General features: G+C 44.0%; 3 protein-coding genes across 7 annotated transcripts; 2 read left to right on the top strand and 1 right to left on the bottom strand.

Annotated features, from left to right (window-relative positions):
- Positions 1 to 47138: 47138 nt before the first annotated feature.
- Positions 47139 to 53035, bottom strand: SOWAHC (sosondowah ankyrin repeat domain family member C). Its single transcript, XM_069970990.1, has one exon. It carries the CDS (start codon positions 52839 to 52841, stop codon positions 51321 to 51323), a length of 1521 nt encoding a protein of 506 aa, XP_069827091.1. The 5' UTR covers positions 52842 to 53035; the 3' UTR covers positions 47139 to 51320.
- A 2573-nt stretch (positions 53036 to 55608) lies between these two features.
- Positions 55609 to 121203, top strand: SEPTIN10 (septin 10). Of its 5 annotated transcripts, none has more exons than XM_069970985.1 (12): positions 55609 to 55647; positions 58585 to 58744; positions 90484 to 90552; positions 91093 to 91207; positions 94120 to 94315; positions 96094 to 96280; positions 97060 to 97221; positions 97878 to 97974; positions 100992 to 101160; positions 114446 to 114578; positions 115695 to 115879; positions 120394 to 121203. In XM_069970985.1, exons 1-12 carry the CDS (start codon positions 55616 to 55618, stop codon positions 120401 to 120403), a joined length of 1515 nt encoding a protein of 504 aa, XP_069827086.1. In that variant the 5' UTR covers positions 55609 to 55615; the 3' UTR covers positions 120404 to 121203. The 5 variants fall into 5 exon arrangements, with proteins under 5 accessions (XP_069827086.1, XP_069827089.1, XP_069827088.1 ...); XM_069970988.1 differs by lacking the exon at positions 55609 to 55647 and adding an exon at positions 59029 to 59119 and having other exon boundaries at positions 58664 to 58744; XM_069970987.1 differs by lacking the exons at positions 55609 to 55647; positions 58585 to 58744 and adding an exon at positions 66128 to 66146.
- A 6950-nt stretch (positions 121204 to 128153) lies between these two features.
- DPH3 (diphthamide biosynthesis 3) lies at positions 128154 to 132576 on the top strand. Its single transcript, XM_069972429.1, has 3 exons — positions 128154 to 128364; positions 129906 to 129980; positions 132153 to 132576. Exons 1-3 carry the CDS (start codon positions 128257 to 128259, stop codon positions 132219 to 132221), a joined length of 252 nt encoding a protein of 83 aa, XP_069828530.1. The 5' UTR covers positions 128154 to 128256; the 3' UTR covers positions 132222 to 132576.
- The last annotated feature ends 11603 nt before the right edge of the window (positions 132577 to 144179 follow it).

Genomic DNA, 144179 nt, shown 5'->3' with positions numbered 1-144179 from the left:
AGACGTGAATGAGTCTCAACAAGTTTTTTCACTCTTTAACCCCTTAACGACATCGGGCGTAAACTTACGCCCTGGCGCCCTGGTACTTGGCGCATCAGGGCGTAAATTTACGCCCGATGTTTCCCCGATCGCTGCGTGTTCGCACACAGCGATCGGGGAAGATGGCCTGCTATACGATCGCCGCTATAGGCTGATCAATTCAGATCAGCTAATAGCGGCGATCGTAACCTTTCCGGGTCATCGGTGACCCGATGGCCCGGAAAAAAATGGCGGTCGGTGCTGTCCGAGGACGGCACCGACCGCCATTACTGTAAAAAGTAATGGTGGTCACCGTGCCACCGGCCCGATCGCCGTGAACGGCCGGCCGTTCACTGCGATCGGGCCGGTGGCACGGCGATCAGAGTCCCACAAAATAAAAAATACCTGCCCTGGACCCCTCAGCTAGGTAGCTGAGGGGTCCAGAGCAGGTATTTGTACATTACTCACCTGTCCCGGGGTCCTGATTGGCGTATTCCGGGTTCGCGGCGTCCTCCGTCATTCCATTCGGTCTTCGGGTCTTTCCGGCGGTCCCCGTCGTCTTCTTTCGGCTATTTTCGGCTCCAGCCTCGTCATTTTCCGGAATTTGCGCTCTGCTGCCCTCTAGCGGCTGATATGTGTAATACACTTATCAGCAGCTACAGGGATGTTTAGAATGTAGAAAAAGTTTTGGTTTTTTTTCCCAATTTTTTTTTCTTTCTATTTTCCACACCCTATCGCCGCTGAGTGTTGATCAGCATCGCACGAAAGTGCGCTGCTAATCAGCAACTCCTCCTTTTTGGCGTAGGGTGTTTTTTTTCTATATTCTACTGCCACGGTCTGCTGATAAGTGCCGCACATAAGTGCGGCATTTATCAGCAACTCCTTTGTTGGCGTAGGTTTTTTTTATACTTACTGTAAAAAAAAAACACGTAAAAAACACTACATTACACCACACTACATTGAATAAAGTTTGACACTACACCACTACATACCCCATATACCAATCCCCATATAAAGATGGCCCCCAGGGTGTTTTCGGCGTCAGACGTATACGCTATTATTGCCTCCGACACCGAAACAGCCAGTGAGGATGAATGGGGGGGATCCTTCTTTCCTCCATTCATCCTCATCCTCCTCATCATCCAGTAACGTGTCTGGGGGTAGCGTAGCGTACGCTGCCCCCCAGACACGTCTTTTCCGCCAGTACCGTCCCAATAAGAGATGACGGTATGGTGTGAAATTCTACAAACTCTGTGAGCGTACCTCAGGGTACACTTACAGATTTAGGGTACGTGCACACTGCGGAATGGCGAAGGATAACCCTTCGTGCATTCCGCAGCTGGCACCCGCCGGCGGACTGATGCGGACGCATGTCTCTGCCCGTGTCATAGACTCCATTCTATGCACGGGCGGATTCTATCGTCCATCCAAAGAATGAATACGTTGGACGGAGAGCGGAATCCGCCCGTGCATAGAATGGAGTCTATGACACGGATGGAAACGTGCGCCTGCATCAGTCAGCCGGCGGGTGCCAACTGCAGAATGCACGAAGGATAATCTGTTGCGATTCCGCAGTGCACGTACCCTTAGAGTGTATGTAGGAAGGGACACCCGAATGCAGCCCCCAGATGCCCCCTCCTCCCCCCATCCTTGGAACAAGTGGGAAGATCGTCCGGGAACTGATCTTCCCACTGCTGGATAAAGGTCACCACCTGTACGGGGATAACTTTTATACCAGCACCCCCTCTTCCGGTCCGTCACTGCCCGAGCTACTGTAGCTTGCGGCACAATCCGAAAATATCAGAAGCAGTAATAAAGCCCTAATAATTAGTAGCCATATAGCGGACCCAGCACTTCTGGATATGAGGGACCCCGTATCGCACCAGGACAACATTTTCCAGGTGACGTCACCCACACTGGAAAACAGGAGACCCCAGAAGAAGTGCAGAGTGTGGCGTAACAGGGGGATCAGGAAGGACACCATTTTCCAGTGTGACACCTGTCCTGATCGCCCCGGCCTCTGCATACTGGATCGCTCCAAGGCGCACCACACGTCATCGGAGTTCTACATTTTCTAAATTCTGTCCCTTATTCCTATTTCAGGGGTCACGTTGATCCAGGGAATATTCTGATCGCCATTATGGAGTCGGGAAGGAATTTTTCCCCTGTGATAAAGCTACTGTTGTCTGCCTCACGAGGGTTTTTTGCCTTCCTCTGGATCAACACAGATAGAATTTGATGGACACCTGTCATTTCCAACCTTATAAACCAATAGTTGGCCTAATACCCCCAAATAAATTAGAATTGTCCCTTTTCCCCAGCTAAGTAGGTATGGCCGCCATTCCCATTAGAGGATGCCATGATGCAATTACAAAGCCTCTGTGCGGCCAGGACAGTAGAAACCCCCCACAAGTGACCCCATTCTGGAAACTACACCCCATAAGGAATCTAACAAGTGGGGCAGCGGATATATGGCCCCCTGGTGACGGCCACATTTGGGACGTGAAAATGAAAAAAATGGTATTTTTTATTTTCTCTGCACATTCTACGTAAGTGACTGTCACCAGTGGGGTCCATATCCTCACTGCACCCCTTGTTAGATTCCTTATGGGGTGTAGTTTCCAGAATGGGGTCACTTGTCGGGGGTTTCTACTGACCTGGCAGCAAAGGAGCTTTGTAATTGCGACATGGCCTCCATCCTCCATTCCAGCCTCTAAATGGCGCTCTGTCCCTTTGGTGCAGGGTGGATAAAAATCAATGATTTTTTTAAAAAAATCAAAAAAATCGGATTTTTTTGATTTAAATCGGATTTTTTTGATTTAAATCGGATTTTTTTCAATAAACTGCTTTTTGAGGAAAATATTTTACCATCCAAAGGTTCTTCCATCATGAGATAAAGCTGAGTTGTTTAACTCAGTAGAATAAAGGCTGTATATGTTCTCAAATGTTACAACATGAACAGAGTTGAGAAAAAGACCTTAATCCTATTGTTCTACAAACCTATGAATACAGAATCATCCCCTTCAGTACCAAGTCCAAGAAGTTAGACAATATGTTTCTGATTGTTTGGACTATTTTTTTTTTTGTTTAGCCAAATTAGTTAACATGGATGTTTGTTTAAGCAAATAACGTATGCTGTAATGTTGTTATTGTTTCAGTTGAATAAATCCATTTAAATTGTTATTAAGTTCAGGATTATTTTTCTCCTTCCTAAGTACAACAGAACAGTGGTGTCCAAATATGAATGATTAACCCATTAAACTGGGGAGAAAAAAGTAATATAAAAAGTGATTCTAAAAATCTTCATCTACTTGCATGTTAAAGTAGCAAGAACTAGTTTAGGTAGAAACTTTGATTTAAATCACTGATTTAAATCAAGCCTTCCTGACTAGTGATTTAAATCGTGATTTAAATCGTGATTTAAATCAGTTTGATTTAAAACAAATCCACCCTGCTTTGGTGGCTTGCCCTGTGCCCATATGGCACATTATGCCCACATGTGGGGTATTTTCGTACTCAGGGGAAACTACCCTACACGTTTTGTGTTCATTTTCTTTTTTAACCCCTTGTGGAAATGGAAAAAATCAAGGCTAGACCAACATTTAGTGTAATTTTTGTAAAATTTTTACTCTAAATCATTAATCTTGTCATGATTTTTTCATTTTCACAAGGGGCTAAAAGATAAAAAAAAACAATAAATGTGTAGAGCAATTTCCCCTGAGTACGGAAATACCCCACATGTGGACATAAAGCGCCATGCGGGTGCAGGGTAAGCCTCCAAAGGGAAGGAGCGCCATTTGGTTTTTGAAGGCTGGATTTGGATGGAATAGATTTCGAGGGGCCATGTTGCATTCAAAAGGCCTCTGTGTTGCCAAGACAGTTGAAACCCCCCCACAAGTGACCCCATTATGGAAACTACACCCCTCAAGGAATGTAACAAGGGGTGTAGTGAGCATATGGACCCCACTGGTGACGGGCACAAATGTGGAACAATGTGGCGTGAAAATGAAATATTACATTTTTTACACTATAATGTTGGTTTAGCCTTGAATTTATCATTTTCACAAGGGGTTAAAAGAGAAAAAAAACACACAATATGTGTAGAGCAATTTCCCCCGAGTCCGTAAATACCCCACATGTGGACATAAAGCGCCATGTGGGCGCAGGGCAAGCCTCCGAAGGGAAGGAGCGCCATTTGGATTTTGGAGGTTGGATTTGGCTAGAATGGATGATGAACGCCATGTCGCATTTACAGAGCCCTCATGCTGCCAAAACACTGGAAACCCCCCACAAGTGACCTCATTCTGGAAACTGCACCCCTCAAGGAATCTAACAAGGGGTGCAGTGAGGATATGGACCCCTTGATGACGGGCACATTTGTGCCATGAAAGTGAAAAAATGAAATTTTTTACTTTTACGTCACATTTTCCACATTTGTGCCCGTCACCAGTGGGGTCCATATGCTCACTGTGCCCCTTGTTAGATTCCTTGAGGGGTGTAGTTTCCAGAATGGGGTCACTCGTGGGGGGTTTCCAGTGTCTTGGCAGCACGAGGGCTCTGTAAATGCGACATGGCCCTTGAAATCCTTTCCAGTGAAATTCAGCTTCCAAAAGCCAATTGGCGCTCCTTCCCTTTGGAGGCTCGTCCTGCGCCCCCTTGGCACTTTATCGCCACATGTGGGGTATTTCCGTACTCGGGAGAAACTGCGCTACACATTTTGTGTCTTTTTTTTCCTCTTATCCCTTTAAGAAAATTAAAAATTGAAGGCTAGAACAACGTTTTAGTGTAAAAAATAAATTTTTCTTTTTTCACGCCATATTGTTCGGAAAATCTGTGAAGCACCTGTGGGGTCCAAATGCTCACCGCACCCCTTGTTACATTCCTTGAGGGGTGTAGTTTTCTAAATGGTGTCCCTTTAGGGGTCTTTTTCAGGTTTTGGCACCCCAGAGCCTCTGCCAACCTGAAGTGGTACAGTCAAAAATGACCAAATATAACGGAGGCATTGAAATTCACTAGGCGCTCCATTATATCTGAGGCTTGTGGTTGCGTCAAATAGCGCAATAGGGCCACATATGGGGTATTTCTATAAACTGCAGAAACGGGGCAATAATTATTGGGGTGCATTTCTCTGGTAATAGGTTTATAATTATGAAAAATATTGGATTACAATAAAATCTCTGCACAGAAAATTAAGATTTTCAAATTTCTTACCCACTTGGCTTTTATTTCTGTGACTCCCCTAAAGGGTTAAAACACTTTCTGGATATGCTTTTGCAGAGTGTGGGGGGTGCAGTTTCTGAAATGGGGTGCTTTGTGGGGCTTTCTAACATACAGGCCCCTCAAATACACTTTAAACCTGAACAGGTCCCTAAAAATATCTGATTTTGAAATTTTACTGAAAATTTGGAAATTTGCTGCTAATGTTTTAAGCTTCCTATTGTCTAAAAAAAAATGAAAGATCGTTTAATAAATGCCGCCAACATAAAGTAGACATGTTGCTAATGCTATTTAATATATAATTTATGTGGTATAACCACTTTCTGTATACGCAAAAAAGTTTCAAAGTTGGAAAAATGCAGTTTTTCAAATTTTTTCACATTATTTGTTTTTTTTTCATAAAGATTCGTTATGAGTATCGACTCCAATTTACCAGAAATGTAAAGTACAATATGTCACGAGAAAACAATCTCAGAATCAGCCGGATAGGTAAAAGCATCCCGAAGTTATTAATGAATAAAGTGACACTGGTCATATTCATGAAAATTTGTCTCTGTCATTAAGGCCATTTCAGGCTCTATCCTTAAGGGGTTAAACAAAAATCTTTCATTCAGTCTGTTTGTGTAATTATTTCACTATCCAGTAGGTGGCAATGTTGCTATATCCAGAAGCTCCATGGTTCATTGTACTGATTCAAAACATCTTCTACTGACTGAGGCCTTATTCACACATTCAGTGGTTTTTCGGGTCTGTCTATAGTTCCACTATTTTTACTCCATGATCTGACCTGAGATGAGTCTGACGCTCATAGAGAATGAATGGAGCTCGGACTCACCATTCATTCTCTATGGGGATCGGACTCATCTCAGGAGCGCGCGTCGGGCTTCAGGCGCTGAAATCTCAGTCACCGGACCGGATGAAGAAGCGGGGGGAAGGGCTTTGTAATTTTTTATTTTTTTTAATAATCTTTAAAACTTTTAAAGTCCCCCTAGGGGACTATTAAAGTGATTCTATACCCACAATCTACCCACCCCAAATCGCTTGTACCTTTTGGATAGCTGCTTTTAATCCAAGATCTGTCCTGGAGTCCGTTTGGCAGGTGATGCAGTTCAATGTCGGACTGGGGTACCTTGGGCCCACCAAGGAATTTAATCCTAGGAGCCCGCCCTGCATATACCAGATATAACCAGCTCCAAAACGTTCACGTTACTATAGCGACTGTGCACAGGCTGTGTATGTGACCAGTGATGCTAGCTCACTGCTAGTAACTTGTCAGTCACTCTATGCAAACAGCATAACGTGCCACTTCATTTTCTTGTAAGTAGAAGCGTCATGAAACGAACAAATCTCAGGGAGGTGGGGGGTGCGGGAACATAATAACGAAAGTATACTTACCTGTCCCCGTGCCCTCATAGTGCTTCCTTAACGATATCCAACAGACGCCGACCTCTTGCAGCTCCTTCAGCTGCAACGTCACATTCTCGGCTGATGGCTCACCCACCCAGCCAATCAGTGACTGGGACGGGACACCGCTGCAGTCAGTGACAATTCATCAGCCACTCTGTGACATTGCAGCTGGAGGAGCCAGGGCTGGGATGTACACCGAACCCAGGGAAAATGACTTCTGGCAGCTTTGAGAGAGACCCGGGAGCAGCGTCACGGGGGCACAGGGACTGGTGAGTATAGCTTCTTTATCTTCTTCACACACACCTGCATGCCTGTCATTTCTTAGTCTCACAAGACTTCTTTAAGGAATCTAACAGCTGTAAATCATGTTCTAAACTGCTGACACTGTTAGATGCTGTTAGGTGAAGAAGACACCTGGCACCTTAAATATATTTGTCTGTGCTTCCATAGCATGGAAAATGCTTTTATTCTCTGGCACCGATTCTGGGGTCTCTGCCGCCTGAGGCAAACCTCAGGCGGCCGCCCCCTGAATAATGGCCCACGCTCTCTGCTGTCTCCACATCCCGTCAGGTCCCGCGACGTCACCCTGTAGCTGTCATGGACCTCCAGGCTGTGGTGAGTGAGTGGGGCTATCGGGTCGCGCAGGGCCGCCGGGGGGGTGTTGCGTTTTGATGCGCCACCCGCACCGCATCAAACCGCAACAACCCCCCGGCGGCCCCACGCCACCCGATCGCCCCAGCGCGTCCCCCACCGACCGTGGGCACTCACCACAGTCTGGAGGTCGATGACAGCTTCAGGGTGACGTCGCGGGACCTGACGGGATGTGGAGAGCGCGGGCGACGGGACAGGTGAGCGGCCGCTGTCATTTTTGTTAAGTGATACTTAACAAAAATGACAGCATGGGGGACATAATGCCGCCCCCTGTCGGACCGCAAAATCTGCCGCCTGAGGCGGAAGGCTCATTCCGCCTCATGGCAGAAGCGGGCCTGCTGTCAGATAATCTTTCTGTGTAAATGGACCCTAATGAAAAGGTGTAAATATACACCTGGTGTAAACTGCCCACAGCAACCAATCACAGCTCCTCTTATATTTTACCAGAGCTGAAAGCTGAGCTGTGATTGGTTGCTGTGGGCAGCTTACACCAGGTGTATATTTACACCCTTTTATAAATCTCCCCCAATGTGTACATACATTTTTTTTTATTTTCTTACATAATTCATTCAGAGCTCATAGGCAAACCACAATACGGCATAAAATACAAGTTATAGCAAATAATGCATCTGTCTATACATATATGCAAATTATCCATAAGATGTATCCCTTCTCAGCGCCACCCACTGTCTTCAGATTTTCTGTTTATCGACTATAACTATATACCGTACTCAACTATTCCCCAAGTGCCAGAGACACCTGCTCCGTACACCGCACCCATATAACTCCCAGAAGGTGTGGATCAATTATCCAGTCAATACCTCAAGTAGGTTCTTATAGATTTTTTTTTCTTTTATTTAAATCTTTATAAATATTTATAGAGTATCTCATATTATATTCCCTACATACTCATTCAGCTTACCTTCATACTAGGGTATCGATTCAAGAGCATGACATGACCCTTCCAGGTCAGTATATCCTCCATTTGACGCCCCCATTTCACAAACACTCCAACAGCATGATCCACATACATTGTGCAGGTCAGTGCTATCTTCCTGTGTCCTCTGGCAGTAAGGACCTCCACATTAGTCAACATACATATTAGTGTACATACATATTACATACAAATATGCACAATATATACACACATCATACACAGATATAAAGAAATGCACATTACCTATATGCATACATAGTACACACACACATGCTCGATACATACATCAGATCCTTAGGTATTTGATCAAATCCCTGATTTTATCATTTCCCTGCAACATCTATATGATGTATAGTTATGGTGGTGTCCATGTTGCTATGATATGCTATGATTAGTGAGACCTGTCACTTGAGAAAACCTTTTGACAAACTAGGGATATGCACATACATACAGGAGTTCTACTATTCACTGCTCCATCCTTCTTGTACATATTGTGCAGGTGATAGATCTGTGTAGCAGGCAGATGTCCAGCTTTATGATTTTGCAATATGTAATGGACCCCCAACTCCCAAGCATAATAAGTTAAACCAAAAAGTGCAAAATGAAGACAACACATTGTAATGAGGTGTGAAAGGGTCCCAATTTTATTTAAAATTACATGACACTGAAAATGGCAGACCCCTAACTCACGAAGAGTCACTCTCCAGCACTCAGGCGAGGAAAACCCCACTGTGGGGGAAACCTCGAGGAAGCCATGGCTGGAGAGCTGCCCCTCCCCTGGGCTTAGAGGGTAATACCATACTATAAATATAATAAACTGGACGTGAGATAAATCTGGCTGCAACATCTGTCACCTTATTGGCTAGGTGGATGTATCTCTTCTCCCTCACAGATCCAGGTCCACTTCTCAAGAAGGTGGAAACTTGATGAAGGGTTAGTCTAAAGCAGACCACCCCTTTTTCCCTGCTAGAACCTCCAAATCACATCAAGGCTAGGGGACAGTAAAGTAGTCAAGCTCAAGGTCCTCTGGCATATCCAAGATGGCACTGATCAGGGCGCGGTGCATTGCTTTATGGAACCTTCTAGATGACATAAGCGCTTGTCATCACTGTGCATGGTTGCCATGGTTACTGCAGGTAAACACATCTGAAGCATTAACCCATTAATGACTGGCGATGCGCTTTTTATTGCAGAGGTCACTAAACACACTTGTGACCAAGCAAACAGCTTATGGTTTGGCCAAACTAAAAACACTAAATAATATGGTTTGATGTCGCCCATAGCAACCAATCACAGCTCAGCTTTTTCTGATTACTCTGGTAAAATAAAAGCTGAACTGTGATTGGTTGCCATGCACAACTTGGACAGTCTAACTTGCCCATAGCAACCAATCAAAGCTCAGCTTTAATTTTATAAGAGCTTGTTAAGATATAAAAGGTGAGCTGTGATTGGTTGCTATGGGCGAATCAGACTGTGTTATGTCTCTGGCAGGCTGATAAAGCTACTCCATTGCTGTAAAGCTTATGATGATGATGACTGAAAATACATGACATCAAGTTTCCCCATAATGCTTTGCAGTCAGCCCTCCCAACTTTTTGGAGGGACACTTGTGGTTCACAGACATTTCTATACACTACAATTCCCAGCATTTCCGGTCACTTGGTTTAGAACCCATTGATACACGGTTATATATGGCGGATTTGTTAACATGAAGACACATGATACCATGAATATATTTGTCTGTGCTTCTATATCATAGAGAATGTTTCTATTCTCTGGTAAAAAGAGTCAAAGAGGTTTTTTCAAGTTCCTGAATAGCTACAAGCTAGAAAGTCTCCTCGCTCCTCCCTCCCTGCTTAATTCACACCTGGAAGCAGACCCCCCAGCAGGTTTAGGTGTGGGAAGGGGGAGTTACAAGTGAGTGCACATAATGTGTACATACATATATACAAATATGCACAATGCATACACAGATATAAACAAATGCACATTACCTATATTCATACATAGTACACCCACCATACACAGATATAAACAAATGCACATTACCTATATTCATACATAGTACACCCACCATACACAGATATAAACAAATGCACATTACCTATATTCATACATAGTACACACACGCAACTAAACAATACACGACTAAACATATGCACATTACATATACGCATAGATAATACGCACACAAAGTAAAGGAAAGCACCAGGTACAGCTTACATGCTGTCACATTTTGAGCCCCAGGGCCACTTTGTACAGGCTGAAGGCCCTCTCCCTCCTCTCCTCCTGTATCCTGACTGCCAGCAGCAGCACATAGAGCAGATAGAGGCAGCCGGAGGCGGGGATTACGTGTGTTCCCGGAGCTGCTTGACAGGGAGGCCCACCTCCTTTTTGGGGGCCTACCAAAGGATAGGGCCCTCCGGGGGATTTCCCTGCTCCCCTGTGGGCCAGTCCGAGCTTAATGCAGTTATTGTCCTAAAAAAAACCTTTTAAATATGCATTCATTTTATTCTATTCATCAGCTGTGTGAGCACGGTACACGGTGGATCGTTAAAGTGACTCTGTACCCACAATCTGACCCCCCCCAAACCACTTGTACCTTTGGATAGCTGCTTTTAATCCAAGATCTGTCCTGGGGTCCATTCGGCAGGTGATGTAGTTATTGTTTTAAAAACAACTTTTAAACTTGCAGCACTGTGTCTAACGGCCGGGGCTTACATTAGTATATGTGTTAGGCTGGCACAACCTCTCCTTCCCCCCTCCCCACCCTCCTCATGATTAGGAATGCTCCAGGCAGATTGCTTCCTATTCCCCAGCTTTGTGCATAATGAACATGGGCTGGATCGTTAAGACACCTGTGCAAAGCTGAAACAGCAGTAAATGTTCCTGGATCATTCCTAATGCTGAGGAGGGTGGGGAGGAGGGAAGGAGAGGTGTGCCAGCCTAATGCATATACTAATCTAAGCCCCGGCCATTAGACACAGGGCTGCAAGTTTAAAAGCCGTTTTTAAAACAATAACTGCATCACCTGCCGAACGGACCCCAGGACAGATCTTGAATTAAAAGCAGCTATCCGAAGGTACAACTGGTTTGGGGGGTCAGATTGTGGGTACAGAGTCGCTTTAAGGCACATGTGCAGTGTTTACTGCAGAGGAATAGGCAAAATCCTGCCAGTGTCATTCCTAATGATGAAGAGGGTGGGGAGGAGGGACCAAGGGGCGATTCAAGGTTAGGGCACAGATACTCTAGGCCACAGCAGTTTGACACAGGTCTGCAAGTTTAAAAGTAGTTTTTTAGGACAATAACTGCATCACCTGCCGAACGGACCCCAGGGTAGATTTTGGATTAAAAGCAGCTAACCAAAGGTACAAGCAGTTTGGGGGGGGACAGATTGTGGGTACAGAGTCACTTTAAAGCGACTCTGGACCCACAATCTGCCCTTCCCAAACCGCTTGTACCTTCTTATAGCTGCTTTTAATCCAAGATCTGTCCTGGGGTCCGTTCAGCAGGTGATGCAGTTATTGTCCTAAAAAACTATTTTTAAACTTGCAGCCCCGTGTGAAATTGGCGTGGCCTAGAGTGTCTGTGCACTAGGCTGGCACAACCTCTCTGTCCCTCCTCCCTGCCCTTTTCATCATTAGGAATGCTCCAGGCAGGTTTTCTACTATTCATCACCTGTGTGAGCACAGCACATGGGCTGGATCGTTAAGGCACCTGTGCAGTGTTCAGACAAGTGAGGAATAGAAGAAATTCTGCCAGGGGCATTCCTTATGGGGAAGAGGGTGGGGAGGATTAGGGCATACACACTCTAGGCTACGTCAATTTGACAGGGCTGCAAGTTTAAAAGTTTTTTAGGACAATAACTGCATCACCTGCCGAACGGACCCCAGGACAGACCTTGGATTAAAAGCAGCTATCTGAAGGTACAAACGGTTTGGGGGGGTCAGATTGTGGGTACAGAGTCGCTTTAAAAGCAATCATTGCATAGCATTGATCAGTGTTAATTGTGATCTTCTCATAGAGTCTGGCTGAAGCTGCACGGAGATAATTATGACATCTCCAGCAGTCAGGCTGGATGATCAGATCAGACAGTGACAGGAGCTCAGCTCCTAACACTTTAAACACTGTGATCTGTGGTGTTAAGGAGGATAACAGTGAAATTGCTGCTTCCCATGACTAACAGTGAGGAACTTTTATGATGCAAGCTCAGCTCTAAGCTCACTTGATACAGCCCCTGGACTTAATTTGTGCTGATATAATTCCCTGCAGCACAGTATAAAGCTACTGTACAGCTTGTGGAGCATACCAACCACGGCTGCAGCAGTAGCTTTATAAAGATGAAAAAAAAAATCTTATTATGTCACGCGAGGCAGGGAGAGGGGTGGCAACTAGTCATCTGCTAACCTCTACCTGTAAATTATCCACGCACTGCATGTTGACAGGCAGAGAGCTGTGACTAGTTGCCGCCCCCCTCCTAGCCTAGCGCAGCATAATAAAACTACTTTTTCAAGTTTCATAAAGCTACTGCTGCAGCCGTGGCTGGGATGCCCTGGGAGCTGCACAGTAGATCTATACCGTGCTACATGGAACCATATTGGGACAATTGTGCAGATTGGGTCCCCTTGATGGCGTACTGATATGTCATGGGTCATGAACAGAGAAGTCCCACCAAATTTAAAAAAGGGAGGAAGCCGGGGGGTGGGGGGGGGAGGGACAGCCTGAGTACCGCCTGGAAAACGGATACAGCCTATTACCTAGGCTGTATCCCTGTTTTCCAGGTGGTACTCGGGCTGTCTCCCCCTTCCCCACGGAAAGGGAAGGCAGCGTAAGTCAAATGCCGATGGTTCGGGTTCGTACAAACCTGAACATCGGCCCTGTTCGATCATCTTTACCCAGCTCTTCCAGCTGCAAAGTCATAGCCCAGCTAAGCGACTGCCCGCTCAGCTATTCTCTGTCTGGGGCGGTGTTGCTCTGGTGGGCCGTAATGTTGCAGCTGGAAGAGCTGCAGGACATCGGCTGCTGTCAATAGGACCAGGGAGCAGTGCTGCGAGGCACAAGGATAGGTACGTTTATTTTGTTTATTATTTTCCTGCACCCCCTGGCTTCCTAATTTTTTTTTAAGGACAACTCCAGTGATTTTCTATGCACATCGAACTCATCTCTTCTGTAATTCTCTGCAGTAGGACCGGCATTAGGAACAGGACCGTTGGGATGGGGTAAGTATGGGGGGGATCTATCAGGGGTTGGGTGGGTTCGCCCCTGGTGCAGGGTTGACAGGGTCCCTTTAAGAATATGAAAGCAGCACCTAAGACAAGGACTACACTTTAATGTTTTGCCGGAGTACCCCTTAACTACTGTTTCTGTCCACAATACTGCAGGCAGATTGATGTGTACCCCTTTTGGACTGCAAGCTTCAAATACAAAAAAACAATTGTGACTGCAAAAAGTCACGACCTAGCCCTAACCTAAGGGGTTTCCATTGGTTCATTCACATATACTTTTGTTGTTGTTTACACAGCCCCCTAGTTTTGAGCATTCCTCCAGTAGATGTTGGTGTCAAGAACACGTTGACACAAGATGCAACATTTTTCATATGTGCCAAGTTTCTCCACTATGTGTTCCTGGAGGTTTGAAAGAAATACATTCTCGCTTAGCATTGATTTTTACCATGTGGTATGGTTCAAGTAATGTGAACTGCAGCTGCTGCACATTTATGTCTTAATGTTTCTTTATGGTGTATTAGATGTGACTGGCCAAGGGTCTGCAGCTTTGTTTTGTACACTTGAATGACACAAAGTTAGTGTCCTGCGCTGCCACTACTAAGTGTAAAGCGATGCAGGTACGACTTCTGCTAAACCCTAAAGAGCTTGTGCTACTCACACAAGCACTACAGCACCTCCAAACAGCTGACTAATGGGTGCTTGGAGTTAGACCATTGCCGATATAATAACTCATAGATTGTGTATCTTGTTAGAAGCCAGCAGCAAAAATATGTATGTGTTATGTGCGGAATATGCTGTAGTTTATACACTATACAATGAAAGGGGAAAATCTTTGGCTTTTGCAAATAATAATATTGATCATTCTACAGATTTGAAAATCCTCCACACGCTTGTTTTTCCACAACACGTGGATAAGGTTTTTAAATTCGCATCCATGTACATGTGCTGTAAATTGCTGTGACTCTGCATAAGGGCCAGTTCACGCGGAGTAAAACTGGCGGAATTCTCAGCCGCGGAATCCCGCTAGCCTCTCTGTCATACTGGCAGTCTATGGGAGGCTTGCGCGTCTCCTCCCTCTGCATGTCAATTCTTTCGCGCAGAGAGAGGAGGTGCGCAAGCCTTCCATAGACTGCCTGTATGACTCAGAGGCTGGCGGTATTCCGCCAGTTTTACTCCATGTGAACTGGCCCTTAGGAAGTCTGCAGTGGATCACTTCGACTTATCTGGAGATAGTTCAGAAACTGAAGGGGGTAGACCTCAAACATCCTACTAAAAGATGATGAGATAGTAAGGCTGAAAGCCAACATGTCCATGTAGCCCTTGGCTTATGTGATTTGAAGGGTAGATCTAACACATGGCCAGAGTGCAGTTGAAGTAACTTAGAGACGTAGGGAGAGATTTATCAAACATGGTGTAAAGTGAAACTGGCTCAGTTGCCCCTAGCAACCAATCAGATTCCACCTTTCATTCCTCACAGACTCTTTGGAAAATAAAAGGTGGAATCTGATTGGTTGCTAGGGGCAACTGAGCCAGTTTCACTTTACACCATGTTTGATAAATCTCCCCCCAAGGGACTGTGCATGTTTGATGGGTTAGAATGGCGCTTAGTAAGGTTTTATAAAGATTGCAACTGGAGAACAGATGATATAAGAAGGAACCCTGTTACAACATACTTCAAACACATTATTTGTCAGCGCAAAAAATTAATTCTGTTTTCTCAGAAGATTCTATATCCATCTTGTGTAGGATTGATGGAAATGTCAATTCCTTTTTTATCATATACTTATTGCTACCAGTTTCTGTAAGCTATTTCATACAAGCCTTTCAAGTTTCTGAAGGAATGCTGACCTTGACTGCAATGAATTTGACCTTTTTGTGTCTGATTAAAAGGGCTGATTCCAGCTGGGGCAACAGTCATCCCTCTCTGTTTTGAATACTGTCTCCATTGAGCTCTGCAGAAGACACACCTTAGTGTTGTCAGAATGGGAAACCTTTTACTTCCACATTGCCCCAGCTGCCTTACAGTAGATATAGAATTGCGATATGATCATGTAATATGTTCTATGTCCAGTTCACATATTATAGTTATATCCAAGCTGCCAAAATATATACAGCTTTACTTGCCGTGTGATGGTTCTGTACACAAGCTTAGGTCCCTATGTTTATAACACCTATTGTGCACCGAGCGCTGAAGATAAGGTAAGATGAAGGTAAGTTTCTTACATTAGTGCACTGATTCAGCCCACTTCTGGGCTTCATCACCATGAGTTTGTGATCTCCGACACAGAAGCCTTGTAATATTGCAAACTGCTACTATGCAACAAAATCCACATTTTATTTATATAACATACTATGTATAATAATATAACTTAACATACACATACAAACACTGTTTATTTGCAAAAAAATTAAAAATAAAGTGGCCAATTCTTCCTAGGAACATTATTAAGTAATGAGACTGAAAAACAATTCCACTTATATTGGTATGTGATAAATAGTTGGTGTTGGACCATACATATAAGTAGGTTCCCGTCTAAGCGCTATTCATAACTTTAATTGGGCAATTGTGACGATAATTCTTGAGATAGTCACAAGCCAGTTCAATATTGCTCAATTATAGCAATTAGAAAAGATTATTAGGAATGAAAATCCTCTTTGCGCATACATATGTGAAAAGCTGCTCGGCATTGTGTGTGACTGGTTTCTACAAGGGAGAGGTCACACAAACAGGTTATTATTCAGTCTTTAACCTTTTGGTCACAAGATCTATTTTTACCCCTGCATATAAACCCTGTAAGTTGATTATAAGCATTTTCTTTAGAATTGCTTTTTCTTTTGAACAAAATCAAAGCGGCCCTGAGTTTGCCATTAATCGTATTATAAAATGCATAGCTATGCATAAAACTTCATAATGTGAAGTCGTATCTGTAAACCTATCCCAATCTTTTGGTACCTTTGTTCAGTTCATAATAACACACCCCAATTGCTGTGCCCAAAAATGATATTTGATATTGATTATAGAAAAAATGACTTTTTTCCAGTGGCAGCTGGGTCAAAGAAGCGGGGCCTTGGGCTGTTAGGACCTAAACTGGCAATGCCTCTCTGTGCTTCTCCCCCGCCCCCTCCAGATCAGCAATGGCCCCTGGGCTGCATTATGTCGCCTCTCTCAATCTTGCATATACGCCATTGCTTATTAAATTGCGCACTGACGCAGCCGAGTTTGATGCTGTATGCTCCCATATTAGTACCCTTCACTGAAGCTGCTTGCATCCACATGAGGTGCAGTGCTTGGAGGGATGGGGAGCCAATGGCTCTTCACATCACCACATTTAGCTGTAAGTACCCATTAGGAGTGCCTACAATTAAAGGGCAAAATGCAGCTGACGCCAGCCCTGGCAACCAGCCCAGGATTTGACACACAGTTGGCGGCAGGTTCTAGGCTGAGATTTTTTTTTCCACCTCCTGTGTCGCCCCCTTCTGACAGAAAGTGGTACCACCGGAGGCAGCCACTTCAACTGGCCTCATGGCAGAAGCGCCCCTGCCCAACCTTCATGGAAAGCATTTTTACGTACAACCTTTCGCACTTACAACCTTACAACCTTTCGTAACTCGGTAAGAAAGGGTTTGGTGAAACTTAGAAGAGTACCATGACAGCTAAGTTCTCATATCGCCCTGTGTGCACATTGTATTCAGGATTGTGTGTGGTTAACATAATTGGAAATTAGTTTATAAAGAATGCATTGATACTTATTATTGTATACTGGTGATTGGAAAGTCTGCATAGCGCTATAGTAATATATACTTTACATTTTCTTGACACTAAATATCACGTACCAGTCCTCTTGTTATTAGCACAAGTGTGATGACTATAAGCTTTACTACATTTACTCTTGTTCATGTTAACACTATAGATGAGCAAACTTACAGTAAGTCCCGGTTTGCCGTAGGTTGTATCCATGTTTTACAGGCAGCCACAGTCATCAGTCTTAAATTAGGCCCGTCCCCTTTTCCCTGGATGAATTCACTAAGAGTGAATTTGACCAGCAGGGCGCATGAACCTGTGCCTGGCGTACCAAATCTACACCTGCTTCCAGGAGGTGTACATTTGGATCCTGAGTTATGTCTCCTCTCCTCCTCTTAAAAGATCTTTTGCATTATAAATGAAACTTCCCTCCTCTTCTTTTGGGTCATATTTTCCATTACGACTTATTATTTCTTTTTACGTCTAGTGGCTTATAAAATTCTTCATATCACCTATGTCCTAAAAAAATGACAGGACTCCTCCCTTACAGGAATGTGATATGTGAAGTTCGTGTCTACATGAAAGGGAGTGGTTCTGTTGTATATTACTCCATGTAGAAACCATGATGCTGGCGCATGCCCTAGTTTGGAGAAAATGATAGTGTGTCCTCTAATGAGATTATTAGGCCTTTGTATAACAACATTCCAGAGTCTTTCGTACTTGTTCTTATCATTGAGTTTTAAAGGTGGTCATACACCTTCAATAACTGACGGCTTAATTAGTGGCATAGGGTGAGTTGGCAGCACCCGGGGCAGGACAAAAGTATTGTGACCCCCCCACCCATCCACCCCCATGCCTCTAGCATTGTAGTTAACCCCCATGATTACCCCAGCAGTAAAGTTAACCCCCCATGATGCCCCTAGCAGTGTAGTTAACTCCCCCATGATGCCCCAGCAGTGAAGTTAACCCCCCCATGATGCCCCTAGCAATGTAGTTAACCCTCCCATGATGCCCCTTTCTATCACCTGTCCTCCTCACACACAGGAAGGCTTGGCACTGGGAGGGGAGGGGAGAGTGTTCTGGCTGCAGCTGATCTCTCCCAGAACAAAGGAATCGGATAGTAATTTTTCATCACGCCCAACCCCTATCACTCATGATAACACTGGTGAACTGTGCCCCTAAATGAATAGTACATAAGCGCTTGCATGGCCATTGCTTTATTTTTTGTGTATGGGGCTTTCAAACATTGCCCATTGCCGTTACCCATCCTGTAAATAGGAGAATACCTTTTTAACAGATGATTGTGACAAATTATAACAGGTCTTAAGAAACACATAAATTGCATTGGTAGGTTAGGGCCGTATTACACGGGACAATAATTATATTATATTATATTAATTATAAAATTCGAAAAAATTGTTAGATCGTTCAGATTTAAATGATAACAGTTTAGTGTAATGGTAGGCAACGAGAAATCGTTGATGGTTTGATCATCTCAGCCTATTTTCATTGTTGATCATTCACAACTCGTTCAAACATCGTTCGTGTAATAACATGTTGTTTGGTCGATCCCTGGACTTTCTGTCAGGAAAGGACGAGTGCAAGAACTACCATAAGTAACGATCATCGTCCGGTGTAATAGGTTTACGATTTAAGATTGTTCGTCATATCGTCTGAGATCGTTTATCGTTAATCGATGAAAAATCGTCCACCGCAATACCACCCTTACTCCCTATCACCTGTCGATAACCAGCCATGAATTTCAAAATACCACAATGTTTGTAAGCCTAATCCCCATTAGACCTGAACTCACTTTTAGAATTGTAGGAAATGGCCCTTTTGATAAAAATTTACACATCCTATACTCATTTTTTGGTTAAGTTCATAGAATGCAAGTACTGAAAGACTAGCTCACACCACCATAGAGGAGAGTACATGGAAGTCATAGGTGGCACAAACACACTGCAGTAAAATAGTAAAGATCCAGTGCTGAAAATTAATATGGGAACTCATTATAATAATAGTAATAGTAAGCAACAAACACCAAGTATAAAAAGACAATGTAGAACCAATCACAATGTAGAATACAAACAAGTGATACAACAAAGGTTAGATAAAAACCTTAAAGTGACTGTTCCACCAGGCCCAGGCTGAAGCACTGGAGGCGGGCCGACCCACCCTTAGTGGGAGGAAACCCCAGCCCCTCTGTGATAGGGTTCCATTGATTCTAATGGAGTCATGACATGGAGAGGCTAGGGTTTCCTCCCAGTAAGGGTGGGTCGGCCCGCCTCTAGTGCTTCAGCCTGGGCCTGGTGGTACAGTCACTTTAATTTGGAACAAAGATTAAAATTAAAGTGACATAGCTACCAAAAAATTAGAGCATAACGCAACCACAAGCAATCTGGAAATATAGGACATAATACACTGATACATAAAAATAAAGGGTGTATTATATAAATTAACAATATCTGGAAAAACCACAGGACAGACAAGGGCTACAACCACACAATGTATTTTTATGGCCATTTGGCGGACCGTTTTTTAGATGGCCTTCATTTTGTGCACAAATAACAGCCATTATTTCACAATAAGAGCCATTATTTGGTTGTGAAATTATGGCCTTTCAATAAAATGGCTGTTGAATGGCCATAAAAAGACGTTGTATAGTCGTGGTCTATCAATGTAAGAGATGCAGGACCTCATTTACTTAGATTGACTGGTTTTCAACAACCCTACACATTAATGTTTTAGTTTCCCAAACCAACAGATTTATTAATGTGTCTCATGTCCTTAGTAAATATGGCAGGTTTTTTATATGATAAAACTAAAATCCGATCTTCCCAGCACACTAGAAGTGGCTGATTTTTAGAATGGAAAACCTGTCAGAAAAATGACTGTTGGTTTGACAAATATGTTGGTTATGGTGGGTTTCAAGAGGCACGACGACCTTTCGGGGGGTTTTAGACAAAAACTACATTCGGGTTTCTGGGATTTTGCATTGCACACCATTACTAAATAAGGCGAAGCAGTAAACTGGCAGGAAGAGCTGACATTTTTCTGATGGAACAACATTAGTAAATCAGTCCCTCAATGTCTGAATTTGTTCAATAAATATTAATAATTTAACATGACGGCACAGGTTGGCCATCTTACATTTTAATCATTTGACAATTTCTACATGCAAAAATACCAACTATGTTTACTTTATTTTTCACTTGAGATATTTTATTTGAAAAATATTGTACTTTACCTATGGTAGGGTGTAACTGGAGCACAAAGCCCTGGTTACCATGGCAACCAAACAACACACCATAATTGTGTCACAGCCACCTAAATGCTGTGTTGTTATTGACCACAGCATCTAGGTGGTTAAATGGTTATCTCTGATCACAGCCACCGCATGCACCTTCTGCTGAGTCCATTCCTTATATCCATAATGCTGGCAAGATATAAATGGATGTCATGGGTCGTTAAGAGGTTTAAAGGGGTTAACTGGGCAAAGTTATTTTTTTATATGGCACTCAGGGAGGGGGAAAGTAAAAGGCACATACATATATGTCCCTTACTCACATATCTCCAGTCTCTGTTGCAAAGACACCAGGAAACTGCCACTACTAGTACTGACAGCTGTAGACAGGTGAGGATAGAAGTATGCAGGCAGTGCTGCTTTCTATTTGGAGAAATTATCCGCTGTAGTAAGTGACCACATATGACCCACCTCCCTGTTCAGGCTGTGAGTTTTATAGCTGCTGCAGCCTGCTGCAACCCAGGCGTGGCAGGCTAGTGGCTTAAGGCTGTATTACATAGACTGATTTGCCGAATAAGCAAGCGCCGATCTGCTAGTTCGGCACTCTCTTACAGAGCCTATTACATGGCTCGACTTTCTCGCAGGAAGGGCTGCATGGACATCGTTAGTGATGTCTGTGCAGCACTTGCCTTAAAGGAGAAGTCCAGCGAAAATCTTTATCATAATATTGTTTTGCCCCCCAAAAGTTATACAAATCACCAATATACACTTATTACGGGAAATGCACATAAAAGGGGGTATTTAGGAAGGGCACATCACGGGCGTACGCCAGGGAGAAGGTGCAGATTCGCCCCTTATCCCTGGCGTACGCCTCCCGTACGCTTTGCTTGCCCGATGGGTGGGCTGGTGGAGCTTGCAGGGGCGTGATGAGGCGGGAAGTAGGCGTGGCCTCCTCCCGCACCTCCTTTATCATGATTTACGCCTCCTCGTAGGCGCAAATCATGACGCAAATCTACACCTGCACCTCTTAGTGAATCCTGCCGCAAAAAGGGGGTGGGGCTCAATTCCCCCCCAAAGTGCTTTTTCCCTGCACTTCCTACTGCATCAAGGCCTCACTTCCTGGATAACATGGTGATGCCACGACCCGACTCCCAGAGCTGTGCGGGCTGTGGCTGCTGGAGAGGATAATGGCGGGGAGACACTGAGGGACACAGGGCACTGGAGGGACACTGAGCATCCCTCTGCCATCATCCTCTCCAGCAGCCACAGCCCTCACAGCTCTGGGAGTCAGAGCGTGACATCACCATGTTATCCAGGAAGTGAAGCCTTGATGCAGTAGTAAGTGCAGGGAAAAAGCACTTTATAAGCATTTCCCATAATAAGTGTATATTGGTGATTTGTATAACTTTTTGGGGAAATACAAAACTTTAATAAAAATATTCGCCGGACTTCTCCTTTAAGTGGAAAATAATAAACTTTATAATACTTGTCCGTGCTTGGTGTTCTAGCTTCTGCTTGCAGCTGCCGCTGGAACTTCCGAGCCGATGTGTGCAGTCTGCAGCCAGTGATTGGCTAAGCGGCCTGTCACTGCAAAGAGTGGCTCAGAGGTTTCATCGGTGGCTGCGGTTAGAAGCTAAAAGAACACCAGGGAGTGTTGACAGGTATTATAAAGTTTATTATTTTTCTTTACATATTCATGCATTGCTATTACACATAACAATGCGCGGTTGGCGGATGCTGGTTTTTCAACATGTTGAAAGACAACAATCAGCTGATGATCATTTTTTCGGCTGATCAGCTGAATTGGCTTGATTTGGTAGATTATTGCTCTGTACTTTTACTGTACACAGTTTTTTCCATATACATTTTAAGACAGTGGGCAGTCTAGATGACCACAGGCTCCCCAGGTGCCAAAAGGCCCCAGGCAGCTGCCGGAATAGTGATCCACAACAGTATTTTCAAGTGAAAATTTCTAAATGCTGGTGCAAATTATTAACCATATATGCCAATGTGAGGTGGCTTTAGGTTACTCAAACCATGCAAGGCATTTAGGTCCACATTTTTGAGACTATGGATTCTAAAAGCTTAAACAAGGACTTATTCAAAGGCTTTGTTGGAAATTTTGAAAACAACATGGTCACAAGGGATTTTATCTAAGATCTAACTGAATTGTTTGACATTGAAACAGGTTAAGTATTGTTATTGTATGATATATTATGTAATAAGTGTTTCCTGTTAGTCTGGGCAACAAAACCAGAAGGGATTTTTACACGTTCTGGTTTACAATTTCACGGAAAATATTTAATATACTGTATATGTATGTAAATATATGTATTTTATAGATTTACATCCCTCCACATTCTGGGCTCAGATGTCCAGTGGATGGTCTTACTCACTGACTGACAGCCTTGCTAAGCAAATTTTTTCTTATAAAATACAGACTGCTTGTTTAATGTGGCATGGTTTTTTTGTACCTAAAGGGGTATTCCAGCTTAAAACTAACCTGTCCCCTATCAACAGGATAGGGGACAAATAAGAGGTCATGGGGCTCAGACCCCTACCCCCTGGCATTATCTTCTTCCTGGGGGCCCCTATGGAGATTGGCGGGGGAGGGGGTATGGATGTTGGACCTCCGCAAACTCACACTTGTCCTCTATCCTGTGCATAGAGGACAAGTTAATTTAAAGCTGGAACACCCCTTTAGGGTGCCTTCACACCTACCGGATCCGCAGCGGATCTCACTTCTGCGGATTCGCAGCGAGATCAGCTGCGGATCCAGTACCATTGATGCCTATGTTAGCACATACTCGCAGTGGGATTGACATCCCGCTGTGAGTATATGCTTTAACCCCCTGGCCCCCACAGCCCACCGCTCACATCAGCCCTGCCACCTGCATCCTCTTTCCCCCGCCCCCATCATCCCCGCCCCCCATCAGCACTGCCGCCCGCACCCTCCATCCCGGCCCCCATCATCCCCGCCGCCCGCATCCTCCCCGCCGCCCGCATTCTCCATCCCTACCGCCCGCATCCTGCAGCCCGCCGCCGAGAGCATACATTACCTGCTCTGCGGCGCGGCTTCAGTGAGGCTCCCGGCTCCAATCCCGCTCAGCCAATCAGCGCACGGCAACATTGATCGGCTGAGCGGGACCGGGAGCCTCACTGCAGCCACGCCGAGGAGCAGGTAATGTATGCTCTCGGTGGCGGGCTGCAGGATGCGGGCGGTGGTGCTGTTGGGGGGCCAGGATGGAGGATGCGGGCGGCAGGGATGATGGGGGTGGGTATAGAGGATGCTGGTGGCGGGGCTGATGCGAGCGGCAGAGCTGTGGGCGCCAGGGGGTTAAACCTTATAGTCACAGCGGATGTCAATCCCGCTGCGAGTTTGTGCTATCATAGGGGTGAATGTTACTGGATCCGCAGCTGATCTCGCTTGTCACACATTAGTTATACATGTAACAAACAGATGTGTGAACTGCTTAACATGACACTGGATATGTTGTTTTTCAGTATCTTAGATGGTAACATGGGTGGAATAGCAGAAGTTAAAGATATGACAAATGTAAGCAAATAAACATGGCAGTTAGTTAGGCTTTATTGAACCATATGACTAACAACCTCCCCCACTGCACGTGCAAGTGTACACTGGAGCGTATGGCCCCCGGCTGGTTGCTAGGGACGCATTGGCTAGCGTGCTACTGCTTCACAGCCCCCGGCCAATTAGCACAGGTGTTTCTGACTTTCCTTTTGTCTGACGATTTTGTACTTCACTGACCATCTGTTACCGATTAGGCTTTCCGACCCTGAGTTATTGTGTATGTCTGTCTTATCTGCGTTTTGCGTAACACCTGTGCAGTCCAGGGACTGTCGCCCAGTTACCTGCTGCCATTTAGGGCAGTTGCAGCAAGCAGGCAGGGACAACGGGGTGGGTGTCAAAGCTAGGGCATCATCTGTCTCGTGTCCTCCAGTCCCTAAGTCCTGACAATGTCACTCTCATGAAATGTTCTGCTTGCTCATGACACATGCTGCCCAAACACATGGGCTCTCAATGCCCGACCCAACCCCCCCAAATAAAGACAATTAATTTGTTAATTGGCAAAACGTAACCACAGTATTTATTCACGGTAAATTAACATATAACAATCCAGTAAAACACTAAATCAGTCTCTTCTCCAATTGCCCCCCAAACGCGAGCTGGGTGACCACCCAACAGACAAAGACCGCAACAGTCCATTCAGTGCCATTGCACCAGGGAGGGAGGATACTCTTTAAAATGACTTGATCATGTAGTAATAAATCTGTTCTTCTCTTCACAGCTCCCGCCGCCCTGGGGCAGCAATTTGCTCTTCAGCTTTATAACAGATTTAAAAAGCCCGCCAGAACCACCACAGCGCCCTCTTTAGCTAATCTGCCTAGCAACAGCACCTGTGAAAAAACTTCCAGAAAGGTTAGTACCATCCCACCCCCACCACACATGGGTATAGGAGAAACCACTTGGGGACTGAGGTGGGGAGTGGAGGCTTCTTAAAAGACATACACCACAAACACAAAACACTGACAGGAAGAGAAAACAAGGGGGGCTTGTGACCGCCCATGGTGCCCCTTCATATGCATTACAGGGGCCCTTCTCAGTACCTGCACTACAACAGTGCACTAGACATGTCACTTACAGACCATCACACACATGCTGCACAAACACTATACCAACTGATTGCACACTACATACCCATGTTTCTCCAAACGTTAGTCAGGGTATTATTTTCTTCTTTAAAAAGGCTTATTGTCAGGGTAGGTGTTATATTTCCATGAACAACAATCACACATTATGCTGGATTCCTTTCTTGTAATCCATTGAGTAGCTTTTTCTTTAATGGGTACATTCACACGTCCATGATCTGCAGCAGATTTGAAGGCGCTGATTTGAAGCTGCAGATTTGCTTTGAATCTGCGCCATCACATCTGCTGCAGATTCTGTACGTGTGAACGCACCCTAATGTGGAGCTTATATTGAAGTTGTACTTAGAAAAAAAAGAAACTATGCAATCAAGCTAGGGCTTATTTTCGGGGTAGGGCTTATTTTTAGAGAAACAGTCAAACGCTTCTGAATTCAAATTGTTCAGTAATCAAACAAAAATTTAATCAGAAGTAACATTCGGAATTCAAACTTTTCTCGATATCCAAACGTTTTTAAAAGCATGGACCATGAGTTGTATGTGGTGAGTTTAGCACTGGTGAGGCTTCACATACAGTACAGTGCTGTATAAGACTGCTGGAGTGCATATACAGTACAGTGGTAGTACAGTCAGTGCTCCACCATCTCCCATACTTTACAGGGTTGGGGCACTATATAGTAAAGGATGAGTGAGGGGCTGGTGACTACTATACTATAATTGCTGGTTTTGTTGAACATTTCTTGTTTAAAATGTTCTGTACAGTATATAGTGCTGTTCTGTCCTGTACTGCGGTGATTAAGCTGGACACTTTTGTATGTAATAAATGATACTGTAGGTAATTATTGGTGGGTGCTGGAACCAGTTAAACACATTTACATTATTTCCTAAGGGAAGACACTGCCCGGTTTTCAAACTTGCCTCCTGAACCACTGTATACTGTAAACACACTATAAGGTTTGGAAAAAATTTTTCCTGTGTAACTGATTGTACCCTACAGTATTCACCCATGTTTACTTGTTGGCGTTGTAAGGCTATGTTCACACTATGTAAAAAGAACAGCTGCAACAACTGTGAAATACAGCCGTTCTTTTTCATAGTGTGAACATGGCCTAATACTGCTCCATAGAACTAAGGTTTTGGAACTGTTATAAAAGGAGTTTATTGTAATTTTATTAATTGTTTTATACCAAATATTTTGTAGCAAGACAGCCATGTGAAAATACACCATGTACTATAATTTATATAACCTTAAGGTAAAAGGCAAAGCATTCTCTAATGGCAAAGGAAGCAAACTCTTTGTTTCTTATTGGCATTTATGACACAGTATTATGATAATAAGAAAAATCCCAGCAGTGCTAAATAAATGGCTGCATTTACAGCTCTGAACAGAAGGCAGTTGTTGGCCACATAGTGACCGCATTGTTAGCATAAATAAACAGATTAGGAAAATTGTATTGCGCTATAGAGTCATCATATGCTGATTTCCAAGAAAATCTGAAATCGTTGCCGTAAGCATTAAAAGAAAACAATAGAAAGAATTGAGCATATTTTATTATGTGTATATATATATTATTATACTTACAGATTGTAATATGTTGTTCTATGACATAACATTAAGGCTATGTTCACAAACACAAAAATGATACCAAAATACGGCCATAATTTTGAGTGAAAATAAAACAAATATGGAAACAGGGAACAGGTGTGTGCACTACTGTCCATTTTCACATTAACATCAATGAGGAACGTTATTAGGCTATGTTCACACAGTGTAATAAATTTGGAAACCTACAGCTGTAAGTGGTCATTAAAGACAATGGTCGTAGGTTTCTGAATTTATTTTGTTCTATTGATTTCAATAGAACAACAGCCATTGTTGTGCACACAGTACATTAACTACAGCAGTTGTTCACTGCGGCCATATACAGTAAAATAACCAACGTGTCTATCTTCTATGGCAGTTATTCACAAACACTTATTCATACACCAACTGGCCGTCCTGCAAATGTAATGTAATGTAATGAAAGTGAATGGTTATTTGATTTTCATTCACACCTATACAGCCAGCAGACTTCTATAGGTGTAAAATAATGTGCCTACAGCTGAAAATGGATTATCGTTCGGAGAAACACATAATACAACAGACGTTGTTTGACACTCAAAACAACGGCCATTTTATTGCAACGTGTGTGTGTCGTGGCAACTTTTGCAAACCTGCCCTGTATAAATAATGATAAATCAGGCGCCTCCTATCACCTTGCCACGACCCCCTGCCTGCCCATCCATGTTGCCCATGTTGCCCTGCCTGCCTGGTAAAAAAGGCACAGATTTTTCCACATACTGGATGTTTTGCAAAAAGATCTGCGGCTTTTTCATGGCGTACAATAGGGCACAGGATAATAAATCTCCCCTTGTGTGTCCAGACTGGGGCCTCAAGCTTAAAGAGGTAGTGCATCGGTAAGCAATTATTCACTAAATAACACATTACAAAGTTATACAACTTTGTAATGTATGTTATGTTAGTGAATGGCCCCCTTCCCTGTGTTCCCCCCCCCCCCACGCACGCTAGACCCGGAAGTGTAGTGCTCTATACTCACCTGATCCGTGTGGATCTTGTGATGATGATGTCATCTTCGGGCGGCCGGCCCAACCGCTCCGACTGTCCCTAGTGCCGGCCGCCCTCTGCCGCGTCATCAGCTGCTCAGCCCTGGATCACTTCCTGGAACTGTGTTAAATTGAAGTAGGCCCTGGATATACTGTGACCAGAGATTGTGGTCACAGTACTGACCCATGTGTTCTGCCATGTTAAGTTGTTGCAGGTTGTTCTAAAAGAGACAGTAGTCCATAAAGCTATGTGCCCTCATTGACAACTTGAAACCATATTTCTGTTTCCTTAATAGAGAGACTGTTATAGTAATCGCTGAGTTCTGTGCCTTTGCGAGAATAAGAAACCATAAGGGTACGTTCACACTTACCGGATCCGCAGCTTTTATCACTGCTGCGGATCCGCTGCGGATCTGCAGCAGATCCGCAGCAGATTTCATTTAAATAACTGAAAACAGCATATATAAACATCATATATAAACAGCAAATCTGCACCATCAAATCTGCTGCAGATCTGCTGGGGATCCTGTAGGTGTGAACGTACCCTTAGGCATTGTGCCTCCTGTTACATCCAGTTATTTCTGTGTGCCAGGCTCTTCACAGCAATATCCTTGAGTAGTTGTAACTGGGTCAAAGACCACATACAGCACTCATCTCCTTACCAGTACATAGAAAGAAACATTACCCATAGTAATGTACGGTGTAGTCAAATACTCAAGTGAGGTGGTGAGTGGTTGAGGTGTGCTTTTGCACTTCGAACAGCGTGCAGTTTTACAGCAGGTTCACTTTAACCCTGACAATCTGCAATAAAAGTGCAACCCCTACATATAAACACATCTTAAAACTAGCTAAAAAATTTATGGCAAAAGAAGAATGCCATATAGTACACACCACAAAAGTTAATATGAGCTATAACCTCGGAGAAATAAATATGGATTAGCAAGTATAAGACAAAGAGACTCACGGAGACTCATTTAGCACATATGTCCTGCAGATAAGACCTCATTTTGTAACACAGGAGAGGCCAGCCAGGGCTTGCTCATGACATTGGTGGAGTTTCTGGCAAATATAGCATAGCGTTCATGCTGACTCATGTCTATGTACCAGGTAAGCAATGTATATGATTTGCTTAATGAGGCTTTAGTTTAACATGCTATTTTGAGTTACTTCACTGGCACAAGAACAGAAGAAAACATTTGGATTCTTTGGCAACATTAACAGATCCATGTGCAGCAGATGTGCGATAAAATCACAAATACAGAAACATCAGAAATACAGATCTCTAGTGAGTTAGGAAAACACATTAGGGCACATATAGTCTCTGTGACAAGCCAGTAATCTAGTGGATATTCTTTAACCCTTAGAGGACCGGGCCAATTTTAATTTTTGCGTTTTAATTTTTTCCCCCTTGTGCTTAAAAGGCCATAGCAGTTGCATTTTTTTTTACCTAGAAACCCACATGAGCCCTTATTTTTTGCACCACTAATTGTACTTTGCAAAATTTTTGCATAAAGTACACTGCAAAACCAGAAAAAAATTCAATGTGTGGTGAAATTGAAAAAAAAACATTTTTTTTTAATTTGGGGGTCTTTGTTTTTACAATTACAACGATATGTAACATGTATAACTTTTATTTTATTTGATGGCTTTTAAAAAATTCAAACCATTTTAAACAAATATACGTTCCTTAAAATCGCTCTATTCCCAGGCTTATATCGCTTTTATCCTTTGGTCTATGGGGCTGTGTGAGGTGTAATTTTTTGCGCCATGATGTTTACTTTCAATCGGTATCTTGATTGCGCATATGCGACTTTTTAATAGCTTTTTATTACAATTTTTCTGGATTTGATACGAAAAATGCGCAATTTTGCACTTTGGGATTTTTTGGCGCTTATGCCATTTACCGTGCGAGATCAAGAATGAAATAAATTAATAGTTTGGGCGATTACGCATGGGGCGATAAAAAACATATTTATTTATTTTTATTTATAACATGGAAAAAGGGGGGTGATTCAAACTTTTATTAGAGGAGTTTTTTTTTAATTAATAATAAAACTTTTTTTTTCTTTTTTTACACTTATACTAGAAGCCCCCCTGGGGGACATCTAGTATAGCCACATTGATCTCTCATTGAGATCTATGCAGTATAGTAATATAGCATTCTATTGCTTCATCGTGTCACAGATTTCGTCATGGCAATTCTTTGGGTGGATGGCAGAATCTGCCTGGGCATAGAATGGAGCCTATCGGACGGGTGGACGTTCTCTGCTCGGAACCCGTAGTGTGCACATTCCCTTACAGTCTAAAGGACCTTTTAGACGAGCCGATCATTGGCCAGGAGTGTTGCTAGAAAGACTTCTTTAGTCAATAATCACTAATAGTACTGGCTTCAGTGTGCTTTTGTGTGATTCACCCATGACAGGAAGTTGAAAGTAGATGTAAATGTGCATTGTCCCAAGCTCCCTAGCTTCTTCCTCTCTCTGTAGACAACATATCATCCTCTGATGTCACAGAAGGCTTGGATGGATCTTGTCCCTAGCTTGGATGTCCATGCAGCCCTTGCTAAACTATTATCAGGCAGTGTAATAGGCCTGAGTAAGCAAGCGCCGATCTAGCAGACAATATTGATTGTGCCTTTATCAGCCCACGTAATAGTACCCTTACTTACCAAGTCCTCCTGAGTATTTTGAGCCTTCTCCTGTATTTCTAGCTGCTGCCATTCTTGAGTTTCTAAAAGCCGATCTATATCCATGATGGGGCCGGCCAGGAAACTACATTTCCCATCATGCATCTCCCTGATTGGTCTGTTTTCATCCTCGCCCTCTTAGCTTTCTTTCCTGCCCACTGCCGTCAATACTATTGCACAGTAAACACAGGACTGTTTTTTTTTTCACTGATTTTGCATCACATCACCCCAATATGTATTCCATACTAGCTGATTATGTAGCATTGTGTAGCTATGTGCTGCATAACGGCATCAGTTTACCGGGGGTGTAGTGTAGGTTTAGATCTCAGCTTGCTGACTGTGAATGAAAACATTCTAGTTCCATCCAGACTCTAAAAACATACATTTACAACATACATAGATGAATGACAGCAAGCAGAGATAGAAGTATAACTTTTCATACTATAGAAACCTGGGCTCAGGGACACATGTAAGTCTACACAAGTAGCACATTCACTAGCAGTGATGAGGTGCATGGAGATGATGCAGATGATGTCTCCAAGTCAAAAGACAGCTAACCTGGCCCCCAAAGAGGAGATTACATGTCCTGTGTCTACAAAGGGAGGGGGAAGAGGGAGCAGCATGTTGTCAGAAAGGATACAGAGAAGATGATTTTAGACATCCAGAGTGGGTAAATATGGGAAAGAAAAATAGGAAAAGGGTGCAAGATAGATTAGACATGTATATTAGACATAGCGTGGTACTGGGAAGGGAGATCATTTAGAATATTGTTTTTGTTACCAAAATAACACCTTAAGGTTAGGGCTACTTTGTACTTGTGTGAACAACGATTTGAAAAAAGATTTGTTTGCGAGTTGCTGTTGGATGAACTTGTTAGAGCTTTAATTTGGCTGTAGAAAAAACTTGAAAAGTTATAAGCAGGTGGCAGTCACATGCGACCTACAGTGAGGTTAATGCTGGCAAGGTCACATGTGGCTTGTGACCAAATAAGCAATTGGATTTAGAGAAGAGCAAAGCATGCTCGAAATTTTGCTCAACTCAAACTGGATTATATACTGACAATTATTAAATGCAACTTTGCAGTATGTAACATTGAAAGGTTTACATGGCATAAAACAAGGCACTGTGTAGCTTAATGCTTCTATAAGGGTGAACTCAGACTAGGTGTTAAAGGGGTTATCCAGTGAAATTCCTTCATTTTCAAATCAACTGGTTTCAGTTATATAGATTTGTAGTTTACTTCTATTTAAAAATCTCAAGTCCTACTATACTTATCAGCTGCTGTATGTCCTGCAGGAAATGTTGTCTTTTTAGTCTGACACAGTGTTCTCTGCTGACATCTCAGTCCAAGACAGGAACAGACAGTCCACAGCAGCAGCAAATTCCCATAAAAAACCATTCCTGCTCTGGACAGAGAGAAATGTGTCAGACTGAAAAGAAAACATCATTTCCTGCAGGACATACAGCAGCTGATATGTATGGGAAGACTTATAAATAAATTACAAATCTATATAACTTTCTGAAACCAGTTGATTTGAAAGAAAAAGATTTTCACTGGATAACCCCTAGATAAAAATAAAAAAGAGAGGCCACTTCATGTTAGTAGATCAGTGGTTGGCACAAGAGAGAACTTCCTACAAAAGTAATCTGCAACAAACTGCTTTTGCAGGAAAAGATGAGCAACTCCTATCTAATGTCATTCATCTCACTATGATTATCAGGTTCTAACATGAATGTGATGTTTATGCAAATATTCCTTACAGACATGTCACTGGGAAATTTCCATTGACGTGTATTATATATAACTCTAGCCATTTACATAACCTTTGTCCTTGTAGAACACACATAGTGGGACTTCCACAATCACCAAACTGACACAATCACACCGTTATTTTCTTTAAATAATATAAAATTGTTTTGCTAATGTGTCCTAATGCAAGGAAAATACATCCCACATTAGACCACTAAGATTTTAAAGTGATATTGTCACCCTCTTACTCTATGTGCAGTTCTGCGCACCATCCACAAGCTTAGAGCACATTTAAAATATATCTGTATACCTGTATTAGAGCACATTTGATATATACCTGTATTAGAGCACATTTGATATATACCTGTATAAGAGCACATTTGATATATACCTGTATACCTGTATTAGAGCACATTTGATATATACCTGTATAAGAGCACATTTAATATATATCTGTATACCTGTATTAGCGCACATTTAATATATACCTGTATACCTGTATTAGAGCACTTTTGATATATACCTGTATACCTGTATTAGAGCACATTTGATATATACCTGCATCAAAATGTGCACGGAATCCAATTCGAATCGAATCGAAATTCTATCTGTAAAAAAATGAGCAGTCTTGGCTCCCATTGTTTTCTATTGTATTGCACAAAGGGCAAATTTCCATCTGGATTCCGCACGGAATCCGCGTTCCGCCTAAAGAATTTACATGGGCGGATTCCGCTAGAGGAATCCTATAGAAGTCAATGGGGCTTAAATTCTGCTTGAATTCCGCTCCTGAATAGGAGAGAAATTTCAAGCAGAAATCTTTTCTCAACAATTCCACAAGAATTGCTTAGTGTGCATTTACCCTACCACTTTTGTGTGTCCTCTTTCTGCTCTAAAATCGCTTTATTTCTTCGGTTTACAGTGTTGCCTGGGTGGTGCTTCACAGTAGTTCGGCCCTCTCCCAAGCCCCACCTAGGAGACACTGTCAGCTGATGAAATGAAGAGATTTTAAAGCAGAAAGAAGACACAGAAAAAGTGTTATACAGACATATATCAAAGGTGCAGCATCTAAGCTTGTGGATGGTGTAGAGAACAGTATATAGAGTACGGGGGGGGGGGGTTTAACTGTAATTTTCAGGTAGGGCACAAAACATTAGCAATCCTTATTAATACGAAACACTTGTCTTTACCTAAAATGTACATTTCAAGTTCCCTATTCTATTGATGGCTGATGTTTCCAGCCTGGGACATTATGCTGCAGATTTCTCTTCATAAAATCTAGCATGACATCGTAGGGTTTTGGCGCAGTTGAGGTATTTGTTTTTGGGCTGGGTGCATACCGTTATCTTGACTTGTCACAACGTTGTAATCATTGTTACTAGGAGTCCTTCCCGCTGTGTATTTGTTTTGTAGTGATAATCTGCAAAGAAAGATTTTATGTCACATTATCAATGAAACTAAATATCAAGTTAGAGGGTAAAGAGATTTTGAAGCACTTTGTGAATTAAAACGTACTGCAGAATAAACCGATTTCATGTTATAATTCAGTAATAAGAGCTGTTACTGTATGTATTATATAGGCAACTATATACTTTAATGTACAGTGAAACCTCCTGAGAAGTCCGATACCCCCCCCCCCCCCCATCTAGAACACCTTGTTCTGAGACTGACTTTTCTACTATTATATTCTATAGAACAGGAGTAGGGAACTTTGGCTCTCCAGCTGTTGCATACCTACAACTCCCATCATGCCTGGACAGCCAATGGCATGATGGAAGTTGTAGTTTTGCAACAGCTGGAGAGCCAAGGTTCCCTATAGAAGCTGCAGCTCTATATAAGTAGACCACCCCCTTTATGCTACCAAACACTTTTTTAGCAGATTTTTTAGCTGGAACCTCCTTGCCCCCTGAGAAGACTACACATTGGATTTTGCACTCTGAAAGGCCCTGTTACACGTAACGATATCGGCCAATAATCATCTTGTGTAATAGAAGACAACAATCAGCTGACATGAACGATGTCCGCTGATTGTTGCCGGCCGTTGTCTTTCAACATGTTAAAAGACAAAAGACTTAGATAGCAATGATCTGCTGCCACCGTGCAGACCGCTGCTATCTTCCATGGGCTGCCCGGACGATCTAGCAATCACCTGTACCGGCAGCGAGCGAGGAAAGAGGAGCAAACAAGCTCTGACAGCACTTGTTTGCTCCTCTCCATCTCCCCGTGTAATAGGGGCTTTACTCTTTATTGATATCAAGCAGGGCCGATTCTTGGGCCGGGAGATGGCATGGGGTGCCGCCAGCTAGGGGGCGCTGGTGGCACTCCCCGAAACCTCACCCAGTAGGGTTGAATAGTGTGCCATGCGCGCCTCACCCCTGGACATTCACCTGGCCTGGCCGCTAACATGCGACGCCCTGCACGCGTGTCTGAGCGCCATTCTCCTGCTCAGGGTGCCCCCCCCCCGCCACCCATCACCTGCTCTAGCCTCCCTGGATGCCGTCCGTACCGCCACGGCCCAGCACCCCTGCGCTCAGCTCAGTCCAGGCCGCCCGCCCTGGCCTGAACGTGATCTCCCCCTCCAGCAGGCGCACTGATATGACGTCATTGCACCTACTGGAGGATGCGTCCCCGCGGTGACAGGGAAAAAGATCGGAAGATAGGGGGACCAGCTCCATGCCAGGATGCTGGGCAATGCAGGGGACAGTGGGGCTGTATTACAATGGGGACAACACAAGGGGGACAGTATTACAATGAGGACAGCGCACAGGGGACACTATTACAATGGGGCGGAGCACAGGGGACAGTATTGGGACACAGGGGACACTGAATTTCCCCATGGTGGGACGATAAAGGATTATTAAAGGATTATCTTATTACAATGGGAACAGAGCACAGGGGAACAGTATTACAATAGGGACAGTATTACAATAGGGACAGAACACAGAAGACAGTATTTCTATTAGGACAGAGCACAGGGGACAGTTTTACAATGGGGACAGAGCACAGGGGACAGTATTACAATGGGGACACTATTACAATGAGGACAGTGTTACAATGGGGACAGAGCACGGGGACAGTATTGCAATGGGGACACTATTACAATAAGGATGGTATTACAATGGGGACAGAGCACGGGGACAGTATTACAATGGGGACAGAACACTGGACAGTATTCCTATTGGGACAGAGCACGGGGGACAGTGCACAGGGGGAGAGTATTACTATGGGGACAGAGCACAAGGGACAGTATTACAATGGGGACAGCACAGGGTACAGTATTACAATGGGGACAGAGCAAAGGGGACAGTATTACAATGGGGGCAGCACAGGGTACAATATTACAATGGGGACAGAGCACAGGGGACAGTATTACAATAGGGACAGCACAGGGTACAGTATTACAATGGGGACAGAGCACAGGGGACAGTATTACAATGGGGACAGTATTACAATGGGGACAGAGCACAGGGGACAGTATTACAATGGGGACAGCACCGGGTACAGTATTACAATGGGGACAGAGCACAGGGGACAGTATTACAATGGGGACAGCACAGGGTACAGTATTACAATGGGGACAGAGCATAGGGTACAGTATTACAATGGGGACAGAGCACAGAGGACAGTATTACAATGGGGACAGAGCACAGGGGACAGTATTACAATGGGGACAGAGCACAGGGGACAGTATTACAATGGGGACAGCACAGGGTACAGTATTACAATGGGGACAGAGCACAGGGGACAGTATTACAATGGGGACAGCACAGGGTACAATATTACAATGGGGACAGAGCATAGGGTACAGTATTTCAATGGGGACAGAGCACAGGGGACAGTATTACAATGGGGACAGAGCACAGGGGACAGTATTACAATGGGGACAGAGCACAGGGGACAGTATTACAATGGTGACAGAGCACAGAGGACAGTATTACAATGGGGATAGAGCATAGGGTACAGTATTACAATGGGGACAGAGCATAGGGTACAGTATTACAATGGGGACAGAGGACAGTATTACAATGGGGACAGAGCACAGGGGACAGTATTACAATGGGGATAGAGCACAGAGGACAGTATTACAATGGGGACAGAGCATAGGGTACAGTATTACAATGTAGATAGAGCACAGAGGACAGTATTACAATGTGGACAGAGCACAGATGACAGTATTACAATGGGGACAGCACAGGGTACAGTATTACAATGGGGACAGAGCACAGGGGACATTATTACAATGGGGACAGAGCATAGGGTACAGTATTACAATGGGGACAGAGCACAGAGGACAGTATTACAATGGGGACAGAGAACAGAGAACAGTATTACAATGGGGACAGAGCACAGAGGACAGTATTACAATGGGGACAGAGCACAGAGGACAGTATTACAATGGGGACAGCACAGGGTACAGTATTACAATGGGAACAGAGCACAGGGGACAGTATTACAATGGGGGCAGCACAGGGTACAATATTACAATGGGGACAGAGCACAGGGGACAGTATTACAATAGGGACAGCACAGGGTACAGTATTACAATGGGGACAGAGCACAGGGGACAGTATTACAATGGGGACAGTATTACAATGGGGACAGAGCACAGGGGACAGTATTACAATGGGGACAGAGCACAGGGGACAGTATTACAATGGGGACAGCACAGGGTACAGTATTACAATGGGGACAGAGCACAGGGGACAGTATTACAATGGGGACAGAGCACAGGGGACAGTATTACAATGGGGACAGAGCACAGGGGACAGTATTACAATGGGGACAGCACAGGGTACAGTATTACAATGGGGACAGAGCATAGGGGACAGTATTACAATGGGGACAGCACAGGGTACAATATTACAATGGGGACAGAGCATAGGGTACAGTATTACAATGGGGACAGAGCACAGGGGACAGTATTACAATGGGGACAGAGCACAGGGGACAGTATTACAATGGGGACAGCACAGGGTACAGTATTACAATGGTGACAGAGCACAGAGGACAGTATTACAATGGGGATAGAGCACAGAGGACAGTATTACAATGGGGACAGAGCATAGGGTACAGTATTACAATGTGGATAGAGCACAGAGGACAGTATTACAATGTGGATAGAGCACAGAGGACAGTATTACAATGGGGACAGAGCACAGAGGACAGTATTACAATGGGGACAGAGCACAGAGGACAGTATTACAATGTGGATAGAGCACAGAGGACAGTATTACAATGTGGATAGAGCACAGAGGACAGTATTACAATGGGGACAGAGCACAGAGGACAGTATTACAATGGGGACAGAGCACAGAGGACAGTATTACAATGGGGACAGAGCACAGAGGACAGTATTACAATGTGGATAGAGCACAGAGGACAGTATTACAATGTGGATAGAGCACAGAGGACAGTATTACAATGGGGACAGAGCACAGAGGACAGTATTACAATGGGGACAGCACAGGGTACAGTATTACAATGGGGACAGAGCGCAGGGGACAGTATTACAATGAGGACAGAGCACAGAGGACAGTATTACAATGGGGACAGCACAGGGTACAGTATTACAATGGGGACAGAGCACAGGGGACAGTATTACAATGGGGACAGAGCACAGGGTACAGTATTACAATGGGGACAGAGCACAGAGGACAGTATTACAATGGGGACAGAGAACAGTATTACAATGGGGACAGAGCACAGAGGACAGTATTACAATGGGGACAGAGAACAGTATTACAATGGAGACAGAGCACAGAGGACAGTATTACAATGGGGACAGAGCACAGAGGACAGTATTACAATGTGGATAGAGCACAGAGGACAGTATTACAATGGGGATAGAGCACAGAGGACAGTATTACAATGTGGATAGAGCACAGAGGACAGTATTACAATGTGGATAGAGCACAGAGGACAGTATTACAATGTGGATAGAGCACAGAGGACAGTATTACAATGGGGACAGAGCACAGAGGACAGTATTACAATGGGGACAGAGCACAGGGTACAGTATTACAATGGGGACAGAGCACAGAGGACAGTATTACAATGGGGACAGAAAACAGAGAACAGTATTACAATGGAGACAGAGCACAGAGGACAGTATTACAATGGGGACAGAGCACAGAGGACAGTATTACAATGGGGATAGAGCACAGAGGACAGTATTACAATAAGGTCAGTATTACAATGGGACAGAGCACAGGGTGTGTATTCTTTGATTATTTCCTCAGCTGCTGCAGAACCACACAATGCACTCCGCAGCTACTGAAGCTGCCCATTCCTCCTGGAGTTAATAGAATAGGTAACTACACTATAGGCTTGATATACATGTGACTACAAGCATGTATGGAGAAAAGTTCAGAGCAGCACTCTGTGTGAAGTCCGGTGGTGCATGTGGACAGGAGCACAATCCCAGCAAACAAATCCAATCCAAAAGACTTTTTTGTTATTGAAGTTAGACAGATTGCACGCTGTACTAGGCACTTGATAAAGGTGGTTATGCCAAAATGCGTTCTGCTGAACGTTCACACTTGTATGGTAATGGATACTGAATAAAGATTGACGAATTATGCTATTGGTGAGTCCTTGAATTGAATTACAAGCATGTATGACTGTAGAGCTTCTCCATTAAAATACAACTATGTTGTTTGATTTCCTGCATCCAAGACCAGTCAGATCTATGACACATTGTAATGGCCACTATTCATTCAAGGGAATTAGAATGTGTTACCTAATCCTTTGTCTCTGGCGCGCTGTATGAGGTACTAGATTAGCATTCCACTCTTTCCAAACGGAACAATGTTAATGAGCTGATATTTGGAAACCGTACATTTGGATTTATGTCTTTCTGAGAATTTCTGCTATGAGCTATAAGCAAGGGAATGACATTTTCCAGCACTGCAGCTTTCCTTTGGAGCTGCTCAGTCAAACAATGTTTTCTAGGACTAGAGCCAACAAACAAATCACCCATAAATTGTACTAAGAGTCACATGGTAGGCGTCACTATGAAATAACTCACATTGTGTGCGGAGAATAGCACTGAAATAGCATGTGTGCAGAGGTGTTCAGTGGTGGGCAGTGTGATCTTCTATGACAATGTAATGCTCTGTTTATACCCGACTGCTACATCATTTGTATTTAAGAGTATTTTCCGCACTTCAGCTTTCGATGGTAGCATAACTGAGTTTTAGGTACTTTTACACCATCTGGAATGAGTTTACTGTGGTAAAAAATACTCACAGCTCTATCCAGAACTGTTTATATGGAAGACCAAATCCACATGGAAAAAATAAATATGCCAGAAACATCACAATAACAAGAGTGCCTTACTTTACCGCTCTTTAGTAGTCACCATTCCTTGTAAGTGATGGAGCACCAGGACAGGTTGTCTACAGCGATGATCTCATGTGACCACAGCTGACTTTTACTTCCCGCTGGAGTGATCTCACAATGGATAAAATTGCATCACAATACTTTACAAATAAAAAGTGGCACAATATGCAGGATGTCCATGGAAAAATGGTGGAAAACAGCTGTAAAGTGGTCACACTGACTGAAACACCCACTTACTGCGGCAAGGAAAATGCTAAAGGTATCAAAAAGTGGAACTTGATAATTATAGCATTTAGTATGGACGCCATTTATTTCAATGCAAATGTCATATTTGCAAAAACATATTGGTATATGTGTATACAAGTAATATGTCCACACCCACTTAGGTGAGGTAATTAAATCTACAGTTATCCCTCCAATGACTTCATGTCAGCAAACTACAATTTTTGCAATATATAATTCACTGTATCAAAATCCAGTGGGTCAGAAGGTCTTTGCATAACTCAGAAAATTCCAGAACACAACAGGCCAAGATTTAATCAATTTTGTAGGAAATAAAAGTGTGTCTGATTTTTGTCTCAGACAAGTAACAACCAATCAGAGTTTAGCTAACATGATCTGTGATTGGTTGCTGATACATTTTTGTCCCAGATGGATTGATAAAAACTTCTTGTACGCTGACTGACATCATTTGGAGGTATGTCTGTGGCAAGATTTTATGGTCTATTGAGAGGATCAATGTATCATCTTTACTGACTACACTACTATGCCACCAATCTAGAACCTACACTTCACCCAGGAAATGTATGGCTTTCCTGACCATATAGTGCCTCGCATCATTGTCACCTGGTGCACTCAGCCAGCCACCACCAGGACCACTCTTGTGGCAGTTACCTGGTTGCCCCTTGCACTTAGCTTCCATATCCCATAAAGCGATGGTGCACAACCTGCAGGCATCATGCCTGCACAGCCAAAGGGTGTCCAAGCATGATGGGAATCATAGTTTTGCAACAGCTGAAGGGGAAAAGGAAGAAAACCAAGGAGTTGCTTAGATTCCGTTCTCAGGTTTGGCCCAAAGTCAAACCAATTGGATAGTGCAGCAAGTCCACACCCATTGCCCATTAGTTTAGTTCACTGTGGTGCCCAACACAATTTCTAACTAAATAATATTGTCTCCATTCACTGATGGCAAACCAAGATCTTCATAATAGGGAGGAACTAAAAAAACAAAAAACAGTTACATCACACAACATAGTAGCCTACCTGTCACTGATGACATCAGGAGAGTGATCTGATAAGTGAAGTATTATCATATGAAGGTGTGTGTGGCTGAGGGATAGCTTCCGTGTATCTTCAACTGTGTATTGGGCATTGTATGATTTTTTTTTTGTATGTACTGCCTTTTTACCTGTAACACAGTTAAACACCATACAATAAGGTATATTATCTTTGCCACACCCAGTTGTCACGTGCATGAAAGATGCTTTGGTCATGTCTCCCATTCAATGACAGCAGTCCTGAGTCGAGCTCCTTATTAACCTAGAAAGTGGTAGAGCTAATACCTGTTTGAGCCTGGATTCAGCCAGAGCATGTTTTCTACCTGTTTCTGCTGGTCAGACTAGTCAGCAACTTCTCGATATTTTGTGTACAGTATTAGTACAGTATAGACATGGCAAATAAAGGGATAGTTTTAGATTCAATTGTTCAGTTCCATGATCTTGCCTACAAGCACATTCTGACAATGAAGTGTCTAGTCTATAAAGGTCAAACCCAAGGAGATATTGCCTTCAAGGCCCGTGACTCCGATGTCCAAATGAAGTGTTTATGAAGTACCTGCGAGCAGGGGCATAGCTAGGATTTATGGGGCCCCATAGCAAAAAAAACATATATATATACATATGTATATGTATGTACTCGGTGATGTGGCCAAAAACTTAAATCTCTTGTGACCAGAGGCAGAAACAGCTACAAAAGTGACTGGCAGAACAGACAGAGACAATGACAATGAGACAATGGCTGCTTGGTCTGTCAGTCCACTGTATTTAACTATAAGGACCCATTAGGAGTTGTTATGGTTAAATACATAGATCCAGGAGCTGACTACTTTATGCTTAACCCCTTATGTACTGTAGTGTGTAAGAAACCCAATGTTCACTAACATGCTGCAACACAGAAAAATGTTAAAAAGGAAGACAATGAGCTCTCTGCTTCACTGCGCATGCGCTGATAACCCCTGGCCTCTGGCACATTTTCCTTCTTGATTGCAGCACCCCAGAGATCAGGGGTTATCAGAGGAGTGAAGCAGAGATCTTGTCCTCTGCATATTAACCTTTTTTTTAAGTTGCAGCATGTAAGTGAACACTGGGTCACCTATACACTACAGTACATAAGGGGTTAAGCAGAAGGACAAAGGAGACTCTTATCTTCCCTGTGCATTCCCAAGCCCCGCTCCTGCATGGGCCCCATAGCAAATGCCTACCCTGCCTCTATGGTAGCTACACCACTTCCTGCAAGACAGACAAGCTACAAGCAGAGACCTTGTCTCTGAGAGTATTGGTATCTGTCAGTAGGACAAGCTACAAGCTGTCTCTAAGTTAACTCCAGCATTTCCTAAATCTGTTACACATGTCACTACCACCATTCCATTCCATGCTGCAAGGATAGCATCAAGTATGTACAAGAGCAGGAGAGGTTTTCTATGGAGTTTTGCTGCTGCTCTGGACAGTTCCTGTCTCGGGCAGAGGTGGCAGCAGAGAGCACTGTGTCAGACTGAAAAGAATACACCACTTCCTGCAGGTTATACAACAGCTGATAAGTATGGGAAGACTTGAGATTTTTTAATACAAGTAAATTACAAATCTATATAACTTTCCGAAACCAGTTGATTTGAAAGAAGAAAAATTCTTGGCAGTATATTTGGCTGTAACGCATAAATCACAATGAAGGTGTGAAACCAGAAGTATCCTGTTTGGCTATGGCCGATGCTGCAGGAAGCCTGCTTTGATCATGCCCTAACAGTCCATCAGATGCCAACTTTACATAACACAATGAGCCATACCTGTGTACTATGCTGGGAATTAATGACTCATTCTATGTGTAACCACATATTAAGGTGTGTTCTTCCTTCCAGCAACTACACTGCACGCCATAAAAATGTAAAAAAGTGTTCTTCTGCTTAGGCAGGTGTTCTCCATAAAGCAGAGTTATTTCGATGGAAGTTTAATAGTTGCGTAAGTTCTATACAGTCATCCTCATGTGTGCATGTCTCATAAAAGCAGCCCTGTTACTTATAGCTACCAAACTGCAGGTGTTTATCCAAACATAATTGGTTGTTATGGACAACGCCACTTTTTTAACACATGGCTCAATGAGGCTACAGTATAGGTAACAGAATAAAAGAGAGGCTGTATATATGTATTCTATACCAAGCTAATTAGAATTTATTTACAATGTGGACTCCTGTGGCTCTTGGTCTTATGTTCTTGATTCACTTACTGGCGTAGCACCTCTTTCCATACACGCTACATGTGAACCTACCATGCAGTAGGGCTATGCCATTAATCGTGAAAAAAACAACACCAAATATTGCCTCGGTTATCCGACCTCCACTCCTGCAGCTCGTTTTTTTTCTCGCATTGTCCTGCGTTATTTTTACAGACGCAGCAGCTAATCGGTTAAACAAGGCGTTCACTGAATACTCACAGCAGAGGGAAAATCAGCTATGTGAATGTAGTGACAGCCATGTTTAACCAATAAGCTGCCGCAGCGGTAAGAATAATAAACATTCCATGCTTACCTGCCTGCTCTCCCTCCTTGGGCTCCTGTTTGAGTCTCCGGGTCCCCGCTCACTGATGGCCCGCTCAATCAGTGTGCCATCCTGCTGCAGCCAGTGATTGGCTGAGCAGGCAGTCAGTGAGCGGGGACCCGGAGACTCAAACAGGAGTGCAACGAGAGAGCAGGCAGGTAAGCATGGAACATTTGTCTCCCCCTCCGATGCTGTCAGCTCCTCAGCACCCCCAGGAAACAGCAGCTGTGCTGAGTCACCCGGGTCACTTCAATAGAACTAAGCAGCAAAACCCCACCCAAGCTGGAGACAAGAGTGGGGCTGTCTCTGGAAGAAAGTGGCCATGTCTTTGTAGCACTTGATAACCCCTTTAAAGGGGTTATCCAGTGCTACAAAACCATGGCCACTTTCCCCCTACTGTTGTCTCCAGTTTGGGTGGGGTTTTGAAACTCAGTTCCATTGAAGTAAATGAAGCTTAATTGCAAACTGCACCTGAACTGGAGACAACAGTAGGGGGAAAAGTGGCCATGTTTTTGTAGCGCTGGATAACCCCTTTGATATTTCTAAACGGCTCAGGTCTTACTTGCCTCCCATTTTGTTGTGGTGGCAGGATCCAGTTATAAAAAACTCAGCATCTCAGGAGTCCACTGCTAAAGCGAGTGGTATACAAAATTGCCTGAAGTGTTTTGCAATGCAAATCTATGGGACCTGAGGTAAATGCTTATTCCACTGACTTTAGCAGCAGACCACAGAATTGCCAGGAGTTTTAGGATGCGTTCACACCTACAGGATCTGCAGCAGATTTGATACTGTGTTCAGTTATTTAAATGAAATCTGCTGCAGAAAATCAGCTGCAGATCCTGTAGCTGTGAACGCACCATTAAGCTATGTTTTTTCTTTCCTTTTTTTATGTTGTAAAATGATGTCCGTCATTTTGAGTTGTCATTTCGCGTTTTGGACGCCTGTCATTACAATGACGGCTGTTGGTACATTATTCGAGTTCAGGTGGACTGATTGCCTTTTGGGTTTGTCTAACATGGAAAAGTTCATTGAATTTAATAGAAAGGAACGGTAAAAAAGAAGAATGTATGAACTAAAAAATAACATCTGTTTGCAAAAGACGATTGTCATGATCTTGACATCTGCGAAAACAACATCAATTATTTACACTACATGCATTGGGCGGCCGTCATCCCATTGACTTTAATGCATTCCATTGAGGTCAATTAAAATGCGTTAATAACAGACGTCATTTTACATAGAAAAAGCGGACGCCTTTTCTTTTTTACTTGGTTTGAACATAGCTTTGAACTGGATCCTGCCATCTCAACAAAATTTGAAATATTTTTAAAGGAATCCATCTGTAAGAATATTTTCACAATTATTACATAAAGCCAGCGACATGGCCTGCAGCCTGGGGTCCCTAGACCTGGAGTGGTATGTGTATGGGAGATCCCAAGTCATAAAAACACAGGTAACAAATGAACTTGTGTCTCTCTAACCTTTGAATAAATCTTCATAATCTTAATTCTTGTTATTTTCTTGCATAAAACAGGGAAATCTATATTGTATTGATGGATTTTTACATATAAGAAATAGGGATGTCACGACACCAGAATTTTGAGTTCAATACCAATACCAGCTTTCTTATTTCGATACTCGATACTAATTCGATACTAAATAAAGTTTGGAAAAAAAATATGTAAAAATACAAATATAATATATTTTTTTTTTTAAAAAGGGAACAGGGATTATTAGAACCTTTATTATGATTATTGTTTTTTTAATTTAAACTTTTTTTAAACACTTTTTAATTCCTCTCTACCCTGCAGCATACCTCCCTGTGCACAACTCCCAGTATACCTTCTTATGCACTACAACTCCCAGCATACCTTCTTGTGGTGATTTGTAGTGCACAAGTGGGTATGCTGGGAGTTGTGGTGCATAAGAAGGTATGCTGGGAGTTGTAGTACACAAGGAGGTATTCTGGGAGTTGTAGTACACAAAGAGGTATGCTGGGATGTTTTGTCGGGAGGCTGCTGCTGCACAACTGCAACTCCCAGCATACCTCCTTGTGCACTACAACCCTCAGCATACCTCCTTGTGCACTACAAATCCCCAGAATTCCTCCTTGTGTGCAACTCCCCACAAGAAGGTGTGCTGGGAGTTGTAGTGCACAAGAAGGTATGCTGGGAGTTGTAGTGCACACGGAGGTATGCTGGGAGTTGCAGTTGTGCAGCAGCAACCTCCTGACACAACTTCCAGCAGTACAACTTCTTGTGCACTACAACCCCCAGCATACCTCATTGTGCACAAAGAGGTATGCTGGGGGTTGTAGTGCACAAGGAGGTATGCTGCTGGGAGTTGTAGTGCATTAGCAGCCTCCTAACACAACTCCCAGCAGCATACCTCCTTGTGCACTACAACTCCCAGCATACCTGCTTGTGCACTGCAACTCCCCACAAGAAGGTATGCTGGGAGTTGTAGTGGACACAGAGGTATGCTGGGAGTTGTTGTGTCAGGAGGCTGCTAATGCACCACAACTCCCAGCAGCATACCTCCTTGTGCACTACAACCCCCAGCATAACTTTGTGCCCAAGGAGGTATGCTGAGAGTTGTAGTGCACAAGAAGGTATGCTGCTGGGAGTTGTAGTGCATTAGCAGCCTCCTGACACAACAACTCCCAGCATACCTCCTTGTGCACAACAACTCCCCACAAGAAGGTATGCTGGGAGTTGCTGTGCCACTGTACCGGAGGACCCCGAAGGAAGCGGGGGGGCAGGATTGTGGACACCGGAGGGTGCATTGCACCGGCAGGTCCTGGTGGTGGTGCGGCGCGGGGGACCCGGCTGCAGCAGCGGGAACTGGTGGGTACGGGGGACCCGGCTGCAGCAGTGGGTCCTGAGTGTGGGGGGAATAGTTAAATGACTGCCGCCCACGAGGTCGCGGGCCGCGGTCATTAGCAGTGGGGGCTGCTCCATATGCAGCAGACTCCTGCTGCATATGGAGCGGCTCAGGAGGTGTTAATGCCGCTGTCAGGTGTGACAGCGGCATCTACCCTGTAAAATAGCCGGCACTAGCGATCGCTATGTGCCGGCTATTTAAATTTGGCGCCGCCGGGAGCGGAGAGCGCACGGGCGGAGGAGGGGACACCAGGGGGCGGCACACAGAGAACATGGCTGGCGCTCAGGTAGCCGCCGGCCGTGTTCTCTGCACCATACTTTATGTTAAGCTGCGTTATTAGGCAGTTTAACATAAAGTATCGATACCAGGAAATCCTGGAACCGAACCTTTTTTCTGCCCGAAATATCGTTAGTAGTATCGATATTTCGGTGCATCGTGCATCACTAATAAGAAATACATTTTAGTTCTGTGGACTACGCATTGAAGATCATCATTTGGCTATTTTATCCAGACACTGAACAAAAATGTGTGTTTCGAGTGACCATTATTTTCCTATAAACACAAATACCACAAAGTAAGAGTATCATTGTTTCCTGGATTCCTCAAGGAGAAATAAATTGTTCACATAGCAACATCTGAAAGGCCAGGAAAATCTGGGGTGATCAGGTACATTATTCCGCACCATCATTATATCAAATGAAAGAAACCCTGGATGCAGCCATTAACTTCTTCCTCCCCAGCCAGAACTAAGCCGCCTCATCCAGCACTACCTCCCAGGCATCTCCGGCAGTGGAGGGGTTAACAGGATCACTTAGCGCACAGGCATTCAGGTTTATAAAACACACTGAACACAAAGCTCTCATTCATCAGCTGCACTCCCGCTAGGAATAAAATGTGGGAAAGACTGCGCTCACACACAGAAACAACATGGTGGTTTGAAGGCTAGAATAACAAGACAGGATCTCATTGTTGATCAGAGTGTTTAGTTAATAGAGATGGAAGGACGATAGTGCAAATCAGGCATCTTACAGAGGTAACAAGAAAAGATAGCAATTTGTACTGGTTATAAATTCAGCAACGTATATAAACCCCACATTTTCACAATAAACAATGCAATTTAATCAACAAAGCATTGATACCATTACCTGCAAATGTGACAACATAGAAACCCCTCTCATTGACAGACAATGCATCCTGGAGCTGGCTGACACCACAGCATTGTTCTCACCGCCTGGGACAAAGTGCTATTTATTTAGCTAACCTGCAGTCTGGCACCATAACCATGGCTGGCCTGGAGTCACACTGTTTTCTCTATCTTTACAGTTTATGCCCACCTTTGAACTCCAATGCATCCAATATGACAATGTAAAGAAACTTTGTATATTTTAATGAAAAATATAGTACCATACCAAGAATACAGCTCTATGTCTCCACAAATATATGTCTTTATTAAAGGGGTTATCCAGGATTAGTAACAGCACCACCCCTGGCCTTTGGTTGCTTGTGGTATTACAACTCGCTTTATTGGAATTGAGCTGCAAAATCACACCCAAACTGATGACAAGAGTGCTGCTGTTTCTGGGAGAAAGCAGCCATGTTTTTCTAAGCCTGAAGAATCCCTTTAGGCTGTGTTCCCACAATGTCTTATCTTGGCTGTTTAGTGGTCTCTATAGAGGAGCTAAGTTGATGAGATGAGAAGTTTCCCAGGATTGGATCCAGCTTTTCCCAGCATCCTTGGAGGAGTGGCAGGGAGCAGAGCAGCGCTAAAAGGCCAGCGGCATGATGAGCGGAGTTCTGATGAAATGGAACACTTTGCTTAGATGAGCGATTTGCTCATATCTAGTGGTCACCTATTTGGATGCCAAAACACTGCCATATTATGCAAATTATGGCATAAGTAAGAAGAGAACCCAGTACTAGTGAGGACACATCTGGCTACACAACCACAACACCTTCCATTCATATGAATGGGATTTCTTTTTGTATAATTATGAATTTTAGGATACACAATGTAAAAATGCTATATTTATCATGGGCTCTGTGAACGTAAGGGACCGTTCACACTACGAAAAACAGAAATTCCAAGTTACCCCGCCCGCAGACTCTGCTCGGAATCCCGCCTGCTATCTGCTCAATTCTTGATACCAGGCAGGATTCCAAGTGGAGTCCACGGGCGGTGGTTCCACTCAGAATTTCCACCTGTTTTCCGTAGTGTGAAAGGGCCCTTAAAGGAGAAGTCCAGCAAAAATTTCCTGTAATAAGTGTATATTGGTGATTTGTATAACTTTTGGGGGGCAATACAATACTTTAATAAAAAATTTTCACCGGACTTCTCCTTTAAGGGCCAGTTCACACTGAGCAAACACTGCGCAATTCCGTGGTGAAGCCCTCCGCCCGGGAATCCTGCCGCGCTCAGTGTCCTGCTTTGAGATAATGGGAGAGCGCGCGCCTGTCCCCTGCCGCCGCTCTCCATTCGGAGAACCAACATGTTCATTCTTTGAGCGGAGAGCAGCAGTAGTGGACAGACGCGCACTCTCCCATTCACTTAAAGCAGGACACTGAGCGTGGCGGGATTCCGTGTTGGAGCTCTCCAATTGCGCTGTGTTTGCTCAGTGTGAACTGGCCCTAAGGTGGATAGATGTAGATAATTCATACTGGAATGCAAATGGAGTAAACATAACTGGTTAATGTAAATGGAAATCACTAAAAGATAGCCAAGTATAAATATCTGCTCCTACACTTGTCTTCCTATTCATAATGGCTATGGACACCTTTAACCCCACTTTATTGCATTGCATGTACTTTTAGAACCAAAACAGATGTACAATAAGTTTTCATCATAGAAAAATGTTCCACCCTTTGGTGGTGGTGGTGCATTTATGCCACAAAAAAAATCACAAGTTTTTGAGCAAGCCACTTTTACCCCTTATTTACGACAAAATTGAGCATGGGTTTGACCTGCTATGGTTTGGTGGACCTGCTGGAAATCTACTTTAGCTGGTAGCTGGCGCAGGTTTTCATATGTGGTGCATGGGGAGTGAAAAGATGCACCAACTTTATTCTATAAATTTGTTGCACTTCAAGGTCCCCAGACACATTAGTGATAAATTATCCAAACCAGCAGTTTTTGGCTGACTCTTCCCTGACAGATGTCATCGGGGGAGAGAAGGGTCAGACATGCTGGATTTTAAAGGGGTTATCAAGAGCTACAAAAACTTTCTTTCAGAGACAACATGACTCTTGTGTCCAGGTCAGGTGCGGTTTGCAATTAAGCTCCATTCACTTCAATGGAACTGACCATCAAAACACCACCCAAGCTGGAGACAAGAGTGGTGCTGTCTCTGGAAGAAAGTGGGTTGGCTGGCAGCTACTGAAGGTGTACAGCCATCTTACCTGCAATGCACTGGCATCAAAAATATTACCCCCTAAGGTCTCCATAATAACTCCCGCTCGTCCTCCCCACACAAGAACATTTGGCATAGCCTAGCATTCCTGTGTTCTCTATGGGGATAGGAGGGGTAAGCTGCAGCACAGGAGCTCTTGCTGTGGCTTATTCCTCCCGAAACAAGGGGGTCAGCAGTGATTTTCCATCACACCCGACCCCCCATATCACCATTAATGGTTGTTCAGGGGAGACCCATACACCTCAGATTGACAGCCGAATCTGACGCATGCCGATCTAAGGTGTATGGAGTCCTTGTTAATTTTGCCTCTATATACAAGATAATGCAAGCTGCCCACTAACATTATGTCTTCCTTCCATGTGATGGCTCAGTCTATGACCCCGATCTGACCTCTCCTAGAGATAAACTAAACTAAAATTCAGGAGAGGTGGGAGAGAGGCTACAGACTGAGCCATAACACATACATGAAGGCTACAGAAATTTTTACATTCAATTGGAAATACTACTTTGTAAAGTGCACCCAATGCAATAAGAATGGTTAAAGGGCGTCCAGGCTGAAGACCATCCTGCCACTTGCTTCTGCATTGTCCTAGTCTCTAAAGTTGTAACATGAAATCCCATGATGACATTACAGTGGGGGCCATTGGCAGTGCCATACTCTGGATCTTTCCATGTCTTCCCTGTTGTATAGACTCTCTATAGTGACAAGCCTGATGCACCGCTCCTGGGGTGGGTGACCCTGACCTAACATATAGATTTCTAATAGTTTCTGGAATGTTACAGTTACAAAAAGTGCTAATTGTCTTCCACTGGGGTTTACTACCTGCCACTTGGTATGTGAAGTAGAAAAATAGAAATGTAATCTTTCCTACACAGTTTTGGTGAATTACACATGATATAACATGGAGTGCTGGAGCAGTAACAGTACCGACAAGGATTTCACTCTACAGACCACTACACTATCTGGCACTATATGGCACACGGCTGTGGTACAGAGCTGGCAGCAGCTTTGGCTTGGTTAGACTTCGAAAATTACAAAAAATGTGCAACATTTGTATATAAAATGTTAATCCATAGAAAGACAACCTAGGGCTCAATGTGTAAACTTCCTAGTGACCAGATGGCAGCTGTCATATTAGCAGGGCAATGATGGACATCATATAGTTTAGTGGCAGCCAATGAGATCGCTGCTGTCATTTCCCAACCTGCTGTGTAAGATAAAAGCTGGAATCTGATTGGTCACTGCTGACATCCCCTTCTCATAACATGTGCAGGAGGCTTCGTGTGTTCTCATACAAGCAGTCCTGGTAGCACAGGTGGCACAGCATACAGGGTAACACCGGGCACAGGTGGCACAGCATACAGGGTACCACCAGGCACAGGTGGCACAGCATACAGGGTACCACCGGGCACAGGTGGCACAGCATACAGGGTACCACCGGGCACAGGTGGCACAGCATACAGGGTAACACCGGGCACAGGTGGCACAGCATACAGGGTAACACCGGGCACAGGTGGCACAGCATACAGGGTAACACCGGGCACAGGTGGCACAGCATACAGGGTAACACCGGGCACAGGTGGCACAGCATACAGGCCGCTCTCCTGAAGGGTCACACCTGACCAGTGACACACAGGGGGGAGTCACAGCTGGAGGATCATGGACTGCAGTCCTCTCCTGGTTGATAACAGAGAGTGATAGCTGGGAATGATGTCTGTACTCTCCGGTAATGCCGGTGTCAGCCGAACACATTGGACTTGGGCCGGTGTCTCCCGGGGCTCTTGAGCAGCCTGTTGCTGTCGTCCTCCTCCCCCGGGTCCCGCAGGTTACTGTGGATGATCTGCGTCCTGAACCTGATCTTGTTGATGCGGGGTCTCCCGGAGCCCTTCCTGCTGATGTCCGCCCGGCCGGAGCCCTTCCTGCTGATGTCCGCCCGGCAGTCCTGCTCGTCCTCGGGCAGCTGTGACAGCCGGTGTACTATGAGCTGTGAGGGCAGCACCCTGGAGAGCCGCCAGCGGCCGGGCCCGGAGCTGCCCCCGTCCTCCTCCTCCCCGGCCGCCGGTAAGGCCCCCACCAGCGCCTGCACATCCCGGGCCGTGTCCGGGCTCAGGTACTGCCACGCTTTACGGCCGCTGTAGTCCCGCACGTCCAGGTCGGCATCGTACGCCCCGACCAGCAGCTTGATGACGTCCAGGTGTCCGTGCATGGCGGCCAGGTGCAGGGCGGTGTAGCCCCCGGACGCCCGCGCGTTGATGTTGACCGGTACCCGGTGCTGGCGGGCGTGTGTGAGCAGCGCGGCCAGGAGCTCGTGCTGCCCGTGCTTGGCCGCCCAGTGCAGGCACGAGAAGCCGGTGATGAAGTCCCGGCGGGTGATGAGCCCGGGCTCGGCGAGCAGCAGCTCCTGCAGACCGTCCCAGCGCGCCCGGCACGAGCTCACCATCCAGGCGTGCTCCAGGGGCTCCAGAGCCGCCGAACCGGACACCGAGCCCGCCCCGCCGCCGCCCTCCTCCTCCTCATTCCCGGACACGGACGAGGAGCTGTGCAAGGACGAGCTGTCAGAGTCCCGGAGCCCGGCCCGGAGCAGCACGCCTCCCCGGCGCAGCTGTGGGGACACCGGGTCCCGGATGCCCCGGCGGCTGTTCCGCGGAGTCCTCCCGCTGAGGTGCAGCACGTCCGGGGGCCGCCTCCCCGCCGCCCGCCTCTCTCCATCATCCTCCCCCGGCTCCTCGGTAATAGAGATGCGGGGAGGAGCGGCATAGCCCGGGGACCCCCTGCTCTCCGGGGACTCGTCTCCCGTCTCCTCCCCGGGACCGGAGTCTGGCGGCGGCTCCTCCGGTGTCTCATCGCTGGGCTCCGGTGTGCTGGCCGCATCCCCGGTGTCCTCCCCGCTGCTGGGCTCGGGGCTGCCCTCCTCCACGCTCTGCTGTCCCGGTTGCTCGGTTACGGATGGAGTGTCGGGGCTGCCCTCCTCCACGCTCTGCTGTCCCGGTTGCTCGGTTACGGATGGAGTGTCGGGGCCGGTCTCCGCCGCTCTCCGGTACTTCTTCCGCAGGCACACATACTTCACCCCGTCCTCCGCCCGCACGCTCGCCACCTCATTCACGGTGTCTTTGAAGAGCTGGCGGGCAGCGGCCCGAGCCTCTCCCGGTGGCGCCGCCGTCAGCAGGGGCCGGAAATGCTCGAGCAGCTGCTGGTTGGATACACGGCCGCCTCTCTGGCTCAAGAAGCGGATAACCGAATCCCGGCTGATGTCGCCCATGACTGCCCGCTGTCCGGCCAGGTGGCGGAGGACATGTCACACCGGCTCCTCCCTTATGGGAGGCTCGGCGGGGGCGGCGATGTCAGGGCGATATAAACGAGACAGAAAGCCCCTAGCAACCGCCGCGGCTCTCCTCTGAGCCTCCAGCTGCGGGCTCCCGCCTGGTACCCAGAGAGGACTGTACCACCGCAGCCTGAGCGTGAGAAAAGGGGAGTGTCGCTGCCGATGGCCGATCCCTTGTGCTGAAGCAGGCGCAGCCAATCACGAGACTCCCCCCAGCGGTGTGCGCTAATAGCTCGTCCTGAGCTGGATTACAGCCTCACTGACAAACCCGCATATAGGGAGACGGCGGACAAAGCGGCTGCCCTCAGCTAGCGGCGATACACGGGGAGGGGGAGCGGCAGCACAATGGGCTCCTCCACCTCTCCTGTAGCACTGATACAATGAGCACCTACCCGCAGATGCTGAGCGAGGAGTCTGCAGCAACACATTTATACAATCTGCACGATGTGATGCTGCGGATTTACATGCAGAATTTATGTGGATTGTAAGTGATGGTATCCCTGATGTGTTCTCACATGTGTTCTGCCCATCCACCTGTGTACATGATGACATATGCTGTAGCGCTGTACACAGTCACTGTGATAGAGATAAGGCAATGCCAGTGTGGTAGTGCGGCATGTGATGCCGGGGGCGTCAGAAGTTGGATGCAGCCCTAAGGCTGCCTGGAGAACATGGATACGGCCATAGGCTATGTGTTCACACACTGTAAAATAACAGATATCTGTCATCATAAAATACTTTTGACTTATAGAGACATGCTGAAAGTTTTGATTTGTCCGGACCAATCAGATCAATCAGACCCGTACTGATCTTGAGAACAAGCGGGGCGAGGAGCGCCAAATAGCCCGATCCCCCAGCGCAATCTGTGGAGAGCACGCAGCATGCTTACAAGGCAGAAATTCTGTCATCCATACTAAAACTCATGTTCAGTGCAGTTCTGCCTATAAATTGTTTTAGGCTAATTTCTCAGAAGAGTATTTTATGTCTGTAAGGGTGCGTTCACACCTACAGGATCTGCAGCAGATCTGCAGCAGATTTGATGCTGTGTTCAGTTATTTAAATGAAATCTGCTGCAGAAAATCAGCTGCAGATCCTGTAGGTGTGAACGCACCATAATACAACATTTTTCCTCCAGACAGTAATGGTAATGTATAGGGCGATTTACATATACCTATAAAATACATGCAGGTTTTATATAAAATGCAGTATGTGCTACTGTTTTGTACAAGAAAATTGTCTATTAAAGTCTACGGAGAGGAATTACAGTAGAGATGCCTCCATATTTGATTGCTATTACATTCATAATTCATCCTTGTGTTCATTTATTTTGCATCCTATACGTAGGCTACATGTATGATCACACAATGTAAAATAAAGGTTAAATCAGCCACAATTTTGGAGTTAAACTGCGGCTGTGTTTTCAGGGTGCCCCAGACACAGATTTTTCGTGGTTTTTTTCATTCGTTTGCATTTTTTTTTCCTGTGTTTCTGTTCAAATGTGTATAGTGTTTGTACTGGCTTTGATGTCTTTGGGGTTGGTGTTCAGACCCCAACACGGACTTTATTGCTGAAGTCTGTTTTCAGGTCTAAACGCCAACTCGAATGCACTAGTGCCAGAAATTAAGGGGTTAACTACCCCATCCTTTCTGGGGAAAGTGCCAGACCCTGACTCTGACTGAGTTTGTGTATGCTGGGGTGGGGGACAAAAACTGCCAGGGGGTTAACTTAACCCAGACTGTGCTCCGTTGCTGGGGGGGAGAGGTAAACTTACCCTCCCGGTCATTAATCAATCAGCCAGTCAGCGACTGCGGGAACGGGCAGATTTTTGGTTGAGCAGAGAGTTCAACAGTGTCCCACCTCAGCTGCTGATTGGCTGAGCAGACTGGCACACATCAAAGAGACTGGCACACATCAAACTCAAGTCTGGGGAAGAGAGAAGACATCTATAATGAGTAGGCAATGCAACACACTTAACCCCCTGGGGGCCAGACTGTTCTGTGTGGCACACACAATGTTAAGTGGGGATGCAATGCATCTTCACTTGATCCCCTGGGGGCCAGATTGTTCACTATGGCACCCAAAGGGTTAAGAGGGGATGCAATGCATCCTCAACCCCTTGGGTGCTAGACGGTAAGCAGCTATCTGTACAGATGCTGCATACTGTAATGAGCAGAACACCTGTCAAAATGATGGGCGTTTTGCTCCTGCCTTTAATTTTGGTGTCTCTCATTTTTGTTTTTTTAGATATTGGTATCCTAAGGATTACGTCGGATTCGGTGGACTATGTAAATTTTATAAAACAGTCAACGATGGGTGTTGCAGTGTTTTGTTTTTTTTCTTAATGAAAATATTTTTAAATGAGTATTGTCTTTTTGAATCCCCTACTTAACCCCCTGGGGGCCAGACTGATCTCGCACGGCACCCGTGCCAGCAAGGAAGGGTTCAAATGTCTTCCCAGCTGCTGAGTGGCTGAGCAAAAAATGAAGTCTGTGCTGAGCCAGTCAGTGGCTCAGTCCCACCTCAGCTGCTGATTGATTAAATATGCAAAAGAACACTGCAGAGACACCATCACCTGTCTCGACATTGTATTCTAGAACATTGCCCCCTGGGAAATCAAATATGCAAAAGAACACTTCAGAGACACCACCACATGTCTCGACGTCAGTGAACTAGCCAGACCTTCCCCCGGGAAGGAACAACCAAGCCAAGAAATGTCTCCAATCAAGGAAACCACCCAAGCAAGGTATCCATCCACAGACAGCTGTTTCAGAGTATTTGGCCCTCATCAGTGTGGAGTAGGTTTCTGGCTAGTGGAAGCAATGCCTAGTAAGTGCATGCAAAAGGACACTGGTTGACCTCAGGGAGATCAACCAAAACACTGCAGAGACACCATCACGTGTCTCGACGTCAGTGTATTCTAGAACATTGCCCCCTGGGAAATGTTCTAGAATACACTGACGTCGAGACATGTGATGGTGTCTCTGCGGTGTTTCGGGTGATCTCCCTGAGGTCAACCAGCGTCCTTTTGCTGATTGTTTAAAGACTGGGACGACAAGTTTAACCCCCCCCCCCCAACGAAGTACACTCCGGCCTTCCCCTCTCCTAGACTCCACCGCCACCCCAAAAAACGCAAAAAGTAAGGCATTTCATTGACTTCAAGCTAACATCTGGTTGCTGGCGTCTTTTTGGCATTTTTGTTAGATTTTGAAGAAAGATTGAAACCAGCCGCAATATAATAATGCACTCAATTAAAGTCAAGGCGGAATTGGCCAGCAGTGCGCACACAAGATATAGAATAATGGCTGTAATTCATTCTGATCATCCAAATAATGGATATTTTATCAATATCCTTTTTTAAGTGAGGTCTCCAGAACTGGACACATCATTCCAGATGTGGTCTCACTAGAGCTCTATACAGCAGGATCACAATCTCCTTCTTCCTACTGGTTATACCTCTAGCTATACACCCCAGCATACGATTTGCTTTCCCCACCGCCTGGTTGCACTGGTGACTCATTTTAAGGCTGTCAGAAATCACTACCCCTAAATCCTTCTCTTCTAAAGTCTTTTCCAACACAGTACTGCCGATGTGATACTCGGATAGAGCATTACTCTTCCCCAAGTGCATTATTTTACATTTGGAAACATTGAATTTCAATTTCCAATGTTTGGACCACTTATCTAGTAACCCTAAGTCATTTTCCATATTACTGACACCTCCAGGAATATCAACCCTATTGCACACTTTTGTGTCATCAGCAAACAGACAAACTTTAGCTACCAAACCTTCTCCTATGTTACTTACAAACATATTAAAAAGAATAGGACCCAGAAAAGACCCTTGTGGCCACCAATTGTAACCAGTCTCTGCTCTGAATATACACCATTAACAACAATCGGTGGCTGTACTTTACATTGTAGTCAATGGTTAATTGAATTGTGGGCATACCCAGCAGTACTTGCAATTCAGTTATAAAAAGATAATGTTCCTGCGGTTAATACAGCAGTATCGGCAGCAGGAACGTGCCGAACGCCACCAAGCATCCGTTAGGATAACACCGGACGGTGTTATACTTAGAATCACACTTTAAGGCTATGTTTATACTATTTCTTGTCTCGGGACAGCCCATTGGTATGTACTGTACAAAATATGAATGCAATATTGGAACAATGCCAATGATATACTAACGGTTTTTCATCCATAAAACGTCCTTATTTTGGATCATTATCACCTATCTATTCCCATACCCTGCTGACTTTACTTGTACATTGCATTGTAGTTATGTTTTTATGTTAGTTGTATTACCTGTAAGTGTACAACAAGCATAGCACCACAGCAGATTACTGTGCTAAAATAGATGGATATAATATATACACCCACACATATATATTTTATATGTTTTAGTTACCATCTCAAGCTATTTTCACACACAATTTGTTGAGGTGTAAAATGGTGGTATCACGCCTAAACATACACCTACTTTATTTGAGTTACATTGTGTTGAGTGGGAAACGCTTGAATGTCATTTTGCTTGTAAACAAAATATATTTCTGAGCTTCAGTATGCACTGTGTTATGCACTGTGTGAACACAGACTCACGCTGCATTAAATGTTCTCTCATAATCTTTAATAATGAAATAGAAATATCCTGTTTGGCTTCCATGTGACTCCTTCAAATGTTCTTGTTCAGTTTGATGGACAGTTCTCCATAGGAGACACAGCATGCGGTATTCCAGCTGAGGGAACATGAAAGACCGGAGTTATTTCAGATGTCCTAGTTAACTAAACACAGATGTGCCCATAGCTGGGGATCGGACTAAATATTAGATATATATAATCCATGAGGTGTGAACATGAAGTGAACGGACTACTGATTCTTTAATAGCTTCTACTGCATTATAAGCTGCCTTTACAAATAGCAGTACCCTAGAAATTCTGGTGGTCATTTTTATTGCAGGTTTATACAAAACATTTTACAACAATTAAGCTATCAGTATCTGGCAAGAACCAGTATATAGCCTAAAATATTAAAGAGGAACTGTCATCTATTCTGAAAAGGCCCCTTTGCCACTGGCTTCCTTGTTGAAGCTTCAGCATTGCTACCCTTAGCATTGTGGTTCCAGTTCTCCTGCCCTTGACCCTTGTCCATGATTCCTACTTCCTGTCCGTGACTCCTGCCTGAGACTCCTGCTGTGTTCCTGCCTACTGTCCTGCCTATGTGTCTCAAGCTGCACCTCGTCCGCCACCGCTTGCAAGCCAAGCCAGGGGTAGTGCCCTGGGGGTCGCCCACTGCAGCAAATCCAACCCACTTTGTGATGGGCTCTGGTGAAGACCAGAGGCCCCTTAGACTCCGCTCCCTGGTGCGGCTTACGCCATTGCTAGCGGCAGTTCAGTGGATCCACAACTCCAGTCGTTGCAGTAAATTTACTTTGGGACATGCTTCCTCCCTCTGTCACTCCCTTTTCGTGCCACTGTCTCTACTAACCACAAATAAAGGGTTAAAGGGACGGTGTCACAAAGCAAAGAAGGTATAATCAGATGTGGACCACATACATATATGTAAAAGAGAAAAAATTGCTGTTTTAAGTAAAATAGCTTACATCCCTGTACCATTTTTCTTTCCCATACATCTGATTTCTTCCCGGTTTCCTCTCTAAACTGTAACCCTGCGGTTGCCAGGCAACAGTGCAGACACTTTCCCATAATCCCCCTTGCAGCATGCGAAGTGAAAACCAACTGCAGTACTAACGGCACAGGTCAAGTGACTCAAGAAAGTGGATGCCTGGTGAGCTGTAACCACGGACAACAGGTTATACAACAAAGCAGACACATGGGACATGTGAGTGAGTCTATATCTCTCAAATTATACATACTGTATTCTCTGGCGTACCCCCAATTTTTCCAGTTAAAACATAGAGTTTGGGATAATCTAGCTGTATAAGACTACCCCTCTTCCAACATGCACCAAATAAAAATTAATAAAAATCATCAGACAGCAGCAAGATCTGAGAGGCAGAGAAGCAGGTAAAGTAACACCAGTAGGATAAAAGGGCGGGCAAGACGGGTGATAGAGGTGTGTTTTTCTGGGCACAGCGCCACTCTACCGCATCTCTTTTTTTCCAGACGCCTGTATCTTGCTCTGCCCTTCATCATCACTGCAGATAACGCCCAGTGACGACCCCTGACTTTTGAAAAGATTTTCCTGCGTTAAAAAGTACTCCATTTGATTTTTTTGTCGCTGGTCTCCCTGAGCTCAGCGATTGCTGTGTTTTGTTGGTCTATTTTTCATTGCCCTGTTAGCCAGAATCCTACTCCACACTGACGAAGGGCAACTACCCCGAAACGATCGTCTGTGGATGGATGTCTGCCTTGGTAAACCCTTGTCATGTCGCAATACTCGCCACAGAGTTAGACTTTGACGTAAAAGGGGCCACCCTGGTATTTCCCTATTTATGTTCCAATACTTGCAACCGAGTGGGACTTAAGGGGCTAAATATCTGGGTGGTTTGGTGATCTCCCCACTGGGAGGCACCACTTGGCAATAGGCTTCCCTCCCCTGGAGGGATATCTGGCTTTTCCCGTGTTTTGAGACTTGTAACTGAGACTCCACGGACCCTTCTTTTGCGTAAAAAAGTAGTCTTACTTGAAACACAGTACAGACCAAAAGTTTGGACAAACCTCATTCAAAGAGTTTTCTGTATTTTCATGACTATGAAAATTGTAGCTTCACACTGACAGCATTAAAACTATGAATTAACACGTGGAATTATACAGTAAACTTAACAAAAAAAAAACACCATTTGCTTTGATTCCTGCTTTGCACACTCTTGGCATTCTCTTGATGAGCTTCAAGCGGTAGTCACCTGAAATGGTCTTCCAACAGTCTTGGAGTTCCCAGAGATGCTTACCACTTGTTGGCTCTTTTGCCATCACTCTGCGGTCCAGCTCACCCCAAACCATCTCAATTGGGTTCAGGTCTGGTGACTGTGGAGGCTAGGTCATCTGGCATAGCACCCCATCACTTTCCTTCTTGGTCAAATAGCCCTTACACAGCCTGGAAGTGTATTTGGGGTGATTGTCCTGTTAAAAAATAAATGATGGTCCAAGTAAACGCAAACCGGATGGAATAGCATGCCGCTACAATCTACAATTTTCATAGTCATGAAAATACAGAAAACTCTTTGAATAAGAAGGCGGGTCCAAACTTTTGGTCTGTGCTGTATGTTACATTTAATATAATGCATCATTGGTGCCTTAAAGAAAATTTGCAGCATTTCCGCTGTTTGGGGGCATATCTTAACAAGACCCAGAACAGCGCTAAGAATAATCACACACCTGAGCAGTTTTACCCTTTACTAATGTGTCACAAAGATATTATGTGATATTTTGGGGAACTATTGTAAAGAAAAAAGAAACTATGTAAAGGAAAATTTAAGGGAAAATGTCCTCATAGCCATGTTAAAGTCCTATATATAATGAAAAAGACATAAAAGTCACCTAAATAGTCTATCACATAAAACTGTCCAAGTAAAGTGTCCGGTGGTTAAGCAATAAAACATCTCATGGCCATAAAACACCTGTTATTCCCTGCTGCTGCTCTTACACTCAGTAGCAGAGTCAGGGGCTGGCTGGCAAGCTTTAGCCTGGGGGGCAAGCACACAGCAGTCGCCCATGAGTCACGGCCAATCACTAGGGTACAGTTGCATGTACCTAATATTACCAATCACACAATACGGTGGCAAATAATACCGCCATATCATGACTACTTATCACCACCACATAATGACTAACACCATCATATTGTATACAGTACACTATATGTAGACCATTAATACCTCCATACAGTCAGCATATTACAGCACAGATATAGTACATCCAGTGACTCACATCTTCTCTGATTGGCGTCTTCCTCTTCTGTTATCTTTCCCACTTGGCCCAGGCTGTCATAATAACGACATTAGTTCACAACCCATCTCTACAGAATCTGTCGGACACACATCTTAGGCTCTGCACTTTTATAATACCACCTATCCACCTCTATTCAAATGATAAGTTACTTCCCCCCATAGTGCCCCATATAGTATCCAATCCCCCCAATAGTGCCCCATATACTGTAGTATTCAATCCCCCAATAGTGCCCCATATAGTAGTCAATACCCCCACAGTGCCCCATATAGTATCCAGTCCCCCCAATAGTGCCCCATATACTGTAGTGTTCAATCCCCCCAACAATAGTGCCCCATATAGTAGCCAATACCCCCACAGTGCCCCATATAGTATCCAGTACCCCCAATAGTGCCCCATATAGTATCCAGTACCCCCCAATAGTGCCTCATATAGTATCCAATACCCTCTTACAGTGCCCCATATTGTATACAATACTCCCAATAGTGCCCCATATAGTATCAAATACCCCCCAATAGTGCCTCATATAGTATCCAATACCCCCAATACTGCCCCATATAGTATCCAGTACCCCCTAATAGTGCCCCATATAGTATCAAATACCCCAAATAGTATCTAATACCCCTAATACTGCCCCATATAGTATCCAATACCCCCAATAGGGCCCCATATAGTATGCAGTACCCCCAATAGTGCCCCATATAGTATGCAATGCCCCCAATAGTGCCCCATATAGTATGCATTACCCCCAATAGTGCTCCATATAGTAAGCAATACCCCCAATAGTGCTCCATATAGTATGCAATACCCCCAATAGTGCCCCATATAGTATGCAATACCCACCAATAGTGCTCCATATAGTATGCAATACGCCCCAATAGTGCTCCATATAGTATGCAATACGCCCCAATAGTGCTCCATATAGTATGCAATACCCCCCAATAGTGCTCCATATAGTATGCAATAAAGCCCCTCTCCTCTGTGCAGTGCCCCTACTAGTAAAACCAGCTCACCCCCCGTACTTTCCCATCAGAAAAAAAAAAAAACAAAAACATTAACTCACCTGTCACCTGTTTACAGTAGCTCCTCTCCCGGCAGCGCGCGGTCTCCTGTGATCTTCCGGCACAGGCTGCATGGTACAGAGATGCTGCTTGCGTCACATGCCCCTGCAGCCTCTGTAATTCATGGTAGAGGCTGCCTGACACATCTGGCGCAGGCAGCGTCTCTGCACCATGCTGCCAGCGCCAGAAGATCACAGGAGACCGCGCGCTGCCAGGAGAGGAGCTGCAGCCGCAGTGTTGCCCTTTCCCAAAGTGTCTGGCAGCTGGCGGCCTCCGTTTGACAGGGCGGCGGCGGGTGACACACCTGCACCTCAGCCTGGCTGCGGCCCTCTAGTTTACTGGGGGAACCGGCCCGGGGGGCATATGCCCCCCCGCCTGCCACTGAGCAGAGTACAGGCAGTAGCAGAGAATACCATAGCCATAACTGCACGCTCGGCTGTTCCTGGTGCCGTGTATCTCTAAATAGCTTTACCAGATGTCATAATGGGTGCTCTCTATCTCTGGCAACGGGTACAGCATCTGGTATTGCTAATTTGAATTAGGATGGATTCACACTGTGTGCCATCCATTTGGATCTGTTCTTCCTTTGACTTCCATTACAAAAAAAGACAGATCGAAACGGATAAGTTTTGTTTTTTATTTCTTTTTTAGCGTACACAAGAACATGTTCGACCACGTTTTTCTGTATGTTATACGTAATCATTTAAAATTGGATCCATTAAACAGACTGCAAAAACGAGTGTGAAACTAGACTAAGAGATCACTGGGAGCAGGGAGGGACAGTGCAGCTAAACTAGGCTAAGCTCTGCTGTGTACAGATTTAGAGACAAACTATTAATGGGCTGATCACTATACAAAACACTATTCTGTGCGGTAAAAAAATCAACAAACACCACAAATTATATACACTAAAATTTAATCTGAAATTAAACATACTTTATTAAAGGAGAAGTCCAACAACATTTTTGTATTAAAGTATTGTATTGCCCTCCAAAAGTTATACAAATCAACAATATACACTTATTACGGAAAATGCTTATAAAGTGCTTTTTTTCCCTGCGCTTACTACTGCATCAAGGCTTCATTTTCTGGATAAAAATGTTGATGTCACGACCCGACTCCCAGAGCTGTGCGGGCTGTGGCTGCTGGAGAGGATGATGGCAGGGGGACACTGAGGGACACTGAGCACTGATGGGACACTAAGCATCTTTCTGCCATCATCCTCTCCAGCAGCCACAGCCCGCACAGCTCTGGAAGTCGGGTCGTGACATCACCATTTTATCCAGGAAGTGAAGCCTTGATGCAGTAGTAAGTGCAGGGAAAAAGCACTTTATAAGAATTTCCCATAATAAGTGTACATTGGTGATTTGTATAACTTTTGGAGGCAATACAATACTTTAATAAAAAAATTTTCGCTGGACTTCTCCTTTAAATTAGCACAGCAAGTAATAAAATCACTAATAAAAAGGCATAATATTGCAATCACAAAAATAACTGCAGCCTGGTCTATATAGTACAATATGCAAATACAGTGGTACCTTGGTTTAAGAGTAATTTGGATTAAGAGCATTGCTTTGGTTTAAAAGCTTGTACTGGGTGGGAGGTGGAGTGTGGTCTACAGCAGTGATTTTCAACCAGTGTGCCGCGGGGAAAGTTCCCCAAACTATGGTGGCCCTGTGTTTTTTCCCCCACAATGCGCAGCGATCAGTGGCGGGTTATAAGTATGGTGGAGAGAAGCATGGTGGAGAGAAGCACAGGAGAGACGCATGGGGGAAAAGTATGGTGGAGAGAAGCATGGGGGAGAGAAGCAGGGGGGAGAAGGTTGGTGGAGAGAAGTACAGGAGAGAAGCATGGGGGAGAAGTATGGTGGAGAGAAGCACAGGAGAGAAGCAGGGGGAGAAGTATGGTGGAGAGAAGCACAGGAGAGAAGCATGGGGGAGAGAAACACAGGAGAGAAGCAGGGGGGAGAAGGATGGTGGAGAGAAGCACAGGAGAGAAGCAGGGGGGAGAAGTATGGTGGAGAGAAGCACCGGAGAGAAGCATGGGGGAGAGAAGCACAGGAGAGAAGCAGGGGGGAGAAGGATGGTGGAGAGAAGCACAGGAGAGAAGCAGGGGGGAGAAGTATGGTGGAGAGAAGCACAGGAGAGAAGCATGGGGGAGAGAAGCAGGGGGAGAAGTATGGTGGAGAGAAGCACAGGAGAGTAGCATGGGGGAAAGAAGCACAGGAGAGAAGCATGGGGGAGAGAAGCACAGGAGAGAAGCATGGGGGAGAAGTATGGTGGAGAGAAGTACAGGAGAGAAGCATGGGGGAGAGAAGCACAGGAGAGAAGCAGGGGGGAGAAGTATGGTGGAGAGAAGTACAGGAGAGAAGCATGGGGGAGAGAAGCACAGGAGAGAAGCAGGGGGGAGAAGTATGGTGGAGAGAAGTACAGGAGAGAAGCATGGGGGAGAGAAGCACAGGAGAGAAGCAGGGGGGAGAAGTATGGTGGAGAGAAGCACAGGAGAGAAGCATGGGGGAGAGAAGCACAGGAGAGAAGCAGGGGGGAGAAGTATGGTGGAGAGAAGCTCATGAGAGAAGCATGGGGGAGAGAAGCACAGGAGAAAAGCAGGGGGAGAAGTATGGTGGAGAGAAGCACAGGAAAGAAGCAGGGGGGAGAAGTATGGTGGAGAGAAGCATGGGGGAGAGAAGCACAGAAGAGAAGCAGGGGGGAGAAGTATGGTGGAGAGAAGCACAGGAGAGAAGCATGGGGGAGAGAAGCACAGGAGAGAAGCAGGGGGGAGAAGTATGGTGGAGAGTAGCAGGGGGGAGAAGTATGGTGGAGAGAAGCACAGGAGAGAAGCATGGGGGAGAGAAGCACAGGAGAGAAGTATGGTGGAGAGAAGCAGGGGGGAGAAGTATGGTGGAGAGAAGCACAGGAGAGAAGCATGGGGGAGAGAAGCACAGGAGAGAAGCAGGGGGGGAGAAGTATGGTGGAGAGAAGCACAGGAGAGAAGCAGGGGGGAGAAGTATGGTGGAGAGAAGCACAGGAGAGAAGTATGGTGGAGAGAAGCACGGGAGAGAAGCACAGGGGGGAGAAGAAAACAGGCCCAGGTTTCACACTGAGTGAGTATAAATACATTTAGAATCTATATTATTAACTATATGTATAATAAGTACTGTTTTAGTGTCATTTTGTGCCATTTTGGTTGGTGGTGTGCCCCGGGATTTTTTAAGTATAAAAAGTGTGCCGCGGCTCAAAAAAGGTTGAAAATCACTGGTCTACAGCCCTGTACTCTGACCCAGGAAGTCTCCCTAACCTTCAAAATCATGGCACATCCACTTCAGGCTGGGGCTTACATCAGGGGAGCAGACTGTGGAGGTAATCTCTTGATAGCTGTAAACCTTCTCTCCCCGTACAGAGAGTGCTGCATGTATGTGCCCACATATGCCCTGCTCATTCCTTCATGCTCCCTGCAGTCTCTGTCAGCCCTCGTGTTTCCCATCCTCTCCATTCCTGTTATAATCTGTTCACACTGCTGTATAGAAAAGTTTCTGTCACTGTCCTCCTGCACAGCTCTGTGATTCTCACTTCCTCATTGGTCCATGCTGAACACCCTCCCCCTTCCCCATTGCTGTCATGTGACCACACAGACCTCTGACAGCAGCCCTGCTTCTCTATTCTAGCCTGTTATACTACGCTACTGCATTATGGGGATCTGCAGCTCCATTCCTTATCTTCAAACTGCTGCTGTTTTTCAGGTTTATGCAGTTACTATACATTATACTCCACATGCTGATTGCTATACTGTACATTAACTTATAATATCACATATTCAGTTGTTTCTAAATGTTTGTTTCGTCTGTTCTACATGTTATTCAGAATTTTAAAAATCATTATTTTTGGTGTGTGGAACCAATTTTCTGCATTTCAGTGATTTCTTATGGGAAAATTTGCTTTGGTTTAAGAGTAGATTTGGATTACAAGCACAGTCCCGGAACGAATTATGTTCATAATCCAAGGCCCCACTGTCACTATTTGTTGGGGTTGGTGCATCGCGGTCTGTTGGTCTCTTAGAGTCTTGTAATAAAGACAACGATTAGCCGATGACAATGATCATTGGCTGATCGTGTCTTTTGGTCCTGACCTAAAATCATCGGCGACCGACTTGGCATCGATATGCGTAATAGCGATGTGTGGTCAATGGCTGATGAATCTGTAAAGAATATATTTGTCCATGATCCCAGGTTCTGTCAGCGGCTGGAGAGCAGGCAGAAACGCCAGGGAACGTGGACAGGTATCGTAAATACAGCCTATACTCCTTATAGATTCAACATAGCAAGAGCAGTTTAGGATTCTTGGGGAGGGGTATGTTGGGGGCTGTTTAGATGCAGTTTTGTAAATGAAAGGTACAGAATAGATTAACCATATAAATTACAAGTAATAAAATATTACATTTTTATTTTAGAATGTTAACAGGCAAATCCATTTTTTCTACAGCGCTATATCTACCATTCCACCTGTGCATACTACCTTTTCCCTTTATGTTACCATAGGGAGCTTTTGGCATCACAGTTACTGCTGTGTACATTTTCTGTATCCTGTGGTGTGCTTTTTCTCTTCTCTTGATTATTTTAGCAGCATTTTCGCCCTTCCCCCTATGTAAACACATGGAATCTTTATGGAAGATTCTGGGAAAAGCACAAGAGAAAACAGCTGCCGAATGGTTCCTATTACAACCTTTATCTCCACAACACAATGATAGTGAATAGTGTGAGGTTTTTGAAGACCAACTCCACATCCTATAGGCTCTGTATGGGTTCGATCAACTTGATATCATAACAAAAGTCATGTAGTTCGGATGTATGTATCTGATACAAGCCGGAGAACAATATTGCCAAGAAAAGTGGAAGCGGACCAAATGGAAAGTACTGGCTTGTTTCCTGCCTTACCACACAAGTAAAGGTGACTAGTTAAAAAAAAAAAAGAAGACAATACCAAGTTATACTTGGTAAATTGTATCTCAATGTATCACAACAATAAAGAAAAAAAAATCTTACTTTTAAAAGTTATTTGCCACCAACTTTAGATAAATAGTATTTATACTATTATATTTTCCATTTTGCAATATTTCCCTTAGTTGCATCTATGCTTGAAACTTACCAGGAAAACCGATCCAGACATTCTTTGATGTAAAGCAGGCTAGGTTATGTCTCCTACCACTGGGATGTATACTTTACTGTCTGACTGCTTAACACGATACATTTAAGGTTGGCTTTCTTTTAGTTAGATACTGTAGTTTGGTGTGTTGAAATTGTTTAATTTTAGAGCTGCTTAAAGGAGCATTCCCATCACAGACTTTTATGGCATATTCATAGGATATAATAAATGAATGAAAGATTCAAGTGCCACCTTCCCTCTCACTCTATCCGGCCAGGTTGTGGCGGCCAGATTGTCGAGGCCGGGATTAACAAAAAAGCCTAACAGCCTGTTCTACTCTATGTCTGTATGTTTTATACAGTAAAAATTATGGAAACAGCATAGCACTAAGGGCATTACTGTTTCCTAAAGTCAGGAGTTATAGAATTATTGTAGCTCATGGCAGCGGCACTACACTATTTCCATAACTCCCATTCATGTCTGTAGGAGTTATTAAAGCAAATGTACCATCACAGATACTGACAATTTTTTTTGGATCCCAGTGATGCAGTCCTTTCTTCAAAACAAGCTCGGTGGCGTTTTCTGCTTGAACACCGGCCCAGCTTGGAGCACTGGGGGAAGGCCCGGCCAGGGCTGTATTTACCACTAGGCAGCTGTGGTCCAGTGCCCAGGGCAGCACCTTGCAGGGGGGGGCAACACTAGGGAGAAAGAGGAAGAAAATAACTTTTTTTTGTTTATATTTTTGTATATTCCTTTTAGTCTCCCACTGCCCATTCATACTTGCTCATAAATGTGGTGTCTTTTTGAAGGGGGGGGGGGGGGTATGGTGGTATTGGTCAAGTCTGGTATGGCAGTGTTACCCAGTGACAGTATGGGGGTATTGTTCAGGTCTGCTGTGGTGTTATCCAGTCACAGTATGGTGGTATCAGGTCTGGTATGGCAGTGTTACACAGTCACAGTATAGTGGTATCAGGTCTGGTATGGCGGGGTCATCCAGTCACAGTATGGTGGTATTGGTCAGGTCTGATGTGGTGGTGTTATCCAGTCACAGTATGGTGGTATTGGTCAGGTCTGGTGTGGCGTTGTTATCCAGTCACAGTATGGTGGTATTGGTCAGGTCTGGTGTGGTGGTGTTATCCAGTCACAGTACGGTGGTATTGGTCAGGTCTGGTGTGGTGGTGTTATCCAGTCACAGTATGGTGGTATTGGTCAGGTCTGGTGTGGCGTTGTTATCCAGTCACAGTATGGTGGTATTGGTCAGGTCTGGTGTGGCGGTGTTATCCAGTCATAGTATGGTGGTATTGGTCAGGTCTGGTGTGGTGGTGTTATCCAGTCACAGTACGGTGGTATTGGTCAGGTCTGGTGTGGCGGTGTTATCCAGTCACAGTATGGTGGTATTGGTCAGGTCTGGTGGTGTTATCCAGTCACAGTATGGAGATATTGTTCAGGTCTGGTGTGGCGGTGTTATCCAGTCACAGTACGGTGGTATTGTTCAGGTCTGGTGTGGCGGTGGTAAATGTGACACCTGGAGCTATTACCTGCCAATCTACCAATCCTGCAGTGAGAATTCCTTCAGACAATATGCAGACGGCTCTAATCATTGATTCAATTTGGAAATTTGTTTGTTTTAAGCAGTTAAAACCCATGAAAAATGTCAATGTTTCTACATGTAGAGAAACGCACGTGGCCGAATTATATAGAGTTTATCTATATTTTATGTCCCTTTTGTTGACTGGACTTTTTAGCGTCTGCCTCTTCTTTTGTCTTCTGTTGCTGTTCAGTTTGGGGCACTGGGTTACAGAAAGGATGCCCTGGAACTGGAAAAGGTCCACAGGCGGGCAATTAAAATGATTAGGGGTGTGGAGCATCATAGTTATTAAGATTAAAAAAATTGAAAAAGGTAAACTATTGGCACCATCCTAGCATGAATGTTGGGTGCAGTAGGACACACAAAAACGCAACAAATACATCTAGAATGAAATGCTGTCATATAGTAACTGCACAACCAAAATAAGTTAATAATAAAAACTCATATTTATGAACTTAAGTTAGAGTGAATTAAGGGCATGATATTAACCATTAATACATATACATCATAGCCAAAAGGTTAAAGGGGAAGTATCAGCAGGTTAGACGAATCTAATCTGCTGATAGTCCCCTATAGCACATGAAGCGCTGAGGATGAAGCTATGTCTCTTACCTTCATTCTTGGCGCCGTTCCCATGCAGTTTTAATATAGTGCTCTGTCAGGTAAGGCTGTTTGGAGCACTGATCCGTCCCTGGCTGGCCCCTTCTAATGATTATCAGTGAAAAGGGCTCTCTGGGTCGGTATTCTCGGGGCGGGGCAGTGCTCCAAACGGCCTTACCGTACAGACCACTACATTAAAACTGCACAGGAACGGTGCCGAGAATGAAGGTAAGAGACATATCTTCATCCTCAGTGCCCTATGTGCAATAAGGAGGTATCAGCAAGGTAGATTAATCTAACCTGCTGATAGTTCCCCTTTAAAAACACTTAAAAACTTGCATAAGCATAAATCATTGGTAGCATCCCATGTATTGGGAGCCTATCCCACTCACTGAATAAATTAACTGTGGATATCTTCCCTCCAAGTCAAAATCCTCAATGTACAAGATCCATATATATGCATTTATAGCAAAGACCTGTATTGGAGAAGTAGAACAAATAAGACTGGGTGGGGAATAAAGTACAGGACGGAGCTTCGTCAGGAGTTAATGCATGTTCTTACTGCAGTTACTGAGCCTTTCCAGGTACACAGCTATTTTTTTCTCTCTCCATTTCAGCGGTCGGACCAGAGCACTGTAGTACAATCTCCTATTGCACCAAACTATCTAGTTTACAACTACTTTCTTACAAAAACAGCACCAGCCCTGTTCTAAGGCTGTGTGTTGTATTACAATTTAATTGCAGTAACTTCAGTTAAACTGAGCTGCAAAATCCACAGCCTAACTGAGGACTAGAGAGAGTCTATTTCTGGAAGAAAGCCATGTTTGTCTAAACAAAAACAGTGCTGAGGATGAAGGTAGGAAATTATGTCCTCAGCCCTTTGGGAAGTTTTTTCCCCTTGAAGAATTGTACACCATATGTATCTTCATGTTGTTAAGTATTTTAACCACTTTTGTATATGACACCCTATAAACTCTGTAAATGTATGTTGTATAACAGGAGCGATGGAATGAACGCCTTACCCGTTAATAATTATACTGACAATTATGAAGCACCCTAATACAGAAGTCTTTCAGTTACTACATGTCATGCTTCACATTGAATTGCCTAGAGAAACCACTTCTGTGTAATAAAACCTGTACAGAAAATATATTTAAATATAGCTCCTGGCGAGACGGTGTGGGGGAAAGGATTCTCAATTATGTTTTGGCAAAAGGATATAGTATTTGGTCGCCAACTGTTCCTTCCTCAAGGCGTTATAAAGGTTTTTCCAACCGTCTGTATTCTTTTCCAGTGTTTGAGCCAGTTACTACACATGTCATATTATTCAGGTGGTGACTGTACCGCACGTGTATGTACATGGTTTTTATCAGCCATTTCTTGCCAGGGAATTAGGTTTTAAAGAAGAACCCTTACAGGTTTACATAAAGGGAAAGGCTATACTATTCTCTCTCTTGGAGCAGGTTCACTCAACAACTCAAGTGCAGGTTATGTTTACACTCATCTTCACAAATATGATGCTGCAGTCCAATTAATTTATATAGGTGGCATGCACACGTCCCTGATATATGGTCCGCAAGCTGTATACCACGGACTGTACTCTTGACCTCATAATTTATTATTATGCCGGGAGCTCCCAAACAGTTAAAGCTCCATGTTTATGTATGTTTCATACTTTATTAGGTAGTTTAATAGGTAGTTCCATCGAGTCAGACGAAAAAGCTATAATCCTTCATGGAATGAGCTTCAGAATGCCTCTGAAGGTACCTGTGCTATCTAGCACCAATTCCCTATGAGCAGGTACTTTAAGTCCTGTATGTTGTAATGTGGGGCTTTAGTGAATTTTGTTTATCTGCACACGTCACAGATGCTAGACTAGAGAGAAGTCTTGGGGTTTGATGGCTAGGTTGCTTGTAATGTATGCCCCCATGTTTAATCCCTGTTACATCAAATGCCTCTGCTCTAGTCCCCCCAGCTAGCTTGGCTTACATTGGCTACAGCGGTGATGGGGGTATATGGGCCTGTCATTGCTGCAACTGTAGGGATGACCAGAGCGGTGTATGGCTTATTTTATAAATTTTAATCATAACAAGAGATATAAAAATCTAAATTCAGACAACCCCTTTATTCATCCCACTTATTGTTTTAGGCTATGTTCACACTGCGTATGAATCGGTCCGTAGTGCAAACCGCGAATATACGCACGTAGTTTTAAAGTTGATGCGTTGAAAGTATACGATATACGCCCGCACAATGCACACTATGTATGAGCTTACGGCCGGATCGTATACAGTGCCGTGAAAAATGAACAAGACCAAGACGGAAATGTTGAAACTCACGGCCGTGGATTTCCATGCGGTCCCGTACGAAGTACTTATTCCAGCTAAATTGAACTTGATTTTTCGATCCAAAAGGTTCTGTGTGGTTTACGGGGCTGGGCGAAGATTTCCAAGTAAATCACCTGCCTCAGATCGCTTAGAAACAAGCTAGGGAAGCATAGCTGTACTACGGGCGTATGTTCGTAGTTTCAGCCGCACATGTACGGCAGCGTAAGACCTGCGTACAGATTCGTACGCAGTGTGAACATAGCCTAGGGGTGCATTCACACGTACAGGATCTGCAGCAGATCTGCAGCAGATTTGATGGCCCAGATTTGAAACTGATGTTTTGCTTGATTTGCGACATCAACTTAGCTGCAGATCTGCTGCTGATCTTGTATGTGTGAACGCACCCCTTCTGTACTTTAATTTCCTTCCCAAATGTAACAACATGATAGAAGAGAATACACATGTTAATTGTAGCAGGTTTGTATTTTAGTGATCCCTCTGCAATATCATGTATTACCAGTAGGTGGTGACACAGAGCTTAGTAAGAACTGTTTCTTTTACAAGCCACTTCTCAAGTTTCTATTGAGTTACAAGCATACTTCCCAAGTGTCCCTCTTTTAGAGGGACAGTCACTACTTCTGAGCCAAGTTCCTCTGTCCCTCTTTGCCCCTTACATGCCCCTCTTTTGACCCATGAATTAGATTTGCATTTATAAACTTTCTATGTTGCTATAAAAAGTTGTCTGGTCTCTTACTATATAATAGACCCAAAGTTGCATATTATTCCATCATGTGGTGCAAGTTGTATCCTAAAAATTATTATATTTAGATGAATCATGTGACATTATGGTCCCTGTCACACATCATATCACATATGCAGATCACACACATATGTAGGTGTTACAGATCCGTTTTAGGGACATGATCCGTGACACAAAACAATGATTAAGCCATTATGTGTCCATGTCACCTATATAACAGTTACTGAAACACATCTGCAATCCTGTCCTCCGCAATTACAGACTGATGTGTGACTGGGACCTAAGGATGTAGTCAAACATACAGGATCTACTGCAGATTTGCAGTATCAATGTAACTAAATGTATCAATCTGTAGCAGATCCTGTATATGCGTGATTGTATGAATCTGCAGCAGATCCTGTATATGTGTGATTGTATGAATCTGCAGCAGATCCTTTATGTGTGATTGCATGAATTTGTAACAGATCCTGGATGTGTGGATACTTAAATTAAAAAGTATACAAATGTCTGTAAAATTTTCCTACAGTTCCTCTTTGTCCGTCCAAAAAGTTGGGAGGTATGCTACAAGGATTTCTCTCACAAATTTGCTTAATTAAAACTATATTAGAGGCAGTTAACACTGAGTAAATTCGTCACTCCACCGCGGAATCCTATCTGTTCCACGCCGTAACACACACACTGAGCGAATGAGGGGGAAAAAGATAAATAAATTCAAAAGAAAAAAAAAAGAAAAGAAAAATAAAAAAATATATGTCTGTATGGCCCTATGAATTTTATATATCTGTATATGTCTGTACAATCTTATGAATTCTATATGTCTAGGGTATACATACTTAACTTCCTTTGTGTAGATATGTACCTTGTGCCAATAGTCCATATATATATGTTTTTTATTCTCATATTCGTTTCATGTTGTCACTAACTGTGTACAATGTAAATAACACATATTTTATGTCTGTTTGTCATTTAGAGCCATGATTAAGGACGAGTAAGTCCGAAACATGTCGGCCTTTTAAATGAACTTATAATAAAGAATTGGTTATTTTATGAGAGCCGGAGACTTTCCTCTTTTTCTGCAATACATACGTATACCGCCCCAAGGTCCAGGGTACTTTTCTGGTCTGTCGAGCTCCACCCAGGCAATTTGCTCAAAGGAGATACATATATCCACATTTATTAAGGTGTGCTGACCCATCACTGGACTTTCTTCTACTTTGTCGCAAATTCCGCAGTGAAATCTGCTGTGATACTCTGTAGTGTCATTCCCTATGGCTCTACATTCTCGCAGCAGATTTTCATTCTGCTGCAAGACTGTAGCCCCTGTCCCCTGTCCTGTATTGCCCCCACCCAAATTTACCCCTTGCCGCAAAATGACGTTCACAGAACTTCATGTAAAGCAGGTAGTTCCTGCAACATGACGTTCCAGGAACATCATGCTGTCCCTGCCTCCCCCCGCTGTCCCTAGCAATGATCAGGAAGCAGGAGGAGGCTGTGCCATACAGCCTCCTCCTGCTGCCTCTGCCCGGAGGGGAGCTGTGATCCCCCCCGGCAGTTAACCCCATAGGTGCCGCGGTCCATGGGACCGCAGTGTCTATGGGGCAGCCGGAGGCAGATCTGCTCCATCTGACCCCCCCCCCCTTCACTGCCATAGCAACCCAGACGCTGCTTTATGCTTCTGGGCTGGCATGGATTAGAACAATCAAGCCCCTGCACTGAGGCAGGGACCTGATCAAATGAATGAGCTGTCAGCTGTTCTGACAGCTCATTCATTCTATAATACATTACAGCACTGATCATGTGCTGTAATGTATTATAGATGCACCTGTAAAGTGAAAGTTAAACACACACAAATACATAAATAAATAAATAAGTTTAATAAATAAAAATAAATAAATAAATATACACGCTCCCCACCTCCCCTTTATAAATGATCGCCTATGAATCAGATACACATATTTGGTTGGTATCGCCGTGTCAGTAATGACCCCGTCTATTAACCCGTTACATTAATTATCCCGCCCTATTAACGCCATAAAAAAAAAAAATAAAACTAACCAAAATGACATTTTTTTGTTAAGTTAAGCCCCCTAAAAAATATAGATAAAAGCTATCAAAACGTCACATGTACCCAAAAGGTGCATCGCTATAAACGTCAGCTTATGCTGCAAAGAGAAAAGCCCTCACATAACTCCATTAGCGAAAAAAAATTAAAATATTACTGCTCTTACAATATGCTAGACACAAACAGTTTTTATAGCATAAATGCCATAAACTATAACAAAAGCTATATAAAATGGATATCACTGTAATCATACCGACCTGACAAATAACCATAACATTTCATATGTGACGTATAGTAAACAGCGTACAAAAAAACGATAAAACACAGCTGCTAGATTGTGTTTTTTATTCGTACCACCTCATAAAAAATTTTATAAAAAATTATTAGGGTGTCACATGTCCCCCTGAATGGTACCGATGGAAACATCAACTTGTGTTACACAAATATTTTGGCACCGCAAGGCCTCTGAAACTGAAACAAAAAAAGGCCCCAAAATTCACCAGGTCTCTGTCATGTCTGCAGCCTGTGGTTGAGTTAGGTGACGCACTGCGGCCACATATGGGGGATTTCTAGAAACATTAGAATAAGCATAATAAATATTGAGTTCTATTTCTCAGTTAGTATTTGCTGTGTTAAAGGAAAAAAATGGATTAAAATTGAATATCTGCCAAAAAAATGAAAATTTTCAATTTCTCCTCCAAACTGCTTAAATTTCTACGAAACCCCTAAAGGGTTAATAAACTTATGATATGTTACTTTGAATACTTTAAGGGGTGCAGTTTTTACAGTGGAGGGATTTGTGAGGGTAACTAACATACAGGCCACACAAATCCACTTCAGGACTGAACTGGTCCCTAATAAAATCAGAGCTGAAATTTTCCTGAAAATTTGAAAAATATCGAAGCCCTCTAACATCCTAACAAGTAAAAGGACGTTCACTAAATGACGTCACCATAAAGCAGACATGTTGTAGATGTTGCAGTAATAATTAGTTTATGTAATATAACTATTATTCTTAGAACAAGAGAATTTTGAATATAAAGAAATGTAAATTTTTCACGTTTTTGCTCAAATGTGTTTTTTTTTTTTTTTTTTTTACAAAAAACTACTGAATGTATCAACCAAAGTATACCAATAACATAAAGAGGAATATGTCATGAAAAAACAATCTCAGAATGATCGCGATGATTAAAAGCATCGCAGAGTTATCATTACATATAGAGACAGATAGACAGGCATTAAGGCCAAAACAGGCTGAAGAGGAAAGGGGTTAAACAAATTACCAGTATACATTTATTAAGGGAAATGCACATTAAGGGGGAGATTTATGAAAGGGTGTGAATATACACCTGGTGTAAGCTGCCCACAGCAACCAATCACAGTTCTTCTTATATTTTGCCAGAGCTGAAAGCTGAGCTGTGATTGGTTGCTGTGGGCAGTTTACACCAGGTGTATATTTACACCCTTTCATAAATCTCCCCCTTAAAGTGGTTTTTCCCTGCACTTACTACTGCATCAAGGCTTCACTTCCTTGATGAAATGGTGATGTCATGACCCGACTCCCAGAGCTGTGCGGGCTGTGGCTGCTGGAGAGGATTATGGCAGGGTTGGGCACTGGACCCTGAACCCTAGCGTGTGTGACCAGAGCAACTGTGTGCTTAGCAGCTGCTGCAGCCCCTGGCATAGTTATGGTGCCGGTATCCCTGTCCCATGATGGCTCAGTGTTCCCCTCTGCTCCGGGGGATGCTCACTGTCCTTTCTACTGCCTCTATCTCCCCGCTGCAGGGGGCTCCGCCGCCGCTCTCACCCAGCTTGGGGACACCTCCCCCAGCAATGCTTGCTCCCCACCTTGCCCAACAGGACCTACTAGGATGTTCCCTGGGGGCGGTGGACACTGGCAGACTACATAGACATGGGGACTAGTGGACATAAGCTGCACATATCCCTGAATGCAAAGGGAAAGAATACTGGACTGGTGCCCTGATTGTTTACTCTCGGGATACTATACAGAACTGTATGGTTACTTCTCCAGGATCTTATAGACAGAACCATCCTGTTCTCTACTCATATATATTACATGAGCTTTGGTAATACATTGAGTTACATATATAGGGGGCTATTGGTGGCATTGGGTATCTTAATCAGATTATCATACATTGTGACAGACAGAACAATAATCATAGCACAGGCAAAAGGGGACTTTGGGGGCTTGCAGCACTTAGGGGCCTCCATTACCCTGTTCTTGGTATACAGCCCGTTGTCACCATGTAATACCAGGAGGTTCTGCTGCAATGTTAGAAGATAGAGGTTTGCTGTTATCACCTCAGTCCAGCAGAGGGAGCCAGTTCCCAGCTAGGAGTAATAGAGATAACTGGGGAAGAAAAAGTCAGAGACACAAAAAGTGTAACACACCCAGTTCCTGGCAGAGGAGAACAGTCCAGTGCTGGAGCTCAGGAGCAGTGTCCAGCTAAGGAGCTGAAGAGTGGTGTGACAAGGTGATCCAAGGAAAGCAGGACAGCCCAGCCAGGTCCATAGGAGCTACAAGTGTGCAGCACTGAAGGAAGAGAGCAACACAGCCCAGTAAGTGGAGAGCAGAGCAGCAGTGTAACAGGAGTGCCCAGCTAGCTTCATCACTGCAGCAGGGGGGAAGGTACTGCTGAGGGGAGACAGAGCTGGAGCTGCAGGGGAATCCATTGCTGCTAGCAGGATCAGAAAGTGGGACCCTCTGAGAGACTGCATATAGTTGTGCTATACTACATAGAGGGACGTTACATTCTTTTTGCTACTTACCAAGTTTCTTAAAGAGACAGTGGCCCTATTGTATAGGAATCTACCTGTTGTACAAGTTCAAGAGTTAGTTGTGTTGCAGAATTAACATCATTTAAGTTGTTTTAACATTACTCAGCTGTTAGAGTCAGTTTGTCACCATACAAATGCATCCTTACAACCCCCCCTAGCATTGCTGTTATGTGGTAACATGTGCACTGGTGTTAGAGGGGATGTCCAGCTGTTAAGTCCTGTAAACTACCTATACATAGCCTGTGAAATCCTCTGCTGCTGTAGTGTGATGTTCCCATGATACCACATGGGGCTGTGTGTACAGATGGCAATGCCAGTAAGCATGGCACATCCCACTTACTGGTCACAGCAGGCTGGTACAGTGTGTCACCACTGTTGTGCAGAAGACGGGGCATTACATGGGGTAGCTGGGGTAAATGTTATCATTGACTCCTGGCACTGAACAGAAAGTTATATGCGCCTAGTTTTTGATGGGATTTTGGATAAGTACTGTGATCCTTGGAGGCATCATGGAAAATAGTTGTAAGCTAGTATTCTGTGCCTGTGCTTTCTCTTTGAAAAATCCCCTTTTCTGTAAGGGCCCTTGCACACTGAGTAAAAGAGGCTGAATTTACGGCTGAATGCTCGAAATTCTGCCTGCCCTATTTCTTCAATGGGATTTCTCTTGCGCCTCTGCTCTCTACTCAAAGAATGAACATCGATGATGGGGGTCATTCCATCCAAGTTCAGCCTCTTTTAGGGCATGTGCACACTGCTTAAAACAGACGGAAACACCTCTGTGTAATGCGTCGCTCGCTTGCGGACAGCGGCGGGCGCAAGCGTCTCCACCCATGTCGTAAACTCCATTCTATGCATGGGCGGATTCCTTCCTCCATCCAAAGAATGATCAAGTTCATTCTTTGGACGGAGGAAGGAATCTGCCCATGCATAGAATTGAGTCTAGTCCAAGTGGGCGCGAGCCATGGATTACGCAATGGAGTTTCCCTCTGTTTTAAGCAGTGTGCACATACCCTTACTCAGTGCGCAAGGCCTGATACAAGGAAAGTAAAAGTGGACCACGGGCTGTCCTGCTGGTTAGATAGCCACCATCAGCTGTAATTTACTGGGACATCCCAGCAGTACCACTATAAAGAAGATTAAAGGGCTATTCCTATCTCAGAAAGCAATAACCTATTGCTAGGATATGGTTTGGGGGTCCAACCTTCAGGACCTGAAGTGGGACACTTATGCTGTTCCCGGGATCTGAATGACATATTTCTCCCTACTTGTCTATATCGATGACTTCCATTCATGGCTAAACTTACAGCTATGATTACTCTGAAAGGGTGCAGCTGATCAGGTATCACTGTAATAAAGGTGCTTGTCTGTCTGTAATGCTGCATGTGGTTCAGACAGTGTAACAGTAGTGACAGGTTCCCTTTAAAGTAAATTCATCGCCTATATTGATTGTTACTTATTAGAGACAAATATGGAACATGTTTTTTTATAATATGTTTCTATTTTCTGACTGTAATCTAATTTTTACTATGGGACCCACTAAGGGACATTTGTCAAAGGTACTAAAAGAAAAAAGAAGAGAAGGGCGCTTCATGGTGCAATAATGACGGGTACCAATGGGTATACAGTGAAATCACTGATTTGTTGATCCCAGGTACTCACCTACAAGGTTGTGCAGGTAGGCACAACTCTAGTACTAGCATAAATTCACTGCAGCACGTCGGGGAGCCTCAGCAACCAGCTGTTGTGAGTAGATAATCGATAGGAAACAAATTCTCCGCTACACCTAGCAGAAGCAACGATCTCCTCTTCAGGATGACGCAGGTGACCAACAAGTCAGAAAGTGATCAGATCACTGAAGTGGCCTTCACAGACTGCAGCAGTGCGCTCGGGGTCATCGGCAATAGTTCCAACTATTTTATTAATGACAACGCGTTTCTGCCCTCTAATAATGGAGGGCCTTTCTCAAGCACTTACAAAGCATAACTAAGTTTACACTTAAATAGACCACATGTACATAACACCACAAGACTGCTTCTGGGTAACTAGCCCCGGGCGGGGTCACTCCGGCACATAGAGTGTAAATCACGGAATATATACATCACTAGTCCAACAACAATACATTAATAAATTTCATCTAACCAGGCGAGATGTCCATATAGTGTCCATAAAAACCTGGTATTTTGTCTTTTCCTAGGTGTCCATCTGTGCTGCAGCCGCGTCTAGTTGGTCTCCTGGGATCTGTTGCTTTCCTGAAGGGGAGATTGTTGCTTCTGCTGGGTCTAGCGGAGTATGTCATACCTAGGATTTATATGTGGGGGATCTCTGCCAGAACATCTAAATGTAGCAGTGTGCAATCACCCCTAGTTACCAGACTAAGAAAAGCAAGATTTCAGGATTACTAATAATAATTCTGAAAAAGTATATTTAAAGTGTGACTATCATTTCAACAAATTTCTGACATAATCTCTGCTTTAAACTGGAGACATGGAATTTGAATTCTGGGAGCCAGAAGCAGGCCGGAGTGTGGCCAGGTATTCACCGGGCAGCAATGGGTTATAGGGGATGAGGCTTTCCATACTCGCAGCAGAAAGACAAATCCACTGCGAGTATGTAAACCTTACAGAACAGGACACAGGATTGCAGTGGATTTTGCTGCGGAACTCGTAGCGTGAAATCCGCTGCAATTCTGTTCGTGTGAAACTGGCCTTATATAATAAGAAGAGAAATAATAAAAGGGCAGACTAGATGGACAAAGTGGTCTTTTCTGCTGACAATCTTCTATGTTTAAAAGTTGATTCAAACGGTCATTTTTATTACTTATAACATCTATGGGCTGCTATATACTATTACTGAAGACATGTATAGGCTGCTGTATACTATTACTTATAACATCTGTGAGCTGCTATATACTATTATTCATAACATCTGTGGGCTGCTATATACTATTATTTATAACATCTATGGAATGTTGTATACTATTACTTATACCATCCGTCGGCTGCTATATACTATTACTGATGACATGTATAGGCTGCTGTATACTATTACTTATAACATCTATGGGCTGCTATATACTATTACTGATGACATGTATAGGCTGCTGTATACTATTATTTATAACATCTGTGGGCTGCTATATACTATTACTTATAACATCTATGGAATGTTGTATACTATTACTTATACCATCCGTCGGCTGCTATATACTATTACTGATGACATGTATAGGCTGCTGTATACTATTACTTATAACATCTATGGGCTGCTATATACTATTACTGATGACATGTATAGGCTGCTGCTGTATAGTATTACTTATAACATCTATGGGCTGCTATATACTATTACTGAAGACATCTATGGGCTGCTATATACTATTACTGAAGACATCTATGGGCTGCTATATACTATTACTGAAGACATCTATGGGCTGCTATATACAATCACTTATAACATCTATGGACGTCCATTGTTGCAGATCACAGTTTACCGTTGCGCTGTGGCAGAATGCAGACCATCTTGCATCAGGGCCCTCCTGCTCTGTTATCCCAGCTCATTGAGCTTCTGCCAGTAACCTGTTACACTAAATCTACTAGTTTTTAACGTGAATCATAGCATTTAATCTCACACCACAGTATACACTGTGTACAACAGATTGCAAATATCACTCAGCAAAGGCTCCATCGTAGGGACACAAGATATGTATAAATGTTATGTTATTTGGGTTAGTGCCGTATTTAGAATATTTCCCAAATATGATGGAATACTGGCCACATTAAATGTGCGTGACTTTATAAAGGCATAGAGATAATGGCAAGTAGTGGTCAGAAGTAATATAACCCAAAGCATCCAGACCCTTCTGAAAAGACAATGTAACGTTTGTTTGTATTGGTTCTAACAAGTGTCCTTTACACCAGAGGAGTAAAGCACAGATCACAATGACTGAATGCTGCATCTGTATCTATGTTGAATGCATTCGTTACACAAACTGGTCATATAGACAGGTTTGTATTTGCCACTAGGCATTCATATTCCTGTGCATAGGGCTGCAGTGTTGGGGGGCTGCACAATGCATGAATACTTCTGATCTATCTGCTACCATCATATTGTGGCCTGGAGAAAAAAACCCACATGATCTTCCTTTGGTTGAATCCACATGGATCAGAACTGATGTTATATTTTCCTGCAGATTTGCAGCCGCCCATTATGCTGTGCATAGGGATATAGTGTATAGTGATATAGTGTATAGTGCAGCAGAATCCCCAGGTAACTCATACAGTGTTTATTTGTGACAGATCTGAATGAAGACATTCTGTGGTAGCACACTTATGGGGTGTATTAAGTCTGAGCAGCTAGGGCGGTATGAGCTACATTTAGTAAGTTTATCACAGTATTTCTCCCAGTTATCTCTTCCCTAGTAGTACATAGCTCTGATACAGAAATGTCACGAGCAGCAGTAGTGATAAAAGTCACACCCAGCATGCAGCTTGTGCACAGACACAGTCCTTTCTGTGTTCTCCAGCCTCGGGCCCTTCCTTCTTCATTCATTGTCTTGGTCTGTGAGTTGCAGCCCAATTTGTACATTACTGAGCACTGACATCGCTGCAAAGGCTGCACCCTTGTTACTTCTCCACATATGCTGAGTTATCCACTACCAGTAGTTTTTTTGTTCTCAACAATGACTAAATAGGCTGTAAAAGTTGACTGTAAAGTTGGTTGATTCAGTAATTGGGGTATGTGGTGTATAAACCCCCCAGTATGTAATAGAAGAGAGTCTGGAACCTATGTGCATTAGCCAAACCAGACAGCCAGAGACAGGAAAATGAATGAAGATTCTGTAATGACGATATCAATATACAATGATATCTCTGCATTACTCTATCATCATTACATTTGCTATGTCAGTAGTCGGTTTGGTAGTTGCTGAGCATTTGCTTTCATCAAGAAACATACAGGGTAAAGGACCTTTTACACGGGCCTATTATAGTCCAGAAGTGTTGCAAAAAACCCATGTACAAGTGATAATAATCAGGCTCATCGTGTCCTTTGAGCAGGCATCCTGTTCCTCCGTCTCCCCCGTCCAGCTACTATTTTTAGGCCCCACCAGCTCCAGAATGATTGACAGCCGCCTCCTCCCGCCCCTCATCTATCATGATTTACGCCTGCGAGCAGGCGTAAATCATGATCCAAGTCTGCACCTGTTGGAAGCACATGTAGATTTGGTACGCCGGGTGCAGGGTCTTAGTGAATTTGGACGGGGAAAAGGGGATGGGGTCTAATTTAAGACTGGCGTACAAGTACGCCGGTCTTAATAAGTGTCATCCTTCTCCACTACTCTTACTGTCATTAGTGTATAGGGGAAGGGTCCAGCTACTAGTGTGTGGGGTAGCATGCAGCTCCTAGTGTGTTGGGTAGCATGCAGCTCCTAGTGTGTGTGTGGGGTAGCATGCAGCTCCTAGTGTGTTGGGTAGCATGCAGCTCCTAGTGTGTGTGGGGGGGGGTTAGCATGCAGCTCCTAGTGTAAGAGGTAGCACGCAGCTCCTAGTGTGCGGGGGGGTAGCATGCAGCTCCTAGTGTGCGGGGGGGGGGGGGGGTAGCATGCAGCTCCTAGTGTGTGGGGTAGCATGCAGCTCCTAGTGTGCGGGGGGTAGCATGCAGCTCCTAGTGTGTGTGGTAGCATGCAGCTCCTGTTGTGCGGGGGGTAGCACGCAGCTCCTAGTGTGCGGTGGGGGGGGGGGGGGGGGTAGCACGCAGCTCCTAGTGTGCGGTGGGGGGGGGGGGTAGCACGCAGCTCCTAGTGTGTGTGGTAGCATGCAGCTCCTGTTGTGGGGGGGGGGGGGGTAGCACGCAGCTCCTAGTGTGGGGGGTAGCACGCAGCTCCTAGGGGGAGATTTATCAAAGGGTGTAAAATTTAGACTGGTGCAAACTGGTCACAGCAACCAATTACAGCTCAGCTTTCCTTTCACCAGAGATGGAAGCTGAGCTGTGATTGTTTGGTGTGGGCAGTTTGCACCAATCTAAATTTTACTCCCTTTGATAAATCTCCCCCCTAGTGTTTACTCCAGAGACCAGGACTGGGGGGCTTTTCTCCGAAACAGCAATCAGTCCTCACCAGTTGATGATCCAAGTCTGCACCTGTTGGAAGCACATGTAGATTTGGTACGCCGGGTGCAGGGTCTTAGTGAATTTGGACGGGCAAAAGGGGATGGGGTCTAATTTAAGACTGGCGTACAAGTACGCCGGTCTTAATAAGTGTCATCCTTCTCCACTACTCTTACTGTCATTAGTGTATAGGGGAAGGGTCCAGCTACTAGTGTGTGGGGTAGCATGCAGCTCCTAGTGTGTTGGGTAGCATGCAGCTCCTAGTGTGTGTGTGGGGTAGCATGCAGCTCCTAGTGTGTTGGGTAGCATGCAGCTCCTAGTGTGTGTGGGGGGGGGTTAGCATGCAGCTCCTAGTGTAAGAGGTAGCACGCAGCTCCTAGTGTGTGGGGTAGCATGCAGCTCCTAGTGTGCGGGGAGGGGGGGGGGGTAGCATGCAGCTCCTAGTGTGTGCGGTAGCATGCAGCTCCTAGTGTGTGGGGTAGCATGCAGCTCCTAGTGTGTGGGGTAGCATGCAGCTCCTAGTGTGTGGGGTAGCATGCAGCTCCTAGTGTGTGGGGTAGCATGCAGCTCCTAGTGTGTGGGGTAGCATGCAGCTCCTAGTGTGTGGGGTAGCATGCAGCTCCTAGTGTGCGGGGGGGGGGGGTGTAGCATGCAGCTCCTAGTGTGTGGGGTAGCATGCAGCTCCTAGTGTGCGGGGGGGGGGGGGGTGTAGCATGCAGCTCCTAGTGTGTGGGGTAGCATGCAGCTCCTAGTGTGCGGGGGGGGGGGGGGGGGGGGGTAGCATGCAGCTCCTAGTGTGTGGGGTAGCATGCAGCTCCTAGTGTGTGGGGTAGCATGCAGCTCCTAGTGTGCGGGGGGTAGCATGCAGCTCCTAGTGTGTGGGGTAGCATGCAGCTCCTAGTGTGTGGGGTAGCATGCAGCTCCTAGTGTGTGGGGTAGCATGCAGCTCCTAGTGTGCGGGGGGGGGGGGGGGTGTAGCATGCAGCTCCTAGTGTGTGGGGTAGCATGCAGCTCCTAGTGTGCGGGGGGGGGGGGGGGGGGGGTAGCATGCAGCTCCTAGTGTGCGGGGGGTAGCATGCAGCTCCTAGTGTGCGGGGGGTAGCATGCAGCTCCTAGTGTGCGGGGGGTAGCATGCAGCTCCTAGTGTGCGGGGGGGGGGGGGGGGGTAGCATGCAGCTCCTAGTGTGTGGGGTAGCATGCAGCTCCTAGTGTGCGGGGGGTAGCATGCAGCTCCTAGTGTGTGTGGTAGCATGCAGCTCCTGTTGTGCGGGGGGTAGCACGCAGCTCCTAGTGTGCGGTGGGGGGGGGGGGTAGCACGCAGCTCCTAGTGTGCGGTGGGGGGGGGGGTAGCACGCAGCTCCTAGTGTGTGTGGTAGCATGCAGCTCCTGGTGTGGGGGGGGGGTAGCATGCAGCTCCTAGTGTGGGGGGTAGCACGCAGCTCCTAGGGGGAGATTTATCAAAGGGTGTAAAATTTAGACTGGTGCAAACTGGTCACAGCAACCAATTACAGCTCAGCTTTCCTTTCACCAGAGATGGAAGCTGAGCTGTGATTGTTTGGTGTGGGCAGTTTGCACCAATCTAAATTTTACTCCCTTTGATAAATCTCCCCCCTAGTGTTTACTCCAGAGACCAGGACTGGGGGGCTTTTCTCCGAAACAGCAATCAGTCCTCACCAGTTGGATGACTGGCTATCCATTATATTACACAGTGAGGACTGGCAGCCTACCAATAGTGTACTATTCTCTTGGGTTGAGCATTTCGGATATGTGCTGCAGACACCCAGCCAGGATCACATTGCATTGTTCTGTCACTGCAGTGTCTGTAAGAGCTCAGGACGGGGGAAGTTTAGGCTGCTGCTTGTTAGTTCCAGAGCCACTCCTTGGATGTGAAATTCCTTCCTTACAGTAATGCTTTCCATATGTGCCATTCCCAGCCCTGCTCTCCTGAACTTGGTGACATAAGAATGTGGGCTGTTCCGTACTAGCCGGCTTCCTTCCCACTTCTCAGCAGAACACTTCTTTTATAAGGAGAGTATACAGAACAAAGGGATGGCTGCCGGGTACACAAAGGCACAGCAATCTACTGTCATTTATAAATGTTACATTCTAGGGAAAGAATCCTACACCATTAATACTATTTGGAGTCGTCTCTGAAAACCTGTTTTTACTGTTTAAAGGCCCTATTCCACGGAATGATTATTGGCCGATAATCGTCCCGTGGAATTGACAGCAACGATCAGCTGACATCGTTCATGTCGGCTGATCGTTGCAGTCGTTTGTTTCTCAACATGTTGAGAAACAAACGACTGATACAGCAACGATCTGCTGCCGTCGTTCCGTGGAATAGGAGCGCCGGCAGCAGACCGCTGCTGTATCCTATGGGCTGCCCGGACGATCAGCAATCCCTCAGCAATCAGCAATCAGATTTCTATAATCTACAATATTTGTATTCCTCATAAGTGACCAGACTGGAATACTTTACACTGTATCTATTTGTATATAATTACTGGTTATATGTGCTGTATAGGGACATGACAGTAGTGAGTATATAGAATATGCATATGCTGTATATTGTCAGACCACTCCAGATGCCAATTTGCATTTCTAGGTCCCTAGCAACAAACACATTATAGACATTAATAATAACGATATGAAGTTTTATTTATATGGCGCCAACAGATTCCGCAGCACTTTACAATTTTGGACATTACTTGTTTCCTGAGATTTACTGCAGGTGAATATCATGTTGCCTTACAAAACCATACACACTCTATTCACACAGCTATACATGAGGAGCTGCACTATTTCTAACCATTGTAGAATATGTGTGGCACTTATGACCAGACTTCTGCTCTGCAGGTGCCATCCCTAATTTCAGCCCATTTTCTTTGATGTCTCTCATACACTGTACAGACACACAGAAAATGATACTACTCACTTGTATCATTATAGCCACCATAAGAAGCAGCAGCATGGATTATAGGGCACTACTGAACAGTATAAGCTATGAATTAAAGGGGTATTCTTATCTTAACTAACATAGTTAACCTCATAGGACCTGTCAAGTTAAATATTTTTTCAAATACGTTTACTTAGCAAACTTTCCTCCTCCTTTCTATGTTGCTCTTTCCTTTCCATTGTTGACTGGGATACCGACCACCACTCTGCTCTAAAAACAGTGGTTTAACTGGTATATATAGCTTATATATATATATATATATATATATATATATATATATATATATATATATATATATAATATTTATTTATATATATATAATATACACACTACCGTTCAAAAGTTTGGGGTCACCCAAACAATTCTGTATACACACACACACAGTGGTACCTTGGTTTAAGAGCGTTTTGGTTTAAGAAGTCCCTGTACTGGGAGGGAGCGTGAGTGGAGAAGGGGCATGGTCTGCATAGCGTGGTCTACAGCCCTGTACAGATCCACTTCAGGCTGGGGCTTACATCAGGGGACAGGACTGTGGAGGTAATCTCTTCATAGCTGTAACCCCTCTCTCCTCAGAGAGTGCTGCATGTATGTGCCCACATCTGTCCTGCTCATTTCTTCATGCTGCCTGCAGTCTCTGTCCGCCCTTGTGTTTCCCATCCTCTCCATTACTGTACAGTAACTTATATCACATATTCTGCTGTTTCTGAATGTTTGTTTCATCTGTTTTACAAGTTAATCAGAATAATAAATCATTATTTTGGGATGTGGAACCAATTGTCTTCATTTCTATGATTTCTTATGGGAAAATTTGCTTTGGTTTAAAGTGACTGTACCACCAGCCCAGGCTGACCCACCCCCAGTGGAAAAAAACTCCAGCCCCTCCATGTCGTGAATCCATTAGAATCAATGGAACCCTATCATAGAGGGGCTAGGGTTTCCTCCCACTAAGGGTGGGTCGGCCCGCCTCCAGTGCTTCAGCCTGGGCTTGGTGGTACACTCACTTTAAGAGTGGATTTGGATTACAAGCATGGTCCTGGAACGAATTATGCTCGTAATCCAAGACACCACTGTATATATATTATAGCTATATACTGTATACAACAGCCAGATCAGAGCAGAGTGGTGGTTGGTAACCTGGACAACGAGCTGTCAACAATGGGATGGAAAGAGCAACATATCAGGGGAAAGAGGCAAGTTGGCTAAATGAATTTGGAAAATAGTTAACTTAACAATGCCTAAGATTATAATTATGTTAGTTTAGATGTGAATACCCCTTTAAAGCGACTCTGACCCCCCCCCAAACCACTTGTACCTTTGGATAGCTGCTTTTAATCCAAGATCTGTTATGGGGTCCATTTGGCAGGTGATGCAGTTATTGTTCCGAAAAACAACTTTTAAACCGGAAGCCCGTGCCCTACGGGAGTATGATTGTGTATGCATTAGGCTGGCACAACCTCTCTGTCCCTCCTCCCCGCCCTCCTCATCATTAGGAATGCTCCAGGTAGATTGCCTACTATTCGTCAGCTGTGTTAGCCCGGCACATTGGCTGGATCGTTAAGACACCTGTGCAATGTTCAGCATAGAGAAAATGTTCCAGTGACATTCCTAATGATGAAGAGGGTGGTGGGGGGGGGGGTCGGAGGGCACAGATATTCTATATTCTAAGCCACGCCCATAGAGCACGGGGCTGTAAGTTTAAAAGTTGTTTTTTAAGACAATAACTGCTTCACCTGCCAAACGTATCTAACATTCTTAGTAAACTTGTGTACTCTTTGCAGTCCCTGTTTGCTTCCAGTTCTCTCCAGATACTTTTCCCAAACTCCCTCCACTGCACATAAATATGTTTGGCAGCACATAAACTGATCCCTCAGTAAGACAGGACTGAGTGGTTTTTCAAAATGAATGAAAGTTTAGATGGAGGAGGGGCAGGAAAGGAGAATTTCCCCTCTGATAAAATGCTTGTACTATTCAATTATGTAACGTTTGTTAAAATGAGAGTGACCATTTAAGTGCAGTATGAAAAGGGTGGAAGAGGTGACTGACTCTATCTCCCTGTCAGAGGTCAGATTATGCAGCATTGTCAGTGACATAGTATCTATATATAAATCATTGGTTTTGGATTTCTAGCCAGTGGTTGGACATGTCAAAACCAGTGACTAAGAGGAGAAGAAGTAAGGCCCCTGTGTTCAGGTTGTCATTGTATACACCCTGTGGAATGCATATTTGTTCCCAGAGCTGTGAATAAGTCTAGAAGAAGGTCAGAGGCATGAATGTATTTCCTGTTAGGCTTTCTAAAGCCGTCCCTGTCCTCAGTCAGTGCTGGAATGAAGGGTGGCTGGAAGCATTATTGGCTGAGAACTAACAGACATCTTTGTGCGAGTGACGCTCCTAGGTGTGTAATAGTACTTCAGGAGCCAGTGTCGACCTACTGTATAAGAGTGGTAAGTCCTTATAGATGTTGCGGATTCCTTACACAGAAAAAAATGCTGACGCTTTTCTCTTCCCATCTTTCGTACAATCATGTTTCCTCTAGCAGCTTTGTTTTAGAGGACTGGGTGGTGGGAAGGATATGATGAGTGAAGGTCATGTATCTCATACACATAGATGATTGTCCAGCCCTGCTTATAATAGAATGTAAACCATGGGCACCATTAAACACTGTAAACCACTGAGGAATCACTTTGAGTCATTATGGTCCCAATCGACTTCTCTCCTCCAGGCTGGCCCCGATGGATTGGCATCCTCCTATTTATTTATAGAGCAAGATCTATCATAGTTGAATCATTCATTCAACGTACTGAGGGGACCTATCAGTGTTCAGGTAACAGGTCAGGTGAACCTAAGTGTAATTGTGTATGGCCAGCTTTAGGCTGACTCTAGGTATTAGATAACTGATGGATGAGCAGTTCTTTGCCTGACAGCTCATCACCACTGGCTGAATTCTCACCTTATTGTAAAAGTGGGAAGTTATATGTTGCTGCCATACATTTTTTGTCCTTAAAAAACAAAGGACTAAAAGAAAACAAATTCAGCCTGGTAGACCTCAAAAACACTGTTTCCCTCAAAAACAGATTTTGTTGAAATCAATGGAATCGACCAACAATTTCCAGCTTCCAGCAGCCTCCACATGCAGGTTGTCAATAAATAGAATTCATACTCCCCGCAAACATCTGTCTGCAGTGTTAGGCTATGTTCAAACAACGAAAGTTCCGTGATTAGTACGAAACTCACGTTGTACTGAAGGCTGAGGGAATCCCGGACAGAGTGTATACACTCCGGCCGCTATCCCTAGTGGCGCCAAAGAAACTGACATGTCAGTTTTCTGTGGTCGTTATTCAGTGAATAGTGGCCGCAGAAAACCCTGTCAGTTCACACAATGGAGCATGCAGGCCCGGCCGCACGCTCCATTATGTGCAGTGGGGAATTCTGATGTGAGCGCGCACGCATGCACCCACATCCGAATTCAGTGGCGGTAGAGATCCGGCCGGGATGATCCTTTCTGAGATCGGGCGTTCCGTCTCTTACAACGTGTGAACATGGCCTTACTGTACGTATTACACAGGAAGGAAGGGGGAGGAGGTAATGCAGCTGCACCACTGTATTTTGTATAATAGAGGGGAAGCAGAATTAGGGTGAACAAACATATCCTGGGTAGACTCAACACTACATCTAATACATCTCTCCAGGCACTCGTAATTACTGAAAGGATCAACTCAGCTTTGGCTCTATTGGTCTGTTCTCCATCTGAAACTCCCAGTGACCTTGGCAATACATTATATTTGCTACAATGTGTGAAATATAAAATATTGTCTGATCTTCCTACTTGATCCTGATTTCTGAATGTTCTAATAGAACAATACCCACTCTGTTCTGTTTAATCCATACTTCCATGCTTAAAAAGGAGTTCAGGATGTGAAATGTTCTTCATACCCATCTCCTATGATAAGAGACGTTTAACCTGTAACATTTTCCACCACCCGGCAATGTTTTCTTGGTGTAAATAATATTTTGATGTTTTATAAATATTGAAGATATAGCAAACCATGCCACATGGCTTCCAATGTGATATTGTAATCATATTATGATAATATTGTTAGAATACACTTCAGTCAGCACATCTCCCTTATTTACAGATGGATATTAGTATATAACAGGAGACTTATGACATATCAGATGTAACACTGTACTCTCATTAAGAACCATTATTAGTTTATTGGTTTTCATCAGTAACGAGGATATGGAAATATGTTGTATAATGTGTTTTTTTTTTTTTGCAGGTTCACCAATCCAGTTTTGGAATGAGGACCCAAAGTCCGTCACATGACTATTCCGGAGATGGAAGGAAAGTGAGTTATCCATGTAAGGGTATGTGTACACCACGGAATCCATGCAGATAACTGTCCCATAGGCTCAATCCTATGCTCAGGCAGATTCTGCCGTCAGCGGAATCTGCCTGAGCATAAAATGGATTCTATGGAACGGGGGGAACTTCCAGCAGGAGAGTGCACGAAATCCGCTGGAAGTTATCAGCTCGGATTCCGTAGTGTGCACATGAAACATATAATACTTATAAGGAAACTATAAACTGTAAGGTAGGCAACTGCAGGGAGTTGTCAGCAGTTTAGTTGGCATGAACCTGCTAATAGTTTCCCTTTATTTCTATAACCAGACCCACATCACCAACTATCAGTATACTCTGTCAGACAGTATTTATGTTTGTTGAATGTATCACATAGTGTGTATGTTCTTACGTTTCTCTATATTGTAGGTTGCACTTGATGGACTCTTGTCTTTGTTTCAACCTTAATAACTATGTAATATTAGGGGAATATTTATGCTGGATATTAAGCATTGCTTAATAAAACATTTGTTTTTTTTTTGAGCAGAGTGAAAACTTCCGTCCATTACCTCTCTCTGGCCATGTGGGGTTTGACAGTTTACCGGATCAGCTAGTTAATAGATCAGTCCATCAAGGTTTTTGCTTCAATATTCTATGTATAGGTAAGTTATCTATCTGTCTGCCTGTCTGTCTTTCTTAGTTCCCCTAAGGTGGGCGCCAGCAGTAGAAGATTCAATGCCAATCTTCCCCTTGATAAGATAAGGAAGGTATCAAAAAAATCCTTTCAAGCAGTGTTTATTTCATACAAAAGCGAAAACAAGGTGCAGTGTTTGAGCTCCATATGGGGCCTTTTTTTAAGCATAATCAGATGTGCGCAAATGTCTTTCATACAGGATGTGACATTAATCACAATTTGCATATCAACTGTGTCCAATACATAATACAGTGCTTACATACATAATACAGTACTTATATAAGGAAAAGGATGGTTCCAATTAAGTGTCATCAATACAATGACTATATGTATATGGTGACTAAACACAAAGTGTAAATATAAATACACAGGCATAGGCAGAATATACCATCACTAGCTACTGCCCCCATTCTAAACTCGCTCCACGTTGGATAACTAAGATGACGCTAACAGCGTGGGGTACGTCTCTGTGCACTTGGCTCTGGGCTAGTTTAACTGCGTCTGTGGCCTGCGCACACTAACAATAGGACAGATTGATGTAAGGTCACAGCCATTTGGAGTGCTGCTGTATCTTCATTATCATATCTATTTATCTGTCAGCAGTTCACATCATAAATGTCCATACACCTTTCCCTGGGTTCACATGGCATTGTTTCTTTGTGTCACAGTTATATGACAGAATCCTGTAAAAAGTGGATAACCCCCCCCTCCTTCTGCCCACCCACTTTGCACAAAGTTTATTGCAGGGGAAGCCTTGCCCTCTTTGCGCCATGCTGTAAAAGGTGAAATTTTTTTGACTCTTTGCCTGTATTAATACTAAAAAGCATCATGAAGAAAAAAGCATCTAAGGGAAGTGATAGAGAACTTTCTGTCACAGTAGCAAATTTCCAAACTTGCCAGCAAGCAGGTGCAGGGGCAAACAAGTGTTACCTCTTCCCATGCCCTGTTTTGTGCCACATCACAGGCTCCAGGATTCAAGCCAGAATTCTGTTACACCTCCCAAGTTCTGATGTCGTCATGGCTCGCTCTGGGGGGGGGGGGGATGGGATTTGCCTGCTGGTTGATGGATCAAGAGCATTGCCACCTTGTAAAGAAGACAAAAGCCACCTGTTAAGCTTAAGGGGCAAATGTTTCTTGGCCAAGATAAAACTTGGATAGGCCAAGATACAAGATGTTCCAGCTTGCCAATATGATACCAAGTCCCTTCTGTCCTTTTGTGAACAGAAGTCAAGGATCCACACAGCTACAGAAAAGAAGCACAGTTCTAGAAGTATGTGACTTACAAGTGGGAATTTGCTATTATAGCTAAAGCTAAAGTGGATGACATTTGTATACATTCTAACAATGCATCTTGGCGAAACGTGTCTCTTACAGCCCTTATTGTAATGCTTCTTCTCATCATGTCATGTTCCCTATTTTATATTAGCTCTGCTATATCTGGGTGCCTGTAATACATTGTCCATCTTACTGTTACCAGCATCCGCTACACATTGTGAGGCTGAGCTCTCTATAGATGTGGCAGTCTTGTATGGATTTTAGAGAACATTGAGCAGTGTATAAGCAGGCATTGATCTGCTCTGTAGACTACACACTGTCTGTTGCTCTTGCATTGTGATTTTACTGACATGAACTAATAATCGCTGGAGGTTAGACTGGATTTCGTCCCATCAGATTTGGCACACATCCTGTACTGAATGCCAAGCCCTTTTTCCTGTAGCTTTTTAACAATTACAAATCGCGGTATTTAGTGAAATGCAGTTTATGTAGGTATGGAAGTGAATTTCTTTTTAAGAAGAACCTTTCATCTACATTGCATTTCGTTGCATACAAGCTTATTTTGGTGATGGAGTCTTACTTCCAGACATGCACTGTGAGACTTTCAGATAAGTATAACTCCCTTAAATGAGCCCATTAATGTGGCCTAAATGGTGGCAATTTCTGCAATACTCCAGCCACATCTGTGAATTATACCTGCTCTATTCCCCGCATCTAGGGATATTTTGCTTCAGTGTGCTAGAAAAAAAATCTGACAATAATAACATGTTTTGCTGCATCCCACAAGGCATTGCTTACACAGTGTCTAGATGTTGCATATATGTATCTGGGATTTTTGAAAATAAAATCTACAATTTGCATTTATATAGAAACATGGTTTAGGACGTGTTGGATGCAGCCCTAGGCAGTCCAGGAAAACATACATATATATATATATATATATATATATATATATATATATATATAGCTGTATGGCAGTATTATTACATTGATGTGTGGAAGCAATCAAACTATTGCATATGAAAGTCCTGTAATGGACTCTGAGGGGGGATTTATGAAGACTGGCATACTTGTACGCCAGTCTGAACTTGTACGCCCCCTTTTCCCTGGCCGAATTCACTAAGAGGCACACACTTCTTAGTAAATCCGTCCGGGTGCCCGAACCTGCGCCTGGCGTACCAAATCTACACCGGATTCCATGCCTCTCTTCCACCTTGCCACACCCCCACAAGCTCCCCGAGCGAGCACGGCATATGGCAGGCATACGCCAGGGAGAAGGGGTGAATATGCCCCGCCATACTTTTTATAAATGTCCTCCAAAGTGTTGAGAAAAAAAAAGACCAAAATAAATCCTCCCATAGTTAATTTTAATCACCCCTTTCCATTTTTCAAATTAAAAACATGTCAGAACTATCAAAATAAAATGTTATTTCTCCCACTTGGTGAACAGGCCAAACAAAAATAAGGAAATGCCATCATTTTCTTTTAAGTCTCATGTAAAACCAACCTTAATTGTATTGCTAATTATATTGTATTGCTTCCTTTTTGGCAATGTACATATATAGCAAGACTCCTAAATAATATGGTATATATGTTCTATTTTAGGGGAGACTGGCATCGGCAAGTCAACATTGATTAACACCTTGTTCAATACTAACTTTGAAGAAAATGAATCCAGCCATTATGAGCCTTCTGTAAAGTTAAAAGCACAAACATATGACCTCCTTGAGAGCAATGTGCGCTTGAAGCTGACTATTGTGAATACAGTGGGCTTCGGAGACCAGATCAACAAAGAAGACAGGTATGTGTTGCTGCCCGGCATTGTATATTTGTACTGGGAAAATGTAGATTCATGTAGAAGAATAAACTCTCCTGACATGAATACTCGCATTCCCCATGAATAACAATTTGTGGACAATTTGTTTCTTTGCACTGTGCTATTCTTCCCTATTTTCTTCTACAAATTAATAACGATAAGTTTGTGTTAGCAATTCCCTTTGTCATTGGGGTGTGTTTGCAGATATTGCTGATCAGACTGAGTTATGGTGTGTATTCACACATAGAACATGTGTTGCAGAAATATGTCCGTCTGTCTCATTCATCTTGAAGCCGTTCTAGAAGGTCTGTAGATAACAAGCCGCCATTTCTGTGACTGTCACTCAGTCTTTACAAAGCATGATCAATCTTGCAGCCGGGTTGCATGAGTGATTGCTAGTTCATTCGTGTTGCCCTTTTAATTCATCATATTTGGCCACACATCACTTGTTTCTTGGCTGATTTCTGGCCTTTTTACACGGGCTAATAATTGGCCTATGTACAAGGGCCTTTAATGTGGCTCGAAAAAATCTACATATTTGCAGAAACAACCCCAATTAACTGTTTTTCAGTTGCAGAGATTTCTGCGACAAATATGCAGCATGTGAACTTAAAGGGGTTGTCTTGAGAGCAGAAGATGGTTGAAGTCTTCTGTTCCCCTGCGATTACTTACTGTGAATCCACATCGGGATAGCCGGACACCCCCTTCACATTTTGGAAGGCTTACTTCTAAGACGTGGAGGGGATGAGCTGATATCCTAATCATTGTGTGCAGACAAAACAACACCCGCATGCTTTGTTCAGTAGCTGCACAATGTCGCTGCAACATCAGGACGTGGATTCTCAGGAAGTGAGTACCAGGGTGCAGCTATATTCTGCTTCCTAGAAAACCCCTTTAAAGTCCTTTTAGACAGACTGCATGATTGCATGAGTCATGTGAAGGCTCAGCAACGATTGCCAACCACTGACATTATTTAGTGAGCTTTCCCAAGGCCCTTCAGTTTTATCATTGTCAGCTGCACATCACATGGGCTGGTTATCAGGAACAAGGTCTCCCAGGAACAGTTGCTAATAATTGTCCCGTGTAAAGGGGCTTTGACTCTTATAGGGATACCCTACTCCTCAAAGGACAGAGTTTGTATAGAGACACTCTAACACACAGTTCACTTATACATTTAAATTTTATACATTTCCAATAGAATTAATGGGGTTGTCAAGCAAAAATCTTTTTCTTTCAAATCAACCTGTGTCAGAAAGTAATATAGATTTGTAATTTACTTTTATTAAAAATCTCAAGTCTTCCCATACTTATCAGCTGCTGGATGTCATGCAGAAAATGTTTTATTTTCAGTCTGACACAGGGCTCTCTGCTGCCACCTCTTGTCCATGTCAGGAACTGTCCAGAGCAGGAGAGGTTTTCTATGGGGATTCCCATAGAGTGTGCTTCTGATCTCACTGAGAGTGTTATATGCTAGCATATCATTTCTTTGCTGTATAGAATAATGTAGATAGCTATGTTATTCTGTGCAGCAGCATTTATGTATACATTATTTTAAATTGGGAGCCTATGAGCGATATATGCCAGCATATACCTTTACTTGTCATATGTTATAAGCATCTGTTGGGGGTATACTTTAGGAAATCCTCTCTACATATACCTGTGATGAGCAAAATTAAAGGAGTATTCTGCCCCTTGTGTAATAATGAATACACTGAGGAATTCTTTTTCTATTTTACTATGTATACTATTTTTTTGTTTTCCAGCTACATGCCCATTGTCGACTATATTGATACACAGTTTGAAGCGTATTTACAGGAAGAGTTAAAGATAAAAAGATTATTGTACAAATACCATGACACCCGCATACACGTGTGCCTTTACTTCATTGCTCCCACTGGACATTCCCTAAAATCTCTTGATCTCATAACTATGAAGAAGCTGGACAGCAAGGTACTGTGTCCTGAGGTGTATGTTCAAACATGTTGTAGTTTCATTGCAGTAATGCTGTGAAGGACCTAAGGGCTATGTTCACACACAGTAGGGACGATGGCCATTGTTTGGCACGCAGAAACAATGGCCATTGTTGCGCTGAAAATTGCATTAAAATCAATGCACAACGGCTAGAAATAATTAAAGTATGAGTGTTCAGTGTGGTCTTTGTTTGCATAAACTTCAATGCAACACATTTTTCTATGTCAAGAACAGCCGTTGTTTTAATTGCAAACAATGGCTGTTTGTGTCATTTTAGGGTATAAACCCACACACCGTATATGCAGCGTATTTACTGCTGCGATACGCAGCAAATACGCAGCAGATACGCAGCAGATTAGATCTAAATAACTGAACACAGCATCAAATCGGCACCATCACATCTGCTGCGTATTTGCTGCGTATCTGGTGTGTGGGTTTGTACCCTAAAAATACATTGTGTGAACTTAGCCCAAATATATAGCTGGCCAATTGTTGAAGAATCACATTTTTACCAACAGTCTGTTGGACCTGGTAAACCACTGACCAATGGAAAACAAGGATCTGACTGGATTTAATTTATCTGTTCAGTGGTTTTCTTCTCCTCTGACACATGCATATCTTATAGAACTAGGAAATTTAGTTTCTGTAAATTCCATATGTTGTGGATGCAGTCAGCGTTGCATTCTCTACACTGAATTTCTTTCCAGGTGTCTCGGTAGAATGCCTTTTATCTTAATGTGGAATGTGCTCTTTCTCAGGTTAACATCATACCTGTCATTGCTAAAGCAGATGTGATCACAAAGTCTGAATTACAGAAGTTCAAGACAAAACTGATGAGTGAGTTGGTGAGCAATGGAGTACAGATTTACCAGTTTCCAACCGATGATGAGACCATCAGCAAGCTGAATGCCTCAATGAATGTAAGACTTAAGTAATGTGAACATTAAATGCATCATTTGTTTTCTTTCTAGTCTCTACTGGCTGTAAAGTTTCTCTAAAACGAAGTCTCCCAGCATCTATTCAGTGTTGGGTTGTATAGCTCAAAATTTCTGACTTATTCCTACGTTCCGTATTCCACGTACGCTACGTATGGCTGTGTCATTGCAGTGCTGCAAAGATTCAAACACTTTCCAGCTCTTGGCGTGATATTGATACATCATGCCGGGTGGGGAAGGACTCCACTACAGGACTTTCCAGTCTGTAGCATCTCTGGAATATGGGATGTGGGAATAGGCCCTTAGTGTACTTGAATCAGCTGAACTTTTTCCTGTTATAGTATGGAAAATACATTCAGGTTTGGCCATACATATTAAGTCCCTATGAGCTGGGTCCTGTATCGTTGGACAGCTATGTCTCCTGACACCCCCCATACACATTCATTCTTGGCTTGAAAGACAATGCCAGACACCTCTGGCAGCTTATCTCCCCTAAGAATGTAAGGATGAGGCATTTTGACAAGTTAACAGGTTTAGTAGACATTATTGTAATCAGTATGTCCAGATACAGAATGGTCTAGATGTATGAGCGCTTGAGGTGACTTTAAAGTAATAATTTTTTTTTTTTTTGCTTACTTTAGACACAGCTTCCATTTGCAGTGGTGGGGAGTATGGAGGAAATTAAAATTGGAAACAAAATGGTCAAAGCCCGGCAGTATCCATGGGGTATTGTGCAAGGTAAAGAAACTTGCCTTAATGCTTGGTAGTTACTAAGTAAAGGATAAGTTCAACTTTTACAAAGGTTTAGATGACATCACATTCAATTTAGAAAAGATTTAATGCCAGTGTAAATGCCAGTGTGATGCTAGCCGTATCTGCCCCAATTGTTCCTGCATCCAAATACATATATCAAGATAAGACAAAGAGGAATCAAAAAAATACCTAAGGAATGAATGCAAAAGCAACTACTAGATAGATATAATTGGTGAAGAAATGCAAAAGTCAAGGATCTTTTAAAGAGAGTCTGACCAATGGATCATCACCCAAAACTCTTACTTCTTAGCAATCAGGATCTATTGCTTATTGCAACTGCCTTAACAATCAATAGACAGAGGAGAAAGAGTAGCCGGAAGCTTCCTGGTATTTGCTACAATAGCATACGACCATCAGGCATAGACATGCTTGTGTCATGAGCTTATGGAAAAATGCAACTCTCAAAAGACAGCCATATACTGTATTTCTGATGCAAAGAACAGAGTCCCATTATTGGCAGCTGTTCTCTTTACTTCATACATATTCCAGTAATTTCAGTGTCGCTGTAGAAAATACAGTTCAACACCAGGCTGTAGCATTACCAAAGAAGTCAACATGTATACAGTGTGGATGAACGTCCTAATTGTATATTTGGAGATATCATGTGTTGAAGAGTAGTTAAAGGGGAACTATCAGCAGGTTAGACAAATCTAACCTGCTAATATGTCCCTATTGCACAGGAGGAGCCATTCTCAGCGCCGTTCCGATGCAGTTAGTCGTGTGCGCCACCAACCGCTGAGACCATTAGGAGCACTGGGGCACCTGTTAGGAGCACTGCCCGCCCCCATAGTGCCGATCCGCCCCCAGACGGCCCATCCCTTTCTAATGATAGTGAATGGAGCGGGAGGGCTGGGGGTGGGCCAGATCCGCACTATGGGGACGGGCAGTGCTCCTAACACTCTCACCGGACCACACGACTGCACCGGAACGGCACCGAGGAGAAGGGTAAGAGACATACCTTCCTCCTTGGCATCTTGTTTGCATTAGGGACATATCAACAGGTCAGATTCGTCTAACCTGCTGATAGTTCCCCATTATATAATTTGCATTAAACTCAGTCTGCTACTCTAATAAGAGGAGTCTTCCATAGAATCCACACAGCTAGAGGACTGGTTTTGGTTTGGAAGGTAAAAGCTGATAATTATCTTGTGTAATTTAACGTGCGTCACAGACTAATGATTTTCCATACAATACTATGTCCTTGGAAGGTTATATAAGGTAAACAGGCAAACACTTACTGTTATCTGTTTAGAGGGTTTTACCTGCATTCAAGGGATATTTGACATTTGGACAATGCTTTGAAAAGAGTATGAAAACTGACTTATGTAGCCATCTTCTGCAACAACAAAAAAATATAAACTTGCTGGTGCCCTGTAAAGCATCACAACACTATGAAAGAAACAAAATGAGTAAACAATAATAAGCAAAAGTTACAAAAAAAATGCTCTTAAAAGGTGTCCATAGCCTTTAATGTAACATGTGGGAGATATATATTTATATACATACACACGCGCACACACCCATACACACACACACACTGGTACCTCAGTTCTGCACAAAGTCTTGCAGTCTTGTATAAAGCCATGCTGCCGCACACCACAGATCACGCACAGTGACACTAACACTGCTGATGCTGTATTTTTCAGTGACAGTGCCCCTTTAACTACACAGATTGGAAATAGCAGGGGCATAGGAGCTGTGCACCCACCGTGAGCAGCGGGCATCAGTTGTCACAGCATACAGCTGACTCTCCTGCAGCAGCTGGAATCAGTGATAACTCCAATCCTGGTACTCCAAACATAGTGATGGAAAACAAAAAAAACATTATATCCTAACGTCTTGGGAAGGTTAAAGGGGTAGTGCGGCGCTGAACATTTATTCACAAAATAACACACATTACAAAGTTAGGCTGGGTTCACACTACGTATATTTCAGTCAGTATTGTGGTCCTCATATTGCAACCAAAACCAGGAGTGGATTGAAAACACAGAAAGGCTCCGTTCACACAATGTTGAAATTGAGTGGATGGCCACCATTTAATGGCAAATATTTGCTGTTATTTTAAAACAACGGCTGTTGTATTGAAATAATGGCCGTTATTTACTGTTATATGGCGGCCATCCACTCAATTTCAACATTGTGTGGACAGATCCTTTCTGTGTTTTTAATCCACTCCTGGTTTTGGTTGCAATATGAGGACCACAATACTGACTGAAATATACGTAGTGTGAACCCAGCCTTATGGTGCATTTACACAGAGAGATTTATCTGACAGATTTTGGAAGCCAAACCCCGGAATGGATTTGAAAAAGGGAGAAATCTCAGTCTTTCCTTTATGACCCATTCCCTGTTTATGGTCTGTTCCTGGCTTCGGCTTCAAAAATCTGACAGATAAATCTGCCTGTGTAAACGCACCATTATACAACTTTGTAATGTGTGTTATGTATGTGAATGGCCCCCTTTCCTGTGTTCCCTGCATTATACTTGCCGCATTCGTGTTGACCGCTCCAGCCATCCCTCAGGCCGGGCCCCCCTTTGGCGCGTCATCAGCTGCTCAGCCAGGATTGGCTGAGCATAACTGTGCTCAGCCAATCGCGGCTGAGCAGCTGATAAAGCTCCAGAGGGGGGCCGTCCTGAGGGACGGCTCGAGCGGTCCGGCCGGCCTCCCGAAGATGACTTCATTGTCACAAGATGGAGGCCGGGGGTTGACACGAATGCGGTAAGTATAATGCACCACACTTCCGGGTCTAGCATGGGGGGGGGGACACACACACGGGGAAGGGAGCCATTCACATACATAACACACCTTACAAAGTTGTATGACTTTATAATGTGTGTTATTTTGTAAATTAAAGTTTAGCGCTGCACTACCCCTTTAAGAAAAAGAAGAGGATGGGTGCACTGAGGTTACATTACTAATCATATTGCCATTTTCTTACTAGTGGAAAACGAGAACCACTGTGATTTTGTAAAGCTGCGTGAAATGTTGATTTGCACTAACATGGAGGACCTGAGGGAACAGACTCACAGCAAGCATTATGAACTATACCGCCGCTGCAAGTTGGAGGAAATGGGATTTCAAGATATGGGTCCTGGAGATAAGCCAGTAAGGTAGGCATCTTTCATGGAATTCTCATCATGTTTTTTTATATAGAATCACAAAATATTATTAAATGCTTATTTTGTATCTCAGCATTAGAAGATCTAAAGCCAGTATTTGTCTTTATTCTAAGTCATCCAATATAAGAAAAGAAAGAGAGCATGGCATTCATATTCTGTTCCTTTTCTACTGATACACTGTGTTCAGAACTAAAAAAAAAATCCACTTTTATAGTTGCCACTTATTTCCTTCAATAATTATATTGGATGATCCCAGACAGCTTCCTTGTAAAACATTTCTTCAGCTTATTAGGGTCATGATTGTGCTTGTCAGAAATAAAATCACTCTGTGACAAATAAAAGTCTCCTAGTTATCTATCCAGTATATATCTCTGAGTGGCTTTAAGGTGGTAACCTGCTGTTAACATCCAATATGCCAAGTGTGTACATTGACTGATCCCTTATTGAGCAGTCACATTGATATGTCCATGGCTGCCTTTATACCTTCTCTTCTAACTATCTGAATCACATTGTTAAAGGGTAATTCTGGTGTGGTTGTGCCCTACATAAAATATTAAGAAATTGCATCAGTAAGAATAGCCTGCGTGATCCGGTTTTAAAACTAAGCAGCCAGGAACTGATATATACTATATCAGATGTATAGCTGTATACTATTGGATTACATTTATCTGTGATGTGCAAATATTGCACAATATTAAATTTGCAACAAAGCAAACTTCACTTTAATGACACTGTGTTGTAATTTCGAACCAAATAATGCATCAGGAGAAATCTAAAGCAGCCATGACCCATTTGTTCTTGTTGTCACTGGTCAGACTAAAGGTCAGACTCTCACCCATCAGACGTGATATCATATCTAATGAATGTACTGTTGCTGCTTTGGTAGGAAATCCTCTCCAGCCTGGAGATCCACTTTACCGGGGAGTCCTTTACACAGAATACATTATCACACTTTTAGGGCCAGTTCACACTAATTACTTAGGCTGGGTTCACACTGCGTTTTCAGCATCCGTTTAACGGATCCCTTTTTTTTAACGGTCAAAAAAAGTAGTGTCAACAGTACTTTATTGTGCGTCAAAAAAACGCATTAGTTTTGATTCTTTTTTTTTTTATAATGGAAAAACGGATCAAAATGGATGCACACAAATGCATCCGTTTTTTGCAAAAAATGGATCTGTTAAACGGATGCTAAAAACGCAGCGGGAACCTAGCCTTAGTGTGAACTGGCCCATAGCGCTATAATTTGTGGATGAATCTATTTTGAGAGTAGAGCACTATGTAATGGAATATATGAAGATTAGCTTGTCTTGGAGCCCACATCTATGCTGTCTTAGTGTTTCCTATTGTAGCAGTGCTTGAGTTCTCACCCCGCACCTGTTGCTTGCACAGCTGTTTCTTACGCTATTCAGTTGAATCAGCTTCGGCTGGAATGCTGGTGCGGGAAGTCGATGTCAGACTAAAGAACGGCACAAATGCAAACACATTATAGACTAAATTACTCTGGTGCTCAGCTTAAAGGGGTTGTCCAGTGAAAATCTTTTTCTTTCAAATCAACTGATATCGGAAGGTTATATAGATTTGTAATTTACTTCTATTACAAACATCTCAAGTCTTCCCTTACTTATTAGCTGCTGTATGTCCTGCAGGAAATGTTTTTATTTTCAGTCTAACACTGCTCTCTGCTGACATCTCTGGCTGAGACAGAAACTTGTTTTTTTTCTTTTTTTATTCGTTTTATTGAATTTTGTGCAGAGAAGGTTACTTCACGACTCTACACATTTCAAGAACTAAACACAGAAAACGCAGCTCGATAATCAAGACAATTACAAAGAACTAAAGTGTCCCAAGATAAAGCAGCAATAAATGAAGAACACATCAAAAGCTAGCAGCAGTTGAACAGAAAAAAAAAAACAAAAACAAAACAAGTATTCAACCCTCACAAGCTGGTATGGCTGTTTGACTGACCAAACATAAGACACGAGTCCAAATATATACATTAGCGGCTTAGGGCATAAGTGAGTCTCTAAGATTTCTAAACCCTTGTACCGTGTAAGAGGTTAGAAGATGGTTGCACCACTCCCCCCATACCTTTTTCAAATTTTTTCAAGTGGCCCCTACTTTTATATACCACCTTTTCATAAGGGACTATAAGATTAACCACTTTCTTCCACTTGGACAAAGTTGGGGGGCGAGGGTCCATCCAACGGAGAGCGATGGTCTTCCTAGCAAGAAAGAGCACCTCTCTCAGAAAGATACGTTCATGGTGAGACCATAGTTCCTCTGATAACAACCCGAACAGACACACGTACAGTTCTAAGGACTATTTCTTTTAAAAGGGTCACCACCTCATTCAAAAATGATGCTATGTAGGGGCATTGCCACATTAAGTGCCAAAAGTCTGCCCTTGGGGCATGGCACCTATGGCACTCATCAGTAGGGAGCCTTCCCATCTTGAACAGTCTTACTGGGGTGATATAGCTATAATGTATAGTATACAGCTGAGTCATTTTGTGAGTGGCGGCTGGGGAGACTAAGGTGTGAGAGCTGAGGATATCGCACCAGTCTTCCTTAGTCATTGTTGAAATATGTGCTTTCCAGTATGCCTCCGCGGGGAGGGGAGAAGCAGTGGCTTTTAGGGTAATAAGGTGTGTATATAAAGAGGATATCATTCCACCCGGTCCCCGTGGCCTGAGAACTCCGATTAAGGCTGCATTCACACGTACAGGATCTGCAGCAGATTTGATGGTGCAAATTTGAAGCTGCAGATTCAATGCAAAGTAACTCTGGGCCATCAAATCTGCGCCATCAAATCTGCTGCAGATCCTGGTACATGTGAACTCACCCTTACGGATATTCTGAAATTGGTAAATTTCATGCCTGACCTGTAGGCATGCCTGACCTGTAGGTACCGGAAGAAGGAACCCCTGGGTAGCTGGAAGTCCTCCTGTAACTGAGTATATGTTTTGAGTACGTCATGGGAATATATGTCTCGCAGTAATCTTACCCCATGAGTCTTTCAGAACCCTGGATCAAGATCTTGGGTCAAATGGGATAATGATGGATTGTCCCAAAGAGGGATATCGTCCATTATACCTCTAAAGTTGTGTAATTAGTAAGCTGAGGCCCATACCTGGCGGGCTAATCTGTGCAGAGGGAGCAGATTTCTGCCCAACCGAGAAAATTCCTCCAGCAATGGTCATAATGTCTGTAATCCAAGATAATGGGCCAGGTAGTATTCACAGTTAGGGAGGGGATACGACAAGATCCACGTTTTTAGCTGTATCAACTGTCCGGCTAAATAATATAGGTGGATGTCAGGCAACGCATATCCTGCTTCATTTTTAGGTCTTTGAAGAGTGGTCAATTTCAATTTGGATCTTGAATTGCCCCAAATAAAAGTGGGCAGAAGAGAAGCGAGCTCTTTAAAGAAAGAATGGGGGACTGGGACAGGGGAGTGTTCAAGGATATATAGGCACTTGGGAAGAATTATCATTTTAATTAAATTTGCACAACCCAGGATTGCTATGGGAAGAGTACTCCAAATTTTAAATTTGTTTTTAACATACGGGATTAAGGGAAGCACATAAATTTTAGGGTCTTGGGAGGTGTACAATCTGGATACCTAAGTATTTAAATTGGGTGACTACGGGGAGGCAACAAAATGTGGCAGGCCAAGGGCGGGATTGTAGGGACATAAAAACTAATTTATCCCGGTTAATCCGAAGGCCCGAATACGTGCCAAATCTATTAATCAGGGAAATTAAATACGGGAGGGTGCGGTTCGGTTAGTCATAAAAAGAATCAAATCATCGGCATATAAACCTATTTTATCTTCTCGCTCTCCAATAATCATGCCAAGTACCTGTGGATCTTGTCGGATGAGAAGCGCCAGGGTCTCTATTGCCACTGCAAACAGCAGAGGGGACAGGGGGCAGCCCTGGCACGTCCCCCTCCCGAGTGCAAAGGAGGCAGAGCTGATACCGTTCACCAAAACCTGAGCCTTAGGGGCCTTGTATACAGGGCCGATTCTGGGGTTTCTGCCGCCTGAGGCAAACCTCAGGCGGCCGCCCCGAGTTGTGGCCGGCATCCCCCCCCCCCAGCCGCTCACCTGTCCCACGCCGCAGCCGGCCCGCGCTCTCCGCTGTCTGCACATCCCGTCGGGTCCCGCGACGTCACCCTGCAGCTGTCACGGACCTCCAGGCTGTGGTGAGTGGGTGGGGTGATCGGGTCGTGCGGGGCAGCCCCGCACGACCCGATCACCCCAGCGTGTCTCCCACCAACCCCGGGCACTCACCACAGCCTGGAGGTCCGTGACAGCTGCAGGGTGACATCGCAGGACCTGACGGGATGTGGAGAGCACGGGCGACGGGACAGGTGAGCGGCCGCTGTCATTTTTGTTAAGTGATACTTAAAGGGAACCTGTCACCCCCCGTGCCGGGGTGACAGGTTCCCGACCCCCCGTTAGAGACCCCTATACTTACCTCATCGCGCGCGCTGAGAGATGAGTCCAACGCTCATAGAGAATGACGGAGCGCTGGACTCTCCTGTCATTCTCTATGGGTGTTGGACTCATCTCTCAGCGCGCGCGCCGAGCTGCGGCGGCTGAGATCTCCGGGACCCGACCATCTTCAGAAGCGGGACCCGGCGCGATGAGGTAAGTATAGGGGTCTCTAACGGGGGGTCGGGAACCTGTCACCCCGGCACAGGGGGTGACAGGTTCCCTTTAACAAAAATGACCGCTGGGGGGACATAATGCCGCCCCCCTGCCGGACCGCAAAATCTGCCGCCTGAGGCGGAAGGCTCATTCCGCCTCATGGCAGAAGCGGGCCTGCTTGTATATAATATCCACCCATTTTATAAATTGGTCGCCAAATCCAAATCTGCGAAAACCTTCAGGAGAAAACCCCATTCAATGGAGTCAAAGGCATCTAGTGAGGCCAAAGCCCAAACCCCATCAAGCATTGCATTATCACTAGTGGACGGGCCAGGCATGAAACCTGACTGGTTGAGACAGGAACATTTTCTCGGTTTTCTATGAATCCCCATGGAAAACCTCTTCTGCTCTGGACAGTTCCTGTCTCGGCCAGAGATGTCAGCAGAGAGCACCGTGTCAGACTGAAAAGAAAACACCATTTCCTGCAGGACATATAGTAGCTAATAAGTATCGGAAGACTTGGGATTTTTAATAGAAGTAAATTACAAATCTATATAACTTTTTGACACCCAGATGATTTGAAAGAAAAATTTTTCCGCTGGACAACCCCTTTAGGCCAATGTGGAAAGAAAGAAAAAAGCGGATATAACAAATAAAAGGAAATAGACTAAGTGAGAGTCTAAATAAATAGCGATTGGTATTGTAAAAGGGCACTTGCTGGAGGGCAAAAAGCACTGCCTTCTCCTAGGTATTTCCAGAGCAGCAGGCAACAGTGGTTTTAGTGATACACTGAAAATGATTTATTGGCATGCTACAACGCTTCCTTATATACAGTAAACGCTTGAAAAAGATCCTATGGATTGAAACGTTGCATTGTTTGCCATGTGGCAAGAAAGGACTATTTCTTACCGCAAACTGCTTGCTAAATGTTGTTATGTTAATACGTGTAGGCTCTTGCATTGGCGCAGTTCTGGAGATACAAGGACTGGTAACTCTTGCACTCCACAGATGCTGGCCAAGTAGCTGTACAATTTTTTTTGTACATCTATCTTTTTGTCTTTTATCAGTGTACATGACGTAACAGTAATGTTAAAAACACAGTACCACTCACAATTGTTAGGATATGCCGGGGGCCTGTGCAGTATTGTATTGATCATACAGGTTAGAGCTCCTTTGGTTGGGGGATTATCACATAGAAGTCTTATGAATGTCGGGGTACCATTACCCCATAGGGGAACACTGATAATGTGTCATAGTCAGACAGGTCCTTCATTTTTAGTATAGCGATCTATGGCGCCAACTTCCTGCACGGTTTATTGGCCAGGTGTGTCCCTCTCCACTCACCTTTGTAGCACCCTTTCTGTTAGTCCTGAGATGTATATTGTCTGTACATGCTCTATAGCTTTATGTCATTACTTCCAGAAGCTGGCTCACAACCCCAGCTGTATCCTCCATAGTGCCTGCATTCCCTGTATATTTCCTGGCATATCCTCTGATTATCAGTAACGCTGAACCATTGCACTGAAGCATTACAAATCATCACGTCCCAGGGTCAGGAAATCTTTTCTAGCAACTAGGTTTCCTGTTTTATCTACTAGCAATGGTTTGAAGAGTTTAATATTGGAGCCTGCTAAGAAAGTAAGAGGCATCATACAGAATACCATTACTCATTGGTCAGATTCTGGAAGAGGCAATAAATCCTCTTGCAGTCACATTCAGGCCATAAACTTGTCTGTCATGTTTTCGCTTGGTAAATTGTTAGAATCCATCTTTCTTATCATCTCAGGGGACATATCAGCAGGTTAGTTTCGTCCATGGCATGGTTCTTACTTAGGGTCCTTTTACATGGGCAGATTATTGCCCGATATATTGGTGACAATTATTGGGGGATTAGCGGCTGCAGGGTCGATTGCTTCACTTCCATTGTTGTTGACAGCATGTCCCTTTTTGGCATTGGAGATGTGCTGTGGGTAAACATTTGAATTTTATATCTGCATAATCTATATTGACAAAAGAATGAGCTGATTCGATGGCCTTTAACACGGGACAGTAATGGAGAACTAATGTTTATTTGGTGAGTTAGTATAGGTCAGGGAATACTCCTGAATTATACCTCCGATAGAAGCATAAAATGAGATATGAGCAGGCTGGGTTGACACTGCGTTTTGTGTTTCTATTTCACTGTTTTCATTTCATTATGTTTCATTTTGCTGTATACAAACATGTAGTCAGCTATGCTATTGTATTCAGCAAAAGTCTACATTGTAATGCCTACACATTTCCTTGTGTCCTGGGAGGTTTTCACATTTTTAAAGGGGTTGGCCACTTTATAGTAACATTGTTCAGTGTACAGTATTAGTAATTGTACTCACTGCACTTACTGACAGCAGCTCCCTGTGTACCTTTATAGAGCAAAAATCACACTCCCCTCCTCCAGGCTGGGCTGTCCTGCTCTGTGGTGAGTCTGTCCATAAGATGGCTGACATGGAGAAGCATGTGACCATGCTCTGCCCTGAGTGTCCTCCATAGGCATATACAGGCTCAGTGGTGGACACTGGGGGTGGGGCATGGTCACATGCTCCTTCATGTCGGTCACCTTATGGACAGACTCACCACAGAGCAGGGCAGCCCAGCCTGGAGGAGGGGAGTCTGATTTTAGCTCTATTAGGTACACAGGGAGCTGCTGTCAGTAATGACTGTGAGTACACTTACTAATACTGTACACTGAGTCATTTCACTATAAAGTGCCCAACCCCCTTAATGTTTGTGACTTCAGCAGCTACTTCTTTGTGACTAGTGATGGTACATGTTTAAAAAAAAAAAAAAAAGAACATTCCGTGCAACCAATGCTAATTGAAGAAATATTGATGTATATAGTGTGTTGTAAGTAAATAGGAGTTATCCTTTCCCTGTTGAGTGATACTACAGCTAGCTACAGTCATACATAAGGTTGTAGCTATGTAACTATGTAAAATGTCTTTTTTTTTCTTCCTCCAGGAAATGATCTTGCCTGCAGTGCATTGCATTAGGAAGTAGGTTTTAGGTTATTTTGCAGGCAATCTGCTTCCCAAGCATTTTAACAGGGCAGTGAAGTTCTCAGGATGGCTTTATGGGTCCTATATCCTGTTTACTCATCACCAGCCTCCCTTAACACTGCCGCCTCATACAGTGCAGTTTTTGTCCTCCAGCCGGATGAAGGCTTGGCATACACTGTCGGCACTAACTAAATCATTTTCTTCTTGTTTTTTATCTTCCTTTTAGTTGCTTTACACTTTAGATTGTTTATTGTTCCGTGATGTGTATCTCTCAGATAGTTTCCTCTGTTTACACTTTATTTTATAACAAGAGAGAACAGCTGCATACGGTTACATGAATGTCTGGACCTCGGGGTACTTTGTAATATTCATAAACCATACATCCATCATTCATGAAGTACCTTTTTGTCCTAGATATAAATCACCTGTCTAGACAACAGTAATAACTGGGTCTTATATTTAACTCATTATGAACTGAACCATGTAGGAAGCATAAACTTATTCCAAATCAGCTGAAATAAAGCCGAAATCATCCTGTCCAATGAAACTGTCAATAATGCAGCTATCCCTGATGTCTGTATTATTCTTGATAACATGTTCCTCTGACATATGTGATTTATGGTTGTGACCTATGCACCTACTGGACTCTTGTAGCATTCCTGACATAGCGATCCAGCTAGCAGCTGCACTCTACACGGCCATGTATTACATTACTTTATTGTGCAGCCATAGTGGCCTGTGTCCGTATGGATCCAGATGTAACACAGTGATGGGATTTGCCTATAGCAACATACAAGTGCCATTTTATGTTGCTACTTACGGCTGGTACTTTTTGTTTTGCCTGTGATACGGGTGCTAAAAAGTGATCCGTACAGAATTACAATGAAAGGTGACACCAGTAGATGGAGAAGACAGTAGCATCCTCCCCTGTAGAATGACCTATGCTGAGGGCACAGTGCAGCCCCATACAAACAATAGGATCTGGAGATGTTTATTGTGTCTGTGCCTATCCGTTCTGGTCATAAAGCATATCTCTAAGTGCAGTTAAAAACTCCTGAGGTGGCAGCCCCCATAATAATGTAAATGAAAATAGAATGTGTTTTAATACCTGGTTCTAATGTATAAAAAATCTAGGTGACACGTTAACTTTTAGTGTTTTCACACAAAAAGTATACAAAATATACATTGTATCTGGCAAAGAAACTGCGTCAATTTCTATGTAAAAACCATGCAGCAAAATAGGAGCTTGAGTGAAAGGTGCGGGGTGCAGGCTCAGTAAATGGCGCTGCACACAAGTGCGGATTTTACATTATTATGTCACTACAAATTACAGTAATTTAAGTCTGTGGCTTTGTAAGTACCTGGGATTATCCCCCTATGTTTACATTTAGCCTTGTACGTACACTGGGTTTTGGCTGTATTACCTCCTTCAATGCTGTATTGTGTGGTTATTACTAGCAAAGTGACTACAACTTTGTGTGTGCAATTTTATTTTTAGTGAGTTTTTTTTTTTTTAATCTATTTGGGTTTTAATTAGAGATGAGTGAATTTACAGTAAGGCCATGTTCACACCACATTTCTTTTGCATAAATCACGGCCGTGATTTATGCACAAGATACGCTGTATGTTTACGAATGGAATCCTGGCCGAAGTGTATACACATAGTATACGCTCCAACTGGGATTCCATTCAGCCACACGAAAAACTGACGTTTCGGTTTTGTGCGGTCGCTAGTCATTGAATAGCGTCTGCAGAGAACCTGTCAGTTCACACAATGGCTCTGGCCGCACGCTCCATTGTGTGCAGCGGTGAATCGGGATGCGGGCACACAGAGGTGTGCCTGTATCCCAATTTAACAGAAATGAGGATCATCCAGCTGGTACTGCAGTACCGGTCGGGATGATCTTCTCTGACACTGGCCTTGTCACAGAGCAGCCGGTCTCATACGTCGTGTGAACATGGCCTCATAATGAAGCAAAGTGCTTCGTTATCTCTGCAATCTGCTCATCAGCCTGCTGACTTCCAACTGACTGCCGCTCCGTGCCGCTCCTCCCTGGTTGCTGGGAAAAGCTGCATCCAGTCCTGGGAAACTGGGAGAAGTTTTTTTCCAGGACTGCCTGAGATGTGCCCAATGAAATAGCAGTTTTGGTGCAGATCTGTGTTGCTCTGTTTCTTACTAGAAAAATATATGTAACTTAAGAACTGGGTTTTAGCAGCTATGTGTGTCCCTACACAGGCATCAGCGCTGGCAGTATGACACACTCCCTCAACAAAGGAAATGATGACGCCCAGTTGTCAATTTATTTATACATTTATAAATAAAATAACAGAGAAACTGCACAATGCGTTGTTCTTAGAAAAGGATGACTGAATTATTCTTTTATCATTTAGGCAGGGTTCACACCTGCATTGTATTTTTTATTGTTCTGCTCTGTCATTAGAACCCTTCATGCTAAAAGTGATCAACACCCAACAGACCCCACTGACTTTCAGCTTTCCAACATGGTATCTAACATATTATCGCTCTACTTTGTCCGCTATTTCTGACAGAACCTTTGACAGGCACCCAGTGGAGCCTCCAATACTGGTGTGAACCTAGCCTTACTAACCAGACATGTAAGGAAAGCCTGATGTTATACAGTAAGTTACATTACAAGCCAGAGTCAAAGCTCTATTCACACATCTATAGATGTTTTTGAGCATATTAAATATATATTATCACACTGGTCATCACAGGGGGCTTGATGTAAAATAGACATCAGTAGGATGATGGGTTAACATCAGATGCAGCCTCCGGCTACTGGCCCTTTCCGCTGAAAATCACACATTCAGTAATGCTTTTGTATTGGCCTGAATAGCAGCACAATGCCGTCTGTTAGTGGCATGCTTACAGCTGGATACTGCTTGGTTTGCAGTTGAGAATCAGACAGGAGTAGAATTTCAGAATGTATTGTCGATTAGCTAAATACATGTAAAGCTGCATATTATATTGGAGTCAGAAAGAATAGTACTTTCTGGTGTACTGTATTTTTGAAAGACACATTGACTTATTTTATAGGGGTATTCCCATTTCAGTCAATGTAGTTATATGTGTAGGGCTTGTAATTTATTTAGCAAACTTGCTGCCTAATATTCCCTCCCATTGTTAACCACTGCTCTGCTCTAAAAGCAGTTGTCTGCTTGGTATATACAGTGGTGCCTTGGATTACGAGCATAATTCGTTCCAGGACCGTGCTTGTAATACAAATCCACTCTTAATCCAAAGCAAATTTTCCTATAATAAATCATTGAAATGCAGAAAATTGGTTCCCCACACCAAAAATAATGATTTTTTAAAATTCTGAATAACATGTAAAACAAATGAAACAGCTGAATATGTTATATTATAAGTTATAAGTATTACTGTACAGCATAGTATCAGCATGTGAAGTATAATGTATAGTAGGTGCATAAAATAAAAACACAGCAGCGGTTTGTAGATACAGGATGGAGCTGGAGATCCCCATATTCCAGTAGCATAGTATAACAGGCTAGAATAGAGAAGCAGGGCTGCTGTCAGAGGTCTGTGTGGTCACATGACAGCAATTGGGTGGTGGTGGTGGGGTGTTCAGCATGAACCAATCAGGAAGTGAGAATCACAGAGCTGTGCAGGAGGACAGAGACAGAAACTTTTCTATACATCAGTGTGAATGGCTGAGTGTAAGTGCAGGCAGATTATAGCAGCAGTATGTATAGCTGAGTGTAAGTGCAGGCACATTATAGCAGGAATGGAGAGCCTGGAAAACACAAGGGCTGACAGAGACTGCAGGGAGCATGAAGGACTGAGCAGGACAGATATGGGCATAGTATAGCAGCATTCTCTGTCCAGGGAGAGAGGGGTTACAGCTATGGAGAGATTACCTCCCATATTCCTGTCCCCCCAGAGTACAAGGGCTGTAGACCATGCTATGCAAACCCTTCCCCCACCCCCCAGTACAGGGAGCTCTTAAACCAAAGCAATCCCCTTAAACCAAGTTACAATTTAGAAAAACTGTGAGCTTTCCTTGCAAAGCACTCTCAATCCAAGTTACTCTTAAACCAAAGTACCACTGTACATAGCTATAGTATACATATTTATATGTATTAAACAGTGTATATACAATATCTCTATATACATCTACACTTTATATATGTGTGTGTATCAGCCTGACCATTGCCTTTAGAGCAGAGTGGAGGCCAGTAACCTAAACAATGAGCTGACTATAATGGGAGGGAGAGTAGCATATCAGGAGAATTTGCAAAAATATTTGGCCTAGGAAGCTGGGAGTCTGTTACTGTGTGTGTATGCTGCCATCTAGAGTTTGGGTGGAGTTATACCATCTTTTACTGCAATATTTATGGAAATAAAACTAAAGCAGTTGTGCAGATAACTACACATACACACATAAGTCTAACCTTACCGCTGATGCATTGGGAGATAAAACCAGTTAAAGTCTATTTCCTGTTATCAGATCCAGGACTTTACAAATGGCTTTACCAGTTTGATAAAAATAAGAAGCTCTGCAGTCTCTCTGTGTGTAGCTGATTCTTTCATTTTATATTGCTTTGACCATTTCTGTTTCTCCCTCAAATATTTAAAGTGGTTATTCAGTGCTACAAAAACATGGCCACTTTCTTCCAGAGTCAACACTGCTCTTGTCTCCAGTTTGGGTGGGGTTCTGTAACTCCTTTCTATTGAAGTGAATGGAGCTTAATTGCAGGAGGAGTCTCTGGAGGAAAGTGGCCATGTTTTTGTAGCGCTGGATAACCCTTTTAACCCTGTTGAATTGGGTATGTCAGAAGTCTCCTGATGCAGGGTCAATGGTTGAAGTCTACAAAATCTGAATATCTCCGCAGTACAACAGACAGCTAAGTATCTGGTTGTATTGCATACATTGTAGTTGTTATTATCTGGTAATTGCATGGATCTTTAGCTGTATGATGTTTTGCCTGACCTCCATTAATGGTCCTCTGTTTATGTATTATGCTTATCTGACTGACTATGGGTCCATTTACACAGAAAGATTATCTGACAGATTATCTGATAAAGATTTGAAGCCAAAGGAATGAATTTAAAAAGAGGAGAAATTTCAGGCTTCCCTTTATGACCTGATCTCTGTTTATAGTCTGTTTCTGGCTTTGAATCTTTGGCAGATAATCTTTCTGTGTAAATGGACCCTAAACTCCCCTAATAATATGACTGACACCTGTGAGACTGACTAAGGGCCCTTTTACACAGAAAGATTATCTGACAGATTATCTGCCAAAGATTTGAAGCCAAAGCCAGGACTTGATTTGAAAAGAGGAGAAATCTCAGGCTTTCCTTTATGAACTGGTCTCTGTTTATAGTCTGTTCCTGGTTTTGGCTTCAAATCTTTGGCAGATAATCTTTCTGTGTAAAAGGGCCCTAAACATCTCCAATAATGTGACACCGAAAAAAGTAATGGTGCGTTTACACAGGCAGATTTATCTGACAGATTTTGGAAGCCAAAACCAGGAATGGATTTAAAAAAGGAGAAATCTCAGTCTAATATTTTCTGATCTACACTGTATTCTGTTTGTACTTCAGTTTGCAAGAAACCTATGAAGCAAAGCGCCAAGAGTTCTTTGAGGAACTGCAGAGGAAGGAGGAAGAGATGAGACAGACCTTTGTGCAGAGAGTAAGAGAAAAGGAGACCGTATTGAAAGAAGCGGAGAGAGAGGTACAACGTCCATTCCTGTCCCTTTTTGGTCTTCACTTTATTTTGTTAGACATCACAGAAAAATTGGGGCAAATCTGGACATAGCTATAACCTGACAAGCAGTAGCCTATAAATGCCTATAAAAGAATAATATTAATTTCTGCAATGCCTACAAAGGAATACTTTCGTTTAGCAAGGATCTCGTACCCCCATCACATGAAGCACTGAGTACATACACAGAAAGCTCAGGATTTATTTTGCCCATTTACACTATACAGTCTAATTTTCAGACTGTGTTCACACACCATTGAAATGACAACCATTTTTATTGGTCATTATATAAGCAACGGCCAATATTATAAAATAAGTTATTTGCCGATAGATGATGGCCATTTTAATGGTGTGAACATAGCCTCAGGGTGTATGCAGGAATTTCTGTCTTTTCTTGTCATGAGATTGTCAGACATCCATGCACATACTGCAGAAACCACCTCATTCTTGTGCATGGAATACATTTTTTAGTTGCAGAGCTTTCTGCAGCATATCATTTGTGTGTGAATGCATTGCCAAAGCAAATCTACTTCAGTTTGGGAAACAGAACTCTCTTCTTAGAAACCGTATAAAAATTGGGTTGGAAAGGGGGTAAATGACACTAGCCGCTAGCAAGAAAAAAAAAAAACACTGACCGATTTATATACCATCCCTCCTGAGTGGATTGCCGTTTAAAATTCCCGCTAGCTGCAATCCCCTTCAGCTGCAGGGCTGAGCAAGCTGGAAACCATGTGGTGCGTTCCAGCCAATGGAGGGAAAGAGACATTCCAACCTGGAGGTGTAATGGCTCCGGACAGCTGATTAACACACATTACAAAGTTATATTAGGGTGTGTTTACACAGGCAGATTTTTCTGACGGAAGCAGCTAGAAAGACGGGAGACGGCTCAAAATTCTCAGGGGGATTTGGTGAGTAAGACTAGCTAGGTTTGAGAGCATTTTATTTTGTTAGCTATTGGGGGGAATACCCCTTTAATATTAGCATTGGTTAGTGTGTTTTTTTTGTTAGTTCTATGAAATATTAGTGTTTATATGGATATACTTTATGAAAGCGTACCCACTGATGAGACGTGTGTCATTTCTACAGCTACAGAACAGATTTGAGCAGCTGAAGAGACATCATCATGATGAACGAACGAGTCTGGAGGACAAAAGGAAAGAGTTACAAGAGGAAATCAATGCATTTAACAAACGTAAGGCGGCAACAGAGCTCCTACAAGGACAAGCATTTGGAAGTGTTGCCAACACCAGCTTGAAAAAGGACCGCAAAACGTAAGATCAGTCACCCAGAGTGTTACCTGTCTGTGCCCCCAATCACTGCAAAGTGAGAGGCTGGGTCTGAAATTTCAGTGGATAAAACTATTTCTACTGGGAAATGGTAGACAGGCCAGTCAAATGGTGCGTTTTCTATGAACAATTAGCGTTTGAATTTTCGCAATAAGGATCGCATTTCAGTGATTATCAGCTCATGTTAACACAGCGAACGATCAAGCTATGAGCGAGAAATTGTTCGCCAAAATTTCGCAGATAGCTTTGTGTTAACAGTCTTTCAAAGATGTGTGAGATGGGCTTAAGCGATCTTAAAAACTATCGCAATAACGATTTTTCTAACAATTTATTTGTCTAAACGCTGATCATTATAAAAACCAAATTGTTGCTTCAAAATCGTTAAACGATCGATTGGGTAAATTATGGCTCAGTGTAAACGTAGCATAACATTGCCAAGTTACAATATTTAGGTCCTTGTTCCTGATACAACTAATAAGCCTCCCCAATAATTTCCTTTATTGAATGAGGCTGGTACTACACAGCAACTTTGGCAACAATATGAGGGGCCAACGATCGCTTGGTCATGCTCCATGAATTGTGCTGCACTGCAGCTAATGTAAGCTAAGTTTTTGTTTGGACCCACAGGTGACAGCGACCTGACAATCATCATAAGGGCCCTATTCCACTGGACGATTATCGTTCAGATTATCGTTAAATCGTTCGAATCTAAACGATCGTTCGGTTGAAATGCAGTTAACGATTAACGACCGAACGAGAAATCGTTGATCGCTTTATAAGACCTGGCAATTATGATCATAGGTAACGATTATCGTTCCATGGAAATGAGTGAACGTTTTCAGGTCATTCGCAATAGCGGTCGTTTGAGATCGTTAATCGTTAACTATTATGCAAACGATAATCGTCCGGTGGAATAGGGCCCTAAGTCTGTCCACAATGCATGTCTGGTCATAGCCACTTGTAGGTCACAATGCTTCCCTTAGGGTACTATCAGACAGGCCGATAGGGGCCCGATAACAACTGTAAACGAGCGTCGATCTGCTAGATCGGCGCTCATTTACTGGGCCTATAATACGGCCCGATAACACTGGTCAACAGACAAAAAGGTTCCGACATGAAAACAGTTGAACTTAACTAATGTTAATGTTCAAATTTTGGCTCTAATTTTCAAGATATAGACATAGAGATACAATACTAGGAAAAGTTTGCATCATCAGTATTGCATCATCAACTGGTATATTGCATCATCTTAGAATGACCAATAGTTATGGTATAAGGCTAGGTGCACACTGTGTTTTTGCTATACGTGTTTTTCATCCGTTTTTTGCGAAAAACAGATGAAAAAAACAGATACATTTGTGTGCCTCTGTTTTGAGCTGCTTTTCCATTGACTTCCATTATAAAAATTTAAAAAAAACAGATCCGTTTTCTTTTTAACGGACACAAAAGTAGTGTCAACACTACTTTTGTGTCCGTAAAAAAAAAAGGATCCGTTTCGATCCATTTTTTTTTTTTTAATAATGGAAGTCAATGGAAAAACAGATCAAAATGGATGCACACATATGAATCAGTTTTTCATGAAAAACGGATGAAAAATACGGAATGCAAAAACGCATTGAACCTAGCCTAAACCTAGCCTAACGTGTGAACCTAGCCTGAGGTATCGGGTTAAATGGAACCCATCAATGCTTGCAGATTACTGTTGGACAGTTATCAGAGATAATCCCATGTATGAATACAAAAGACATGTGTAAATGCACCGAGAAGCCATTGGATAAGAACCTACATTCCAGAGTTCAATACATAATTTGTAAAAATTCTTGGATATGCCTGTAAATTGTAGTTGATGTCAGATAGAACTAAGTTTCCTATGAATATATTTCAAAAGTTTATGAACAGTAATCTTGCTTCCTTATGATTGCAGAAGTAATAATTATGTCGGCTATTATACTGTATTCTATACAATTCACAAAACAGTAACATGAGAACTCTTCCATAACATAGAAACTAAAGCCAATTAACATTTTTCCTTGTGATATTTGAATTCAGCACATAAAATCATTAAGAAATGGATAATTTTATTTCTGAACCAAACAACTTTTGAAAATTTGTTGACTAGTGTAATCGTTTAACAAGGGCTGCAAGGACATCGTTACTGATGTCCTTGCAGCCCTTGCTTAGATGGTATACTTTACCTATCCACGCTCCAGGGCTGCTGCTGCGGTCCGCTTCTCCCCAGGTCCCGCACGCTCTAGCTTCAGAGAGGCCTGTCAGCTGACAGGTCGCTCAGCCAATCACAGGCCGCGGCGGTCCCGGCCTGTGATTGGCTGAGTGGCCTGTCAGCTCAGACAGGACGCCCTGAAGCTAGAGCGCATGTGACCTGGGGAGAAGCGGACCGCAGGAGCAGCCCTGGAGCGTTGATAGGTAATGTATATCGTCAGTCACCGGCCACATACCGCTATTACACGTATCTGTGCGCAGTCGGCGCCTGACAATTATAGGTTCTAACCTATATCAACGATCAGCCGATGACAACGATCATCGGCTGATCGTTGTCTTTATTACACGTAGTGATAATCGGCCGAATTGGGCCGATTATCGTTCCGTGTAATAGTACCCTTACATTATTCCATGATGCAGCACAATACTAGAGCTGCACAACCTGTGTCATAGCCAAAGGCCTTTAGAGAATGAATGGAGCACTATCCGCATACAAGAGGTGTATTTGTGGTATTTGAGATGGAAATATCCCTTTCAACTTTGCAATGAAACATTGCTGGGAATGATTTACAAGCAGACTGGTTCGTAGGAGCTTCTGCCTAGTATTACTAGACAACACTTGTTGGTCAGGTGTGCTTATTAACACTTATACATTTACCAAACATGTAAATTGGGGGCATGACTAGTCATAAAAGGACCAGCGTTACAATGGGCTTCTCTCCATTTTAGTCTGAGAGATAAGAATTCTTATAATTGATATTTGGTTAAGGACAGTAACAATGTATGTGTTCACCACTGCTCAGCATCCTCCTTTTCAGAGTCGTTTGTGGACCCATTAGACCAATCATTCAGCATTTGGGCAGGTTCAGACTACGGAATTCTCGCGGATAAAATCCAGCAGATTGCGTTGCCTGTACGCGCTCACGGCCGTGCGCCTCTCCGTCCGTGCCATAGACACCATTCTATGCACGGACGGATTCTGCATTCCGCCGAAAGAATTGACACGCCGATTCTTTCGGCAGATAGCGGAATCAGCCAACCCAAAGAATGGTGTCTATGGAGCTGGCTTAAAGGCGAGCGGCCGTGAGCGCGTTATAGCGACATAATTCGGCGGAACTTATCCGTGTGAATTCCGGAGTCTGAACCCGCCATTTGAATACCAGTGGCTGCAGAAGCAGGGCTTCATCCAACTTCTTCAGCCACCGGTATTGAAATGCCAAAAGATCATGCTCAGGTTGTGCTCATCTCACCTAAAAGTACATCATTTTATATATGCTGCCATATAGCCAATGTTAATCAATTATGGAACATCAATGTCTGTACACAATAACAAGAATGAGGGTGAATAAACACAATTAGGTTGCGGTGTAGTTGCATTTTACATTGTTTGTTACTGCATCACGTTTCCAACAATAAGCGCTGCGGAATCTGTTGGCGCTATACAAATAAATTTATTATTATTATTATAAGTAACAAAAGAATTTCATTTAAAGGGGTTATCCAGCGCTGCAAAAACATGGCCACTTTTCTCACTCTTGTCTCCAGATTGGGTGGGGTTTCAAACTCAGTTCCATTAAAGTAAATGGAACTTAAAGGGAACCAATCAGCCCGTTTGAGCCGATATGGTTCCCTTTAGCATTGCATAAAGCACCTGGAGCGGCCGCGACCGCTGCAGGTGCTTTATAACGGAGAAAGTGACTTTTATTCCCCGGCTCGTGACTAGATACGAGCGGGGAAGTAGTCATGGTGGGCGGCTCCCCGCTCGTATCTAGTCACTGGTCCGTTACTGGCCTCTCTCGCAGTGACTAGATACGAGCGGGGAGCCGCCCACCATGACTACTTCCCCGCTCGTATCTAGTCACGAGCCGGGGAATAAAAGTCATTTTCTCCATTATAAAGCACCTGCTGCGGCCGGTATGTGCAGGGGCCGCTCCAGGTGCTTTATACAATGCTCAAGGGAACCATATTAGCCCAAACGGGCTGATTGGTTCCCTTTAATTGCAAACCACACCTGAACTAAGAGACAAGAGAGGTGGAAAAGTGGCCATGTTTTTGTAGAGCTGGATAACCCCTTTAAGTACAGAGCAAAGTATGAAAGTCTGGGTTCACAGCTGCATAATATAAATGTCTTCTTGCATCAATATTTCAGTCTTGCAGCCTGAATGCAGGTCCAATGACTTGCATCCATAATATAGAATGTGTCCATATTGGCTTTGCTTGGGGAGTATATAATAATGATCAGTAGTTCACTTTCCATTTGTTGGTTCTTTGTCTTCCAGTTTCATGTGATCGGATAGTCCTGCAATGATACTACAGAAGTGGGCCTACAATTTTTTTTTTTACTTTTTTTTTTAATTCTTTTTGTACTTCATACAACACAATGTGTTCCTGATACCCAGACTACTTTAAGCAAAAGATAAGATGCCATAAATATTGCCAGTGAAGAAAGAACTACAGCTGACACTCCAGATTCATAGTAACCCTGCCATGAGACAGACCTCCGAAGCTCGTACCAAAGGAAAATAAAAGACTGTTGGGCTGCAGATTTGTTACAAGACTGTTCATAGATGAAATGTGTTTATATGTATGTAATGAGAGGGAATGTGCTTGGCTGTATGTGCAACGTAGAAAGCCTATGGAGTATTCTTCTCTTACAGAGAAGAGATTTTATATTGAATTGAAGCCAGGTAAAAAGCTGCAGAAGAAAGTGTTGTTCACACATGGTCATACATGTTGACAATCTGTGGGATGATTCAGTGGGCCGGCTGCGATCACATGGTGACTGATGCAAAGCACATACATATCCTTTATGTTCCACACGTGTGCGGAGGCCCCTTCGGTCTTTCTCATTTCAGGTCATATTTGGATCTGCCAATTTATAAATTCCAGTCAGAAATGTACAACGTTCTAACATATCAGTAAGGGGTTTATTACTCGTAAATGTAGAACCAGACCACCCTTGGTAACCCTCCATAGAAGCAGTTACACGTAGAACAATTATTTTCTATTCACATTTATTGCTTTTTAAAAAAAAACAAAAAACTTTTGTTACATTTTGATTGAACAACATAAAGTAATATTATTTGGCATGCTGTGTTTTTTTTTTATAGTTTCTCATTGTGTTAATGTTTTGAGAACTAAGTAAGGGCACAAACTCACTAGGCGGATCCGCAGCGAGACCCGCTGCGGATCCCTACCCTGTACACATATGGGCAGACAAACTCGCATGGGTTGTCCAACTTGCTTAAAGCGAATGTACCACTTTGCGTAATAAAATTGAAATAACATTTAGCAGTGCAATTAGGACCACTCGGTGCACTGCGGGCAGGACCAGCAACCCCCAGTGCATCAATATCTACCCACGGGTGATGCCCCTCTTTTAGAATGAAGTTTGACTGCATAATGGAGGGGATATCGGTCACCTGGGGCCGCTGTGGCCGCCTCTAGTGTACTGAGCAGCTCTAATTGCATATGAAGAAATTGGCACAGATGGTGGGAAGCGGGCAGCAGTTTGAAAAAGGGACGGCGCCACTAGGATCTATATGCCGGTTCTGACCAGGTCATATAAAAAAATTATTACACAAAGTGGTGCATTCACTTTAAAAAAAATTATTAAAAAAAAAAAAAATTATTACCGGTTATAAAATAACAAATATGGTATACTTATCTTGTTTTACCTTAGTTCCTAATTCTTACCGCATCCTTTCCTGCATGACACTCTCTCGGTGCCCCACTGATGATGTGTCTCTTGCACATGGCCAATCACCAGCTGCAGTTTACTTGGAAATGTTGTTGCAGGGACATTAACAAAGGCAGTAGAGAGGGCTGGAATGGTGACATATTCTGACCAATCGTGAAAGATCCTATAAAGGGATTCCACTCCTCCCCCAAATTATAGTAGCCAGTAAAAATGTCAAAAGACGGATTTGGACTTTTTAGAAGTATGTCGTCAGAAAAAGACCACCTGGTCCATCTAGTCTGCCCTTTTGAGATAACTTTCTTATTATCTTAGGATAGGTGCAGCATACCTCCTTATAGAATATCATAGCCGTGCTCTTCAGGGATATCCATTTCTGTCATATCCCTAAAACCATTCCTGAACAAGATCTGCAGTCTGGCAGGGAGCATTATCTTGATCAAAGTGGCCACTGCCATTACGAAATACTGTCACTGTAAACGTGTTTGCAACAATGGTGAGGTAGGTTAGTGTATATCAAAGTAAGGGCAGAATGCATTGTTGCCACTAAAACTTACCCAGAGCATCATGCTGTGTTTGCTGGCATGCCGTTTTTGTAATATATCCTGGTGCCATGTTTTTCCCAGGTAAGTAACACAAACATACACATGATATAACAAATGAAAACTTGACTTATCAGACTAGGCCACCTTCTTCCATGGCCACATGGTCCACTTCTGATGCTCACGTTTATTTTTTCTGCAATGGACGGAGGTGAGCACAGGCACTCTGCCCAAACAGCAACCAGTAACCCCATACTAAGTAAGCTACAGTGCGCTCACACTACGGAATCGGCGACATGTCCATTCTTTGAGCAGAGAGGCGCACAAGGCCTTCCTTTGAAACACATAGCAGGCAGGATTCGGGACGATACCGTACAGAATTTTGCCGCCAATTCCGTAGTGTGGAAGGCCCCTATAGTCAGCATTAATGGTTATCCAGAAATAGAAGGAGCGCAGCTACTTTCTTGTAAAAACAGAACCACTTCAATGGAACTTAGCTGAAAAACCATCAAAACTGAGCACAGGAGGTGCCGTTTCTGGAAGAAGGCAGCCATGTTTTTTCTAAGTCTGCATAACCCCTTTTAAATATTTTAGGAATGTGTGCCATTCTAGTTCTGAGGGATTGGACATGACTAGAGATGAGCGAACCTGGAGCATACTCGAGTCCATCCGAACCTGAACGTTCGGCATTTGATTAGCGGTGGCTGCTGACGTTGGATAAAGCCCTAAGGCTATGTGGAAAACATGGATATAGTTATTGGCTGTATCCATGTTTTCCAGACAACCTTAGAGCTTTATCCAAGTTCAGCAGCCCCCGCTAATCAAATGCTGATCGTTCGGGTTCGGATGGACTCGAACCTGGTTCGCTCATCTCTAGTCAAGATGCTATTGTTGCATAAAAAGCAATGGTATCCACTTTACTTGGTTTTCGGAGTTCCCATGTAGTGCAGGCTCAATGAAGCCAAGAAACATTGGGGAAGTTTTCTCAGAAATGCATAATTTGTCACGAGATATTCTATACATATATATATTTTTTTTTTAATAAGACATCAATACTTGGACAAGATGGATGGGGGAACACAGCAAGATGCGTTCTCCTGTCCGGTATTCAGATGGAAGCATGTCCGGCATTCACATATGAACTGTGCCATTGAAATGAACGGGATCAGATCAAGTGGCAGTTTCCCTCCAGTGTTTTTCTCTGGAGCCGGGGGGGAGGCCACTAGATATATGTGAAAGTATATGTTTACATGCAGTAGATTTTATTGCATAAATTTCTGTGCCTTAAAATCTTTTTTATAAGTCTGCATGGGGTTTCTGCAAGCCTTATTCAGATGACTGGATAGTCACAGAAATCTTTGTAACAAGTCTGTTGTGTGAGAACACAGCTCTAGGGGTCCTTATATACTGAAATAAATTATGATTAGAAATGAGTGAACTTGCTGAAAGTTTGGGTTCACGCAAACCTGAACAATCGGCCTTTGAATCCCACTGCCTGGAGAAGGTGGCTGCAGCCCGAGAACTGTATAGATGCAGCCTTAGCCTGTGGCTGTATCCATGCAGTTGCTTTACACTTAAAGTGACACTGTCACCCCCTTTTTGCATTCTGACTGCTCTCCACAGGTGTAAAGGGTAAATGTTACAGCTTTCATTACTTATTTTATATTATACCTCATGGTACTTGTTCTGGTAAAAAGTGGTTTTTATCACCTGTGGATTGGTATATGTGGGCGGGGCCTCGTGGCCTTTGTGCCACATTGCTCCGCCCCTAGCACCACTTATCCCCCATCTGTGGTCATCGCCGCATAGGCCCCGCCCCCTTCAGCTGCCATTGGCGTGGGGCCTAGAGCTTTAGGCTGGCCCTTCTAATGGCCGATGAGGGTGCGGGGCCTATGCGGTGATGACATCATGGATGATAAAAACAATTTTTTACCAGAACAAGCACCATGAGGTATGATATAAAATGAAAGCTGTAACATTTACCCTTTACACCTGTGGAGCGCAGTCACAATGCAAATAGGGGGTGACAGTGTCACTTTAAGTTCACTCATCTCTTCTTCAGGGTGTGTTCACACGTACAGGATCTACAGCAAATTTGAAGTTCCAGATTAGAGATGAGCGAACCTGGAGCATGCTCGAGTCGATCCGAACGTTCGGTATCAGGGCCGGACTGGGACTAAAAATCAGCCCTGGCATTTCCGAGCACACAGGCCCACTCACCGTGCGGTGATAAATTATGAGAGGATGTTGTGAGTGCAGCACGGCTACATGTATCATCACGGCCATGACTGGAATTACAGATAATAACACAGTAAATGGGGTCAGAAGCTTCTGTCTCTGTACTATGTAGCTGAGCTGCAGTTACAGGTCATCACCACTACACAGTGTACAGAGACAGACTGCTTCTGGCCCGGTCACTGTGCTCAGTTTAACACCACCACCACATACTGACTAATACCACCACACACTGACTAATACCACCACATACTGATTAATACCACCGCATACTGACTAATACAACCACATACTAACTAATACCACCACATACTGACTAATACCACTGCATACTGACTAATACCACCGCATACTGACTAATGTCACCGCATACTAACTAATACCACCACATACTAACTAATATCACAGCATACTGACTGACACCTCCACATACTAATACCACCACACACTGACTAATACCACCGCATACTGACTAATACCACCGCATACTGACTAATCCCACCGCATACTGACTAATGTCACCGCAGACAGACATATTAGGCTCCTCACTCTGACACCATCCTCATCTCTATACTAACTGCACATCTGTACTGTCCCCTTTACACCCTCATTTAGTGGGTAGGCTGACTTTGTGACCCCCTTATTGTATATGCATCCCTCTATGTAGCCCCCTTATAGATGGCCCCCTCTCTTATAGATGGCCCCCTCTGTTATAGATGCCCCCTCTCTCTTCTCCCCCCTCCTTTATAGATGGCCCCCTCTCTCTTCTCCCCCCTCCTTTATAGATGGCCCCTTCTCTTTTCTCCCCCCTACTTTATAGATGGCCCCCTCTCTCTTCTCCCCCCTCCTTTATAGATGGCCCCCCTCTCTTCTCCCCCCTACGTTATAGATGGCCCCCTCTCTCTTCTCCCCCCTCCTTTATAGATGGCCCCCTCTCTCTTCTCCCCCTCCCTTATAGATGCCCCCCTCTGTTATAGATGCCCCCCTCTCTCTTCTCCCCCCTCCTTTATAGATGGCCCCCTCTCTCTTCTCCCCCCTCCTTTATAGATGGCCCCCTCTCTCTTCTCCCCCCTCCTTTATAGATGGCCCCCTCTCTCTTCTCCCCCCTCCTTTATAGATGGCCCCCTCTCTCTTCTCCCCCTCCCTTATAGATGCCCCCCTCTGTTATAGATGCCCCCCTCTCTCTTCTCCCCCCTCCTTTATAGATGGCCCCCTCTCTCTTCTCCCCCCTCCTTTATAGATGGCCCCTTCTCTCTTCTCCCCCCTCCTTTATAGATGGCCCCCTCTCTCTTCTCCCCTCCTTTATAGATGGCCCCCTCTCTCTTCTCCCCCCTACTTTATAGATGGCCCCCTCTCTCTTCTCCCCCCTCCTTTATAGATGGCCCCCTCTCTTCTCCCCCCTCCTTTATAGATGGCCCCCCTCTCTCTTCTCCCCCCTCCTTTATAGATGGCCCCCCTCTCTCTTCTCCCCCCTCCTTTATAGATGGCCCCCTCTCTCTTCTTCCCCCTCCTTTATAGATGGCCCCCTCTCTCTTCTCCCCCCTACTTTATAGATGGCCCCCTCTCTCTTCTCCCCCCTCCTTTATAGATGGCCCCCCTCTCTCTTCTCCCCCCTCCTTTATAGATGGCCCCCCTCTCTCTTCTCCCCCCTACTTTATAGATGGCCCCCTCTCTCTTCTCCCCCCTCCTTTATAGATGGCCCCCTCTCTTCTCCCCCCTCCTTTATAGATGGCCCCCCTCTCTTCTCCCCCCTCCTTTATAGATGGCCCCCCTCTCTCTTCTCCCCCCTCCTTTATAGATGGCCCCCCTCTCTCTTCTCCCCCCTACTTTATAGATGGCCCCCTCTCTCTTCTCCCCCCTCCTTTATAGATGGCCCCCTCTCTCTTCTCCCCCCTCCTTTATAGATGGCCCCCTCTCTCTTCTCCCCCCTCCTTTATAGATGGCCCCCCTCTCTCTTCCCCCCCTACTTTATAGATGGCCCCCTCTCTCTTCTCCCCCCTCCTTTATAGATGACCCCCTCTCTTCTCCCCCCTCCTTTATAGATGGCCCCCCTCTCTCTCTTCTCCCCCCTCCTTTATAGATGGCCCACCTCTCTCTTCTCCCCCCTACTTTATAGATGGCCCCCTCTCTCTTCTCCCCCCTCCTTTATAGATGGCCCCCTCTCTCTTCTCCCCCCTCCTTTATAGATGGCCCCCTCTCTTCTCCCCCCTCCTTTATAGATGGCCCCCCTCTCTCTTCCCCCCCCTACTTTATAGATGGCCCCCTCTCTCTTCTCCCCCCTCCTTTATAGATGACCCCCCTCTCTCTTCTCCCCCCTCCTTTATAGATGGCCCCCTCTCTTCTCCCCCCTACTTTACAGATGGCCCCCCTCTCTCTTCTCCCCCCTCCTTTATAGATGGCCCCCGGTCTCTGCAGCCCGCTCCTGTTACCTCCTATCACCACAGCCCGCTCGGTCCGCCTCCTGTCACCGGAGCCCGCCTCGGTCACCGCAGCCCGCATCCTGTCACCGGAGCCCGCCTCTGCCCGCTCCGGTCACCGCAGCCCGCTCGGCCCGCCTCCTGTCACCGGATCACAGCCTCTGCCCGCTAAAGTCACCTTAGCCCGCTCGGCCCGCCCCTGACGTGCGCCGCTAATCCAATCAACGTAGAGCAGCGTGGGGCCGCTGCGGTGCACGTAACACGCGTTCCACGGCCGGCCGCAGCAGCCCCACGTTGATTGGATTAGCGGCGCACGTCAGGGGCGGGCCGAGCGGGCTGCAGTGACCGGAGGGGGCAGAGGCTGTGATCCGGTGACAGGAGGCGGACCGAGCGGACTGCGGTGACCGGAGCGGGCAGAAGCGGACGGGGAAGAGAAACGGGCCGCGGCGGTGATTTTTTTTTTTTTGATGCAGCCCGGGCAGCCCACGGACTGGTAATCTGGCCAGCCCAGCGGGCATTTGCCCGGCTTGCCAGATTACCAGTCCGGGCCTGTTCGGTATTTGATTAGCGGTGGCTGCTGAAGTTGGATAAAGCCCTAAGGCTATGTGGAAAACATGGATATAGTCATTGGCTGTATCCATGTTTTCCAGACAACCTTAGAGCTTTATCCAAGTTCAGCAGCCACCGCTAATCAAATACCGAACGTTCGGGTTCGGATCGACTCGAACCCGGTTGGCTCATCTCTATTTATAGTCTGTTCCTGGCTTTGGCTTCTGCCAGATAAATCTCTCTGTGTAAACCACCACAAGGTAAGAAGCCAATGATTTCTCAGCATGTCCTGTTAGTGGTTCTGCAGCTTCTGTAGTCGGCGCATAACTTATCACTGCCTGGACAAACAATCCTTCCATCTATTACCAGCTAAATAATGAAAACCTGGGCAATATTCACACACTGAGGATTCATGAAAACGCAATCAGCTAGCCGCCTGCAGGCAGCCCTTGTTCGCCCTATAGAGAGCCGCAGCCGGCCGCCACTGAGGCGCTCCACACCTCTGCCATCAGTCCCCGCAGGACGGGCGCCCCCTGGCTGTTGTCTTCCGCAAGTAAACGCTCGGCTGCCAGGATGGAAAATGGGCGGAGCCTAAACCGGAAGTGGGCGGATGACGTACTGGATACAGCGACGGGAGGTGGCGTGTATGTGAGGAGCCCACGCTCGGTGTGACCGGCTGTTATCACCTGTCTGGGCGCCGGGATGGCGGTTTATCACGATGAGGTGGAGATCGAGGACTTCGAGTACGACGAGGACACAGAGACCTATTATTACCCCTGTCCGTGCGGAGATCGGTTCGCCATTACCAAGGTACAGTGCTGATCACTGATCTCCCGCCTGGGCACGGGCTCCTATGGAGGGGTCCCGGAGAGTGATGCAGCCATGGTTACACGGGGCCTCCCGGACTGTGATAACTTATGGGGCGCTGCAGTGATGGCATCAGGAAGTGTCACGTGATATCTGTCATCCAGCTCTGGGTCATGTGATGTTAGTGTCACTATACAGACACTGTGGTGGTCTTGTATGTATAGCAGCTATGATCTTCCTGTGAATCCTGGAGAGACCCCCCCCCCCATAGCTGCTTCTCCTGACACATCTATCAGTTGCTGGGGTCTGACCAGTGACCAGGATGAAGGTGTCCCTCTAAGTCTGGCAATAGAGGTGTGGGCTACACTTAGGGCCCTATTCCACCGGACGATTATCGTTTGCATAATCATTAACAATAAACGATCCATAGACGACCGCTATTGCAAAAGACCTGAAATCGTTCACCCATTTACATGGAACCATAATCGTTACTTATGATCGTTCTTGTGGTCGTCTTGTCGTCGCTATTTGCGGTCGTCACTACTGCGAATGACCTAACGATGTCTTATTCAATGCGAACGATTTGCGAACGAGCAATGATAAAAAAAGGTCCAGGTCTTATTAAACGATCACGATTTCTCGTTCGGTCGTTAGTCATTAACTGCTATTAAAATGAACGATTATCGTTTAGATTCAGACGATTTAACAATAATCTAAACAATAATCTGAACAATAATCGTCCGGTGGAATAGGGCCCATAGGCTGCTCCACCCTGCTAGAGATGACCCGATCAGAGGCCAAGTGCACGGCTATGAAAGCATATTAGGTGTAATCTCATGGCAGCCGGCACTGTCACTCTCTCAGTACTGATGTCCCCTATAAGGCTTCGTTCACACCTTCAAGGGGAACTATCCACAGGTCAGATGAATCTAACCTGATAGCCCCTTTTAGCACTATGGATACTGAGGAGGAGCCTATGTGTCTTACCTTCCTCCTAGGCTCCGGTCCCGTGTTGTTAATCAGGGGGAAACTCTGCTCCAGAGCACCATTAGGAGCACCGCTGCGTCATCCAGCCCGCCCCTTCTAATGGAGGGGATGGACCAAATGACACGGCGGTGCTCCGGAGCAGAATTTACTCTGACTAACAACATGGGGCCGGCGTCGAGGAGGAGGGTGAGACACCTACCTACCTCCTCAGCATCCCCAGCACTATTGGGGCTGTACCCCTTTCAGGACTGTGGCCAGAATTAGATGAGGATTTGGCTAGTATAGCATGTGAGGGTGATGGGATACTATGAGATGTAAGGTAAAGCAGTGTCATGTGAACCTGGTCTATGTCGAAAAGTGGAGTGATTTTTTTTTTTTTTTTTTTTGTGAAAACAATGTTCGGGAAAGGTGTTCTAGGTGTGTGATGCCCCTTTCAGTTTGGTTATCTGTAGTGTGTTTTATACCATTTGAATATCTCTTTATGACTTCATGTAAGGCATATCTTCTGCTTCTCACAATGTTTCTAACATTTGTGTCCATTGCTTGGTGTATTTTAGGAAGACCTGGAAAATGGAGAAGAGGTTGCGACTTGTCCGAGCTGTTCACTAATAGTGAAGGTTATCTATGACAAGGTGAGGGCAGGTTACGTGTCTCAGTTATTTCTCATATAGTGATGGGGCTTATCATTCCAGCATTCCAGAAGTGCTGATCACATATTGATGGTATACTGTAGTAGTATACTCAAAACTCAGGACTAGCCAGATATCCGCCTGGGGAGGGCTAGCCAAGGGGTGGCTCCTGTAGGGAAAACACCATATAAAGGGGTACTCCACCCAAGAGGTAAAAAATAAAACATTCCCAAACCTCGATGTTCTTGCTCACCAAGTCCCCCTGAGTATTTTGAGCCATCACCTGTCTTTCTAGCTACCACTGTTCCTGAGTTACAAGTTTTTTTTAATAGTCAATCTATATGCAAGATGGCGCCAGCAGGTAAACTAAATTTCCCATCATGCAGTGTGCCTTTTCCTGATTGATCCAGGGAGTGTGTGTGTGTGTGTCTCTGTCTCTCTCTCTCTCTCTCTCTCTCTCTGTGTGCTGATGCAGAAGGAAAAATCCCATTATACCCTTATAAATGAAGCCTGTCAGGGCATGATGTGGGTTGTAGTACTGCAGCAGTTCATTTATTACAGTGTATAACAACCTGTGGCTTTCCTCCTGATGCAGGAGTACAACTCCCATCATGCCCTCATAGATCACGTTTATCAGGGAATGATCATCATGCTCTGAAAACTTTATCTATGAGGGCATGATGGGAGTTATACTTATGCATCAGGGGGAGAGCCACATCTTGTTATATGTCAGGTACCAGCTGGCGCATTCAATCCACCCCAAACCTTATTCACAGCATGTCTGTGATCCAAATGACAGAATTGGCAACGATCCCCCGTGTATACATAGAGACCTGTCCCCCTTCCTCCTGTGTGACAGCTCTGCTATTCCAGGCACAGCCAGAGCCTGTGTGTAGATAGAGAATGGAGAAACCGCTTCCTCCTTTAGCCTCTGCCTCAGGTGTCAGTGTTAAGAGACAGACCATGGCAGCGAAGCTAAACAACAAAGCGGCTCCTCCGTGCAGTAACCTGCAGATACACACACTGTCCCTTTCGCTGCTGCTGCTGTTAGTTTTATGGAGGGAGGATAGTTGTGAATGGAGCCTAGGAACCGCTCTGGCTCCAGGTCACATAGCACTCTTCAATGGGCAGGGTTATAATTGCTAACCCAGCCCATTGAAGAGAGGGAGAACACGAGGTCTCCGTCTCGAAAAGGTGGGGGCCAGGAGCAGGCAGCAAGCCAGAGTTTACTCAGATTAGCTCCTTCTTTGTGTTCAGCAGGGGTAAATTAGGAGAAATTGCAAGAAAACAGCTCAACACTTAATTACTTGCTTTAAACAATATGTTGACCTATGGGAGGGCTATTTAATGAGAAAAAAGTTTTTGGGTGGAATACCCTTTTAAGTGGCCCTATAAGGAAAAACCAAGGCCAGGTATCCATCCACATACAGATGTTTCAGGGTGTTGCCCCTCATCAGTGTGGCGCAGGATTCTGGCTAGGTGGGAGCAATTCCTGATTGAGCCATACGGGAAACAGTTCACTGATCTCAGGGAGACCAGCCAAAGATAACCCTGTCTGATGCCAGCTAAAGCGCCCAATACAGTGAAATCCTAGGTGCATTGCTCCCTGGGGTATATGAATATGCAAAAAAGAGCCTGTGGAGCCTCATTTAAGAGTTTCAGAACACAGGCCTAGCCAGATATCCATCTGGGTAGGACCCAGCCAAGGTGTGGCTCCTGTAGGGGGCTGCAATGACTGTCTACCACGGCATCTATGATGGCTAAGATCACCACCACCACCTAAAAACCCTGCTTTGCTCCCGGATGTATTTAGCACAACACCTGTCCATTGAAGCGTGTATAGCGTGAAACGATGGTAGCTCTTTTCTTTGGATTGCACTGTATTTTGTCACCTGCCTGGAATAAAGCGTTTTAACTAAGCTGGTGAGTGCCGCTACTGACATCTATTCTTTGGATTGACCTGTACTGTGTAGGTGTATGGTAGATGCCTGTGCCATACATGTACTGTTGGAAAAGGGGTTAATAGGGCTAAGTTCCAGTACAGAACAGAGCTCATAGATCAGAGTGGTATTTATTGTAGACTGTTTATTGACCACTATGTTTTCTTATTTTACATAAAAACCCTTTAACTAAATTTGTCTTCCCTTTACTTAGTGCTATTTCCATTTATTACAGGATGAATTTATGAAAGGGGAGGTTGTCGCAGAAGCAGCATCCAGCACAAAAGAGCTCTTAAAGTGCTGACTTGCATCAATAAAGAATTCCTGATGGATGTTAGACCACAAATACAGATTTTTTTTTTTAAAAAAATTTTTCTTTACTCTTATGCAAAATTTGAGTTTTCTATTTTGGTTTTATTTTTTAAACAAGAACTGAGAGCGTCAGCACGTGCACATTTGGGGCCTACCAACCTTGCTGAAACCTATCCCACAAGTTCGGTTATATATCAGGGAATGCCTTAATACTGTTACGCTACAAGAGGACTTTACATGGTGTTTCTTCTGCTTGGTCTGGTTTACATATATACTGAAGCTAAAAACTATTATGATTTTAAATTGTTTATATTTATTTTAATAAAAATATATTTTTATTGGCATTACTAACCAGTGTGAATCAATGTTTATCACCATACTTAAATATTATTATATTTCTACATACAGTTGGGTCCATATTTATTTGGACACTGACACAAATTTTCTTTAGTTTTTTTTACCTGTTTACTGAAATATATTCAGGTTATAGTTATATATTGAACATGGACATAAAGTCCAGACTTTTAGCTTTGATGGTATCCACATAAAGGGTATATGCACATAGAGTAATTCTGTCAGAAGACTCTGTGCGGAATCCACCGCTCTCTCGCCCCATAGACACCTTTATATGCACCATCGGATTCCGTCGTCCGCCCAAAGAATTGACTTGTCTGTGAACAAAGCCTTAATTACTAAACTTAAGACAGAAAGGCCACAAACAGGCAGCAACTAAACACCACTGCAGTAAAGGCCTGGCAGAGCATTAAATAGGAGCAAACGCAGCATCAGGTGATAAGGTCCATAAGTTCAGGACTTCAGGCAGTCATTGCCAACAAAGGTAGAAATAAAGGTATTGAAAGACACTCACCACTTTTGCATTTCATTAATCTTCAACCGTGCAGATTATTATCCATGTTGGCAGACAGTAAGGATGCCAAACCACTTCTCCAATGTGTGACCGCTGCTTTCTCCAGACCCTATATACAATGAAAAGTATACCAGCAAGGTGTATGATGATATGTTTGGCGTATGCTGAGTTCATTGGGATCTTTCAATATATCTGGCATATGTGTGAGAAGCTTTCCCAGTGCATTCGACAAGTGAAATGGGTCTGCTGTGGGACTTGTGAGTCTCTGGATCCATCATACTATGTGGAGTTTTCAGAATACAAGATATGCAGCTGATACTTAGAACAGTAGAAAAATATCTGCATAAGAAGAAGGTGTCATCAAGGTAATAAAGGTCTGGAGCAAGGTAAATCACACTCACTGAGGTGCCCCCCTCCCCTTATCCCCCTGGGCCAGGAAGGAGCTGATACTCTGCTGCATCTTAGTGCCCAGGTTTTCCTGCTTTGATAGAGAAGCAAATAAAGGGGTTATCCAGCACTACAAAAACATGGTCACTTTCTTCTAGAGACAGCACCATGCTTGTTTTTAGTTTGGGTGCAGCTTTTGTAACTCATTTCCATTGAAGTGGATGAAGCTTAACTGCAAACCACACTTGAACTGGAAGAAAGTAGACAAGAGGAAAAAAGGAGCCAGGAGGATGGCACCTTGTAAAAGTAAAGGTGGACTCTCACCTTTTAGCTCCTTGGGCTTTATGCGTATCTCCCCACTTTGGGGTAGCTTGTAGCATCGGATGATAGCTGTAGGCCGAAGGATCCAGGAAACAGGACTCTCCCAGTGTCAAGACCCGTAGTTTCATGCAGTGGAGAGAAGAAAAAAGTACCTGGACCGGTATCCTGGCGCTGCCAAAGATTCCTTTACAATGAGTGGAGTATAAAACATAAAATGGCTGATTTATTGGATAAAATCAGTAAAAATGTACATAAAATGAGCAATTACGAGTTTCGGGAGTTCCATCTCCCTTCATCAGATTGCATGTAACCTAATAAAGGGAGATGTAACTCCCGAAATGCGTAATTGCTTATTTTATGTACATTTTTACTGATTTTATCCAATCCAATTGTAATCCAATTTATCCAATAATCCAATCATTTTATGTTTTATACTCCACTCGTTGTGAAGTAATTTTTGGCAGCGCCAGGATACCTGTCCAGGTACTTTTTTTCTTCTCTCCTCTGTCTGGAAAAAAGTGGCCATGTTTTTATAGTGCTGAATAACCCCTTTAACAAGGGGCTCCTAATAGCTGAGAATGATAACCTTCTTCCAGAGGAGGAGTAAATGAAATAAAATTTTTCATAATGATCAGGAATAACATCATTAAAGGGAAACTAAGAACGTTTCTTGCCTTCATCCTTGGCGCTGGTTTCTGACATTGGCAGGTTACTCCATATGCTTTGGTGTTTTGGGTGCACTGGAAGCGGGACTACCACCCCCATATACTGATCTGCCCCTTCTACACCTTATAAGCATAGGGAGTAAACTGCTAGTATCATAAAAAGGCCATGAAGGATAAAGGTAAGGAACTTACCTTCCTCCTCAGCTCCTGTGCGCTATAGGAAGATATCAGCAGGTTAGCTTCTTCTAACCTGCTTATAGTTTCTTTTTATTAGTACCCAACAATATCTGGCTTGTTTGCTTTAGTAAATCACAAAATATTGGGGTATTTCACAGACAATTTGGGGGACTAGCCCAGAGTCCATAGTTTACCTAATCCCCTGTGCGATATAGCAGTGTCGGACTGGGGTACCTTGGGCCCACCAGGGAATTTAATTCTTGGGGCCCACACTACTTACACCAGATATAACCAGCGTCATTCTTTTCACGTTACTATAGCAACTTTGCACAGCACTGTGTATGTGACCAGTGTTGGACTAAGATACCTGGGGCCTGCCAGAGGAAATTATCCTGGGACCCACCAATAAAGAACTAGTGAGAAATGACATGTCAGTCAGTGTTACTGCAAGTTCTGAGCTGGGGTCCGACCGGAGGATCCTCTGGTGGGCCAGTCCGACACTGTATGTGACCAGCGATGCTAGCTCACTGCTAGTAACTTGTCACTCTATGCAAACAGCATAATGTGCCACATAAGTATCTTGAAAGGAGAAGTCCCATGAAACTAACAAATTTCAGGTAGGCAGGGGTGTGGGAATATAATAACAAAAGTATACATACCCGTCCTCATGCCCTCGTAGCGCTTCCTTAACCCCTTAAGGACCAAGCCCTCCTCATGTTTAAAAGGCCATAGCTCTTGCATTTTGTCACCTACATTTTTTCACCTATTTTTTACATAAAATATGCTGTAAAATCCTTGTGCGCCGCATCCCAATTCACCATTGCAGAGTGTGGCCGGAGCTGCACTTTCCATTGTGTATCCTCTGGATTTTGCAGGGGGGGGAGCTACCAAGGACACACCTGGATGTATGTGTGTGCGGGTGCAATACTTTACCTTGCCCCTGATGCTGCCCACACACAAAAGAGCCACTGAGTTGTGTATATACACTATGATGTATATTTATGGTGGTGTCCATGTTGCAATAATGTGCTACCTTTTGACCTTGCAGATATAGGTATAAACCATGCGAGTGCCCCTTTAATCCAGGGGTACGCACATACATGCTCCATCCAACTTACGCTTATTGTGCAGATGATAGATCTGTGTAGCAGGCAGATGTCCAGCTCTATCACTTTGCAATATGTGACGGATCCCCAACTCCCAAGAATAAGAAGTTCAACCAAAAACACAAAATAAAGACACAACACATTGTAATCAGGTGTCAAAAGGGTGCCAATTTTATTTAAAATTACATAACACTGAAAATGGCAGACCCCCGACTCACGAAGAGTCACTCTCCAGCACTCAGGTGAGGAAAAAACCCCTGTGGGGGAAACCTCGAGGGAGCCATGGCTGGAGAGTTGCCCCTCCTCTGGGCTTAGAGGGTAATATCATACTATAAATATAATATAGTGGATCTGAGAGAGATCTGGCTGAAATATGTCACCTTATTGATGGCTAGGCAGGTGGATGTATCTCTTCTAGGTGTAGACTCGATAAAGGCATAGTCTAAAGCAGACCACCCCTTTTCCTCTGCTAGAACCTTCAAATTACATCACGGGTAGGGGGCAGTAAAGTAGTCAAGCTCAAGGTCCTCTGGCGCATCCAAGATGGCACTGATCAGGGCGCGGTGCATTGCTTTATGGAACCTTCATTATGACATAGGCGCTTGTCATCACAGTGCATGGTTGCCATGGTTACTGCAGGTAAACACATCTGAAGCATTAACCCATTAATGACTGGCAATGCACTTTACTGCAGAGGTCACTAAACACACTTGTGACCAAGCAAACAGCTTATGGTTTGGCCACACTAAGAACACTAAATAATATGGTTTGACGTGGCCCATAGCAACCAATCACAGCTCAGCTTTCTCAGATTATTCTGACAAAATAAAAGCTGAACTGTGATTGGTTGCCATGTGCAACTTAGACAGTCTAATCTGCCCATAGCCACCAATCAAAACTCAGCTTTAATTTTATAAGAGCTTGTTAAGATATGAAAGGTGAGCTGTGATTGGTTGCTATAGGCGAATCAGACCGTGTTTTGTCTCTGGCAGGCTGATATAGCTGCTCCATTGCTGTAAAGCTTATGATTAAGATGATGATGACTAAAAACACATGACATCAAGCTTCCCCATAATACTTTGCAGTCAGCCCTTCCTCCATACCTCCCATCTTTTTGGAGGGACACTTGTGGTTCACAGAAATGTCTATACACTACAATTCCCAGCATTTCCTGTCACTCAGTTTAGAATCCACTGGTATACGGTTATATACGGCGGATTTGTTTACATGAAGGAGACGGCTGACAATCTGATGTAATTGTATGTGGAAAGGGCAGCCAAAGAGGATTATACATAAAGCTGCTGAACTGAATAGAGAAGAAGGGGATCCCTACCTGGAAATCCCCCAGAGTAAAGACAGTATGGGTGGCATGTAACACTACATTCGTAGGCTTTCATAGGAAATCAGTGATCACCCGATTAGTTGATCACTGGAAAATGGAATTGACTGTACGAAAGGGGTTGTCAGGTTGTTTAAAAGTAAAATAGTCCACAGTATTAATGGGATACTCCACAAAAAAAATTAAAAAAACCTGTTGCCAAAAATTTGTAATTTAAAGTGGTGTATTCTTTCCAGTCTGACACAGTGATCTCTGCTGCCACCTCTGTCCATGTCAGGAACTGTCCAAAGTAAGTTCCTGACATGGACAGAGGTGGCAGCAGAGAGCAATGTGTCACACTGGAAAGAATACACCACTTTCTGAAGGACATACAGCAGCTGATAAGTACTGGACGGCTTGAGGGTTTTTAATAGAAGTAAATTACAAATCCATATAACTTTCTGACACCAGTTAATTTGAAAGAATTTTTTTTTAGCTTGTTATCCCCTATCCTATGGATTTTCGAAGCACCGGCCCAGCCAGACTGGGGTACCTTGGGCCCACCTTACTTACACCAGATATAACAAGCACCAAACCTTTCACACTACTATAGCAACTTTGCAGAGAGCTGTGTATGTGACCAGCGATGCTGGCTCACTGCTAGTAACTTGTCAGTCACTCTATGCAAACAGCATAACGTGCCACTTAGGTCTCTTGAAAGGAGAAGTCCCATTAAACTAAAAAAATCTCAGGTAGGCAGGGGGAGGCAGGAACATAATAACGAAAATATAGTTACCCGTCCCTGTGCCCCTGAAGATCTGCCTTAATGATATCCAATAGCCACCGGCCTCCTCCAGCTGCAACATCACATACTCGGCTGATGGATCGCTCGCTCAGCCAATCACTAACCAAATCTGGTTAAAAATTACTGAAAATGACTTTCAGCTGCTGTGGGAGAGAGAGCAGTGCAGGGGCACAGGGACTGGTGAGTATATTTTCTTTATTCTCTTCCCGCACTCCCCTGCCTGCCTGTTATTTGTTACGAGACTTCTGTCAGCTGTAATGAGTGTTCCAAACTGCTGACACTGTTAGATGCTGTTAGGTCAAAAAGACACATGGTACCTTACATATATTTGTCTGTGCTTGTATAGCATAGAATGTGTATAGCTTGTATAGCATAGAATATTATTCTCTAGTAGAAAGAGTCAGACAGGGAGGCCCACCTCCTGCCAGGGGCCCACCAAGGGGTAGGGCCCACCGGGGGATTCCTCTGCTCCCCTGTGGGCCAATCCGAGCCTGCGATATAGTATATATGAAGGCAGAGGCATTATAAAATGTTCCCTGCTGTATACACAGTCTATGGTATGTAGTGGTTGAAGCACAGTGTGTGCTGGAATTACTGGCATACCATCATACATTATACACAAAGTCCACCAAGATGAATGATACATCATTATCCAAGTTACAGGAACCCATGAAGATGTCTTGTGTATTGGTTGTTTATAATGTTTGACTGTAAAGGACATCATCCTGCTGTGCACTGTTCTTCTCAGTCCTGACATTCATAGCAAATATAAAGGACTATGTGCATTCCATTATAATGTCAGCAGTCTTAGAGTGTTTGTGTGAAGACCCTATTGCACAAGCCGATATTAAAAGAGCAAGCGAGCGCTGATTTGTCAGGTAGGTAAGCACTCGATTCCTCCTTCTTCCCCACTGCGGGGGGGGGGGGGGGGGGGGGGGATGCCGATGATATGTCGGTTGCCTCATAATACAGAGCCATGTTGACTGATGAGAGACAAGCTGATGTCAAAGTTTGAAGTGCTAAAAATGCTCCTCAGAATGGACCAAGAGAAGATACCCAAATTAATGGATAAGCTGCTACAGTTTATGGAAATGGACCATTTCCATACATACAGGGGCACTCTAGTGAAAATATTTTTCTTTCAAATCAACTGATGACAGAGACAGATTTGTAATTTACTCCTATTTGAAAATCTCCAGTCTTCCCATACTTATCAGCTGCTGTATGTCCTACAGGAAATGGTGTATGCTTTCCAGTCTGACACAGTGCTCTCTGCTGCCACCTTTGTCCATGTCAGGAACTGTCCAGAGCAGTAAAGGTTTTCTATAGGGATTTGTTACTGCTCTGTTCTTGTCACGGACAGAGGTGGCAGCAGAGAGCACTGTGTCAGACCGGATAAAATCCCCCACTTCCTGCAGGACATACAGCAGCTGATAAGTACTGGAAGACTGGATATTTTAAAATAGAAGTAAATTATAAATCTGTATAACTTTCTGAAACCAGTTAATTTTGAAAAAAAAAAAATACTTTCCAGCGTACCCCTTTAACTGGAAGGTGCTCAATTCATTTATGCTGGATTCTCCTTCTATATAATACTCCTTTGTATATGTGGACTGTGATGATTGAATGGACTATGCCATTTTTCTCTCTCTCATTAATATGAACACAAAACCTTTGCTAATAATGAATGAAATGACAATATGATCTCTCTGCCATGGTGATTACTCTGAATACATTTGCTATTAATGTATTTTATTATCTACTTTTTCTACTGGTGTGAGATCTGTCATAGGAGCTGACATGTCCCCTTCACATCTAAAGCGTACAGAAACACATTCATCACAAGGGGGCAGTATGGTGATGGTTTTTGTTTTTTTTGTCTTCTTCCATTTAATCAATGGGATGAATTTATCAATTATGCTATAGATTGTGTGAATGTATGAATTTACTAAGCTTAGACCTACACAGCGACTTGTGTATGTCGTGACATTGCTGTCTGCATTTTACTACAAATGCAACACGACAGTCGGCAGAAATCCAAACCTGCATGTCCAGAAGATGCCAGGAACCCCTGGCTACATTGTGTAAAATTATTACAACGGCAAGCATTGAAACACACCTATTAGCCACACCCTGGCAAAAATATATTTGCTAAATATATCCTAAAAAGAAGATAAACTCTGCACGTACTGTACCATGTGCTGCTACTTTTTGGAACAATTTGCAGCATAATTCTTCTGTTTGTTGCTAAAGCTGGTTCAGTCCTTGTATTGGAGGTTTCATTAGGTGTATCTCTTGTAGGGTCCATTAAAAACACCAAGCAAAACAACATACTCCATTGGCTGCGGATCATGTCTGGCGTTTAAAGGACAACTCCCACAAATTTTTTTTTTGCTTATTTAACACACATTATAAAGTTATATAACTTTGTAATGTGGTAAAATAACCGGTCTGGCCCCCTTCCCCCACCTTCCGACCAACGACCGCGCTAAAGTTAAAGAATGTATACATTACCAATTACGGTCGTCACGGTCCTCTTCTCCCGGGCGCCATCTGGTGACGACGACGTCAGAGCGGGGGGGGGGGGGGGGGGTTGCCTGGTCTTCTTCCTCCTCGGCGTCTTCATGGAAAGTGAGTGGGAGAGAAAAGGCTGCTGGTGCACATGCGCACCAGCAGCCTTTTCATTGGCTGTAGCGCATCACATGGCTTCCAGCTTGCTCAGCCCTGATTGGCAAGCGCACTGGCAGCCTTTTCTCTCCCATGGACCCGGAAGTGAGAGACATCGCTGGACAGTGGACGCAGGTGACGGTGAGGCGGACGGCGGGCGAATCGAGTGGCGATCGTCACCAGAGGGATGGGGAGTATGGTGTCTGTGTGTGTCTGTGTTTTTTTGGGGGGGGTGTCCCGCCGGAGTTGTCCTTAACCCTTTGAGGACCAGGCCCAAAATGACCCAGTGGACCGCGCAAATTTTGATCGTAGTGTTTCCGTTTTTCCCTCCTCCCCTTCTAAGAGCTCCAGCACTTTCAGTTTTTTATCTACAGGCCATGTAAGGGCTTATTTGTTACAGGAATAGTTGTACTTTGTAATGGCGTCATTCATTTTACCATAACATGTAAGATGGAATCCCAAATATATTATTTATGAAGATATAAATTGGTGAAATCGCAAAAAAGAATGCAATATGGTAACGTTTGGGGGGTTCCTGTGTCTACGTAATGCACTATATGGTAAAAGCGACATGATACCATTACTCTATAGGTCAGTCCGAACACAACCATATGCAGGTTTACGCAGATTCTCTAATGTTATATATTTTTTTTAAATGAAATCCTTTTTTTTGGCAATTAATTATAAATAAAAGGGGACTATTGTGACGCTTATAAAGGTTTTATTTTTTCACCTACGGGGCTGTATGGGGTGACATTTTTTCCGCCATGATCTCTAGTTTTTATTAATACCATATTTGTGAAGATCGGACGTTTTGATCACTTTTTATTAATTTTTTTATATATATAATGTAACATAAAATCGGTAATCTGCGCACTTTTTCCCCTCTTTTCGTGTACGCCATTTACCGTTCGCAATGACGCTTGTTATATTTTAATAGATCGGACAATTACGCACGCTACGGTATATTATATGTTTATCTATTTATTTATTTTTATATGTTTTATTTATATAATGGGAAAGGGGGGTGATTTAGACTTTTATTGGGGGAGGGGTTTTGGGGTAGTGTGTTAGTGTTTTTAACTTTTTTTTTTTTACACATTTGAAGTCCCTTTGGGGGACTTTTACATTCACTACTTGGATTTTTACACTGATGAATGCTATGCCATAGACATAGCATTGATCAGTGTTATCGGCGCTCTGCTCATTGAGCCTGCCTGTGCAGGCTCAGTGACCAGAGCCCCGATCGGACCGCACAGAGGCAGGTGAGAGACCTCCGGCAGTCCGTTTTACCGATCGGGACCCCCGCAGTCACACTGTGGGGGTCCCGATCGGTAAGTGACAGGGGACTCCCCCTGTCACTTACACTTAAACGCCTTTAAGGAGTTAATGACACGCGGCAGCGCAATCGCTGCAGCGTGTCATTACCGGTGAGGTCCCGGCTGCTGATTGCAGCCGGCCCCCACCTGCTATGAAGCGCGCTCCGCTCCGGAGCACGCTTCATAGCGTGAGAAACACCCAGGGCGTACAGTTACGCCCTAGGTCGTCTGGGGACAGACTTCCATGGCGTAACTATACGCCCTGGGTCGTCTAAGGGTTAAGGAATCCTTTTTTTTTTACCCCTTAAAGGAGAAGTCCAGCTGTTTTTACAATCTGGAAGCCTGCAGGGGGAATTTGATCAGGAGTATGAACTTACCTTTCCCTGTGCCTGCGGTGAGCGACAGGACCGACCTCGGCAACTCCGCCAGGCTCCAGGATCTCTGGCGCTGAAACGTCACGACTCAGCTGATGGACTGGCCTCTCAGCTAGTCAGTGACTGGGGTGGGGCACCGCTCCAGTCACTGATTGGCTGAGCTACCAGTACATCAGCCAGGACAGGCCTTTAACCCCTAGTGAAGTCATCACAACTCGGGGGAAAGTGCCTTCTGCAGGGGGTCCCTAGGCCAGTCCCATCGCTCACCATGGGTAAGGGGAGAGATAAGTTCATACTCTTGATTAAATTCCCCCCTGCCCCTGCCAGCTGCCAGATTTTAAAGACGGACAGATTTCTTCTTTAAGCATTCAGAAAAATTTGGCCCTCAGGACAAAGCTAACATCTAACGTCTTACTTCAAGTGGTAATAATTTTGTGATGCTTAAACATATCCAAGTGATTCTGAGATCATTTGATAAATAATAATGAAAATCCTTTGCCAGAATAGAGTGCCATAGACTTTAAAGTGTCACTGTTGTTATAACTTTCAAAATCTAAGTCAACAGTAGATGTGATTTACAGCAAGTTTGCCATATACATTCATTTTTTAGTTATCATGGAGAACACAGCACTTCCTGTTTTCTGACATTTTTTTTCTCAAAAAACAGGAAACAATCAGAAAACCGGAAGACCTGTGTATCCCAGGCCATCTGAGCGCTCACAGAGAGAAGGCAGTCGTGACTGATGGATACATTGAGCTGTGACTCTCTGTACTGGCCTGGAATTCCCATGTTTAGTCTGTTTTTTTTCAACCAGCACAAGTCAGAAAATCTGCATTCAGGAGACTGGACCTGGATTTCTGGTAAGTTCAGCTTTGTTTTACAGCATGATAACAAAAATAATGAATGTATACTGCAAACTTGCTTTATGTCACATCTACTTTAAATTTAGATTTTGAAAGTTATAACGACACAACTCACAACATGAAATTCACTGCAATATGCTACATGTGAGGGCACCCTAAAAAAATAAATACAAACATTTGAGGAAAACTGACATAGCTTAGCTGTTGTTATCTCTGGCTGTATCCAGATTGGTAAAAAATTTGGCCATTTTTTGCTTTTTGCATTATACATGGGGTGTGTGGCTACCCCCTTTTAACTCCACCCATCTCCTGTGGGTGTTTTAAACAGAGTTTAGTTGGATCCTTCATGCCCAGTTTATAGGCTTAAAGGGGTTATCCAGTGCTACAAAAACATGGCCACTTTCTTCCAGAGACAACATGGCTCTTGTCTCTAGTTCAGATGGGGTTTGTAATTAAGCTCCATTCACTTCAATGGAACTAAGTAACAAAACTCCACACAAACTGGAGACAAGAGTGGTGCTGTCTCTGAAAGAAAGTGGCCATGTTTTGTAGCACTGGATAACCCCTTTAATGAGTCCAAGAGAGGCCTTTGTTAGTGTAGGAACCTGGTACACTCTGTTTGATCAAATGGTTTGCTAGGAAAGTAATTTTTAAAAATGTTTTATTGTATTGTTGTACAGGATGAGGGCGCCATCTTGGAGCAGGGGGTCCTCCACCATCATTCACAACAGTACAGCAAGTGATTCCATTATATACTACTGTCTATCACACTATGTGCTACGGAGGGAGTATGTGCAGTAAGTCCTGGCACTTGCAGGTTGCTGTTGCACCTTCCTGTTTTTGTCTATATCCAGATTTCTAGGAAATCTTTTTGCCACAACATGGTTTAGTGTATTACAGGCTGCCTGTTTCTGGGCAGCCTATAAATATCTTAGTGGAAAGACCTTCTGGATGGAATCAACAAACAGAAGCACAGGCTGGCAGGCTGCCAGATTCCTAAGGTGATTTATTGTCGGGAGAATATAGAGCCACATATGCATTCATGATGTTATTTGTGCTCTTGTGTTATTACATTTATT

The sequence above is a fragment of the Dendropsophus ebraccatus genome, chromosome 5 (assembly GCF_027789765.1).
Source record: "Dendropsophus ebraccatus isolate aDenEbr1 chromosome 5, aDenEbr1.pat, whole genome shotgun sequence".
Taxonomy (NCBI): Eukaryota; Metazoa; Chordata; class Amphibia; order Anura; family Hylidae; genus Dendropsophus; species Dendropsophus ebraccatus.
The sequence above is the reverse complement of the archived record's forward strand: the minus strand, read 5'-3'. Positions and strand labels throughout refer to the sequence as shown.

Bases quoted from the DNA above. Each gene is read 5' to 3' on its own strand.
- DPH3 (XM_069972429.1), top strand. From the start codon at position 128,257: ATGGCGGTTTATCACGATGAGGTGGAGATCGAGGACTTCGAGTACGAC. The intron at 128,365-129,905 runs GTACAGTGCTGA...GGTGTATTTTAG, and splicing joins ATCGGTTCGCCATTACCAAG to GAAGACCTGGAAAATGGAGA. The intron at 129,981-132,152 runs GTGAGGGCAGGT...CATTTATTACAG, and splicing joins TGAAGGTTATCTATGACAAG to GATGAATTTATGAAAGGGGA.
- SEPTIN10 (XM_069970985.1), top strand. From the start codon at position 55,616: ATGTCTCCAATCAAGGAAACCACCCAAGCAAG. The intron at 90,553-91,092 runs GTGAGTTATCCA...TTTTTTGAGCAG, and splicing joins ATTCCGGAGATGGAAGGAAA to AGTGAAAACTTCCGTCCATT. The intron at 91,208-94,119 runs GTAAGTTATCTA...GTTCTATTTTAG, and splicing joins CTTCAATATTCTATGTATAG to GGGAGACTGGCATCGGCAAG.
- SOWAHC (XM_069970990.1), bottom strand. From the start codon at position 52,841: ATGGGCGACATCAGCCGGGATTCGGTTATCCGCTTCTTGAGCCAGAGA.